The sequence below is a fragment of the Homo sapiens genome, chromosome 4, assembly GCF_000001405.40.
Source record: "Homo sapiens chromosome 4, GRCh38.p14 Primary Assembly".
Taxonomy (NCBI): domain Eukaryota; kingdom Metazoa; phylum Chordata; class Mammalia; order Primates; family Hominidae; genus Homo; species Homo sapiens.
This window is the reverse complement of record NC_000004.12, coordinates 69,424,078-69,553,461: the sequence shown is the minus strand read 5'-3', so window position 1 is coordinate 69,553,461 and position 129,384 is coordinate 69,424,078. Positions and strand designations below refer to the sequence as shown.

The following is a 129,384-nucleotide window of genomic DNA, read 5'->3' as shown; positions in this document are numbered from 1 at the left end:
TGTTTTTCTGTGTAGTTGGTGGAAAAATCCCCTCTGTTGTTTGTAATTGTGATTATTTGGATATTCTCTCTTTTCATTTCTTTTTACTCTAGCTAGAAGTGTATTTTTCTTTTTAATTCTTACAAAGAACTAACTTCTGGATTCATTGATTTTTTGTTGTTCATTTGTTTGTTTTTTTGTATCTCAATTTTATTCAGTTCAGCTGTGATTGATGATTTTTTTTCTTCTGATATCTCTGGGATTAGTTTGCTCTTTCTTCCCTAGTTCTTCTAGTTGTGATGCTAGTTTCCTAATTTGAAATATTTTAAAATGTTTCATGTAGGCATTCAACGATATCAACTTCCCTCTAAAACTGTTTAACTGTGTTCTGGAGAATCTGGTATTTTGTATCTTTGTTCTCATAGTTTCAAAGAATTTCTTTATTTCTGCAAAAGTCATTCAGTAGTAGGTTTTTTTTAATTTTACATGTAATTGTATGGTTTTGAGTGATTTTCTTACTATTAATTTCTATTACTATTGTGCTTGGTCTATGAGAATGGTCGATATGATTTTGGTTTTTGTTTGAATTTGCTGATTATTGTATTTTGTCTGATTATGTGGTTAATTTTGAAGTATGAGCCACATGGCTATGAGAAGAATGTATATTCTGTTGTTTTGGGTGAAGACTTCTGTAGATGTCTATTAGGCCCATTTGGTCAAGTTTTGAGTTCAGGTCATGAATATCTTTGTCAATTTTCTGCCTTGATGATCTGTCTAACATTGTCAGTATAGTGTTGAGATCTCCCGCTATTATTGTATAGGAATCTCAGTCTCTTCATAGATTTAAAATAACTTGCTTTATAAATCTGGGTGCTCTATTGTTGGGTGTATACATAATTAAGATAGGTCTTCTTGTTGAATGGGAACTTTTACCATTATATAATAATCTTCTTTATCTTTGTTAAAATCCTTCTGATCTATAATTAGGATTACAGGCCCTCCTTTTTTTTTTTTTGTTTTCTATTTGTTTGGTAGATTTTTCTCCATCCCTTTATTTTGAGCCTATGGATGTCATAGCATGAGAGATGGATCTCTTGAAGATAGCATGACATTGGGTCTTGCTTCTTTATCCAGCTTGTCACTCTGTGCCATTTGAGGGGCCCTTAGCCTATTTATATTGAAGGTTAATATTGCTATGTGTAGATTTGATCCTGTTGTTGTATCATTAGCTCATTATAATGCAGGCTAGTTTGTGTGGTTACTTTATAGTGTCAGTAATCTCAGTACTTAAATGTGTTTTTGTAGTGGTTGGTAACCATCTTCTCTTTCCATATTCATCACTTCTTTCTGGACCTTTTAAAGTGAGGTTTGGTGGTAAATTTGCTCAAAATTTACTTATCTGAAAAGAATCTTATTTCTCCTTCATTATGCATCAATTTGTCTGGAAATCTTGCTTGGAAATTTCCTCCTTGAAGAATTCTGAGTATATGCCCCTAAACTCTTCTGGCTTGTAGATTTTCTGTTTAAAAGTCTGCTGTCAGCCTGAAGAGGTTCCCTTTGTAGGTGAACAGTCTCTTCTCTCTAGCCACCTTTCACATTTTTTTAATTTCATTTAAACCTTGAAGAATCTGATGATTATGTGTTTTGGGGATAGGTGTTTTTTTATGCATAATTGCAGGTGTTCTCTGCATTTGTTGAATTTGAATGTTGGCCTCTCTAGTTAGTTTGGGAAAGTTTTATGGATGATATCCTGAAATATAGTTTCCAAGTTGCTTACTCTCTCCCTATCTCTATCAGTGATGCCAATGAGTCATATATTTTGTCTCTTTACATAATTCCAGATTTCTCAGAGATTATTTATTTTTATTTATTTTTGCCTGACTGAGTTATTTCAAGAGCCTATCATTAAGCTCTAAGATTCTTTCCTCAGCTTAGCGTATTCTGCCCTCAGTATTTGTGATTGCATTATGCAATTTTTGTAGTGTGTTTTTCAGCTCTAACAGATCAGTTTGATTCTTTTATATAATGGCTATTTCATCTTACAGCTCCTGCATTGTTTTATTGTGATTCTTAGCTTTGTTGAATTGGGTTTTGACATTCTCCTGAATCTCAACGATCTTTATGTCTATCCATATCTTAAATTCTATTTCTGTCATTTTAGCCATTTCAGCCTAGTTAATAAACTTTGCTGGAGTACTAGTGCAGTCATTTGGAAAGAAGAAGGCACTCTCACTTTTGAGTTGCCAGACTTGTAGCACTCATTCTTTCTCATTTGTGTGGACTGATATTCCTTTATTATTTGAAGTTGCTGTCCTTTGGATGGAATTGTTTGCTTTTTTCTCCTGTGAGTGAGTATGATATTACGTGGCTTTGGTTGACTGGCTTCAATTCTAGTCCACTCCTGGGTTTGGAATAGTGGATGGTTTGTGTTTTGTCTCCAATTACTATCTCCATATCCTTGTTTCTATTGTTGATTGTTCTGGTCCATGGGGCTTTCTCAGGCAGGGGCCACTGTTGGCAAACAAGCAATATCCTTGACAGGCTAGCCCTAATGTGTTGTCTATATACTTTCTGGAGCAGCCCAGGGTTACACCTGTCAGTAGAATTCAGATGGAAGGGGGGATACTGATTGGAAGCTCTAAACAGGTATGGCCCATCCGACTATTGGAGGTAGCGGTGACTGGAGTTGTCTGCCCTGTAGTCTGGGTGTTTCCAAGGCAGTAGCAGGATATGCTGCCCAGCAAATTCAGCCAGCAGTAGAACTGCTGGGCAGAAAGTTCTAGCAGGTTTGGCTTGCCCGGCTATCAGCAGCAGTAATTGTGGGGGACACCTGCCCTCTTGTATGGGTGCTTCCTGGGACAACAAGAGGCTCTACCTACTACCTGAATTCCCACAGAAGCAGGACCGCTGGGTCAGAAGCTCTAACAGGTATTGCCCACCTGACTACTAGTGATGGAGGTGAGCAACCTCATGAACTCTTTCACCTAGGTGTTTCCCAGACCAATGGAATTCTGCATGCTCTAGCTGAGTACACACAGATGCAGAGCTACTGGGCCAGAAGTTCTAGAGGCATTGCTTACCTGGCTATAATTGGTGTGGTTGAGTGAGGTCACATGCCCTGCCATCTGGGTGTTTCCTGGGACATGAGGAGACTATGCACTCCAGCTGAGTTTACACTAAAATGTGATCAGTGGGCTGGAATCTCGAGTAAGTGTTTCCCACTTGGCTACTAGTAGCTGGGTTGGTAGAGTAGCCAGCCAAGTTTGGGCCAAAGCAGGACAGCTGGGCTGGAAAATGGTGCTAAGCCCCTTCCAGCAAAGGGAACAATCTTACTGCTCCCAGGCACCACAACTGTGTCTTCTATTTTACCTGTGGCATCTTTGCTGGTCTTCTCTTGGGCCTAAAGCTTATAAAATGTCCTTGTAAGTTCACCTGGCAAAATGTTTGAGTGGCTCTATGCCTCAATCAAGAAGCACACTACAGGGGTGCTGGGGAGGGGAGAAGGGAGATTTTCCCATTCCCATTCTTGCACAGGTCCCTATGGACAGCATTAATCCCTCTTGGAGCTGTCACTCACTCTTCCTTTCTCGTGTTGGAGAGGTTCTCCTTGCTCCGTTCTAAGCCTAGACAGGTCAGTGCCCAGGTTTGCTCCTCTCTGCTCTCTGTGTTCCTCTGCTGTTTTGATGGATCCCAACATGGTTTCTCAAATAATTGACTTGCAGGGTCAGGGTCCACTAACCCTTTTGTTTCCTGTTTCTGAGAGCAGCACACATGAGCTGCTTGTAGTTCATCATCTTGGCCCTGCCCTTGAATGAAATCCTTATCTCATTCTCATCCGTTCCACAAAGTAGGTCATCTCAAAAAGAAAGCATTTATCATTTGTGGTGTAAATAATGGGATATATAAAGCTACTTATCATAGGTCTGTATGGTGTGAGTTCCCATATTTGCTCATCAGCCTAATGACATCATTCACATAAAAGTCAAAGGGGCAGCTGTGGATATGAATGTAAACATAATGACAAGAGTGAATTTTCAAAATATCTTAAGAGCAGTCATTAATAAACCTCCAGATAAGTACCATTGTGTATAAAGTCTAACCTATTGATGCAGGATATTTTCTTGACCCCTTTGTGGGACTCACAACAGGGGTGTCTCATTTACTCAGCCTGTCCTTGTATCCCTTGCAGGAGGGAGCATGCAAGCAAACAAGTGTAGGAACCGGGAGTGAGCAAGTGCAGGAACTGGACAACCACTTTTGGACACTGGCTGGAACAAACTCCATTTACTCACCTTGCCTGGCTCAACTCATTGTAGGAAGGAGCACCTAAGCAAGTGAGTATGGGGTCTGGCCAGCTGCTTTTGGGCGCCAGCATGAGCAAACTGTGTGCGGGCCCCATGGCAGAATCTAGGTAGAGATGCCTGTGACCCCCTGAAGCTCCAGAGGGTGTGTTACAGTGCCCTTTCAGCTCAGCCATCTGTGGATGGCTTAGGTGTTAACAGCTAAGTGGGCCCTTTGCCTTGTCATGTGGGGCAGCTGCCCTCCACCAGGAAGAGCAAACGGCCAGTGTGATAGCCATTTTTTGGGGGTTATCCACACTCATGGATTAGTACTATTTGTGGATTTTTAAATAAAATTTTAAATATAATTTTATTTGATTTAGCTGAAAGATATTGAAATGGAACTCTAATCTCTACTGAATTTTAGATATATATCTTTATATAGTTTTTTTCTCTGATAGATGTCTCTAACATTAAGAAATAGTATGATATATGTATGCATAGTTTTAGTCATTATTTTTAACCACGCATTTTAATTTTAGCCATTAGCTAAACTTCTGCTATGGAAGTAATTTCATCTCCAATTTATATCATTTATGTCATAATTATAACTTGTCAATAGTTCTGACACTTATTTGCTTCACATTTCTTTGGTCTTTTTGCTATATTTGAAGGAATTCAATGTTCACCATTGAATCAGAGATTATTCCAGAATATTTTGAATTTTTTCTGGTTTGAACATGTCATACAGAATTTGCTTTCAATAAAGACTCATGGATATTAATTCTCATCAAGTTTGGCAATATTTACTCATTGCATTTATGTGAGAATGACCATAATCTAAATCTTAATATCATATACTTAGCTCTCACGTTCTTCCCTTCGGAACTGCGTAAATAATATTCAGTCTTCCAGCTTTAAATGCTACTAAAGAGTTTTTAAGATCTGTCAAATATTTTTTTTTTAAAGTTTCCATTTTGACTAGAAAAAAATCATTACATTTTAAACTCAGAAGCTTAATTTTAATATATTTTTATATATTTTATACATTTTCCAGGCTAATAGTGTGTCTTTATAACACAGCTAATCCAAGATTTAATATATTCATTTTTTATGCTAGAAATTAATTTTTGTTTGATTATTAGGATAATTTTCAGTTCCATTTTTTCTCTGCTTTTGGGACATCAGATTTCAGTTGTCCCTATGTTAAAATATTTTGACTATCCTCATTCTGTATTATTTTTTGTCTAATTGTTTTAATTAATTTTTACTATTCTTAGCTCATTGAGATTGCCTTAAATAATTTCAATTAGTAAATTCACTTTAATGCCATAAGCCTTGATTTCTGTTTCTAATTTATTTATCAATTCTTTCAAGTGTTATTTCAAATTAATTTAACATCTCACCTATATCTTTTATCATTTTGTTTCCTAATCGGATTTTGGATCTAGTATCTATTACCCTCACATTCTTATTTTATTTCAAATATTCTCTTTTGGAGATTCACATATTGTCTCAACCTACTTTTGCTGTTACAAAAAAATAACAGAGATTCATCAATCTATAGAGAAGAGAAATTTATTTTCACACAATTCTGGAAGCTAAAAAGTCCTAGATCAAGATACCAGCAGTTTTGGCATCTGCTGAAGGCCATAAAAGGTGCCTTCTTGGTGTTCTTACAGGGCAGAAAAGATGGAAGATAAATAGTGGGCCAATGCTGTGTTCTTACATGGCAAAGAGTGGAAGAGAAGAAGCCCATTCTTCCAAACCCTTTTATAAGGCCCCTAATTTCATTCATGAAGGTTCTGCCCTCATGACCTTATCACCTCTTAAAGGCCCACCTCTTAGTACTAACACATTGGCAATTCAGTTTCAATATATGAATTTTAAAGGGCACATTCAGACCATAGCATATGTTATGCTTGATTGCCTTCTTAGTCTGTCATTTAGAAAAAAAATTAATATTAGGTAAATGGTTATCAACTCCTGTTTTTTTTTTTTTAACGTGTTTTCTCAGCATTTGCTCTGAATTTGTATAGGTGCCTTAAACTTTTTCTAGGCTATCTGAGACAATTATTTTATTTAGTGTCCAAACTTGAAGGATAGGTATAGTACTCCATTTATTTTTGAAGTCTGTCATTTGAGAAGTAGGGAAGAAGGCAAACTCAAATGGAATTCTGCGCAGTGTGTTTTTTAGTGGAAATAGTCTACATAAAACTACCTTTTCAAAGCCCTTGTGCCATGATTTCTGGACAAAGGGAACAGTGTGTTCATTTTGAATAGGAATACTCTCAACACTTAGCTTAAATTCAATACTAAAGAGTCAGACTTGGTTGTCTCTTTTCCCCTCTCAATTATTCCAGTCAACTGACTTTTTAAAATATATACATGGATAATAATAATTTACTGGATTATATTGAAATTGTCAGTTTAGGAGCTAGGTAGGTGCTTAGGAGCTTCAGGAAAGTGGGTTAATGAAACACTGTGAGATATGTGGAAGAAGAAAAAAAGAGAGATTTATTTGTTACAAAGAGTTATAATCTGCAGGCTAGGAAACAGAGTCTCCAACTAATACCAAAAGCATATGATTCAGAGACAAAAAAAAGAGGCTGGGCTTTATGCCTAACAGGACCCGACCAGTAATGCATACATATTCAGTAGGATATATAATAATCCTAGGAATATTTATGAAGAAGGCCAAACACATGCATGGTGAACAAACCTGTATGTTCATCCCATGTTCACTTTGGCATGGAGACTTAACATTAAAATGAACTGAAACTTGTCTCTTTACATCAAAAAGTCAATCAGAGGGCGTAAAGGCGCCTTGTGCACAGTCATCGTGGGCTGGTCCAAACCAGTCTGTGGTCAGTCGTTATTGCTTAGGAAAGAATGCTTTGTAAGTCCAGTCAGCTGTCCTAGAGAAACCACAGTAAGGGAGGGGAGTCTAGTCATGATGTTAGACAGTCTGTCAACGTTGGTGGAAAAAATCTTTCAGTCATTTTTTTCAGAAACTGGTGTCTGTTCAATTACTAGAAAATAAAGTCCTGTGGCAGTTATAGGGAAGGGGAGTAATGAGGTGCGACTAACCTCCAGCGTTGCCAAAGCCACTGAATCTGTCTGGGGTCTCCTTGCTGCTAAGTTTGTTTTGTTTTGCCTGAAAGCTGAGGGGCTTTATTTTATTTACAGGTGTATCCCCAGGATAATTCAGCTTTAGGATGTTACTATTCCTAGTAATGTTGACAGAGCTAAGAAAATAAATTAGGAACTGTGACTTACCAAGAGAAGAAACTCTCCATCAACCCTAGGTTGGAAAGGAAAAGTAAAAGAAGTGACATTTTAGAGTTCCTTAAGAAGTGGAACTGTGGAAACAAGATAACATGGTAAGAGATGGGGTTGCAGAGAGACACAGCCACTGAAAGCGAGGCGAGGCCAAGGTAGAAAAAGAGCAGGTAAGATAGGAGCTGCTTTCTCTCCTCCTTCTCTTTGATATTCTGCAGTTATCTCTCTTTGTCTGAATATTATTAGAAGACCAGCTGGCAAAAATTCCTGAGTAATGCAAACTGGATTAGTCAGTGTAACTGCAGGATATACATGGATACACACACACAGACACACATGCACAAACACACACACATACAGAGGCAGAGAGAGAGAGAGAGAGAGAGAGAGAGAGAGAGAGAGAGACTGAGGATCAACTTTCCCTAACAGCTGTTAGAAAAACTATTCAGATGAGTCAAATGTGGAAAGTCTCATCCCTCACACAGCAGACACCAGGTCACATCAGCTGGAGTGCTTTTGCACAGCTCTTATAAGATCATCCTTTAGAGTTAATCAGGAGGCTGAAGTTAGTTGTTTAACTTATTTTGTTCGTAAACATTGCATGTGTCCCTTATTCTCTGGCAGCACTTCCTCTGGTCAAAGTTCTTTAGCTGGTAGAATTATCCAAAATTTCATCAATTTCAAATCAATGTAATAATATGTTTTGTCTTAATGATTTGCCATTACTTTTCACTGAATTTTATTATTGAATACCAAAGCATTAAGATACGTTATTGTAATATGCAGATATTAGCTATAATTTAGACTATACTCAACATATTTTAGCATCCTAGTTTATCTTTGGTATTTTGGATCAATAACCACAGCCAGGAGAGTAATGCTTTCTCTGGCCAAAGTCTAAAACACAGTAGCTCAGAATAATCAAGAGGCACTCTCAGTTTCCAATCTAAGTTAATTGTGGCCAAATCCATAGGTAATATGAATCCCATATTCCCATATTTGGATCCCATATTCCTCTCTTGTGATTGACAATCTTCAAATTGCCTTAAGGTTGCAATGATAAAAAAAATAGTTCAGGAAAAATAATGGAGCATATTTTTGAGAGAATTCATTCCCTTTTTAAATTCCTTAATTCTAGACCCATGTACTTAAACTAAAATATGGAAGATATTTGCTATCAGATTCTAATTTAAAGCACATACTGCATTCTTTAAGACTATAAAATCAGTTTTGTCTCTCAGGTAAAACTTTCAGGATCTTCATTAGATAATGGGGAATTTTATAAAATCAGCACATTTCATAGACATTAGAACTTGTTGCATTTCCTTGGCTGTGAATATATTTCCTGTTCATACTCAATATTGAGATTAATATCATGATTTGACTATGGGTCCTTCATGTTCACAGATTTTGATGTCACCAGAAATAATAAAGAGAAGATGTGGAAAACTCTGAGTTTTTTTAAATCATATGTACTATGAAAAAAAGAATGCATGCTGTATGATGAAAGGTGATGTATGTAATGTACCTGTGGCTGGCTAGAATCTTAGGGACTGATGCCATGCTGAGGAGGGGTCAGGTTGACATCTGCTATTAACATATTGACCATGTAGCAGCTGTAACAGCCAGATCAGCCTTGATGGGGTAAAGTCCATGTCATAAACTTATATATAGTCTCTGTCCTAGACACCATTGCTCCTTTTTAAAAATAAACTTTATGGTCCCCAGAGTGTGATGTTCCCCTTCCTGTGTCCATGTGTTCTCATTGTTCAGTTCCCATCTATGAGTGAGAACATGTGGTGTTTGGTTTTTTGTCCTTGCGATAGTTTACTGAGAATGATGATTTCCAATTTCATCCATGTCCCTACAAAGGACATGAACTCATCCTTTTTTATGGCTGCAGAGTATTCCATGGTGTATATGTGCCACATTTTCTTAATCCAGTCTATCGTTGTTGGACATTTGGGTTGGTTCCAAGTCTTTGCTATTCTGAATAGTGCCGCAATAAACATACGTGTGCATGTGTCTTTATAGCAGCATGATTTATACTCCTTTGGGTATATACCCAGTAATGGGATGGCTGGGTCAAATGGTATTTCTAGTTTTAGACCCCTGAGGAATCGCCACACTGACTTCCACAATGGTTGAACTAGTTTACAGTCCCACCAACAGTGTAAAAGTGTTCCTATTTCTCCACATCCTCTCCAGCACCTGTTGTTTCCTGACTTTTTAATGATCACCATTCTAACTGGTGTGAGATGGTATCTCATTGTGGTTTTGATTTGCATTTCTCTGATGGCCAGTGATGATGAGCATTTTTTCATGTGTCTTTTGGCTGCATAGATGTCTTCTTTTGAGAAGTGTCTGTTCATATCCTTTGCCCACTTTTTGATGGGGTTGTTTTTTTCTTGTAAATTTGTTTGAGTTCATTGTAGATTCTGGATATTAGCCCTTTGTCAGATGAGTAGGTTGCGAAAATTTTCTCCCATTTTGCAGGTTGCCTGTTCACTGTGATGGTGGTTTCTTTTGCTGTGCAGAAGCTCTTTAGTTTAATTAGATCCCATTTGTCAATTTTGGCTTTTGTTGCCATTGCTTTTGGTGTTTTAGACATGAAGTCCTTGCCCATGCCTGTGTCCTGAATGGTAATGCCTAGGTTTTCTTCTAGGGTTTTTATGGTTTTAGGTCTAACGTTTAAGTCTTTAATCCACCTTGAATTAATTTTTGTATAAGGTGTAAGGAAGGGATCCAGTTTCAGCTTTCTACGTATGGCTAGCCAGTTTTCCCAGCACCATTTATTAAATAGGGAATCCTTTCCCCATTGCTTGTTTTTCTCAGGTTTGTCAAAGATCAGATAGTTGTAGATATGTGGCGTTATTTCTGAGGGCTCTGTTCTGTTCCATTGATCTATATCTCTGTTTTGGTACCAGTACCATGCTGTTTTGGTTACTGTAGCCTTGTAGTATAGTTTGAAGTCAGGTAGTGTGATGCCTCCAGCTTTGTTCTTTTGGCTTAGGATTGACTTGGCGATGTGGGCTCTTTTTTGGTTCCATATGAACTTTAAAGTAGTTTTTTTCAATTCTGTGAAGAAAGTCATTGGTAGCTTGACGGGGATGGCATTGAATCTACAAATTACCTTGGGCAGTATGGCCGTTTTCACGATATTGATTCTTCCTACCCCTGAGCATGGAATGTTCTTCCATTTGTTTGTATCCTCTTTTATTTTGTTGAGCAGTGGTTTGTAGTTCTCCTTGAAGAGGTCCTTTATGTCCCTTGTAAGTTGGATTCCTAAGTATTTTATTCTCTTTGAAGCAATTGTGAATGGGAGTTCATTCATGATTTGGCCTCTGTTTGTCTGCTATTGGTGTATAAGAATGCTTGTGATTTTTGTACATTGATTTTGTATCCTGAGACCTTGCTGAAGTTGCTTATCAGCTTAAGGAGATTTCGGGCTGAGACAATGGGGTTTTCTAGATACACAATCATGTCGTCTGCAAACAGGGACAATTTGACTTCCTCTTTTCCTGATTGAATACCCTTTATTTCCTTCCCCTGCCTAATTGCCCTGGCCAGAACTTCCAACACTATGTTGAATAGGAGTGGTGAGAGAGGGCATCCCTGTCTTGTGCCAGTTTTCAAAGGGAATGCCTCTAGTTTTTGCCCATTCAGTATGATATTGGCTGTGGGTTTGTGGGGTGGGAGGAGGGGGGGGGGGATAGCATTAGGAGATATACCTAATGCTAAATGACGAGTTAATGGGTGCAGCTCACCAACATGGCACATGTATACATATGTAACTAACCTGCACATTGTGCACATGTACCCTAAAACTTAAAGTATAATAATAAAAAAAAATTTAAAAAAAGAATAAGAAAAAAAACACACACAAAAAAATAAAAAAAAAATAAAGATACACAAACTTACTAACTATCCACCTAAGAGTGTACACGGATTTGCATCCAACCACAAACTCCTGCTACAGGATATTATTAAGGTTTATTTAAAAATGTAAAGCAATAACACAAATTTTCCTCACTGTTAAAGAAAATAAAATTCATTTGAAATGAAAAAAAAAATAAATAAACTTTACGATCAAATTCTGGATGTCTGGAGGAAAAGACTGATTTCCATAGGACTGCTTATTCAATCCACCTTATTGCTGAGGCAATTCCTAGAGTGCATGCCTTCTAAGTAATTTCTGCCAATTACAAGAGGTAAACCCACATAAGTCTACCTCTAATATTCTTTCCATTAATTTTTCACTAAGATTATTTCCATATCCTTAACAAACTAGTCAATTCATTAGGTACTACCTATGATTCTGTAGATCTGTAACACAGGCCATTCTCTGCTCCTCCCCCTCCCAAAGAAAAGACAGTTATTTACATGTCCTGCTTGATATTCTGCCCTTTAGAAGGATTTTGTTTAATTTTTTCTTTTCTGTTTTTTTTCTTTCTTTCTTTTTTTTTTTTTTTTGAGATGGAGTCTCCCTCTGTCGCCCAGGCTGGAGTGCAGTGGGGCAATCTTGGTTCACTGCAAGCTCCACCTCCTGGGTTCACGCCATTCTCCTGCCTCAGCCTCCCCAGTGGCTGGGACTACAGGTGCCCGCCACCACACCCAGCTAATTTTTGTATTTTTAGCAGAGATGGGGTTTCACCATGTTAGCTAGGATGGTCTTGATCTCCTGAGCTCGTGATCCACCCGCCTCGGCCTCCCAAAGTGCAGGGATTACCAGCGTGAGCCACCGCGCCTGGCCTGTTTAAATATTTTTTTAAGAGACACTCCTGAGTAGGACTGTAACCCTGTGTTTTGTTTTTTAAATTAGAAATTACCCTATGAATCTCTAGGCAGGTTTAGTGAGATTGGTTTAGAAACATTGTTCAGCTCCATGAGAGCCTTATCCATTTGCTAAAGTGATTTACTTGTTTTTCTGAAATTTCTCAGTCCTTTTCTTATATTTGTATGTTCATTAACAGTAGAATATTGCTGTTAATGTTCAGTTATATTTTTTTTGTTGTCACAACAGAATGACCATGTCAGGTAGCACAGGTTCTTGGTGCCCATGGACAAATATTAATAGTAAGTATCCACCAGAACTCGATAGTAAATCAGGGACTGTTTTTCTAATGGAGAAGACATTTCAGGAAAATAGGTGATAGTTTAGCTCCAAAATCCTGAGATTCTCTTACTAGATTTTGTTAAAGTTTTATTTAACTTTAGTATCTACTACCTACATAGGAAGTGAACTTGGAATTTCTGAGTTATAAGATGAATGTCACCAGTTGTCTATAGGCAACCTACTCATCTATCTATGTATCTATGTATCTATCTATGTATCTGTGTATGTATGTATGTATGTATCTAATCTGTCTCTCTATTTATCTATCCATCTATCTATCATCTATCTATCTAATCACACACACACACACGTTCACTACCTGTATAAGATATGTAAGATATGTGTGTGTCTACACATAGGATATCTACTTCATATACTCATAAAAGATGAAGCAATATCATCGTAGGCTGTTCATACATTTTATTCCAAAAAATAATGTGAGCAATTAGGCAATGCCCCAGCTACCTGTAAATTGAAACACTCTACAATTTCCATCCTGCGGCTGGATTTGGTACTTTTCCAAATCAAGTATTTTGTAGTTAATATAACCTAACCAGCCTCTACCATTATGGGTGTCTATTATTTCCACTGAAATTGTGGATCCCAGTTTTGTTGCAGCATCTTTCACTTTCATCTTTACCCTACAGAATAAAAACACAACAGAGATTTTCAAGGATATTGATATACTTAGCACGAATGCATTTTTTTAATGTCACTGAGATGGTGAAATGGATTCTGAGCATATTGCACATAATACATCTCCTCTAACATTCCCATTTCCCTCAGCCTATAGGTTATTTTCATGTAGAATATCAAAAATGTTATCAAATTTCAACTTTATTTACTATAAGGCATGTTACATCCAGGCTTTAATTATCCAACCAAATGCCTGATAATGACATAATTAAGTATTTGGACCAATACATTAACTTCAAAGTTGTGGATAAATGCATCTTTATAAACAGTTGGCCTGATAATATATTATTTTTCATAGTTTTTCCTTAACATGAAAAATGAGCCGCTAGTTCAGTCCATCAAAGTGATAAAACTGTGCCTCATGTTGCTGTATGTGTGAGTGGACTTTGCAATTCTCTTCTTGAAGTGAAGCATTCAGAAGTGGTAGAGTTGGATCTTCTGGGAACCGTAGTTTCCCTTGCTAGAACACTATTCCATGCTAAGTTATTACAAAGTCTTACACAACACAAAATTAGTGTTTTCAGATAGAGAAGGAGGGTATCATTTAGCCCATAAAAGAAGTCCAAGGAGCTTTAGAAGTACAAGTTTCTAAGTTCTCTGTGTCTGCTGAAATATCCCTCTCTAAATCTCAGAGTCCCCCTCATTTCTACTCAGTTTCCTGATGTAACATTAGGCAAATTAGAGACATATATGAGCTTGCACATTGAACAGTTATTGCAATTCACCACTACAATTAGATAATTAGATTTGGGGCCTGATAGTCATGATTTCAATTTGGCTACATGATATTAAGCATTACTTACAACTTCCTTCCATAGAGGTTTTTTTTTTTCTTCTTTCATGAGTTGAAAATTCAAAGCCCTAAACTAATCTTTTATTTTTTATCTATGTATTTTCCAACTTAAAAAAACACTCATTCTTTGTGCCTCTTTGATCAGCATTATAACAAGCAAGTTTCAAATTTGAGCTCACAAAACTTGCCCACAATAAACATGTTAAAACATATTGCAAACAGTGATAATTTGAAGAGTCATGAATACTGCTGCATAAAACATGTAACCAGTGTTCTTATTTTTCATAAAAAGCATCTGTGTATCAATTAAGGATGAGATCAACCTCAGAGTCAGACAAGATTTGAGCCATTTGAAACCTTGTGAGCTTTCCCAGTCTCTGATAACCAGCCTATAATTAAATATTGACCTTTAAGTCTTCTAGAGTCCAGGTAGCCTAAATAAAATCAGTCTCAAACATGAGAAGTCCCAGTATTTATATGATAAAAAATGTTTTATATCAATCTCTATATGTCATTTTGCAATGTGTTCATAATATACTCTATTAGATGACACATCTGGGCAAATAACCTACACTCACCAAATTTATAGACTTTTTGAATTCATTGATGTGATCCTGAGCATGAAAAGAATCAAGAACAAAAATTTCCATACACTGGTTATACCTGAGAAGCATCTGAGCTGAACTTTAAATTATAGGCTACAACTTGAAAATACTGAAATAAAATAATTTTTGCAATAACTTCCTTTAAAGCCATTGAAACATAGACATTCAAAATATGTTTATATAATTCCCATAATTTTCTTCCCAAATTTAACTACTCTGTTCATCTTGTCACTTTTTTATTTAGATATGCATCAATCAATAAAATAAAGATAGCAGAAAGTAGGGACTGATCTCATTTGTCTCCACATTCTTTGTACTTGGTGATGATCTGGGCACAAAGAACAAATTTGATACATATTGACTGAACTAATGAATAAATAAAAACACTCACATTTACTAGATAGAAATAGACTGTCATATCTGATAAAGAAGAGAGAAGTAAAAAATATGAGAAAACTGTGAGACTATGGTGAGTCATAAATCAAAATAAGAATTTTAGTAGATAGAGTAAAATATTATTGAATTCTAGATTGTGTCAATAAAATGACTGAAAATTTTTTTGAAAACTGACTTGAAGACTTTTTTTACTGATTCTGGCATGTTTGCAATTTCAATGAAATGGTAGCAACAGAAAATGAATTACAAAATAGAAAGTAAGGAAAGAAGATGAAATGCATAGACACCTCCCATAAAAGTAAGTTGTGAATGGAAAATAAAAGGAATAACATGAAACTTGAATGGCTCTAAGATCCATGAAACTTAAAGATAAGCCATCAAAAGCAATAGCAGCCTGAAGACATAGCATCAAGATGTGGCATCAAGATCAAGATCCAGTATGTTGTAGTATTGTTTTACGTAAAATGCTTGACGTTATTCTAAGTGCAATGTATTAACTCAATAAATTCTTAAACATTATAAAAAATCACATTAGCTTTAGACAAATTTTACCAATAAGAGAACAGTGACAAGTAGATCATATAATTTTACAATGCTATGTTCATCGGTAGTTATTGGGGAACAATTTACCATAAACTGATGGATTCCAGAGTCAATACTATTTGAAAATAAATTATCTATCTCTGATTTCAAATGGGAAAGAGTTATGATGGAAGGGAAGTTATGGATACAGAAAAAAGGAAGGAGAGGTACTAGATAAGGTGAGGATCTCCAGAAGACTGGCCTTAATAGAAGTGAAACTCAGCATAGAAATTCATTTAATGGAAGAGGAAGAGTAGAAAAGGATGATTATACTTGTAGGTAAGATTGCAGCATTTAGGTTAGAAGTAAGCAGTTTGAGTCCATCTAAAGATAAGGAAGATTCTTATGTGTTTCATGTTTTCTTCAAGTTCTATGCAGGTACTAGTGTTTTAAATTCAAGCTAGGTACTACCTATGCTCTTACTTATATTAAGAAATGTATTATTCATCTTATCTGTCATTACATTCCACCTGAAAGCACTACTAAAAAATTCACAACTTTCTTGTGTACTCTGCTTCTCTTCTTTACTCTGCAGTCACCTCCTCTCTTGTTTTACTATGAGTGTGTCAAAGTTTTGTGAATCATTCCAAATTTCACTTTCTCCAAAAAGGACTGTACTCCTCTTTTTCCATATACAGCTATTCTTGCTTGGTGGTGGAAAATAGTAAATGTGTAGGAGCCCTACAAAACAGTAACATTATTTTAGATTTCCTCCTCCAGATATAAGAACCAAATATTCATGAAAGAAAAAAGAAATACTTTTCACATAATCTTTTCTCTCATCTTATCCTCAAAATATGAATATAATATCATACCCCCTTCAGTGAAAATCTTGAGGTTCCTTGTTAAAACTTAACGCTAAGTTTTAAAAGCTCTAGCACCTTAACTTTTATCTTTCTAACTACATTCTATTCTATGTGTTTTTCTGGTTGTAACTGTTGTTCCTACCAGTTAGTGGTTGGAAAAGTAAATGAAATATTTACACAGACTGTGGAATGATAAGCGCCAATACAAAGAAACTAGAAAGTGGAAGTCTTTATACCTTGCTTTGGAGGTAAGCATTTGTCTGATAAATGTCTACATGTTACTTAAATGGCAGAGATGTGACTCCTGATTCTTTCTCCCATCTCTGGCTAATTATTGAAATCTGTATGTCTTTGCATCTGTGTAAATAAGGCAATAAAGTAATTTAAAAATGTCCTATATCTAACTTCTTCAATGACATCTAATTTATCTACATTTTTACATATCACTGTAGTTTCTTCATTTTTGTACTATAATATCCTATTACATAAATATACAATTAAACCAAATTTATTCATATACCACATAGAAAAAATTCAAAAAAGATTCCAATATCACAGTTTCTTTACCATAACCAAGTAGAGATAATACAAAGACCCACCTAATTTTTTACTTCATACTATATATGGACTTCTCTCCTACATGAGTGTAAGGAAAACTCCCTCATTATTATTGAATCAATGAGAAGGCTTTACCATACAAATGTACCAGGGACAACTTATAGACATATGAGTTATTTTGGTACTATCCATGATAATGTTTGTATTAGGGTTCTCCAGAGGGACAGAACTAATAGGATATATATCTGGGAACCCGCCCCAATAGTCACGTAGGTTCTTTTCTATTTTTCCTAAGCATTGGCTGGTTTGAGAAATAAAGGGACAGAGTACGAAAGAGAGAAATTTAAAGCTGGGCGTCCGGGGGAGACATCACATGTCAGTAGGTTCTGTGATGCCCCACAAACTGCAAAACCAGCAAGTTTTTATTAGGGACTTTTAAAAGGGGAGGGAGTGTACGAATAGGGTGTGGGTCACAAAGATCACGTACTTCACAAGGTAATAGAATATCACAAGGCAAATGGAGGCAGGGCAAGATCACAGGACCACAGGACCGGGGCTAAATTAAAATTGCTAGTGAAGTTTCGGGCACCATTGTCATTGATAACATCTTATCAGGAGACAGGGTTTTGAGAGCAACTGGTCTGACCAAAATTTATTAGGTGGGAATTTCCTCTTCCTAATAAGCCTGGGAGTGCTATGGGAGACTGGGGCTTATTTCATCCCTACAGTTTCCACCAAAGAAGATGGCCACACCGAAGGGGGTTATTTATAGACACACCCTCAGGGGTGCATTCTCTTTCTCAGGGATGTTCCTTGCTAAGAAAAAGAATTCAGTGATAGGCTCTGTTCCACCCAGCTCACCGGTGGTCAGAGTTTAATGTTATCTCTCTTTTTCCCTAAACATTGCTGTTATCCTGTTCTTTTTTCAAGGTGCCCAGATTTCATATTGTTCAAACACACATGCTCTACAATTTGTGCAGTTAATGCAATTATTACAGGGTCCTGAGGCAACATACATCCTCCTCAGCTGACAGGATTAAGAGATTAAAGTAAAGACAGGCGTAGGAAATCACAAGGGTATTGATTGGGGAAGTGATGTGTCCATGAAATCTTCACAATTTATGTTTAGAGATTGCAGTAAAGACAGGCATAAGAAATTATAAAAGTATTAATTTTGGGAACTAATAAATGTCCATGAAATCGTCACAATCCACAATCCACGTTCATCTGCCATGGCTTCAGCTGGTCCCTCTGTTTGGGGTCCCTGACTTCCCACAACAGATATATGTTTATATAACGGTGTTTATTAAAAATAATTGGTTCACACAATCACAAGGTGAAGTCCCATGATAGGGCATCTGCAAGCTGGGTAAGAAAGAAGCTAGTAGTGGCTCAGTCTGAGACCAAAAGCCTTAAACACAGGGAAGCCTGAGAGTGCAGCTTTCAAACCAGTAGTGTTAAGTTTAAGAGTCCAAAGGCCAAAAAACCTGAAGTCTCATGTCCAAAGGCAGGAGGAATAGGTGGAAGCATCTAGCATGAGAGAAAGATAACAGCCAGAAGACCAGCAAGCCAGCTGATTCCACTTTCTTCCTTCTGCTATGGTCTAGCCATGCTGGGAGCTAATGTGATGGTGCTCGCCCACATTGAGGGTGAGTCTTCCTCTCCTAGTCTACTGACTCAAATTTCAATCTCCTCTGGCAATACCCTCACAGACAAACCCAGAAACAGTTCTTTGCCAGCTATCTATGCATGCTTCGATCTAATCAAGTTGGCACCTAATATTTGCTATCACAAGTCCATCCCTTGTCAACATGGCACTAATACACATCTCCTGAAATCATTAATCACCAATACAGAAAATAATAAAATTATATTTACATCTAATATAATATAGCTATTCTTTCTACAACTGGAAGTACATTAATCCTTAACCAAAATGCTATTATGTTAAGTTAAAAACACTTAAATGTTAATATGAAGTAAATAAATCTTATGTTACATGATAAAGAAAAAAGAAAGGAAATAAAATGAAGATATTTTCTTAGTACAAGTGTATACATGCACAAAAGTATTCTTAATAAAATAAGGAGAAAATACTTATGTCAATTACAGTTGTTGTTTCTGCTACTGTTTATGCGGTTGTAGCTAGTGTTAGTAACTACCTTCTACTACCCATTCTGTATTCCCTTTGCCTTCAGCAAGCAAATCAGCTGGTGGTCATTTTTCAGTTGGTGGGCTAACCCAAAACTTTATTTTTGAAGGGTCTGAACCATTTGTAGTCCTGCCTGAATTTAGTTGTTGTGGTTTCCCACTGATCTTAATCAAAGGGCATGGTAATAGTAAGAGATGCCCTAAGGAATCTCCTGTATTCCAGAAATACCGTTCCTTACATCCATTATGGAGTTGTAGTCTAACTTCATTTTAATAATCCAGGTCAATCACTCCAGCCAACATGATAACTTCCTTCTTAGCCTGCTGACTTAAAGAAAGGAGGAGCCCAAAGTGGCCAGGTCGCAATCTTAACTTCTAGTTTAATAAAGTAATTGTTGTGTCTACTTGTGGCAGCATTCCTCCCTCCCTGACAGGAGTGACAGAAGTGGATGGAGAAGGTGGCTGAGTGGTGTCCAAGGAATGGGTCATCCTAACCACTTGATTATTAAAGGCCTCTAGGCCAGTAGAACAAAATGTTTTGAGAACAGGAAGCAAAATTTATTTTTGAGGTAATGGTGAGTGGTGCTACTTCCACTTCCACTGCTTGATTCCTGGACCCATGAACCTTGGCTATGGGAGAAACAGTAGAATATATTGGACAGCGATTCAGAGTATACAGAGGCTTCTGGAAAATTTTGTCCCAGCCCTGCAAAGTATTGTCACCTTGTTGGTGATGTAATTGTGACTTCAAAAGGTCATTCCACCATTCAACAAGCCAGCTGTCTCAGGATGATGCCATGCCTCAGAGAACATTGCAAGACCAGTGAATTCCACGAATATGAGCCCACTGCTGCACTTCTTTATCTGTGAAGTGAGTGCCTTGGTCAGAGGCAATGCTGTGTGGAATATGATGACAGTGGACAAGGTATGCTGCCAGTCCACAAATGAAAGTCTTGGCAAAAGCATTGAGTGCAGGACTGGCAAATTCATATCTGCAGAAAGTGTCTATTTTAGTGAGGACAAACAACTGCCCTTTCCATGAGAAAAAAAGAAAAAGTCCAGTGTAATCAACCTGTCAGCAAGTAGCTAGCTGATTACCCTGAGTAATGGTGCCATATCAAGTGCTCGGTGTTTTTCTCTGCTGCTGGCAGATGGGACATTCAGTCGTAGCTGTAGTAAAGTCAGCCTTGGTGAGTGGAAGTCCCTGTTGCTGAATGCATAACCTCCATTCCTGCCACAATGGCTACTGTGTTCATGAGCTCACTGGGCAATGACAGGAGTGGATGGAGAAGGAGGCTGAGTGGTGTCCACAGAATAGGTCATCCTAACCACTTGATTATTAAAACTCTATGGAGGTCACCTTTTCATGAGTATTCACATGAAACAGAAATACAGTCACAGTGTTTGACCACTCAGAGAGGTCAATCTACATAGTTCTTTTCCAGATTTATTTGTCAAAAAGGTTTCAGTCATGCTTCCTCTAAGTCCCTGACCATCCAGCCAAATCATTGGCTATATAGCCCATGAATCAGTATATAATCACGAATTTGGCCATTTCTCCTTCCAAGCAAAGTGCACAACCAGGTGCATTGCTCAGTGTTATTTATGGGTGTGCTAGAAAGGGGCTGTAGTGGTGCAGCTGTCCACTTTTGGGTGGTGTCTGCTGGATTAATCAGGATTCCCTAGAGGTACAGGACTAATAGGATATATGCATATATGAAAAAGAGTTTATTAGGGAGTATTGACTCACATAATCACAAGGTGAAGTCCCACAACAGGCTGTCTGCGAGCTGAGGAGCAAGGAAGCCAGTCTGCATAACCAAACCTCAAAAGTGGGGAAGCGGACAGTGCAGCTTTCAGTCTGTGGCCAAAGGCCCGAGAGCACCTGGCAAACCACTAGTGTAGGTTCAAGAGTCCAAAAGCTGAACAACTTGGAGTCTGATGTTTATGGGCAGGAAGCACCCAGCATGGGAGAAAGATGGAGGCCAGAAGACTCAGGCCAGTCTAGTCTTTCCACGTTCCTCTACCTGCTTTTTTCCTAGCTGTGCTAGCTAGGATGGTACCCACCCAGATTGAGGGTGAATCTACCTCTCCCAATCCAATCACTCAAATGTTAATCTCCTTTGACAACACCCTCACAGACACACCCAGGAACAATATTTTGCCCCCTTCAATCCAATCAAGTTGACACTCAGTATTAATCATCACACCTCCATACCGAATGCAGAACCACCTGTAAACCAGGTCTCTTCCTCTGTCAACTGCTCATAGGGAACTCCCCACGAGGCCATGGGTGTGGGCTGGGAGAAGGAAAGCAGAGTGACAGGGGTGGGGCCTATGGGAACTTGAGCTACTTTCTTATGTAACTTACTTGTGCCGTCAGAAGCAGCTCGAGCCCAGTCAAATATATACCACTTCCATTTGATGATAGAGCACTGCTGTGCATGTCCAACTTTATGGCTAGATAGGTGAGAAAGCACTCAGGTCATAATAGGTAGTTCAGATGGCATGATAACTTGGTGACTCACATTCAAACATTCAGTTTCTAACAAGACCCAGTAACAGGCCATGAGCTGTCTCTCAAAAGGAGAGTAGTTATCTGCAGAAGATGGCAGGACCTTACTCCAAAATCCTAGAAGCTTCCATGTGATTCCCCTATGGGGGCCTGCTAGAGGCTCCAAACATCATCACCATCTGCCACTGACACATCAATCATGATTGGATATGCTGGGTCATATGGCCTAAGTGGCATATCAACTTGGACAGCAGCCTGGACCTGTTACAGAGCCCTTGCCTGTTCTTGACACCATTCAAAACTGGCAGCCTTTCAGGTCGCACAATAAATAGGCTGGAGTAACACACCCAAATGAGGAATGTGCTTCTTCAAAAATCCAAGTAGTCCCACTAGGTGTTGTGCCTCTATCTTGGTTGAAGGAGGGGCCAAATGTAACAACTTATTCTAACCTTAGAAAAAATATCTTGACAGGCCTTATGTAACTAGACCCTAAGAAACTTCACTGAGGTAGAAGCTCCCTGAGATTTAGTCAGCTTCATTTCCTATAATCTGACATGCAAATGTCTCACCAATAAGTCCAGTGTGGCTGCCACTTCTCACTCACTGGGTCAGTCTAATCAGTATAATGTCGTCAATATAATGGACTAGTGTGATACCTTGTGAAAGAGAAAAGCAATCAAGATCTCTGGGAACAAGATTATGACAAAAAGTCAGAGTTGATATACCCCTGAGGCAGGACTGTGAAGGTATATTGCTGGCCTTGCCAGCTGAAGGCAAATTGCTTCTGGTGCACCATATGCACAGGAATGAAGAAAAAGGCATTTGCCAAATCAATGGATGAATACCAGGTACCAGGAGATGTGTTAATTTGCTCAAGCAATGAAACCACATTTGTTACAGCAGCTGCAATTGGAGCCACCACTTGGTGAAGTTCACAATCATTTACTGTAATTCTTCAAGATCTGTCTGTTTTCTGCATAGGCCAAGTAAGAGAGTTGAAGGGCGGCTGTGGCGGGAATCACCACCCCTGCATCTTGCAAATCCTTGACAGTGGCACTAATCTTTGCAATCCCTCCAGGGATGCAGTATTGTTTTTGATTTACTATTTTTCTAGGTAGAGGCAGTTCTGACAGCTTCCATTTGGTCTTTCCCACCATAAGAGCCCTCACCTTACTGATCAAGGAGCCAATGTGGGGATTCTACCAGCTGCTAAGTATGTCCATTCCAATTATGCATTCTGACACTAGGGGAATGACCACTGGATGAGTCCAGGGACATATTAGGGCCCCTGTAATTTGGACCTGAGCTAAAACTCCATTAATTACCCGACCTCCATAAGCCCCTACTCTAACTGGAGGGCCGCTGTGACATTTTGTGTTCCCTGGAACCAATGTCAGCTCAGAGCCATTGTCCAGTAGGCCCTGAAAATTCTGATCATTCTCCGTTCCCCAATGCACAGTTACCCTGATGAAAGACTGGAGGTCTCCTTAAAGACGGATGGGAGAAAAATTAACAGTATAAGTTTTTGGTCATATAGTGGGGTCCTTCCTCAAGGAAACCTGGCCCTCACATTATTCAAGGAGTTCTGGGTCTATAAACCGCCTCAAGTCTGGAAATCGATTGAAGAGCCATGACTCTCTATTTTTGTAATTCAAATTAGTATTTTGTCCACTTTATCTGGAAATTTGCTGCATTTACAAATTAAGTAAGAATGTAGTAGGCTTCCTATTTATTTCACTTCTAAAAACATAAAAAATAATTTGCCAATGCCAGAGGTCTACACGAGTCAGACTATTCTGATTGCTGCTTTGCCTGTGCTATTATTGTAACTATGCCCACCTCACTTTTGACAATTGAGTGCTACCACTTGGCCCCTGCCACCTTGGGATTCAATTATTCCCATTGCATTTAAGTTTTCCAATTGAGTGACTGTGGTTCCCACTGTAAGATCTGGCATACAGAGAAGAGCAATTGCAGAGGTCTTCAAGGATGAGTGTGCTCCTTTCACAAATCTTTTTTGCAAGGTGTTGATGAAGCATATGTCTTCTGGGCCCTCTCAGTTGGGATGAGTAGGTCTAAAGTCATAAATCCACACTAGCATTTCAATTTCCCTAAGCCTTTGGATCCCTTCCTCTATATTAAACCAGGGGAGATCAGACATTTCCAGCTTGCTCACAGTGGGGGATTTTTTAAGCCATGTTTCAACTAACCAAGCAAATAAACTATTAGAACATTTTTAACTTCCTGAAATGCAACATTAAATAGAGAATCTTGTTTAGTGGATCCATATCAATACATTTATCCTGATCCAACTTTATATTCCTTCTACCATTATCCCACATCCTTTAGATCTATTTCCATGCCTGTTTTCCATATTTCTGCTTATATAAAATAGAAAACTCAAGTAGTTCTTTTGGAATGTAGTACACTTCCTCATGGGTCACACTCTGAACCTCACCTCTAGGGCTCTGCTGGGACGTGAGTCTAGTTACAGATCTAGAAGTGAAGAGGAGTGGTGGGTATGGGTTTTGAGTAGAATCAGCATTGTCTTGCCTGACAACTCCCTTGGGGGAGGCCATAATTATTGCCTCAGCAAGTGTAAATTTAATATCCTCAGAGTTGGAAAGGCTGAATGAATCCTGGGTCGGGGAGGAAATGTTGATGGTGCGGAAGTCAATTTCTCTGGCAAAAATGGCTTATCAGAATTTAGGAGCTCAGTGTCCCCAGCTTCATCAGGACCCTCTCAAACATCCCTATTCCAAGTTACATGGTTCCACTCTTTCCCAATCAATGCCCTCACTTTAAGTTGACACCAGAAGAGGCTAAGCATGCACCTCTCCTTGTAGGTCAGCCAATCTCATGATGAGGGTTTGTGATCTCATTTTCCACAATTTCAACCCTTTGCCTACTGAAGGTAAGATTCTCACCAGGGACAATCTTAGGAGACTTGCAGCTAAGTATGCACTTCTGGAGCCAGAAGATAGAATCACTGAGCTCGTCCTTTCCTTTTATTAGTTTTTCCAGTGAACACAGGAGTGATCAACTAATTTGATTATATTCCTTTGTTCTCCACAAATGGTCAAAGGCATCATGAACTGGGCAACTAAACTCTTTGCCTCTCAAGAGTGGTGAATCAGGATTATCAAATGCATTTATTTTCCATAACTCTCTAAAGAGTTTTTGTTAAGGACTATCAGTGTTCTACATATTATTTGAAGTAGAGTTCTTAGCATTTTGGAGTCTAATCAGATTAAACAGCCAACTCCAGAAACCTCAAAACCAACCCTAAAAATCCATCCTTAAAATTCTGTTCCTCTAGAAACACTCCTGGAACCAGCATTTGTATTACTCAGGGTTTTCCTGAGAGAAAGAACTAATAGGATATATACATATATATACACACAATCACAAGGTGAAGTTTCACAATAGGCCATCTGTGACCTGGGGAAGAAAGAAGACAGTAATAGCTCAGTCTGAGACCAAAAGCCTAAAGACAGGAAAGCTGACAGTGCAGCCTTCAGTCTGTGGCTGAAGGACTGAGAGCCCCTGGCAAACCACTGGTGTAAGTCCAAGAGTCCAAAATCCAAAAAACCTGGAGTCTCATATCCAAGGACAGGAGGAATAGAAGGAAGCATCTGGCGTGACGGAAAGGTGAAAGCCAGAAGACTCAGCATGCCAGTTTATATTGCCTTCTGCTTGCTTTGTTCTAGCTGTGCTGGCAGCTGATTGGATTATGCCCACCCACATTAAGGGTGGGTCTTCTCCTCCCTGTCCAATGACTCAAATGTCAATCTCCTCTGGTAACACCATCACAGACACACCCAGAAACACTACTTTACCAGCTATCTAGGCATTTTTCAATCCAATCAAGTCGACACCTAAAATTAACCATCAGAATGGTTCAGTGAATATTCTTGATGTACATATTGTAACTAAATCTTAGAATATGTTACTGACAATGGAATTTCTGGTTTAAAAATCTAATATTTTTAACATTTATTCATAATGTTTTATTGTGAGAGTCCACATTGATTTTTAACTAATTAAAGCATATTGAAGGGGTGATCCAAAAAGATAAACACCGTTAAATTTCTCAGACTATAAAAATATAGTCATATCCATTTTCCACAACATAGCATATTGTCACAGGTCTTTCTTAAGTTTATTTAAGATTTATTAAGATTTATTAAGTTTATTCATTATTTATTGAGGTATGTTCCCTTACCTAAGTTTTACTTCCCTTAAAACTTTCATCACCTTTGCGTTCATTCTTAATTACTGTAAGCCACCACTACTTTGGAATTAGTAATTATATTCTATAGTCTTTGTACATTCATTCACTGGAGAGTCAAATATTGTATTTTGTCTACCTTTCTGTTCTGCAACTTCATGTTTTGCTTTTTATTTATATAATTTTTATTATGTTGTTACTTACATAATACTATATCATACTGTATCATAATCTTAACTTTACCTTAAGGAGTGCATGTATACCTATTGAAAAGATTCTCTGTTTTCCAGAAATATTTTTCTTAGAATTATCCACGTACAATCTCTAATGTGAAGACTTTACTATCCAGGCATTATGTGCCTATCTTAGTCATCAGTATCTCTTTGTCATTGTGCTCAGTTGAGTGTACAATTTTTAGGTCTAGTGTTTTCCTCTTTATGGTCATTTCTCCTGTGTCTTCTAGTAGCTTTCAGGGAAACAGTACATTCTCAAATTTGTTACATACTGGCAACTTACTCCCAAGAAAAATTTTTTAAAAATTATATTCTGCCACCAGATCATATAAGTATCTGCTTGGCCTCTCTGGATAGGGTCAAGTTTCTAGCATAAGCAAAATTCATCTTTATTTGGCATATATATTGCAAATATAATCTTCCCACAGGACATTTGTCTTTTGCTATTATGAATAAACTTTTTAATCCAATTTGTGTGTTTCATAAAAGTGATACAGCCATACAGTAATCCTAGCATGCCTGAGCTTTGTATACAGCTTGAAAATAATATTTCCTTTCAAAGAGTTTTTAATTCAGTTTCTTCTAAGAAATTTCCTTTATTACTATTTTTTTGCATTTTTTTCTTTTCCTCTGGAGTGCCATTCATTGTCTCAATTGCTACAAGAAACTCTATTACAATCTTGCCTATTTATGAAAGAAAAAATTATCCAACTGCTAATTATAAATCTTCCTCTCAAATAGGTTCTGCTAAATAAATTACCCTGAGACTCTGACACATTTGTTGTATCCAACAAAAACAACAACAAAGAAAAAAAAATTACCAGAAACTATAAAATCTCTGATCCTTTCACCCTCTCTCAAAAATTCCATCAATGACTATATCTCCCAATTTGCTTATGGTTCTCTTCTTAGCAAGGAGAAGCTATTAAAGTTGGTTTGGGTTTTAAATAGCATTCCTTTGACTTTCTAAGCACTTAGAGACATGTCACAGCTGAAGCATAGCTTTATCTGAAAGAATTAAATGTGTTTGGCTTTCTGTACTAAATATTCTTTAAACACTCTTCACTATGGACTATCTCTATTGGAGCCTTTTTTTTTTTTTTTTTTTTTTTTTTTTTTTTTTTTTTTTTGAAACGCAGTCTGGCTCTGTGGCTCTGTTGTCCAGGCTGGAGTGCAGTGGCGCAATCTCAGCTCACTCTAAGCTCCGCCTCCCGGGTTCACGCCATTCTCCTGCCTCAGACTCCGGAGTAGCTGGGACTACAGGCGCCGGCCACCAAGCCTGGCTAATTTTTTGTATTTTTAGTAGAGATGGGGTTTCACCGTGTTAGCCAGGATGGTCTGGATCTCCTGACCTCTTGATCCACCCGCCTTGGCCTCCCAAAGTGCTGGGATTAACGGTGTGAGCCACCTCGCCCAGCCTGGAGCCCTTTCTTTAATATAAACATAAATGTTAGTCAACTTGTTTAAATATAAACATGTGAGCTGCTTGAGCACAGGGACTACATCATAATGTTTTTTGCTCTCTTACATGTCTCATCAACGAATGGATTAGGTAAGTGCTATAAATTGTGCATTGAATGTGTAATGTGAAAAAATGGCAGGTGCATAGATACCTGAGTAGATAATCTATTGTCTAACCCATATCTTGAAACTATATCACGTTGCCCAAAAAATGAGTCTCCAAAAATTTATAATTATTTATATGGAAAATACTTATTAAAAAATTAAGCTCTGAAGGAACACAAATTTCAAATGGTTCATATTTTTTTTCCAAACATGCCATTCATGTTTGGTATCATACTTTACCTAATATCATTATCTGTGTTTTGATCATTCATGTAGAAACCACATCAGTGCCTTTGCTTTTGTGCATTTCTTCTAGTCTCAGATGCAGTCAGTATTCACAAATTTAATCTCTGTTCTTCACATTTACTATTATCAAGACAAGCCCCAGCCCTTATGGTCTCATACTTAGTCTACTAATATACATTTTAATCATTTTTCCTACATGTGAGCTCTTGACTTTACTTGTCAATCTGTGTTTGGCAACAAGAGTTGATTGCTTAAAACAAAACATACAAACAAACAAACACTTGACATTTTGACTGGCTTTCTTAAATACTTGGTTATTTTTCCTGTAAATTAAAATAAAACCCCATATGTACTGTACAAAGCTATGTAAGGTCTCCAATTTCAACCAATTTTTAAAAATAATCTCTGGCACACAATTTAATCTAAAATTCATACTTACTGGAATGCTTTCTAAATACCATGACCTTTTCTCATTCTACTCACTGTGAATTCTTTCCGTTAGCCACACTCTGCCTAGATCCTGCCAAAGCTTTTGTCTTACCCTGTATGTTATCTGTCACACCAGCTTTTTCTGATTGCTCCATAGAGGGATAATTATGTTCTCTGGTTTTCTGATGACCCTGCACCAGAAACATGATGCATTATAATATGCTTCATAGGATAAGCATACCTTATTTTATTGCACTTTGTTTTATCATGCTTTGCAGATATTTGGGTTTTTTTTTCTCATAAGTTGAGGGTTTGTGGCAATCTTATAATCAAACAAATCTATTAACATGATTTTTCCAACAGCAAATCATCAATTTATATCTTTGTGACACATTTTGCTAATTTTCATAAAGCTTTAATCTTTTTCATCATTGCTATATTCCTTATGTTGAGCTGTGATCAGTGATTTTTCATATTACTATTGTAATTGTTTGTGGGTGTCACAAATTATGCCCATATAAGATATCAAACTTATTACATATTATTTGTCTACTGAGTGCCCCATGAACCACTTTTTCCCATCTCTCTCCCTCTCCTCTGGCCTATTCCTGAGAAACGACAACGTTAAAATTAAACCAGTTAATAATCTTACAAAGCTCTCTAAGTGTTCAAGTGAAAGAGAGAGTACCACGTGTTTCACTTTAAATCAAAAGTCGGAAATTATTAAGATAAGTGAGGAAGGCATGTTGAAAGCTGAGATAGGCTGAAATCTAGGCCTCTTGCAGCAGTTAACCTAGTTGTGAATACAGAAACAAAAAGTTATTGAAAGAAATTACAAGTATTACTCCAGTGAATGTACAAATGGCAAGAAGTTAATCTGCATTATCGCTGACGTGAAGAAAATTTAATCTAGATAGATCAAAGCAGCCACAAACATTCCTTAAACCAAAGCCTAATCCAGAGAAAGACTCTAGCTCTTTTGAATATGTGAAGCCTGAAATATGTTGAGGAAGCTGCAGAAAAAAAGTTGGAAGCTAGCAGACATTGGCTCATGAAACTTAGTAAAAGAAGCTATCACCATAACAAAAAAGTGCAAAGTAAAGCAGCAGGTGCTGATGTAGAAATTGCAGAAAATTATCCAAACAATCTAGCCAAGATAATTGGTGAAGATTAACACACCAAACCACAGATTTTCAACGTAGACAAAATTGCCCTTTATTGAAAAAATATGTCACTTGAGTCTTTAATAGTGAAAGATAAGAAGTCAATGCCTGGCTTTAAAGCTTTAAAGCACAGGCTGACTCTTTTGTTAGTGTGTAATTCAACTGGTGACTTTAAGTTGAAGACAATGTTTATTTATCAGGAAATCTAACAGCCCTTGAGAATTATGATAAATCTGCTTTGTGTCTGCTGTATAAATAGAATGACAAAGCCTAGATGACAGCACTCCGTTTATAGCATGATTTACTGAATATTTTAAGCCCAGTATTGAGATCTATTGCTCAGAAAATAAAGACTCCTTTCAAAATTTTACCTCTCAATGACAAGGCGCATGCTAATGCAAGAGCTGTGATCAAAATGTACAAGGAGATTAATGTTATTTTCATGCCTGATAACATTACATCTATTTTGCAACCCATGGATCAAGGTATAATTTTGACTTTCAAGTTTTATCATTTAAGAAATACATTTTTTAAGGATATTGCTATCTTAAATTGTAATTCCTGTGATTGATATGGGCTGAGTAAATTGAAAACGTTCTGTAAAGTATTTACCATTTTAGAAGATATTTGAAGTAGTCATAACTTATGAGACCAGGTTAAAATAACATTAAAAGGAGTTTTGAAGAAGTTGATTTATTTATTACAATTCCTATGAATGACTTTGAAGAGTTCAAAACTTCAGTTAAAGAAACAACTGCAGGTGTGGTGAAAATAGCAAAAGTACTAGAACTAGGATTAGAGCCTGAAGATGTAACTGAATTGTTGCAATCTCATGATGAAACTTGAATTGATGAGAATTTGCTTCTGCATTGGAGAAGAAAGTGGTTTCCTGAGATAAAATTTGCTCCTGGTGAAAATGGTCTGAACATTGTTGAGATGACAACAAAGTATTTGGAATGTTACATAAACATGCTTGATCAATCAGCAGCAGAGTTTGAGAGAATGAACTTCAACTCTGAAAGAAGTTCTACTATGGGTAAAATGCTGTCAGACACTATTGCATGCTAAAGAGAACTCTTTCATAAAAGGAAGTGTCAATCAATGTGACAAATGTTATTGCATTAGTTTAAGAAAATGCCACAGCCATCTCAATCTTTAGAAACCACTCTTCTGATTAGTCAGCAGCCATTAATACGGAGGCAAAAATCTTCCAGGAACAAAAAGATTACCACGGGGCTTAAAGATCAGATGATTGTTAGCATTTTTACAATAAATGTTTTCAATTGAGGTGTGTACATTATTTTTTAGATATGTTATTTGCACACTTAATAGACTCTCTAATACTGTAAACATAACTTTTATATGTACTGGGAAACCACACCATTTGTGTGATTGAGTTTATTGCAATGTTCACTATATTGCAATTGTCTGGAACTAAGACCCTAATATCTCTGAAGTTTACCTGTAGATTTTTCATGTTTGTTACCTCCCACCTAACGGATAGTCTACATGAGAAAAATGATTGATAATTCGTATTATTCTTAATTATCAGAAACATTCAAACTTAGGTTGTGTATAATGTGTTTTTGATTGTGTGTATGTGTGTGAAGTAAATATGATTTCTAATTTCTTATTCTCACTAGTAACCTAGATATTAAATGTAAACCTATATTATTTGTTTTAATTTTCATATTCTAGAAGGCTGAAACATTTTTAACAGATATATTTGCATCTTTTTCCATGTCTCAGTAAACATCAGTTAATTACTCACCAACCAATGATGTTTTCCTCAGGAACACATCGTCTCTAAATCTTGGATAAAAAAGGCTATATATGCCCGTTAAATCATCAGTGTTATAGTCTTCTTGCTCAAATCATTAATATACTACACTTGCTGCATCATTTGATATATCAGTTCCTGAAAGAACAGTGACAAAATTTCTGTGATGATGGGTAATTGTTATATTCTGCTTATAATTGAGAAAATTCCTGCTTTATAGAATTTAAGGTGATCATGTTAGCTACCTTCATATAACAAATTATTATAGTTTCCTAGTGTCATGAGATCCTCGGGATATCGCTTCACCAGCCAGAACCCTCTGTGTGTGGTGGCACTTTCTGCCTAACTATTGCTTGCACCTGCTGGACTCATTCTACCCACTTGGCCCAGCAGGCTGCGCTTGGCTCTTGCTACCAGCCTGGATCCCACACCTGCCAACATCAAGCTAGGCATGAAGTACTGAGGCATGTGTAGAAGAATGAGTGCAAGGTCCAGCCACTGTGCACAGCCAGGCATGTTGGCTGTTGCAGAGAGGTGGGCAGCTCCAGGCACCAGCACAGGTACCAGTTCTGTGTGAAGCTGCAGCTGGACCAGACGTACTGCACACAGCTTCTGCTGCAGTCACCCACATCTGGATGAGGGGAATGTGGTGGCACCTGGAAGCTTGGAGACATCAGGAACTGCAGAGCCCCAAAGAGGTTGTCACGTCCCTGGCTGGGGAGACCTTAGGTCTGGGCTCCCCAAAGAGCTACAGCTCTTCTTTCTTGTCACCTGCAATATGACAAGTAGGGAACATGTTTCAGGCTGGTTTGTGTTACAGATGTTTCAGTCCCACCATTAGGTGGTTCCTGAGTTCTTGTCCCATGTCCAGGAAGAATTAGGTACACAGTCAAATGGTGGGTGAGCAAAGCAGAGAAGAGCTTCATTGAGTGACGTAATAGCTCTCAGGAGACCCTAAGTGGGTAGCTCCTTTCCACAGGCTGGTCATCCCAATGTCTGTTAGAGTCTGACTGTATCTGGAGGTTTTTATGGGCTCAGAAGGGAGGAACTGCTTGCCGATTGGTCCATGGGCTGAACATGAGTGGGCATGGAAAAGGCACCATAATTTCTTACTTCCAGCAGCAGCCTTCATCTTCAACTGACATATCAGCCCCTAGGCTTTAGGGTGCCCCTAGCTTGAAGATGGGGCTTCATCAGGGATCTGCCTCTTACCGCCCAGGAGTCTGTCTGTCTCCTGTGCCATGAACAAGTCATCTATGGCACTCAGGCTGTTAATACCGAGGGGCACCTGCAGGATGGTGCTGAGCCATCCTCAGTCCCCATTTAGCTGCCTTCCTGTGTTCGTCTGTGCTCAAAGTCTGGAGGGGGCTGAGGTGTCATGGGGCTGGTGTGTCAGCCTTGCCCCAAGCATGCACATGTCCAGCCACATCACAATAGTGCCCAGGCTTGGACACAACTTTGCTCTACCCCAGACTGGGTTCCGGGAGTAAGGAGAAGCCAGGCAGCGGGAGCTGGCACTTCTGAGCTTTCAGGAGCAGGGGGACTTCCTGAACCCCCATGAATACAGGGATGCCCAAGTCTGTAGCCACAGCTGGGCAGCTGCAGCAGCATCTGGGAGCACGGTGCTACCACCCTGCCAACTCAGAAAAGGATGGGGCTCCTGCCTGTTCCTGTTTCCTACTGAGTCCGTGGAGCATGCAGCCTCAGCAGTACTTCCCAACTCCAGCAGTGGCTGTGTCGTACGGGCTGAGAGCTGTCATCAATAGTGAATTAAATATTTTGTTATTACTTTTCATTACTTTTTAAATTTTTGGTAATGTTTTTGAATTAAAATCAGTCATTTTCTAATGTCTGTAATTGTGTCAAGTATATGTGATATATTGTGATACATATGTGTGTGAAAAATATATGTGATATATTTTTCTTAAGTTTGCTTCAAGTGTTTTCTAATTTAATATTTTACATGTGTGTTTTTGATAGGAAATAAGTAGAGTTTTTAAAAAATCTATTATTATATGTGTAGTTTCTAAACATAAAATTTATAGCTACTTGTGTTTATTTGTGAGATACTATATTTCATTTTTAATATCTTTTAGTAGACCTTACACTTTTCTGATTATAGTTCCTCATCTTTCTTTTGTGAGAGTGGGACAGAGCAATAGTCATTTATGCATTCATCTAGCCAAGTGAATCTGCAGTTTTACACATGTTAATATTGAACGGGCAGAGGAAGCAGTAAGTTACACATTTGTCTCAGGTGAGTAGAGGAATTACTTTGAGTTCTGTCCTTTGTTCCATACCTGTGAAGATTAACTCTCAATTTACATTGCTGGGGTGAAATTCAACAGAACTGTTTTAGGGTGAAGATCTTGGTGCACCCAAAGAAGACCCTAGTGAGAAAATTGTGAAGGAGGTATTTAGAGATGTTATTTTTGTAGCTGTCTTATTTAGGAATAAAACGGGAGGCAGGTTTGCATGACACAGCTCCCAGCTTGGCTGTTCACTTTGACTTAGTGATTTGGGGGCTCTGAAATTTATTTTCCTTTCACAGAAAGATAGATATCTGAGTAGATGGAGGAATGCTACTCATTCCCTATCTTAAAACGCTGCCTTTTTGCCTAACCCTGAGTTTTCTATATTTTTTTTCTGATCTCAGATATAATAAATAATCACAAGTCCCATCAGTTTCTCACATTTACTATAATCAGTTCATGTTTCATCAGGCCATTTGGATGACATACTTAGGTTACTAATGTACATTTTTAATCTTTTTGTCATTTTAAAGTTTTGCTTTTATATGCCAATTCATGGCTGTCTGTTAGAATTACTTGCGAAAAGCTTGAGCTTATGACCGTCCTTTAAAATCTGAGTAAATCTTTTTACCTAAAACTAGAATTCAAATCCATAATTTGTCATTATAGAGACTACGTTCTCCTACTTCAAGTTAGCTTTCTTCTGTAGGCTTCTGCTCTCAACTTTCTCTGTGATCCATACCCACTGGGAAGATTACCAAATATCTTTTCTATTTCTTCTAATTATTATGAAATTCCTTCTTTGGCAACATTGTATAAATCCTACCAAACCTTTCGTCACACCTCATAAGTCAACAGCATTACTAAGGCTTTTCTTAGTTGTTCCATATGAAACTTACTGTATTTTTCCTCTGGAATACTGAACACCCTGTACTAAATATATATAATTTATCAAAATGGTTCTTATAGGTCTTGAAATGTATTTTTATTATTAAATCATTGGGTAGTCAAAGTGAGCAAGTAATGTGAAACAGTATTCCCCTAAGCCATCTGGAACCCTGGACTTATTGGGCAATGGATGTCAATTGGTTTATGTGTGTATGTTTCAGTGTGTAAAACATTAACTCTAAAAGTTATTGTTTAATTTTTCTTAACATCAATCTAGGTAATAAAATTATCTCTATTTTAGGTATTTTATTTCCAAGTTCTAGACAGTTGCTTAAACTTTTCCCTGACATATTGTATTTCTGTTTGATTTCCTCCAAAAATATTAAACTTACAAAAAGCTAGTAATCTTTAATATTTAAAAATTAACTTTTAACTGGTTTGCCTAAATTGTCATTTTAACTCTGCTCAGTAAACACTCAAACTCTGCACAGCAGTGTGTGAGGTAGCTGCCATCATGGTGTCTGAGAAGTGGGTTTTCACAATTCTGCTACCTCAGCTCTGCTGTGCTGGCTGTGGATTCTGTGAGAAGGTACTGGGGCAGCACTGTAACATCAGCCATTGGCTTAATGTCAACAATATTTTGGAGGAACTCATAGAGAGGGGTCACCAGGTAACAGTGTTGACTCACACACACAGGCTTTTTCATTGACTATGGGAAGCCTTCTGCATTGAACTTTGAGGTGGTCCAAGTGCCACATGACAAAGTGAATTTTGACAATGTACATAATGAATTTCTGGACCTAGTCCTGAATGTCTTGTCAAGCTTGACCTCCTGGCAGTCAGCAAAAGAACTGAATAATTTTTCTGAATCTAGAGAAATTTTTAAAACTCTGTGTGAGAGTTTTGCCTACAATCAGACACTCTTGAAGATGCAAGAGGAACCCAACTAAACTGTAGTGCTTATAGACTCTGCCATTCCCTGTGGGGAGTTTATTGCTGAGTTGCTTGCAGTTCCTTTTGTGCTCAAACTTAGAGCTTCTGTAGGTGGCAATATTGAGTGAAGCTCTGGGAAACTTCCACCTCCACCTTCCTATGTATCTGTGCCTATGACAGGACTAACGGACATAAAGACCTTTCTGGAAAGAGTAAAAAATACAATGCTGTCCATCTTTTTTAACTTGTGGCTCCACGATTTTAACTTTTGGATTTTGGAACAGTTTTTGGGACAGTTTTTCAGGAAAGAATTAAGAAACTCTTTATTTTTAACGTAAGTATCACAAAATAGAATAAAAATTGTCATATATAGAACATCACATATATGTTTAGTATAGTAAGTTTTTATTTTAGAAAATGTTGTAGCTCTTCTTGCTTAAGTGAGTATAATGTTTAAGAGTTGAACAGCCAACTTTTCTAATACCAGTAATAAACTGAAATATTCAGCATTAAAACAGAGATTTTATTTGATTCTTTCTTTAATTAGCCTACTGACTACACCACAGATCATTGAAAACTACTGATTGTTAGTCTCAATTTTATTCCATTTCTATTAAAATAAGATGGTCATCATTCTTATATCTGTCATAAATTTTAGAAGAATCTTCAGAAAATCCTTTTTTGATAGTTTTATTATTGCTGGTTATATTGAAATATTTCCCAGGATGCTTTATATTTCTTGGGGGGGAGGGCTAAACAAAAATTTGAGAAAAGATTAGAAAACTCTAAAAGACTTTGGTTCTAGAGGAGCAAAATACAGTAGAATATTTACTTCACTGATGTACACATTTTTCTTCTTTTTAATTATTTTCCATTTCAGCTAAAAATGATTTTGGTTTTCCCAAAAGAACACATACAGAATGGAAGAAAATTTTTGAAACCTATCCATCTGACAAAGGTCTAATAGTCATAATCTACAAGGTATTTAAAGCAATTTTCAAGAAAAACAACTCCAAGGAAATTGGGCAAAGGACATGAACAGATGTTTCTCTAAAGAAGACATACATGCAGCCAACAAAAATATGTAAAAAAAGAAAAAAAAAAAGAAGCCTTTGGGAGCGTAAGGCGGGCAAATCACCTGAGGTCAGGAGTTCGAAACCAGCCTGGCCATCATGGCAAAATCCCATCTCTACTAAAAATACAAAAATTAGCCAGGCGTGGTGGTGGGTGCCTGTACTCCCAGCTACTCCGAGAGACTGAAACATGAGAATCCCCTAAACCTAAGAGGTGGAGGTTGCAGTGAGCCGAGATCACACCACTGCACTCCAGCCTGGGCAACAGAGCAAGACCCCGTCTTAAATAAATAAATACATAAATAACAATGAAATGTCCACATCACTGATCATTACAGAAATGAAAATCAAAACCACAATGAGTCATCATCTCACACCAGTCAGAATGGCAATTATTAAAAAGTCAAAAAACAACAGTTGCTGGCAAGGGTGCAGAGAAAAAGGAACACTTTTATACTGCTGGTGGGAATGTAAATTAGTTCAACTCTTGTGGAAGACAGTGAGGCAATTCCTCAAAGACCTGGAACCAGAAATACCACTTGACTCAGCGTTCCCATTACTGGGTATATACCCAAAGGAATGCATATGATTTTATTACAAAGATACATGCATATGTATGTTCACTGCCGCACTGTTCATAATGGCAAAACATGGATGTTCATCAATGATAGGCTGCCTAAAGAAAATGTAGTACATATACACCATGGAATACCGTGTAGCCATAAACAGGAAGAAGATCATGTCATTTTCAGGGATATGGATGCAGCTGGAAGCCCTTACCCTCAGCAAATTAATGTTGGAACAGAAAACCAAACACCACATTTTCTCATTTATAAATGGGAGCTGAACGATGAGAAGACACAGACATATGACAAGGAACAACACACACTGGGACCTGAAGGAGAAACAGGGGAAGGGAGAGCATCAGAAAAAATAGCTAATGAATGCTAGGCTTAATACCTAGGTGATGGGTTGATCTGTGCAGCAAACCACTATGGTACATGTTTCCCTGTGTAACAAACCTGCACATCCTGCACATGTACCCTGTGTTTTAAATTATCTCCAGTAATAATGCTGTTTTCTTTGTTTGGTTCGTTGGTTTTTAATTTTTTTTAATTCTTTTCTCTTTTCTTCTTTATTAGTCTAGCTAGTGGTGTATCTATTTTATTAGCTTTTTCAAAAAATGAGCTCCTGGATTCATTGAATTTTGAAGTGATTTTTCACGTCTGTATCTCCTTCAGTTAAGTTCTAATCTTGGTTATTTCTTGTCTTTATCTAGCTTTGGGGTTTGCTTGCTTTTGGTTCTCTAGTTCTTTTAGTTGAGATGTTAGGTTATTAACTTGAGATTTTTCCAGCTTTTTGATGTGGGCATCTAGTGCTATAGATTTCCCTAACACTGCTTTAGCTGTGTCCCAGAGATTCTGGTGCATTGTCCCTTTGTTCTCATTAGTTAAAGAACTCATTAACTTCTGCCTTAATTTTATTCTTTGCCAAAAAGTCATTCAGGAGCAGGTTTTTCAATTTCCATATGTTGGTGTGGATTTAGTGAATTTCTTAATCTTTAGTTCTAATTTGTGTGTGCTGTAGTCTAAGAGACTGTTATGAATTCAGTTTTTTGTGTTTGCTGAGGATTGTTTTACTTCCAATTATGTGAACAATTTTAGAGAAAGTGCCATGTGGTGATAAGAATGTATATTCTGTTAAATTTGGGTAAAGAGTTCTGCAGATATCTATCAGGTTCACTTGATCCAAAGTTAAGTTAAGGCCCTTAATACCTTTGTTAATTTTCTGTCTCAATGATCTTCTAATACTGTTAGTAGGGTGTTACAGTGTCCTACTATTATTGTGTGGGAATCTAAGACTCTCTGTAGGTCTCTAACACGTACTTTATTAATCTGGGTGCTCCTGTGTTGGATGCATATGTACTTAGGATAGATAGATCTTCTTGTTGAATTAAACCCTTCCCCATTATGTAATGTCTTTATTTTTCCTTAACGATCTTTGTTGGTTTAAACTAGGACTGCAACCCTTGCTTTTTTCTATTTTCCATTTGTTTCTAGATTTTCTTCCATCCCTTTATTTTAAGCCTATATATGTCTTCACGTGTGAGATGTGTCTGTAAGGGTGGTTCAACATATGCAAATCAATAAATGTGATTCCTCACATAAACAGAAATTAAGACAAAACCACGATTAACTCAATAAACCCAGAAAAGGCCTTTACTAAATTTCAACACTTATTCATATTAAAAATTTTCAATAAAGCAGATATTGAGGGAACCTATCTCAAAATAACAAGAGACATATATGACAAACCCACAGCCAACATCATACTGAATGGGCGAAAACTGGAAGGCTTTCCTTTGAAAACCAGCCCAAGACAAGGATGCCCTCTCTCCCCACTCCTATACAACATAGTATTGGAAGTTCTGCCCATGACAATCAGGGAATAGAAAGAAATAAAAGGTATTCCAATAGGAAGAGAGGAAGTCACATATTTGCACATGACATAATCCGGTATCTATAAAACCCCATCATCTCAGCAAACTATTGCAAGGACGAAAAACCAAACACCGCATGCTCTCACTCATAGGTGGGAATTGAACAATGAGAATACTTGGACACAGGAAGGGGAATATCACACACTGGGGCCTGTCGTGGGTTGTGGGAGTGGGGAGGGATAGCATTAGCAGATATACCTAATGTAAATGACGAGTTAATGGGTGCAGCACACCAACATGGCACATGTATACATATGTAACAAACCTGCACATTGTGCACATGTACCCTAGAACTTAAAGTATAATTTAAAAAAAGCATATGCAAAATTTTAAAGATTTTGACATTTATTCATTTATTCAGATTTCATTCTAGGCATTAGGGATAGTAATAAAAAAAAATTAAAAAAAAATAAAATAAAACCCCATCATCTCAGCCCCAAAGCTTCTTAAGGTGATAAGTAAATTCAGCAAATGCTCAGGATATAAAATCAATATGCAAAAATCACTGGCATTCTTATGCATCAACAGCAGGGAAGCAGAGAGCCAAATTATTAATGAGCTCCCATTCACAATTGCCACAAAAAAGAATAAAATACCTAGTAATATAGTTAATAAGGAGAGTGAAGGAACTCTTCAAGGAGAACTACAAACCACTGCTTCAAATAAATCAGAGAGGACACAAATAGAAAAACTTTCCATGCTCATGGATAGGAAAAATCAGTGTTTTGAAAATGGCCATATTGCCCAAAGTAATTTAGAGATTCAATGCTATTCTTATTAAACTATCACTTGCACTGTACACAGAACTAGAGAAAACTATTTTAAAATTTATATGAAAAGAAAAAAGAGACCAAGGCAATCTTAACCAAAAAGAGCAAAGCTGGAGGTATCACACTACCTGACTTCAAACTATACTACAAGGCTACAGTAACCAAAACAGCATTGTACTGGTACAAGAGCAGACACATAGAGCAATGGAACAGAATAGAGAACTCAGAAATAAGACTGCACACCTACAACCATCTGATCTTCCACAAACTTGACAAAATAAAATAATAAAGAAAGGACTCCCTATTTAATAAATGATGTGGGGAGTGCTGGCTAGCCATATGCAGAAAATTGAGACTGGACACCTTCTTTACATCATTTACAAAAATCAACTCAAGATGGATTAAAGATTTAAATGTAAAACCCCAAACTGCAAAAACTCTAGAAGAAAATCTAGGGAATACTGCTCAAGACATAGGCACATGCAAAGATTTTATGATGAAAACACCCAAATCAATTGCAGCAAAAGCAAAAATTGGCAAATGGAATCTGATTAAACTAAATAGGTTTTGCACAGCAAAAGAAACTACCATCAGCGTGAACACACAACCTACAGAATGGGAGAAATTTTTTGCAATCTATCCACCTGACAAAGTTCTCATATCCAGATTCTACAAGGAACTTAAACAAATTTACAAGAGAAAAACAAACAACCCCAGCAATAAGTGGGCAAAGAACACGAACATACACTTTCAAAAGAAGACATATATAGGGCCAACAAACGTGAAAAAAAGCTCAACTTTTTTGATCGTTAAAGAAATACAAATTAAAACCACAATGAGACATCATTTCATACCAGTGCAAATGGCTATTATACAAAAGTCAAACAAAACAAAACAAAACAAACAAACAAACAAAAAAAAAACAGATGCTGGTGAAGTTGCAGAGAAAAAAATGGTTTTACACTGTTGGTTGGAGTATAAATTACTTCAACCATCATGGAAGACAGTGTGGCATTTCCTCAAAGACCTAGAGGCAGAATGGCCATTTGAGCCAGCAATTTCCTTACTGGACATATACACGTTAAGTCACAAAGCAAATGTTAACAAATTTAAGATTGAAATCATATCAACTATGGTTTCCAGCCATCTAGAATAAAACTCAAAATCAATAGTGGAAATAAAAGTAGAATAGTCAAACTTACATAAAAAATAAACAACACACTGTCGAATAAGCAATACATAAAAGAGCAAGTGAAAAAGAAAATTAGATAAAAAATTTGAGATAAGTGAAAATAAAAACACAACATACCAAAATTTACAGGATGCAGCAAAAACACCCCTAAGAGGGAAGTTTATAGTAGTCACAACTATATTAAAAAAGAAAAAAACAAGATATCCAAATTATCAGGCTAACATTACACATAAAAGAGCCAAGAAAGAACAAACTAAGCCCAACGTTGGCAGAAAAAAAAGAAATAATATATATTTGAGCTGAAATACATGTAATTAAGAATGGAAAAATGGAAAATAAATCAACAAATCTAAGATGAGGTTTTTTTTTGAAAAGATAAAATTTTCAAATAGCTAGACTAAAAAGAAAAATAGAATAATCAAATAAAATAAAAAATGAAAGAGGCATTGCAACTAATGCCTCAGAATAGAAAAGATTATAAGAGCCTACTATGAACAGTTATTAACCAACAAACTGGACAACGTAGAAGAAATTGATATATTCATAAGAACGTACAACCTACTAAGACTGAGTCATGAATAAATATATTTTCAGAACCTAACAATAATGAATAAGGAGATTGAATTAGTAATCAAAACTTCCCAACAAAGAAAAGCCAGCACCAGATGGCTTCACTACCAAACACTTGAAAAATAATTAATGCTTTTTCTTTATAATCTTTTCCAAAAATCTGAAAAGAAAAAGATACTTTCAAACTCATTTTATGAGAGCAGCATTATACTGATAACAAACCCAGACAAACACGCGACAGAAATAGAATAATGAGAAGAAGAAGATAAAAAACAGTCCAATATTGTTAATAAACATAGATGAAAAATTCCTCAACAGAAAATTGGGAAACTTAATTCCACAGCATATTAAGAGGTTCATTCATCATGACTAAATGAAATTTATCCCTAGAATGAAGGATTGTTGAACATACAAAAATCAGCAAATGTGATACACATTAACAGAATGATGAATGAAGACCACACAAACATCTCGGCAGATGCAGATAGAGCATTTGACACAACTGAACAATAGTTTATGAATAAAAAAGAAAAAAGTCTCTCAACAAAATAGAAATAGAAGGAAATTACCTTAAAATAAGAAAGAACAGCTGAGCACGGTGGCTCAAGCCTGTAATCCCAGCACTTTGAGAAGCCTAGACGGGTGGATCACCTGAGTTCAGGAGTTTGAGACCAGCCTGGTCAACTTGGTGAAATCCCATCTCTACTAAAACACAAAAATTAGCCGGCGTGGTGGCATGCACTTGTAATCCCAGCTACTCGGGAGGGTAGGGTAGGAGAATTGCTTGAACCTGGGAGGCAGAGGTTGCAGTGAGCCTACCTAGTTTGTGCCACTGCACTCCAGCCTGGATGATAGAGCGAGACTGTCTCAAAAAAAAAAAAAAAAAGAAGAAAAGAAAAGAAAGAGTATTTATGAAAAGCCCACAGCTTATCATATTCAATGGTAAACAACAACAACAAAAACAAACTGAAATGTTCTTATCTAATATCAGGACAAGGCAAGGACCCTACTCTTGCTACTTCTATTCCACATAGTACTGGAGTACCAGCTGAAACCATTAGACAATAAAAATAAATAAAAGTATATAACACAGAAAGGAAAATCACCTCTGTTTGAAGATGACATGATATTATATGTGAAAAACCCTAAGTACTCCCCAAAATACTCTTAAAACTAATAATTCAGTAAATTTGCAGAATACAAAATCAACATACAAAAATCAGTTATCTTTCTGTATACTAATAAAAAATAATTAGAAAAAGGAATTAAGAAAAAGAATCCTATACAGAAACAAGTATATAGAAATAAACAAGTAGGTGAAAGTGTTATCAAAAACTACAAAACATTGATGAATGCAAATTAAAAATACACTATTTTGGAAAGGTATGTTGACAGAAAAACAATACTGTTTAAACATTCATGCTATCTAAAGCAATTCACTAATTCAATATAATTCCTATTAAAAGACCCATGACATTTTTTATAAAATTAGATATTATTTTTAAATTCATAATGAGCCATGACTGCTCATTAAAGACTCATGAAGGAGCTGAAACAATCTTGAGGAGAAAGTCCAACAAAGCTGGAGGCATCACATTTTCTTATATCAAAATATATTAAATGCTACAATAATTAATATAGTCTGCTGTTCAAATTAAGACAGATATATAGACCTATGTCACAGAATATAGAGCCCAAAAATAAAGCCACAAATATACAGTCAACTGATCTTCAACAAGAATGCCAAGTACATTCAATGAGGAATGTCAGTCTCTTAAATAAATGGTACTATGAACACTGGATATCCACAAAAGATAAATAAAATTTTATCCTTACTATTCACTACACAAAAAATCTACTCAAAATAGATAAAAGTCTTAAACATAGGACTTGAAACTATAGACTTCCCAGAAGAAAATATAAAGCAAAAGCTTCATAACATTGGTCTGGACAATTTTTTTGAATATGATCTGAAAAGCACAGACAACAAAGCAAATACAAACAGGTGGAATTGTGTGAAACAAAAAAAAAATATTCTACACAGCAAAGAAAACAGTCAACAGTGTATAAAGGCAATCTATGAAACAGGAGACATACTGTCAAGATATGTATCTGATAAGGGGTTAAAAACCAAAATATTTATATAACTGTGACAATAACAAAAAGCAAAAAAAGAAACCCTAATTAATAAATGAAAAAATAAATGGAAAAATACCTGAAAAAACATTTCTCCAAGGAAGTTACACACATGGCCAATCAGCTGTATGATAAAATGCTCAATATAATTAATCATCAGAAAAATCTGAACCGTGATGATATATGAATTCACAACTCTTAGGATGTATTTTTTAGCACAGATGCACACAAGCAAACACACACACAATTGTTGGCTTGGATATGGAGAAATCAAAACTCTTGTACACTGTAGGTGAGAATATAAAATATTGCAGACACTATGGAAGCAATGTAGAGGTTCTTAAGAAATTAAAAATAGAACTTCCACATGGTGAACCCCATCTGTACTAAAAATACAAAAATTAGACAGGCGGTAGGGGCATGCGCCTGTAGTCCCAGCTACTCAGGAGGCTGACGCAGGAGAATTGCTTCAGCCTGGGAGGCGGAGGTTGCAGTGAGCCGAGATCCTGCCACTGCATTGCCAGTCTGGGTAGCAGAGTGAGACCCTGTCTCAAAAAAAAAAAAAAAAAATAGAAATTCCATATGATCTAACAATCCTGCCATATGTGACAACATAAAAAAACCTTCAGAAAATAATATTAAGTGAAATAACACAGAGGCAAACACTGCATGCTTCCACTTCTGTAAGGCATCTAAACCAGTCAAACTCATAGAATCAGAGAGTAGCATGTTGGCTTCCAGTGACTAGGAAAAGAGAGACTTGGGAGTTGCTGTTCAATGGGTATAAAGTTTCAGTGAAACAAGATGCATAAATTCTAGAGATCTGCTGCACAATGTTGTGGCTATACTTAACAGTATTGTATTTTACACTTAAAATATATGCTTTTTATTTTAAGTTCAGGGGTGCATGTACAGGTTTATATAGGTAAACTTATGTCATGGGGTTTGCTGTGCATAATATTTTATCAGCCGGGTATTAAGCCTAGTGCCCTGTAGTTATTTTTTCTGATCCTCTCCCTCCTCCCGCTCTTCAGCCTCAAATAGACCCTAGTGTCTTTTGTTCCCTTCTATGTGTCCATGTGTTCTCATCATTTAGCTGCCACTTACAGATAAGGACCTGCAGTATTTGGTTTTCTGCTGCTGCGTTAGTTTGTTGAGAATAATGGCATCCAACTCCATCCATGTCCCTGCAAAGGACATAATCTCATTCTTTTTTTCCTGGCTGCATTGAATTCTATAGTGTATAGGTACCACATATTCTTTATCCAGTCTATCACTGATGAGCATTTAGATTGATTCCATGTCTTTGCTATTGTGAACAGTGCTGCAATAAACATGTGCATACATGTTTCTTTATAATAGAATTGTTTACATTTCTTTGGCTGTATACTTAGTAATGGGATTGCTGGGTCAAATGGTATTTCTGTCTTTAGGCCTTTGAGGAATCACCACACTGTCTTCCATGATGATTGAATTAATTTATACTCCCCAAAGTATATAGTGTTTATTTTTTCTCCCCAATCTCTCCAACATCTGTTTTTTTAATTTATTTTTTATTTTTTAATAATAGCCATTCTAACTGGTGTGAGTTGGTATCTCATTGTGGTTTTAATTTGCATTTGTCTAATAATCAGTGATGCTCAGCTATTTTTTCAAATATTGCTGGATGCAGGTATATCTTCTTTTGAAAAGTGTCTGTTTATATCCTTTGCCCACTTTTTAATTTTTTCTAGTAAATTTGTTTAAGTCTCTTATAGATGATGAAAGTTAGATTTTAGCCAGATGCATAGTTTACAAAAAAGTCTTCCACTCTGTAGGTTGTTTGTTTAATCTGTTGATATTTTCTTTTGCTGTGCAAAAGTTCTTTAGTTTAGTTAGATGTCATTTGTCAATTTTTGCTTTTATTGTAATTGCTTTTGGAGTTTCGTCATGAAATATTTGCCCGTGTCTATATTCTGAATGCTATTGCATAGTTTGTCTTCCAGGGTTTTTATAGTTTTGGGTTTTACATTTAAGTCTTTAATCCATCTTGAGTTGATTTTTGTATATGGTGTAAGGACGGGATCCAGTTCTAGTGTTCTACATATGGCTTTGTACAGTATGGCCATCTTAACAATATTGACTCTTCCTATTCATGAGCATGGAATGTTTTTCTATTTGTTTGTGTCATCTCTAATTTCTTTCGGCAGTACTTGTTTGTTTGTTTGGTTGGTTATTTTGGAGATCTTTCACCTATCTGTATTCCTTGGTATTTTATTCTTTTTGTGGCAACTGTGAATGAGAGTTTGTTTCTGATTTGGATCTTGGCTTGGCTCTTGCTGGTGCATAAAAATGCTAGTGATTTCTGCACATTGAATTTTCATCCTGAGACTTCTCTGAAATTATCACCTTAAAAAGCTTTTGGCCCGAGACGATGGAGTTTTCTAGATATAGGATTATGTCATCTGCAAATAAAGATAATTTGATTTCCTCTCTTTCTATTTGAATACACTTTATTTCTTTCGCTCGCCTGATGGCCCTGACCAGAACTTCCAATACTATGTTGATTAGGAGTGGTGAGAGGGCATCCTTGTCTTGTGGAGGTTTTCAAGGGAAATCTCTCCAGCTTTTGCCCATTCAGTATGATGTTGACTGTGGGTTTGTCATAGATGTCTCTTTTTATTTTGAGGTATGTTCCTTCAATACCTAGCTTATAAAGAGTTTTTAACATAAATGAATGCTGAATTTTATCGAAGGCCTCTTCTGCATCTATTGAGATAATCATGTAGTTTTTGTATTTAGTTCTGTTTATATGAAGAGTCACATTTATTTATTTCCGTAGGCTGAGTCAACCTTGCATCCTGGGGATAATGCCTACTTGATCATGGTGGATAAAGCTTTTTGATATGCTGCTGAATTCAGCTTGCCAGTGTGTTGTTGAGGATATTTGTATTGAGGTTTACCAAGGATATTGGCTTGAAGTTTTCATTTTTTGTTACATCTCTGCCAGGTTTTGGTGTTAGGATGATGCTGGCCTCATAAAATGACTTAGGGAGGAGTCCCTTTTCCACAATTCTTTGAAATAGGTTTAGTAGAAATAATACCAGGTCTTCTTTTTTATGCCTGGCACCATTTAGCTGTGAATCTATCTGGTCCTAGGCTTTGTTTGGGTGGTAGGCTATTTATTACAGCTTCAATTTTAGAACTTGTTATTGGTCTGTTCAGCAATTCAATTTCTTCTGGGTTTAGTCTTTGGAGGGTATATAATTCCAGGAACCATTTATTCTACATTTTGTAGTTCTTGTGCATAGAGGTGTTCATAATATTCTCTGATGGTTGTTTTTATTTCTGTCAAGTCTGTGCTAATCTCCTCCTTGTCATTTCTGATTGTGTTTATTTGAATCTTCTCTCTTTTTTCTTTATTATTGTAGCTAGAATTCTATTTTGTTAATTTGTTTCAAAAAAATACCCAGATTCTTGATTCATTTTTCGTTTGAATGTTTTTTATTGTGTCTGTATCTCTTTCAGTTCATCTCTGATTTTCATTATTTCTTGCTTCTGCTAGCTTTGGAATTTTTTTTGCTCTTGGTTCTCTGTTCTTTTAGTTGTGATTTTCAGGTTGTTAATTTGAGATTTTTCTAGCTTTCCAATGCGGGCATTTAGTCCTATACATTTTCCTCTTAACACTGCTTGGGTTTATCCTAGAGATTTTGGCATGTTGTATCTTTGTTCTCATTAGTTTCAAAGATCTTCTTGATTTCTGTCTTAATTTCATTATTTGCCCAAAAGTCATTCAGGAGTAGTCATTATTTGCCCAAAAGTCGTTCAATGTAATTGTATGGTTTTGAGTAAATTTCTTAGTCTGGATTTCTAAGTTGATTGGACTGTAGTCCAAGAGATTATTTGTTACACTTTCAATTCTTTCGTGTTTTCTAAAGAGTGTTTCACTTCTGATTATGTAATCAATTAAAGAGAAAGTGTCCTGTGGCAATGAGAAAAATGTATATTCTTCTGTTTGGGGTGGAGAGTTCTGCAGATATCTATCAGGTTTATTTGATCTACTGCTGAGTTCATATCCTAAATATTTGCTAGTTTTCTGCCTTGATGATATGTTTAATATTGCCACGGGGGAATTAAAGTGTCCCACTATTATTGTGTGGGAGTCTAAGTCTCTTTGCAGGTCTGTAAGAACTTGCTTTATGAATCTGGGTGCTCCTGTGTTGGGTGCATTTATATTTAGGATAATTAGATCTTCTTGTTGAATTAAACTCTTTACCATTATGCAGTGTTCTTCTCTTTTTCGTTTTTTGTTTAAATTCTGTTTTGTCAGAAAGTAGGATTGAAATATATGGTTTTTTTCTGTTTTTTATCTGTTTGGTAGATTTTTCTCCATTCATTTATTTTGAGCCTATGTATGCCATTGCAGGTGAGATTGGTTTCTTAAATACAGCATACCAATGGGTCTTGGTTCTTTAACCAGCTTACCCCTCTGTATTTTTTGATTAGGTCATTTAGCCCATATACATTTAAGGTTAATATTGATATGTGTGGATTTGATCCTGCCATCATGATGTTAGCTGGTTATTTTGTAGACTTGTGTATGTGGTTGATTTATAGTGTCACTAGCATGTGTACTTCAGTGTGCTTTTGTAATGGTTGGAAATGTTTTCTTTTTTTTCCTTCTACATTTAGTGCTTCCTTAAGAAGCTTTTGTAAGGCAGGTGTGGTGGTAACAGATTCCTTCAGCCTTAGCTTGCCTAAAAAATATCTTATTTTTCCTTTACTTATAAAGCTTAGTTTGGCCAGATATTGAATAATGGCCCCCAATCTCTTCTGACTTATAGGGTTTCAGCTGAGAGGTACACTGTTAGTTTTATGGGCTTCCCTTTGTAGGTGACCTGGTCTTTCTCACTATCTTTCTGTAACATTTGTTTTTTTTTCATTTCTACCAAGAAGAATCTGATAATTTTGTGTCTTGATGATAATCTTCTCATGGAGTATCTTACTGGGGTTCTCTGCATTTTCTGAATTTGAATGTTGGTCTCTCTAGCTAGGTAGGGAAAATTCTCAGGGATGGTACCTGAAATATGGTTTCCAAGTTGATTCCATTGTCCCCATATCTTTCAGGCACTCCAGTTAGTTGTAGATTTAGTCTCTTTACAAAATCTCATATTTTTTGGAGGTTTCATTCATTCCTTTTCATTCTTTCTTTTTCTATTTTTGTCTGCTTATCTTAATTCAGAAAGCCAGTCTTCAAGCTCTGAGATTTTTTTCTTTGCTTGGTCTATTCTGCTGTTAATACTTGTGATTTCATTATGAAATTCATGTGGTATAATTTCCAGCTCTATCAGATTGGTTACATTCTTCTTTATACTGGTTACTTTGTAAAGTAGAGTTCTTTATACTATATTTTGCTCCTATGATAATTTATTATCATTTTTGACTTTCTTGTTTTTGGGTTACAATGTACTTGTTTAGCTTAGTGAACTGCATTTCTATCCATATTCTGAATTTTACTTCTGTCATGTCAGCCATCTTAGCCTCAGCCTGGTTCTGAACCTTTGCTGGAGAGGTGATGTGGTCATTGGATGAGGGAAGGTACTGTGGCTTTTTGAGTTTTCAGCATTCTTGCAATAATTTTTTACCTTTGTGGGCCTGTCATCAATTTTTGAGGTTGCTGACCTTTGCTTATTTTTCTTTTTTATCTTATTTAATTACCTTGAGGGTTCATTGTGATATAAGGTGAATTCAGCCAATTGGCTTTGTTTCTGGAAGATTTTGGGGGACCAACATTCTGTTCCCAACTCCTGGACCACGTGCTTTAACTCCAGTGGACTTCTATTGGGTCTCAACTTTGTTCTCTGGCTCCTCAAGGTTTTGAGTCTTCTGAGCTGCGGTGGCCCAGGTGAAGCAGCTGCAGCAGAGTGCTAGTGAATGCAGAGGTGTCTGCCTCACTATGGTTGCTCATCACGAAGGCTGAAGCAAGGCAACTGGAGGAGGAGTGGAAGGCCCCTGCTGGAGACTGTGTGCTGTTACAGTGGAGGTGGTGTTGGATTAGGGTGGGTTGCTGGGCAGCACAATTCTGAGTCTCTTCTCTGTGCTCCACAAGTTAAGAGTGATCACTTAGGTTATGGGAGGATTTCCTGTTCTCTGTGCAGCTTTAGCACAAGGGTGGGGGACTGGCAGGGTCAGGGCTGTCTGGTTCTGTGCCTGCCAAGGCTACATCTGCAAAGGCTGTCAGTAGAGGGGAGGGGTGCAGTAGGAGGGTGTACTGCACTCCTGTGTGCTGCTGGGGCAAGTAAAGCTAAACTCACTCATGCAGATTTGCATCAGCACAGTGGCATGGGAAGTTGCTGTGGACTCAGGAGAAGCTGCAGTCTTGGGAGAGAACATGTAGACTGGGTGCATGGCTATAGGGGCCACCTTGCTGGAGTTCTCCAGTCAGGCACAGTCCACTGCTGCAGAAGCTATGGTGTGAGCCCCCAGGGCACCAAAGACTACCCTGTAAGCAGTCATGGCCAGGCTGGGGCCCTGGGGAAGGGCAGAAGTCCAAGGAGTGCTCAAGTTGAACCAGCCTCATCTGATGTGCAGAATTGCCCGGAAAAGACCAGGTTTGACAGTTCCCCTAGGGCTAAAGTCTATTATGTGACCAAGTTAAGCCTAAAGAGATGGCCTTTGATGGTCACACTTTGCTACAGATGCTCCCACACCAACCCCTCTTGGCTTCACATCAGCTGGCTTACTGCTCCACTACTTTGCTTGTCTCCTGGAGGATCCCCCCAGAGAGGTGCTGGTCAGCAATCACTCAATGCAATCATCCCAGGATGGAGACGCTGTTCTGTGGGCCCAAGCCAGGGGTTCCCTGTTTTGTGACTAGCAGTGAGATGTGTGGGATCCATGGGGGATGGTCAGGCCTCCTCTTCCTGAACCAACTGGAGCTTGTTGGGGGTGTGAATATGGCATTTAGGGTCTTTGATCCTTTGGTAGTCTGAGGGTAGCAAGGTAAATTCCACCACAGAAGCTGTGGCAGAGAGGCTTTCAGGGGCCCCTGGAGGCTCTGTCCAGGGAGTTTCCAAGTCGCTAATAGCTCAATAGTTCTGGCAGGGAGTGGCTAGAGGCCCAGGCTTGGGAGATCTGCCTGGTGAGGAGATATGGGAACAGGCAACCACATTACAGTCTGGTCACTTTTCTGTAGGGCTGCTGCAGTATGCTGGGGGCCCACTCCAGTCCCTAGTTGCCTCAGATTTTCCAGTACCTGAAGGTATTACCAGTGAAATATGAGAAACAGCAAAGATGGCAGCCTGCCCTTTTTCCGAATAGCTCTGTACCAGGGAGGTACAGACCTGTTGCTGGCCCAAACACACCTCTAAGAGGTGTCTGAAGACCCCAGTTGGGAGGTCTAACACAGTCAGAAGGACTGTGTTAATACCTCGGTGATGGGTTGATAGCTGCAGCAAAATACCATGGCACATATTTACCTATGTAACAAACCTTCACATCCTGGACATGTATCCTGGAACTTAAAATAAAACAAATACAATGAACAACAACAAAAATAAATTATTAATAAATAACAACTGAATGAAGAAAAGAAAGAAGAAAGAAAGAAAGAGAAAGAAAGAAAGAAAGAAAGAAAGAAAGAAAGAAAGAAAGAAAGAAAGAAAGAAAGAGAGAGAAAGAAAGAAAGAAAAGAAGGAAGGAAGGGAAAGAGAGACAAGGCAGGATGATGTCCCACCCAGGAGCAATGCAGAGGCAAATGAACCTCCCAGGGAAGTGATGAGTCAATGTGAAGCCCCAGGTAACATGCTTCTCCCACAGATCTCTGCAACCCTCGGGTCAGGAAGTTCCCTCATGAGCCCACTCCACCAGGGCCTTAAGTGTGACACACAGAGCTACGTGGAGTCTAAGTAGAGCAGCTGACCACATTTTCATAGAGCAGCTGTGCTGTGCTGGGGGTACATATCAGCCCCTGGTCACCTTGGAACCTCCAAACCTCAAAGGCAGGATTGGTTAGGTTGCCCAAACAGCAAAGATGACAGCCTGCCCCTTCCCCAGAAGCTCTATACTAACCCTATACCTGAAAACTCTGTCAGCTAAGGAACACCAGTGGCGGTACCCAAAATCCCTGTTGGGAGACTCCACCCAGTGATGAGGAGCAGGGTCAGGGATCCACTTAAAAAAGCAGTCTGCTCACACATTTTTGTAGGACTGCTTTGCTGTGCTGGGCTATCACTTTCACCCCAGTCATCTTGGACTGTTCAAAGCCTCCAAGTTGAAATTGCTAAGTCGCCCAAACAGCAAAGATGGCAGCCCACACCTCTTGCGAGCCCTCTCCCAGGGTGTTTTCAAATCTCTAGTGGCGGGAGAACACTGATTGGGGTGGCTAGAAGCCCCTGTTTGGAGGTCCCGCCCAATAGGAAGGAACAGGATCTGGAACCTGCTTAAAGAAGCAGTCTGGCCAAGTTTAGGTAGAGTAGATTTGCAACAGCTGAGGGATTCCTTCCACCCGCCCCCGGCCCAGTTCATCTGGACTCTCCAAAGCTCAAATGGCAGAACAGCTAAGTTGCTCAAACAGTAAAAATGGCAGTCCTCACTGCACACTACCCCTCTGCACCCAACCCCCAGCTCCATCCCCGGTAGGCACAACACTGCTACCATGACTGTCTGGAATTCCAAGCCAGTGGGTCTTATCCTGTGAGGTGTTGTGAGGGTGGCGCTTGCAGGTGGCCGCCTGAATTCAACCTCTTTGCTAGGAATATGGTCACATTCCTAACCTCCCACTTTGCCAGAACTACAGCTACTTTTGCCAGGAAGCCCAGAAAGCTGGGGTATCTAAAACTCCCAGGTCTCTACACATGCCTGAGCTGCTGCTCTGCCTAAACTCCATGTAGCTCTGTGTGTCACAATTAAGGCCCTGGTGGAGTGGGTTCATGAGGGGACTTCCTGACCCGAGGGTTGCAGAGATCTGTGGGAGAAGCATGTTACCTGGAGTTGCACATTCACTCATCACTTCCCTGGATCAGGGATGTTTGCTTGGCTCTGCATTGCTCCTGGATGGACCATCATCCTGCTTGCTTTCTTTTCTTTCCTTCCTTTCTTTCTTTCTTTCTTTCTTTCTTTCTTTCTTTCTTTCTTTCTTTCTTTCTTTCTTTCTTCCTTGCTTTCTTGCTTGCTTTCTTGCTTTCTTGCTTTCTTTTCTTGCTTTCTTTCTTGTCTTTCTTTCTTTCTTCTTTCTTTCTTTCTTTCCTTCCTTCCTTCTTTCTTTCTTGCTTTCTTTCTTTTCTTCCTTTCTTCTTCCTTTCCTTGTTCAAAGGTCATTTATTAATAATTTATTTTTGTTGTTGTTCTTCATTGTATTTGTTTTGTCTTAAGTTTCAGGATACATGTCCAGGATGTGCAGGTTTGTTACATAGGTAAATATGTGCCATGGTGGTTTGCTGCAGCTATCAACCCATCACCGAAGTATTAAGCCCGGAATGCATTAGCTATTTATCCTGATGCCCTCCCTTCCCTATCCCAACAGGCCCCAGTGTGTGTTGTTCCCCTCCATGTGTCCACGTGTTCTCGTTGTTCAGTTCTGACTTATAAGTGAAAACATGTGGTATTTGGTTGTCTGATTCTGTGTTAGTTTGCTGAGGATAATGGCTTCGAGCTGCATCCATGTCCCTGCAATGGACATGATCTCATTCTTGTTTATGTCTTCATAGTATTCCACAGTGTATATGTACCACATTTTCTTTATCCAGTCTATCATTGATGGGCATTTGGGTTGATTCTATCTCTTTGCTATTGTGCATAGTGCAGCAATGAACATATGTGTGCATGTATCTTTAAAATACAATAATTTATATTCTTTGGGTATATACTCAGTAACTGGATTATGACAATATTAACCTTAAAAGTAAATGGGCTAAATGCCCCAATTAAAAAATACTGAATGACAAGCTGGATAAAGAGTCAGGACCCATCAGCATGCTGTATGCAACAGACCCATCTCACTTGCAAAGACACACATAGGCTCAAAATAAAGGGATGGAAGAAAATTTACCAAGCAAATAGAAAGCAGAAAGAAGCAGGTCTTGCTATCCTAATTTCTGACAAAAGAGACTTTAAACCAAAAAGATCAAGAAAGATAAAGAAGGCTATTACATAATGGTAAAGGGTTCAATTCAACAAGAAGAGCTAACTATCCTAAATATATATGCACCCAATACAGAAGCACCCAGACTCATGAAGCAAGTTCTTAGAGACTTACAAAGAGACTTAGACTCCCACACAATAATTGTGGGAGACTTTAACACCCCACTGTCAATATTAGACAGAGTTTCAAAACAGAAAATTAACAACAATGTTCAGGACTTGAACTCAACTCTGGATCAAGTGGACGTGACAGATATCTACATAATTCCTCACCCAGAGACAACAGAATATACATTGTTCTTTGTACCGCATTGCACTTACTCTAAAATCAATCACAGAAATGGAAGTAAAACACTCCTTAGCAAATGAAAATAACTGAAATCATAATAAGCAGTGTCTCCGACCACAGCACAATCAAATCGGAACCTAAGATTAAGAAACTCACTTAAAACCCCACAACTACAGGGAAATTGAACAACCTGCTCTTGAATGACTCCTGAGTAAGTAATGAAATTAAGGCAGAAATCAAGAAGTTCTTTCAAACCAGTGAGAACAAAAAGACAATATAACAGAATCTCTGAGATGCGGCTAAAGCATTGCTAAGCGGGAAATTTAAAGGACTAAATTCCCACATCAAAAAGCTTGACAGTCCTCAAATTGACACATATATCGCAACTAAAAGAACTAGAGAGCCAAGTGCAAACAAACCCCAAAGCTAGCAGAAGACAAGAAATAACTAAGATCAGAGTGGTGCTGAAGGAGATAGAAACATGAAAAACTATTCAAAAAATCAACAAATCCAGGAGCTGTTTCTTGAAAAAATAAAATAAAATAGACAGCAGTCTAGACTAATAAAGAGGAAAAGAGAGAAGAATCAAATAGACACAATAAAAAATGATAAAAGGGGATATGACCACTGACTCCATAGAAACACAAACCACCATCAGAGAATACTATAAACACTTCTATGCAAATAAACTAGAAAATCTAGAAGTAGATAAATTCCTTGACACATACACCCTCCCAAAGATGAACTGAGAATAAGATGAGACCTATAACAAGTTCTGAAATGGAGGCAGTAATAAATACCCTACCAATCAACCAAAAAAAAAAAAAAGCCCAAAATCAAATGGATTCATAGCTGTCTTGTTTTTCTCCATTCTCTGTGTATCAGTTGCTTCCTTGATTAGTCCCAATGCAAGTATCTGAATGTTTCAGCTGAAGGTGCTGTATTTACTCACTCCATCTGTTTCTCTCCACAAGAGCCATGCATATGAGCTGCTTCTAGTTGGCCATCTTGCCCACTCCCCCACTTATAATAATTTTCAAGAGTATACCTCATATTAAGTGATTTTGCTAACACAAGAAATACTTCTGAGATGTTGCAGATTTGGTTCCAGGCTACTACAATAAAGCAAAACATGCAATAAAGTGAGTCACACAATTTGTTTTGGTTTCTCTGGCACATAAAAGTTATGTTTACACAATGCTGCAGTCTATTAATTCTGTGGTAGTATTAAGTTCAAAAAAAGTACACACCTTAATTAAAAACACTTCTTTGCTAAAAGTAGTAACACTCATCTCAGCCTTCAGTGAGTTGTAAACTTTTTTCTTCGTGGAGAGTCTTGCATTAATGTTGTTGGCTACTAACTCATCAGAGTAGTGACTGCTAGTAGTTGGCGTGACTGTGGCACTTTCTTAAGGGTAAGAAAACAATGGCATATGCCACATCCACTAACCCTTCTTTTCACAAAAGATTTCTGTTTAGCATACATTTTTGTTTGATAGCAATTTTCCCATAGTGGTACTTCTTTCAAAACTGGAATCAATCCTCTGAAAGTCTAATGCTGCTTTATTAAGTAAATTTAAGTCATATTCTAAATCTATTGTTGTCATTTCAGCAATGTTCACATAATCTTCACCAGGAGTAGATTCAATCTCAAGAAACAACTTTCTTTTCTCTTCCATAAGAAGTAACTCCTCATGTATTTGTTTTATCACGAGATTGCAGCAGTTTACTTACGTCTTCAAGTTCCACTTCTAATTTGAGTTATCTTTCTATTTCCACCACATCTGCAGTTATTTCCTCCACTGAAGTCTTTGTTATAGGGCCAACAGGTTCATATGCCCACTCTGCAATAATAGACCAATTACAATGAGACATTATGTTTTGCAACAAAGAAAGAGTATAATAATTGGAGGGCACTGAGAAGGAAGATAGTTGGAGGCCCTCAAACTTACCTCCTCAAGGAAATCTGGGCTGGAGTTTTTAAGGGGTTAATGGAGGGTGATGGACTGAAAAATTGGAGTCATAGATTAGTCAGGATAATGAAGATAAAATCAGTAGGAGTTGGAAACTGCATTCTTTGGTGAGTCAGCTCCTTGTGGGGTCCTTGAGAGCAGCTGGCATCAGGGAGGTCCCTCAGACCAGCTGAGTCAGTAGTTTCATCAGTATGCTGGACCTGAAGGAATACCTCAAAGAGAAAACCACATTTCAAAATGTTTAAGTTATTATCTATAGAACAGTTAAGATGAACTTTAATCTTGTAACAATGTCTGCATAATTCTAAGACAATAGCCAAAAAACTATTAGGAAGTGAGTCAGAGAGCAAGCTAATGTAATAATTAATACTGAATGTACTACAGGCTTGGTTTACTTTTTTTTTTTTTTTCCCCTCCCTTTGTCCTTCATTAATTCAACAAAGTCTATAGGAATAGTTTCATCTTGAAACTCTCTAAATCATACATGATGGTTGTAAGAATCAACACGTAAATGCTATATCATAAATGAACCTTTAAAATATTATGCTAAGTAAAATAAGCCAGCCATAAAATATCACATATTGTGTGATTCCATGTATTTAAAAAATGTCCAGAATAGGCAAATCTATAGAGACAGAAATTCAAGTAGCAGTTGCCCAGGATAGGACAAATGCAGAAAGAAGGGGTAGGGAGTAAAAGGCTAAAGCTTATAGGGTTTATTTTTAGGAGATAAGAGTTCTCTAAAATTGACTCTTACGGTAGAAGCACAATTCTGTGAATATACTATGAAACATTAAATTTTACACAATAATTGATAATTTGTATGATATCTGAATTATACGTCAACAAATTTACAAAAGTTTTTGAACCACATTTAGCTATTTTATCTTTAGTTCTGTGTCAAAGAGACTGCAGGAACATGAGCCTCTCACTGCTACTCTTATGCACACTATTCTGAAATATATTACATGAGTCAGGTGATGAGTCCATCCAAGATCATTGATATTAGCTGAATTACAGCACTTAAAAATCTAGGGCTGGGTGCGGTGGCTCACGCCTGTAATCCCAGCACTTTGGGAGGCCAAGGAGGGCAGATCACAAGGTCAGGGGTTCGAGACCATCCTGCCGAATACAGTGAAACCCCATCTCTACTAAAAATACAGAAAAATTAGCTGGGTGCGGTGGCAGGTGCCTGTCTGTAGTCCCAGCTACTCAGGAGGCTGAGGCAGGAGAGTGGTGTGAACCTGGGAGGAGGAGCTTGCAGTGAGCTCTCAAAAAAAAAAAAATCCAAAAAGAACATTAAACGCACTTGTGTAAACAGGTCATCTACCTTTTATTTGTCTCTTTGTCATCCACATGCTCAGACTGTTAATATAATGTATTTACTTTGAAGTGTAAAAGTTACATTTTAACTTCTTGACTGATTTATACTGGATGTCACCATGAGAAATGACAGAAAGGAGCAGCAACTGGAAAACAAGCATTGCATTGCATCAGGATGTCTATGAAATGGACTTCAGCTCTTCTGCTGATACAGCTGAGCTGTTACTTTAGCTCTGGGAGTTGTGGAAAGGTGCTGGTGTGGCCCACAGAATTCAGCCACTGGATGAATATAAAGACAATCCTGGATGAACTTGTCCAGAGAGGTCATGAGGTGACTGTATTGGCATCTTCAGCTTCCATTTCTTTCGATCCCAACAGCCCATCTACTCTTAAATTTGAAGTTTATCCTGTATCTTTAACTAAAACTGAGTTTGAGGATATTATCAAGCAGCTGGTTAAGAGATGGGCAGAACTTCCAAAAGACACATTTTGGTCATATTTTTCACAAGTACAAGAAATCATGTGGACATTTAATGACATACTTAGAAAGTTCTGTAAGGATATAGTTTCAAATAAGAAACTTATGAAGAAACTACAGGAGTCAAGATTTGATGTTGTTCTTGCAGATGCTGTTTTCCCCTTTGGTGAGCTGCTGGCCGAGTTACTTAAAATACCCTTTGTCTACAGCCTCCGCTTCTCTCCTGGCTACGCAATTGAAAAGCATAGTGGAGGACTTCTGTTCCCTCCTTCCTATGTGCCTGTTGTTATGTCAGAACTAAGTGACCAAATGACTTTCATAGAGAGGGTAAAAAATATGATCTATGTGCTTTATTTTGAATTTTGGTTCCAAATATTTGACATGAAGAAGTGGGATCAGTTCTACAGTGAAGTTCTAGGTAAGTAACTTTTTTGATTGGTAACATGAAGATCTAACTTTCTTGTACCTTTGAAGCTGAGTTTGTATAAAGCCATAAAGTCAGGGTAGTGGGGTATTTTTGTAATGAATTTATCAAATGAAATTGTAAGATGATCTACCAAACTCACAAGCACTATAGAAAATGTAAATTATAGGATCAGTTAAAACTCTGTGGCCATCACTCATACAGAAGACTCCAGGAAGTCATAAGCCTGTATATTAGTGCACCTAAGATTTCTTTAAGCAATCACATATCTGTTTTATTATACATTTTTTCATCTTAAAAAAAAGTCAGACTTATTCAGAAACATCTTGCTGAATGCATACTGGTAGATTGAGTAGTTACACATTTTTTAGAACTATCTATATAACATTGCAGAAATTGTTTTTTCTTGTATATTTCAGTCTTATTATTTAGTAATTGCAATATGTACCCATGTTACTAGAACGTTTCCTCCACAGTTGAGAGAAATGATGTCTCCATTTCAGAATCAAAAACCAATGCATGTTATTTGAAGTTTCCAGTGTTTCTATTCCTTCACTAAAGGATTGGAAACCATTTATTTTAAGGCTAATCATCTTGTCAAAGTGTGAACATTAAGTTACAACTGTATAGTTTTTTTTTGAAACTATGTATCTTTCTTTAAAAATATGAGCCAAATTAAGGTTGAATGCAAATTTCTGTTTCAACAAGTTCTCAAAATTTTCTAGCTGTAATTTGCAAACATATTTACCTAAAAACTAATATTATTATGAGGTTAGCATGACTCAAAAGCAGTAGTAGGTACAAGGATTTCAGCCATCATTTCAAAATAATCAACAGTTAACCTGAAGAACCAAAGATAAAAGATTAGATTAATGAATGGGAAATTAGACTATTTGTTAGAAAATTGTTTTTATGGGTATGGTAGAATTAATTGATCACGGAGCTCAAAGAGTGGTTTATACGTATATCTGCTACTATCGAAGGTTTACAAAATAAAGAAATGGAGATTAATTCTCTATGGCTTGTTTGTGATTGTGAATATACTGATGTGACATGAGGGATGCAGTTTTCCCTCATGATTCTCTCACCACTTTGCCTTTCTTGTAAATACACATGGGTAAAATATATAATACATAAAAATTAAATTATGCCTATATACGAATATATGTATTTTTTTTCAAGGCACAAACACTTTGCCTACATTTTTGCCCACATTATTCTAACTTCTTTCAGAAAATTACCTAGTTTAATTATCTTGTGTCATCTATCTTTTCTTTTTTTTTCCCCCATCAGGAAGACCCACTACGTTATCTGAGACAATGGCAAAAGCTGACATATGGCTTATTCGAAACTACTGGGATTTTCAATTTCCTCACCCACTCTTACCAAATGTTGAGTTCGTTGGAGGACTCCACTGCAAACCTGCCAAACCCCTACCGAAGGTAAACTATTACTGTTTGTTTTGTCTGCTTTGAAGTTTCAGTACGAATGGTTCTATATTCATTCAAAGTGTTTGACTTACACTGGAAGAAAGGTGGAAGTGGGAAGAGTAAAGCAGATACCAATTAGAAACTGACGTACATGTTGATACTATCACAAGTTTATGAATTTCATCATTATTACCAATAAAGAGGGATACTAAAGAGACTTTGAAAATAGGGTTGGTAAATTAAAGCTTTGATTATGCAACATATAAGAAGGTACTGGCCATTCATTCAAAGAATATTTATAAAGAGATTAGCACACACCACAGGTACGTGTATGGGACACAGTTTCTATCCCAACACACCTTACATTCTATTTTGAAAGATAGAATATATGCAAGTAATAAAAACTGTGTAAAAACTGTTATCTCCAGAGAAAAACCAATGCTAAGGAAGCATCCAGTGTAGATAATAGAGAGTATCCTGGAGTCACTGATATTAATAATTTAGATGAGAGCTGAACTATATGCAGGAATAGGTAAAAGAATGAAGAAGAGAAAAAAACACAAAAAGAAAAGCAGGTAAAGTGTTCAGGACAGTTCTCAAGACTCAAAGTTTAGTTTGCAAGGAAGATACTGAGTAAGAATCAGATGATGCTGATAGGCAAGATAAGAGCCAGATACTCCTCAGGAGTTGAAATATTTATTAAGCACATTTAGGGACTACTAAAAAGAGTTAAGAAAAGAAAATATGGGATAAGATTATAGTTTTTAAAAAAAGATTCCAAGATGTTCGATGGATTAAATTGTGGAAGGGCCAAACTAGAAAGAGCTGACCATTGAGGAAATTTTGTATGAATTCAGGTAGCAGATGATGGAAAAATGGACTAGAAAGTGGATAGAATTACCTATGCCTACTTTTACAGTAATATGACTAACTTCATATTGTGTTGTGTGGAAAAAAGTTAATACAAATAAACCACTTAAAATGTCTCTGGCATATAGTTAGTGATTCAGAAATATTATTTTGCAATTATGGTTATTTTTGTTATTACTAATACTATGAATTACTTAACATGTGTAAGTCACTTGAGATATTATTCCTCATTTAATAGAAACTAATTATTCAGCATTTCAAGATTATATTCTCTAACAAAGTCCTATGGTCTTCTATATGACAGATACCCTGTAGACTTGTTTAAAATAAGACATATCAGTTTTGACAGTAAGATGAGCAAAATGAAATTGTAAAATTCTACCACAAGTGACAAGGATCTTCATCAGTATTCTAACTTATAAGAAAATAATCCCTTACCGATATAAATGTGTGATTCTATTAGTATTTGCAGCCAGACCCAGTGTTCACTTGATTTTACTAAAGCATTTAAATCATTCTGCGTTGAGATCCCAGAGGTTTACATCTTAGCATAAACATACCCTATTAGAGCAGGTGTTTTCTGCCTTAAGACAAGCAACCCAGTAAAGCTTCCTGGGATAGCTTGTGTCTCAACATCATAAGTGCCTGAGAGAGAAGCACAGAAAAAATGAACAACGCATGTATAATAAAGACCAAATAATTTCTACCACTCGTATCTGAATCGTGCCCTCAGTTTACAATAATAAAAGAATTCTGTCATCATATAACATTATATTCTTTATGGAGGAATATAAGAATGTAATATATTTTAAATTGATATCACCCTTCTAAGAAATAGGTAGAAAGTAAGCATTTTTATTACATTATGTAATCTCTTAAGAGATAATTTTTGCCTACCTCCTTATTAACAGCAACATGAAACTGATATTTTATTCCATGGTTAAAATCCAATATCTATGTTGAATGCAAATTGTATGGGCTTTATATGGTAACTTTCTAAAGAGACAAAAGCTGAGATAAGACTAATGAAAATTCTGTCCCACCCTATCCTACTCTTGAAAGATTTCCCCACTCACATTAAGGGAAACTGACAGTGCCAGTAAGAGGGAGAAGAGAGTACGAGGTGTGGAAGGATAAGAAAAAGATTGAGTCGTAGTACATGTGATAATTACTAATACTAGCTGTTGTTACTAACTTGTAGAAAGCTTTGAATGCAAGTCAATGGTTGTGAAAGCCATTCTCTAATTGTTTATCATGTAAAATAACTGCAAACCCAATTTGCTTTCTATTCAATTAAATATTAGATTCTCAGATAATTTATGCATACTTTAAGAGAAAAGGACACTTGGCAAATGTATTAAGTATTAAAAATGCATATAGCCATTGGTTTTATAATATATTCACATGAAATCATACAGAGAAAAAATAAATCAAGATGTACATATTTAATATTTATGGAAAATATTCATAAAATAAACATCAAAAGTAATCAAACATCTGAAATTAAGGAATAATTAAAAACATATACTAGATGCATACTATAGCATTACAATAATTTTATCAATAAAATATTCAGTTACAGTCAGCTATAATACAAGTAAAGTGAGGTAGAAAATTATAAATATTACAGGCTGACACGTTTTTTGTAGGAGGAAAAGGTATATACAATCAGAATAAAATTGTCTAAATAAACGTCACAAGTGTACATTGAACTATAAAGATAGAACAAAAGCCATGATGAAAACATATGTAGTTTACAAGGTGACATCTCTCGACAAAAATTTTAGAAAAAAAATTATTTTCTTTTTAGAACTTGCACTACTTCTATAAAATACCTTACATACATAGTGTATTATTATTTTAAAGTTGTCACAGAATGGGAAACAACCAGTCCACATCAATAATGAATCCCCTTTAGGGATTATATTACTTTAACACTGGGTGGATGAAGGCGGCTCTGGACATCAAGCCACTGAAACAAAACACTGAACGTAAGTTACATCAAATGTGGCTACAGGTAACTGCAATTACGCACAATACCTGGATATCCTATGTATTACCTTGAATAGCAGAACAATGACTCTAACATCATTAACACTGATGTCTTAAGATTAAAAATCATATTTTAAAAAATGCTTAGCCATATGTGGTCTGCAAATAAACATTTGGAATCTTTTTTCTTTGTTTTGTAGAGAACACTTAAGAAAAAGTTTTACCCCAATGATTAAATCTGAAAGTATTTAAATTTCAAAATTGGCGTACATTGGGGAACACAGGTCAGAATGATTCCCAGTAAATTCCAGCCAAGTACATCTTCACTAAGATTTTTATGTAGTGTGGGTGATCTACTCAAGAGGGTGACCAAATCTCTGCAGAAAGTTCTGGCAGTCTCTCGCATTCTGGTGCAAGTGCTGCTGCCTCTGAGACACAGCAAAATGATGATGAGAATTCCTCACATGCAGTTATAAATAGCACATCAATTTAACAGTGTGATTTCAGGGAAAAATTGTTCCACTTAAACAATCACCTGAAAAATATAATCATTCGACTATGTAACTACATACTGTACGATTCTGTATTACAAATGAGAATACAGAATTATTTATAGAAATTTATAGAAATTCCAAACCACAACAGCAGACTCCATAATGTCAGTGATTCTTAACCACCACCTTTTACAGCTACTTTTTTTTCTCTTTTGAAAAAAGACTGGAAAACTCTGACAAACTTTAAGTGAAGTGTAAAGGATTATAGAATAAGATAAATGTAGGTTTACGTAATCCCAGCTGTGAGTAACTTTTCCTCAGTGCTCAGAGTCAGGGAAGTCAACCACTAATGACTTCAAACTAAAATAATTCTGTAGAAAACCTGCCTAAAATAAGCATATGTGATTTAGCGAGCAACAATATAGCATTAAAGCCAACTGGTGCCACTTTAAAGAACCTATATTAGTACTTATAATATGATAAGTGAAGAGTTTGGGTATCTCCTCAAATACTGTGTAATAACTCTATTTCATTTCTCCCTTTCACAAACGCACACACATACACACACACATATTTACACAAAGACCCTTAACAGAGGCAACCTATCTCATATTATACATATTGCAAAAAAAACTGAGTAATTGAGTCAGTTAAAAAACATCCTTTACTCCAATAATTCCTGATAAAACTTGATTTTCTCTCTTTTTATAACAATTCTTTCACAGTGCTTGCTGTGCTGATAATCTATTATGATAGAACAAATTCTTTTTTTTCACAGGAAATGGAAGAGTTTGTCCAGAGCTCTGGAGAAAATGGTGTTGTGGTGTTTTCTCTGGGGTCGATGGTCAGTAACACGTCAGAAGAAAGGGCCAATGTAATTGCATCAGCCCTTGCCAAGATCCCACAAAAGGTAAGATAAAATGTTTTAATGGTGTAAAAAACTACTGAAAGAGGCTGTTAAAGTTTGTAAAGAACCCAATTGTAGAAACTTCCTGCCTATATATTCAGCTGTTGGGAAAGCACTAATTATCTCAGATATTAATTCAAAATCAAAAATATGTATGGAAGATGATAAACTCATACAGAAGGTGTTTTTCATTGGTAATTAATTTGGCATTAATATTGTGATCAGGAATAAATACAATTAAGAGTTGCAGGTAAAGTTTTGGTATTATCATGATACTGGGGTCAGGTAAGAGCTATCACCAAATTCTGCCCCTGTGATTTGATCCTTTTGTTTAAGAACTCCTGAGGGCGATGTACATCCTACAGGTGTTAGAAAACGTTACATTTTAATGAGTAACTTCACTAGCACAATAACAATAGCAGGTATTTCAAAAAGGCTGACATGCATCATGCAGTTTAGTGTTGCCATGTTACCCAGCCTCGTGTACTTCCTGTACATTTTGGAATAGGCCTATTCAAGTGATATTCAGGGTACTATTCAGAGAAAGGAAGGCCTAGGCTGTCAGACAACTAGTGTAAGGATCCGCAGAGCTAGGCAGATTTGGAGAAAGAGAAAAAGCAGCCTGCTTTGCTGGACTGGACCCAGCCAATGTCTGAAGTAGGCAGATGAAAGAGAAAGGGTGGAGATGGATCCTGCTCTGAGGGTGGACCCTGTGTAGTATAAAATGTGGCCCCACAAGGACGCTGCACTATGAGATTAACAACTCCTCCCAATGGAGGCAGCAGAAGGAAATATAGAAAGGACTCAAGCAGAAGGAAGCCAGGCAGGGGAACAGGTTCAGATGCCCCCTCCATAGAACATAGTAGGAACATATTTTCTTTTATATAGAATAAAATGTGTATTTGTCAATTACTTTTTAGTTCCCTGCCTGACATATCCTTCTTGTAATGACCTATGCTAATATTTTGCCAAAAACTCAAAGTTACTTTAACACTGATGTAACAAATAGAACTTAAACACCGTAAATTATTTTTTTTTAATTTATAAGGATTCCTTGGGGGTTCCAAAATTAGTAACTTAAACATAAAAATGTCTCAGCTATAGCAAAACATACGAATCACTGTTGTCAAAATTTTGTAGCACATTTTCTAAGTGTTAACAATCAATTGACCAAAATTCAGCAAAATGCAATTTTGAATTTATTCAAGAGTTGTATTTTTATTTATGGTACCAACAGGTTCCTTATTTCTACATTGACAAAATATCCAAAATTAGCAATACTGAGAATACTCTGAATTTGTGTCAAAAATTGTCACTTGAAATTTTTCTTGGAAGTAGTTCTTGATAATTTGTAATTTCCAAGAAGTTATACATGCTACCTTTGCAGCATTAATTGACTTCTTCCAAGTAGCTTATTTTATAGACTTGCATTTTTGTCAATCAAAGGACATCAAACTCTGTTAAAATGACTTATAGATAAGTAGATATAAGTGAACTACTTCCCATATTACTCAAAAAAATGAATAAATTAATATTAAATTTGGTAGATGAAAACTCATAAAATACATTAAAAAAGCATATAGGTCATTAGTAAATTGTTGTTGCTTTTTCACACTAGAATTATGACTACCTAAAATTTTTAATGCATATAATTATTAAAATTTTTTATCTTTTTAAAATTAAGTTTTATTTTTTAACTTTTAATTTCAAGGGTAAATGTGGAGGTTTGTTACACAGGTAAACTTATGTCTTGGGGTTTGTTGTATGGACTGTTTCATCTTACAGGTAGTAAGACTAGTACCTTTTAGTTATTTTTCCTGATCCTTTCTCTCCTCCCAACCCCCACCCTCCAATAAGCCCCAGTGTATGTTATTCCTCTCTATATGTTCATGTGTTCTCATGTTTTAGCTTCCACTTATAAGTGAGGGCATGTGGTATTTGGATTTCTGTTCCTGTGTTTGTTTGCTAGGGATAATGGACTGCAGCTCACTTATGTTCCTGAAAAATACATGATCTTGTTCTTTTTTATGGCTACATAATATTTCATGGTGAACATGTACCACATTTTCTTTATTGAATCCATCATTGATGGGCATTTAGATTGATTTCATGTCTTTGCTATGGTGAATAGTTTTATATAGAGTAAAATGTATATTTGTCTGTAGTAAACATACATGTGCATGTTCTAATTTGCAGTCCTTTAGATACATACCCAGTAATGGGATTGCTGGGTTGAATGGTATTTCTGCCTCTAGGATTTTGAGGAATCGCCATGCTGTCTTCCACAATGGTTGAACTTACAGTCCCTTCAACAGAGTATAAGCATTTCTTTTTCTATACAACATCACAAGCATCTGTTATTTTTTGAGTTTTTAATAATGGCCATTCTGACTGGTGTGAGATGGTATCTCTTTGTGGATTTGACCAGTGATGTAAACCTTTTTTTCATATAGTGGTTTGCCACATATAGTTTTCTTTTGAAAAGTGTAACAACTTTTTAAATACTTGAACTTTTCATTGATTATCTTATTTGTCTAAGCTACTATTTTGAAAAATCATGATTTCCTTATATACCTAATTATGAAATTAAGGAAATGAAATATGAGTATTCTATTTACATCAGTCTGAGTAGTTCTTGTTACTTAACATCCCTTGTTCTTCTCATTGTTAATCTCTTTAGATTTCTAACATTCTATGACTTTTGAGTTCCACTCATGGAATAAGATATTTTCTTCACTGTAACAGGTTCTGTGGAGATTTGATGGGAATAAACCAGATACTTTAGGACTCAATACTCGGCTGTACAAGTGGATACCCCAGAATGATCTTCTTGGTAAGTCTCTGAAGAACAAATACTGAATATATTAGTAACAGATTATTAAAGTGTTAATAGTTATCATGAAACAAGCTTACTGAACATTTGTTATGGAAAAACTTAAAAATAAAATGAAACTTCTTTATATTTATTTTCCAGTCCCGGGGGAAAAGAATAAATTGTTGGCATTTTATGATATGCACCCACATTCTTTACAATCAGAGTCAGAGTATCTTTATTTCAGGTGTTATTACCTCCCACAGAATTTTTCTGGCACTTCCTGGGTTGTCTTCCTTTCTCATATTTCTACAACTTTACACCTGTTCTTTCCTCCTCTGTAGGGTTATTTCAAATGTCACTAAAAGTAACAGCTCTTCTGCTATCACCAGGGATGCTGCATTTTCTGTAGGATTAAATCCCTAATCTTAATCAAAAAGTGATGACACATTTCATAATGAAATGTGACCTGTCTTTCCTCAATTCTAGCACCACCACCACCTCACTGCCTGCTGCCTTGCACACCCTACATATCACACTCCGTGACTGTACTTAAGAGAACACATTCTGGCTGGGCACGGTGGCTCACGCCTGCAATCCTAGCACTTTGGGAGGCTGATGCAGGTGGATTGACTGAGCTCAGGAGTTCAAGACCATCCTGGGCAACATGGTGAAACTCTGTCTCTATTAAAATACAAAAAATTAACTGGGCATGGCTGTTTGTCCCTGCAGTCCCAGCTACTCAGAAGGCTGAGTAGGAGAACTGCCTGAACCCAGGAGATGGAGGTTGCAGTGAGCCGAGATTGCACCACTGCACTCCACCCTGGGCAACAGAGGGAGACTCCGTCTCCATTAAAAGCAAAAAACAAAAAACAAAAAAACAAGAACACATTCTTTCATGTCCATCCCTTTTCTGTGCTTTTTTTCTTTTCTGCACATGATGTTTCCTTATCTAAATTGCACCTTTTTGTTAGTTCAACTGGTAATCTTGTATTAATTTTTTCAGTCTGAAGTTAAACACACCACATAGCCTTCACTTACATCTCCAGCAGAAGTAGGCGTTCCTTCCTCTGAAGTCTCAAAAACAATTTTAATTCAGTTCAGTGTGTTATCTAGGAAACACCGTCACATTCAGATTCTTCCATTGTGCATTTCTCATTTTATTCCTATGAATAATTTTGCTAAAATTCATCCAATCCTAGGTCACCCAAAAACCAGAGCTTTTATAACTCATGGTGGAGCCAATGGCATCTATGAGGCAATCTACCATGGAATCCCTATGGTGGGCGTTCCATTGTTTGCAGATCAACCTGATAACATTGCACACATGAAGGCCAAGGGAGCAGCTGTTAGTTTGGACTTCCACACAATGTCGAGTACAGACTTACTCAATGCACTGAAGACAGTAATTAATGATCCTTTGTGAGTATAACTTTTTTTTTACTCGGTGGTCTTTATAGATAGGTTCCCTTGTGAATAGTGAGTATGACTTTTATCCTTTTTATAAGCGACTGATTTCGAAAGAATTTAAGTGATTTAAACAATCTGAAATCTGCTTTTATTTTTGAGTGGTTATTTAAAAATTTTATTTGAACCACATACATTTAATGAATAATCAATTATTGAAATAATTTTCTACACAAAAATAATTTTAAAGTGATATAGATAAGAAGACATTTTAAAATAAATTTGACGTAATCAATCCACAGTAGAAAGGAAAGATAAACTTGACGTAATATAATAAAATATTTTAATTCAATATCTAAAATGTCTCAAAGTATATCTGTTTTCTCACTGAAAAATTTATTTTTATTATCATTATTGTAACAGACTTGATAATTAAATTTAATTTCCATAGCATAAAACCGACCTATTTAAGTATAAAATCCAAATATATTTAGTATGCTTACAGTCATGAAGCCATCACCATCATATAATTTTAGAACATTTGTATCAACGTAAAAGAAGCCATAATGGTATAGAAGTCACTCTGCATGACCCCTTAGCCCTAGGCTAACACCAATTTGCTTTCCTTCTCTATAGATTATTCTCTCTACATATTTCATATAAACTGAATCATATAATTTATGATGTGTAAATGACTTCTTTTACCAAGTACAGTTTTTGTTGTTTTTTTATGGTTTTTAGCTTTATTTATATTGTGTGTATTAATAGTTCATTTATTTTTGCAGCAATATATTTTATAATATGGGTATGCCATATTTTATTTGTCTCTTTATTAGCTCATTCACCTTTTGATTGTTTCCAGTTGTGGCTATTAGGAGCATTGCTACATGTTTTTGCATGAACGTGATTTCATTTCTTTTGGGTAGATACTAGACGTGGAATTTCTGGCTCTTGTAGGAACTGTGTGTTTATGAAAATTGCCAAACTGTTTTCCAAATGCTTGTTCCATTTGTCATTACCACCAGCAGTACAGGAGGGTTCCAGTTCATCCACATTGTTGCCAACACCTGTTATTATTTGTCTTTTTGTTATACCATTCTTGGTGGGTGTAAAAAGACCTCTCATTGTAGCCTTGGATTGCATTTTGATTATGGCCAGAGATGTTGATGTTCTTTATATGTGGTTACTGACCATGCATATACATTCTTTGGAAAAATGTCTATTTTAATCTTTGAAACATTTTAAAACTTTGATATTTGTCTTATTATTGAGTTTTATATAAGAACTATTTATGTATTATGGATACAATCCCATATGAGATATATAATTTATAAATATTTCGTCTCGTTCTTGGTGCACTAACATTTTACATTTTTGATGATGGTCTTTGAAGCACACAAATTTTATTTTTAGTGAGTAAAATTTTTGATAATTGATTTTTTCATACTCCAAAGAAAGCAATGCGCAAAATGCCTTGCCCAACCCAGCTACTATCAATTCAGCATTCATAACTACTATTAATAATGTTTTTATGTAAAAGGGGCTTCACCTAAAGGAATACTTTAAAAGTACTTTATCACAAAGAAAATAGAAGGATAATGAATGATAAAGCTACCTTTAAAGAATACAGGAAATAATTGGAAAAGAAACATAAAACAGGTTAGACAAATAGAAAAGAAATATAAAATAAGGTAGTAGATTTAAATGTGAATATACAGATACTTCCATTAAATCTAAACTGACCTGAAAAATAAGACCAAATAATGAGTAAGGACATAAAACAACTGAAGAACACAATTAACAATTGTAATGTTGTAATGTAACATAACACACACACACATATATAACTCATACATATGTATTCTATATATCAACTGGAAGGCATAGTTTTCTAGAGCATGTTGAGTAGGTAATAGTTATTTGAAGTTACATGGGGAGGGTCATAAATCAAGATTCAGTATGTATGAAAAGATTCAATATCATAAAGAGTATAAGATCCAGCCATAGTGAATGTGAGAAATTATAAAAATGATAACTAAAAAATCTTTAAATTTTGAATATTAAATACACTTTAGAATATTTTAAAGTAAAAAAGTAAATCATAATTATGCACACACTTTTATTTCAACAATTCCACTCTCAATTATATAGGAAAATATATGTATAAATTTGTAAGCCTATTGCTATATACAAGAATGTTTATGACAGAATTATTAATAGTGTCCAGAAATTGTTGGCACTCAAATGTCTATTGATTATAAACTAAAAAGATAATCTGTGGTATTCTCAATCAATGAAATACTACACAGCAACAGAATTAAACCAACAACTGCTACATTAAAAAAAAAAGACACTTTGGGAGGCTGAGGCAGGTGGATCACGATGTCAGGAGTTCGAGACAAGCCTGATGAACATGGTGAAAACCTTGTCTCTGCTAAAAATACTAAAATTAGCCAAGCATGGTGGTGCGCACCTGTAATCCCAGCTACTCAGGAGGCTGAGGCAGGAATATTACTTGAACCTGGGAGGTGGAGGTTGCAGTGAGCCGAGATCATGCCACTGCACTCCAGACTAGGTGACAGAGTGAGACTCCATCTCAAAAAAAGGAAAAAAAAAGGAGTATATATTACATAATTAATTTAATTACATAAGCAAGTAAAGCTGAAGTATGACCTTTGAAGTCAGGTTAATACTTAATTGGAGGACAAAAGCAGTGACTAAAATGGTCCAGGAAAAGAGAGTTCTTCTAAGAAGATTCTGATACCCTCTATCATGATCTGAGAGATAGTGGTATCTTCACTTCGAAATAATGTTTAAGATGATCTTACCTTATTGGGCTGTTTCACTTAGCGTATGTACACTTATGTTATGTGTTTTATGCTTAAATGTGTATTTTAGAAGACGTACAATGTATTTTAAGATTATAGGAATCAAATAAGTTCAAAATAAGCACAAAAAGTAGAGGAAATCCTAGGGGTTCTATCATAGTGTGGCCAGGAAAAGCCTCTCTTATTGGTAACATTTAGAGGGTTGCCTCAAAAAGAGATAGAAGCATGCCTTGAGTTGTTGCAAGAAAGAATACTCCAAGTGTGGGTAGAGGGGACGCAATGTGTAAGATGCTAGGACAGGAGCTTAAAGAAAAATATAAGGCCAATGTCCCTAGAAGACCTAGTGTGCATGGGAAAGTGGAGAAGAGCTTGCCAGTGTCTGATAATGCAGGATCCTGAGGACCAAATAACAGAGTTGGATTTTATTCTTGATATGATGAAAAGTCAGGCAAAAGTCTTAATCAGGGGAGTATCACAATCTGACTTTTATTTCAAAAATAATCATTCTGGCTACTGCGTGGGAAACAGTAGGACACAAAGAGTAGAATAGAAGCAGAGCATGTGGCTATGAGGCATTTCACCCACATGACACAATTCCTCTTTAGAAACTTAAAGATGATAATTCTCAAATTGTATTTTAAGGTGTATATCTTTTACCACTTAAAACGGCTCATGATGCTGACCATGATTTTATACGCCTGCTGGAGAACTAAAGGAGTGTAACTGGATATTTCATAACACAAAGATAAATGCTTAAGCAATGGGTAGCCTTTCTTCATGATGTGATTATTTCACACTGCAGCCTGTATCAAAACATCTCATGCACCTCATAGAAAAATACCCCTACTATGTAACCACAAAAACTAAAAATTAAAAGAAAATAAAATTGCTCATATGTTCTCTGCCTCAAATAATTAACTTTCTCACCTGACCCTCCATTGTTACTTTAAAAATATTTGTCAATTATGAAATTCCAATTTAAAAGCCAAACTTTCTATGATGACTCAAATTAAAATACACACATTCTATGTCAATTCTATGACATTTACTTTGAATGATCTGGCACTTTAAAAACCTTTCGTGGACTTGATGTGCTCAGGCAAATTAACTTACCTTCTCTTTTTTTGAGAGGGAAGTCTCACTCTGTCACCAGGCTGGAGTGCAGTGGTGTGATTGTGGCTCACTGCAACTTCCGCCTCTTGGGTTCAAGCGATTCTCCTGCCTCAGCCTCTCAAGTAGCTGGGACTACAGGCACATGCCACCACGCCTGGGTAATCTTTTTTTTTTTTTTTTTTTTTTTTTTCATATTTTTACTGGAGACGGGGTGACGGGGTTTCACCGTGTTAGCCAGGATGGTCTTGATCTCCTGACCTCGTGATCCGCCCGCCTCGACCTCGGAAACTGCTGGGATTGCAGGTGTGAGCCTCCGTGCCTGGCCAAATTAACTTACTTTCAATGTTGATACTTTTCTGCTTATCGTTTAGATATAAAGAGAATGCTATGAAATTATCAAGAATTCATCATGATCAACCAGTGAAGCCCCTTGATCGAGCAGTCTTCTGGATTGAATTTGTCATGCGCCATAAAGGAGCCAAGCACCTTCGGGTTGCAGCCCACGACCTCACCTGGTTCCAGTACCACTCTTTGGATGTGACTGGGTTCCTGCTGGCCTGTGTGGCAACTGTGATATTCATCATCACAAAATGTCTGTTTTGTGTCTGGAAGTTTGTTAGAACAGGAAAGAAGGGGAAAAGAGATTAATTACGTCTGAGGCTGGAAGCTGGGAAACCCAATAAATGAACTCCTTTAGTTTATTACAACAAGAAGACGTTGTGATACAAGAGATTCCTTTCTTCTTGTGACAAAACATCTTTCAAAACTTACCTTGTCAAGTCAAAATTTGTTTTAGTACCTGTTTAACCATTAGAAATATTTCATGTCAAGGAGGAAAACATTAGGGAAAACAAAAATGATATAAAGCCATATGAGGTTATATTGAAATGTATTGAGCTTATATTGAAATTTATTGTTCCAATTCACAGGTTACATGAAAAAAAATTTACTAAGCTTAACTACATGTCACACATTGTACATGGAAACAAGAACATTAAGAAGTCCACTGACAGTATCAGTACTGTTTTGCAAATACTCAGCATACTTTGGATCCATTTCATGCAGGATTGTGTTGTTTTAACTGTTGTTGAGGAAGCTAATAAATAATTAAATTGTATAGAAAGTCTCTTCCTCTTGATATTTTGAGATGATTAGTGCTGCTTGGCTTTTATTGTGCATCGTGCTTCAACGTCATTTTTTTTCCTAAAAGGTATGATAAAAATGCTTACCATTTTAGAGCTTAAGTCATTTCCCAGTGAAAAGTATGTGGAATTAGAAATATAGCAACTCCTACCTGGTTTCTACTACAAAATGAACTAATTTTACAATGCGTTTGGTTTTTTGAGCCAATTCTATTTTTCTGTTCATTTGAAAATATTCATCTTTTTTTATTCTTTGTTTTTTAGGTATTTCAATAGCTTTTGGGTGACAACTGGTTTTTGGTTACATGGATAAGCTCTTTAGTGGTGATTTTTCAGATTTTGGTGCACTCATTACTCAAGAAGTATACACTGTACCCAGTGTGTACTGTTTTATCCCTCACATCCCTCCTACCCTTCCCTCTGAGTTCCAAGAGTCCATTATATCATTCTTATGCCTCTATGTCCTAATAGCTTAGGTCCCCCTTATAAGTGAGAACATACATTGTTTGGTTTTATATTTCTGAATTACTTCACTTAGAATAATGGTCTCCAACTCCATCCAGGTTTATTTTGTCCATTTTGATGGCTGAGTAGTGTATATATATATATATAATATATGTGTGTGTATATATATATATTCCCCAACTAGTGGCTAAAGTAAATGTGATATTTATATATAATATATATTAGATATATATAATTATATATGTATGTGTATATATATATAATTATATATGTATGTGTATACAAACACACACACACACACACACACACACACACACATATATATATATATATATCTCACATTTTCTTTATCCACCCATTGACTGATGGGAATCTAGGCTGGTTCCACAGTTTTGCAATTGTGAATTGTGCTGCTATAAACATGTGTGTATATGGGTCTTTTTCATATAATGACTTATTTTCCTCTAGATAGATGTCCAGCAGTGGAATTGCTGGATCAAATGGCAGTTCTACTTTTAGTTATTTAAGGGATATCCATATTGTTTGCCATAGTGGTTGTACTAGCTTGCATTCCCACCAGCAGTGTAAATGTGTTCCCTTATTACTACCATGCCAACATCTATTATTTTTGGATTTTTAAACTATGGCCATTCACCATTTGTATATCTTCTTTTGTAAATTGTCTATTCATGTCCTTAAGTCACATTTTGAGGGATTATTTGTTTTTGTCTTGCTGATTTGTTTCAGCACTTTGTAGATTGTGGATATTAGTCTTTTGTGGGATGTGTAGTTTGTGAAGATTTTCTCTAACTCTGTGAGTTATCTGTTTACTTTGCTGATTATCTCTTTCGCTGTTCAGAAGCTGTTTAGTGTAATTGAGTTCCATCTATTTAACTTTGTTTTGGTTGCCTTTGCTTTTGGGTTCTTGGTCATGAAGTCTTTGCCTAAACAAATGTCTAGAACAGTTTTTATGATGCTATCTTCTACAATTTTTATACTTCCAGGTCTTAGATTTAATTATTTGATTCATCTTGAGTTGATCTTTGTATAAGGTGAGAGATGAGTATCCAATTTCATTCTTCTACATGTGGCTTGCCAATTATCCCAGCACCATTTGTTGAATAGGTTTTCCTTTCCCCATTTTATGTTTTTGTTTGCTTTGTCAAAGACTAGTTGGCTATAAGTATTTAGTTTTATTTCTGAATTCTCTATTCTGTTTCATTGGTCTACATGCCTGTTTTTATACCAGTACCATGCTGTTTTGTTAACTATAGCCTTGTAGTATAGTTTGAAGTCAGGTAATGTGACACTTCCAGATGTGTGTTTTTTTTGTTGTTGTTGTTTGTTTTTTTGCTTAGTCTTACTTGGGCTATGTGGACATCAAAGCTGAGAATCAAATAAAAACCTCAACCCCTATTAAAGCATCTGCAATAATAATAATAATAATAAAATAAATACTTACAAATATACTTAACCAAGAAGGTGAAAGTTCTCCACAAAGAAGACCACAAAACACTTCTGAAATAAATCATAGATGATGCAAACAAATGGAAACACATCCTGTGTTCATTTGTGGCTTGAATAAATATTGTGAAAAAGACCATACTACCAAAAGCAATCTATAAATTCAATGTAATTTCCATTAAAATACCATCATCTTTATTCACAGAACCAAAAAAAAATTCTAAATTTCTTGTGGGTTCTATTCTCATTTTTCACCTTTAATGACAAATGTTAAGTTCTTAATTTTTGGTTGTAATAATATAGGAATTTCATTATGAAGGGATTAAGTGTATTTTTAATCTTGCTAAACATACATGTACATATACATGTCCATTTTTTTAAAATAAGACACTGCATCATTTAGTTACCTAATAGATAGGTGGTAAAATTCAATGTGTTTATTGAAGACAGTTTGAAATAATAATTATATTCCACATACTATACTTCAAATAATCATCTCTAATTTTTCTCTTTTTCCACAGGGTCTTTTGATCCATTTCTTCTCTAAATATAAAATAGAAGCATGAAATCTTTTAGGATGACAAAAAGTGTACAAAGTATACAATGAGTTTATAAATTTTGTGGAAAATAGCTAAATCAAGCCATAAACCTTCTTTAATATACACATCAGGGAAGCACTTTATGATAAAAGTGGTCCAGATGGACAAAAACTTAGTTGTCTTTGCTGGTAAGAAGCCTTACTATTTACTAATTATCACACAAGTATTCTCCAGTCTAAGGAATGATTTAAATATAAATATTATATATATATATTTCACTACATATGTATATATATTTATATATGTATATATAAATCATGACTATATATATATATATATACACACACACACAGTATAACATTGATGCTAGAGAAATTATAGGAAAAGTTTATAACAGAATATTTCATACAAATCATCCAGGAACTGATACATATATAAAGAAACACAGAACTAATATAGTGCCAAAGGTTAATAATGTTGTTTTATCATGCTTATAAACCTCTGCTTATTTACATTAAACCTATCCTACAACACATGTAACAATAGATTGGTTTCCATTGTTTAGTGACAACTACAAAACAACAACCAAAAAAGACAAACAAATCTAATAAAAAGTTGATGAAAGTATGAATAGGTAATTCAAAGTAAAAATGGCAAATAACATATCAAAGATGATAAAGTTACTGATGCTCAATTAAATAGAAATAATGCCAATAAATTATTGCTATAAAAACCTCAAATAGAAGAGTCAGCATAACATGGTGGTTAAGAGCTGGCACTCTGAATTCAGGTCACCTTGATTCAAATCTCTGAGAAATCACTAAATAATGGTGTGGGTTGGACAAGGTATTTAAACTTTATTTGCTTCAGCTTTCTCACCAATGAAATGGCAATGTTGGTCACAGTATTATCTACCTCAGGGGTTGCTGAAAGAAGGGATTCACTAATATTGTAAAGTACTAGAAACAATTTTGTATACATCAAAATAAAATTTGCACTCTTATAATTAAATAAAAAAATTTCCACAACAAGTTTACTGTTCATAAAATTGCGTAGTACAGGCTAGGCATGGTGGCTCACACCTGTAATTCCAGCACTTTGAGAGACCAAAGTTGGTGCATCACAAGGTCAAGAGGTCAAGAACATCCTGGCCAACATAGTGAAACCCCATCCTTACTAAAAATACAAAAATTAGGTGCGCATGCTGGAGTGTGCCTGCAGTCCTAGCTACTCAGGAGGCTGAGACAGGAGAATCGCTTGAACCCCAGGAGTCGAAGGTTGCAGTGAGCTGAGATCACGCCACTGCACTCTAGCCTGGTGACAGAGTGAGACTCTGTCAAGAAAAAAAAAAAAAAAAAGTAAACCAACAGATACACAAAAAACATAGTACCATTTGAAAACATGATGTGTTTGTAATGTAAATAATAAAAATGACATAATTTACTATTTCAAATATGTGGGAATTAAATTTATAGCATAAAACAAGGGCTAACAAACTATGGCCTTTTGGTCAAATCTGGCCATCCACTTGTGTTCTTTTTTAAATAATTGGTTAAAAATTTTTATGCCACAAAATTAAACACTTTAACCATTTAATGTGTACAATTCATTGGCGTTTAATATATTTGCAATATTTTGCCACTACCACCACTCTCTAGATCCAAAGTATTTTGTCACTTCAAAAGGAAGCTTTATACCCATTAGACAGTCATCTCGCATTCTCCCATCCTCCATCTCCTGCAACCTGGCATTATCTGTTGGCATCATTCTATAGCCTAGTAGATAATGTTTTTTTAAAGGCAAATAGGTACATAACTTCAACAAAGTGTTTTATTTTTCCTTATTTTTACATCTCCTATTTGTTCCTAAATGAAAATTCTGTGATGTATAAGAATTAGTTATTATTTCCTAGTTGCTCTGTTATTACATATATTCAGCAGTGTTGTGATTTATATTGTTACAGTTTCTGTCCAATTTTGTATTGAAGTCTGTCCCTTGAGAATTGCAATAAACCAAGCTCTGATGGAGGTGAGGAAGTGAAATTCAGATGTGTGTGTCAGGTAAAATACAATGAAATGTAAAATAAAACCAAAATGCATGAAATAGAAGAAATGTATTACAGTTCCTAGAGATATTAAGGATAATGACATAAAACGGACAGAAAATTCAGAAGTGGCAGAGAGCTCAACCAGCTGCCTGGAAGTGATAGAGAGAATCCCTGTGTGGGGGGCTGTGGGGGTGCTTTTCTTAAGGTCTATGAGCATTATTTCCTAGTCTTGTCTGCCGGAGTTGTGGAGTGGCTATCTTAAGAAAACACACATGAAGAGGGAAAATTATTATTTGATTCTGGTGTTGACCATTAGGTTATCTCATGGTAATCAGCTCTGTGGTATGTTGCATTTCTGGGTCAGTGGGATGAGAAACAAGTGTACTCTGTCACAAACAACTACACAAGGAAGGGAAGTTTCACAAAGCCAAAAGTGACAGGCTATGACTTGCTCTTAAACAACTCAAGTTAAGTCTAAAAATGGATGTGGAATCAATAACTATATTCAACAAATGTATGACAAGAAGGTAGAAAAGGGATGGATCCAGCAGGACCCAGGAGACAGCCCAAAGACTGTGAGTGCCCAAACTGTGAAAGTGGGAAAGGAGATCATCTGCCTTTGAACACACACCCTTACCAGGAAACCTAAAGTTTCAGACCACAGAAGTTGACCTGACCTGGAGCTGAGTCAATTAGAGAGCAGAGTGAAATACAGGGGTACAGGAAGCAGCGGGAAAAGCCCTGTGGATTCTCTGGGTTTCCAGGGAAGCCATTTCTGTCTTGTCTCACAGGGGTCCTTGGGGAGGGCTGCCAGAGGAACTGGGAAAAGACCACAGGGAGAAGGAAACCTCCAGCTGAACTTTGCAACAATTCCAATAGAATGCAAAATCTCCTGGTCAGAACTCCAGAGAGTATGTGAATTGGTGTGTAGACTCAACAGGTGGGGAGGTGTGAACACCCTGCTTGCTTTCTCAGCTGGGAGGCTGGTAGCCTGGAGCAAGCTCTCAGCCCTGCTCACCCATTGACTAGAAATAAAGTTGGTGCTGTTGGTAAGCGCATGGTGGAAGTGAGACCGGTCTATTGGGTTGCATGGGTGCTGGGTGAGGCCTGTAACTGTCAGCTTTCCCCCACTTTCCTGACAACCTGCATGACATAGCAGAGGAAGCCATAATCCTTCTGGGATTATAACTCTATTGACCTGGGAACCACACCCCCAACACCCACAGCAGCTACTACATCAAGGGAACACCCTATGAGACAAAAGAATCTGAACAGCAGCCTTGAGCCCTAGATCTTCCATCTGACATAGTCTACCCAAAAGAGAAGAAACCAGAAAAACAATTCTGGTAATATGACAAAACAAGGTTCTTTACCACCCTCAAAAATCACACTAGCTCACCAGCAATGGATATAAACCAAAAAGAAATCCTACCTGTTGTATTAGTGTGGCCTGGAAATGGGACATGGAGTTAAAGGAAATTATTTTGGAGGTTTAAAATTTAATGACTTCCCTGCAGGGTTTCGCACCTGCATGGGGCCTGTAGCTTCTTTGTTTTGGCAAATTTCTCCCTTTTGGAAGAGGAGCATTGATGCAATGGATGTACGCTAATGACATCTTGAAATTAACTAACTTGTTTTTAATTTTACATGTCATAAGTGGAAGGGCCTTACTTTGTCTCAGATGAGACTTTGGACTGTTGACTTTTGAGTTAATGCTGAAATGAGTTAAGACTGGAGATTGTTTGGAAGGGATAATGATATTTTGCAATATGAGGAGAACATGAGATTTGGGAGGGGACAGGGGCAGAATAATAAGGTTTGGATTTTTGTTCCCACCCAAAATACATGTCGAATTGAAGGAGTGGCCTGGTGGGAGGTGACTGGATCATGGGAGCTGATTTCTCCCTTGCTGATCCCTGATCCCATGATAGTGAATAAGTTCTCATGAGATATAATGGTTTAAAACTGTGTGGCTCTTACCCTTTCACTCCTACTCTCCTGACACCATGAGAAGATGGTTCTAATTTCTCCTTTGCCTTCTGTCATGATTGTTAAGTTTCCTCCAGCCTCCCAGTCATGCTTCCTGTTAAGCCTGCACTACTGTGAGTCAATTAAACCTTTTTCCTTCATAAGTTATAGTCTCAAGTAGTTCTTTAAAGCAGTGTAAAAACAGACTAATAGAAAGAGTATCTGCAAAAAAAAAAAAAAAAAAAAGCTAATGGCACACTTAATAGAAAAGCCTAAATGATTTTTTTTTCCTAAGGTAAAGAACAAGAGAAAGAAATCAACTCTCTTCACTTTCATTCAAAATTGATTTGGAGATTTTGGCAAGACCATTAGGCAAAAACATAAAATAAATCAAATCCATATTGGAAAGGAAGATAATAAAACTATCTTTATTGGTATATGGAATGATCTTATATACAGAACATCTTAATGAATCCACTATAAAAGTATTTGCTCAAAAAAAAACAAAAATTTTAGGACATAAGATCAATATATTAAAATTATTTGTATTTCCACATAATTGCAATAAATTATTCTATATGATATTAAGAATACAATTTTACATAAAATACCATCAGAAAGAATAAAATACTTAGGATAACTTTAACAAAAGAAATACAAAATGTAAATTGTGAAAATTACTAAAAATTGTGGAAAGAAATTAAAGATCTAAATGAATGAAAACATATCTCATATTCCTGATTTGAAAAACATTATAGTAGCATTGCCTTTATTTGCCAAATTGATACATAGATTGAACCTATCAAGACCCTGTCATGGCCCCATCAAGACTTCAGTTGGTTTCTTAGCATACACTCACAAGCTGATTCTAAAATTCATATAGATATATAAGAAATCTAAATATAACCAAAGCCATTTTGGCAAAAAAGAACAAAGCTAGAAAACATAAAACAAATCTACAGTAATCAAGACAGTAGGGTACAGGTATACAGTGAGACACATGCACCATTTGAAAAGACTTCAGAATCCAGAAATACAGCCACACATAGGGTCAACTGATTTTTGACAAGAATGTCATTGTATAGACAATGATGAAAGTATAGCCTCTTTAACAAATGCCAATGAGCAAACTGATTATTTATGTGCAACAGAATGAAATTGAACTTCTTCCCTCAAACCATACACAAAAATGAACTCAAACTATATCAAAACCTAAATATAAGAGCTAGAATTATAAAAATTTTAGGAGAAAGAATATGAGTATAACTTTGTAACCTTGAATGTGTCAAGGTTTTTAGATATGACACCAAAAACAGAAGAGACAAAATTAAAATTGATAAATTGGACTACATCAAAATCAAAACTTTTGCACATCAAATAACACGTGGCACAATCTCTGCTTATTGCAGCCTAGACCTCCTGGGCTCAAGGAATCCTCCCACCTCAGCTTCCCAAGTAGCTGGGACTACAGCCACGCACCACCATTCATGGCTAATTTTTGTTTTTTGTTTTTGTTTTTGTTTTTGTTTTTGTTTTTGTTTTTGTTTTTGTTTTTGTAGAGACAGGATTTCACCATGTTGCCCAGGCTGGTCTTGAACCACTGGGCTCAAGTGATCTACCTGCCTTAGCCTCCCAAAGTACTTGGACTATGGGTGTGAACCACCATGCCCCTCCATTGAATTGTCACTTTTAATATGTAAATTGTTATTATATATGTATAATAATACATATATAATATGTAAATTGTATGTGTACAAATTTTTTACACACAGAATGAATCTTGAACCATGATATCGAATAACTGCTGATTCAGCTGTATAATTACTTTATTTCCAGTTCTGTGTCAAGAAGACTGCAGGCAAGGAAGCTGCACACTTCCCACTGGTCTTGCCACTTAAAATCCTCTTACATGACTTAGGTTTCTAGCATATTCAAGTTTAACTTCTACTGGGGGGTAAACCACTTTTAACAATTTAAGAGACATTAACATGCTCTTGTAAGCATGAGGCCATCTACCTTTTCTTTATCCATTTGCCATCCAAAAACTGTGATTGTTCATATAATGTATTTACTTTGACATTGCTATGGTTTGAATGTATTCCTTCCAAAATTCAGGTGTTGCCAATGGGACAGATTAAGACTAGGGGCCTCAGAGAAGTGATACTGCATTCCTTGTGAATTTTAATGGCGGTCCATATAAAAGAGCTTCATGGCAGTGCGCGGTGGCTCACACCTGTAATCCCAGCATTTTGGGGGTGGGTGGATCACCTGAGGTCAGGAGTTCGAGACCAGCCTGGCCAATATGGTGAAACCCCATCTCTACTAAAAATACAAAAAAAAATAGCTGGGCATGGTCGTGGGCACCTGTAATCCTAGCTACTCAGAAGACTGAGGCAGGGGAATCACCTGAACCTGGGAGGTGGAGGTTGCAGTGAACCAAGATCGCAGCATTGCACTCCAGCCTGGGCAAGAAGAGAAAAACTACGTTACCAAAAAAAAAAAAAGAAAAAAGTCTTCATGCAGCATTCAGCGGGCTTGCTATTCTGCTTTTCTACCATGTGAGGCTGCAGTGTTGGTTACTTTTGCCCTTCCACTTTCCACCATGTGAGGATGCAGCAAAAAGGCCCTCTGTAGATGCTAGTACCTTGGTCTTGCATTTCTCTGCCTCCCGAACTGTGAGAGATCAATTTCTGTTTTTTGCAAACTATCCAGACTCTGGTATCTTGTTGTAACCAGAAAAACTGTTAAATACAGATGTGAAAAGGTTTTATTTTAAGTTCTTGATGATTTCTCCTTAGATATAAGCAACAGCAATGGCATAGAGAAGAGTAGTTCAAAGAGATGCATTGCATTTAACCAGAGTGTCTATGAAATGGACTTTGGTTTTGCTCCCCCTACAGTTGAGTTGAGTTGTTACTTTAGCTAGTGGAGTTGTGGGAAGGTGCTGGTGGAAGAAAGACATTGGTCAATGTTAAGTGAGCACTGGATGAATTTGTCCAGAAAGGTCATGAGGTGACTGTCCTAGAGCTTTATCTTTCATTTTCTTTGATCTTGACAAACCATCTAGTATTAAATTTAAACTTTTTCTACATATTGCACTACTAAAGACAAATTGTAGAAAGTTTTTACAGGATCAATCAATGCACAGATAAAAGGTGTGCCCAAAGATACATTTGAACGTATTTTCCACTACTGCAGAAAAACTCATGGGCATATGCTTGATTAAAAAAAACAAAACAAAACAAAACAAAACAAAACATCCAACACAGACACACACACACACAAAACCTCAGCTGAATTAAATGTAAAGGAGTTTAGTTGAACAATAAATATTTCACGATTCAGGCAGCTCCCAGAATCACAGCAGATTCACAGAGACTCTAGCACAGCCACATCATGGAAAAAGATTTTTAGATCCAAAAAGGGAAATGATGTACAGAAATTGGAAGTCAGGTACAGAATGGCTGGACTGGTTAAAGGTTGAACACTCAGCAGCGTATGAATGATTGAAGTGTGGCCTCTGGGATTGACAAGACTCAGTTATTTTTATAGGTGCATATTCCTAAGTTAGGTTTTTGATCTTGTCTACCTGTTAAGCTAGGTTGCAGTTTGTCCACAAGGACTCAAATATAAAAGCATGGAGTCCTTCTCAGTCTATATTTAGTTCACTTTAACAATTCCCCTTTTTGGTCATTTTCTCAATTATGAGAGATTGACCAAAACTTTAGTTATTGATGTCACTCTCACCATTGTAAATGTATTTATTTGGTCTTGAAACCCACTGGGAAACAGAGAACAGTGAGTTACTCAAAGTTAGGAAAAAGGAATGAGTAAAGGGTACATTTTTATGCTGGAACATCGTGTTTAAAGGAGAAAAACAAAACCTGGTCTGTTCTAGGATCTGTGTTTCCTTAACGTCTTAGTTTAATTGTATCACATTTAGCACAAGTGACTCTCCATTTTAGTTTGGTTTGGTCTGTTGGGGCCTAGGACAAGAGCTTAGTTCAAAATAATGGTTTCCCATAATTTTGTTAAAAAAAATTCCCCTTTTGGTCAGGTTGTCTGTTAGGTGAGAGTGTGACCAAAACATAGGGCTTAGCACCACTCTCTACCATCATTTTGGGTTTCTGGTCTCAGTACGATATTGAAAGGTTATGAGATCCTCATGGTTGCACATTTCTTTTGGCTCTTGTCATTCCAATTGAAGAGAGACCAGACTAAACTGCCAATATTCTATGCTTTTAAACTTTACCTAAAGTAACCTTACAGGTTCTCTGAAAAAGAAAAATTTAAGATAGTTCGTGGAGGAAAGAGAATTAAAAGTGGCTAAGGTCACCCAAATATCAATCAGAAAGGCTCATCCCCTAAGCTAGGGATTAAACCCTGAATCTAGGCTGCCATTGTGAATAGAGAAACATGGCCACATGGTTACAAGGTCAAGCTCCCAAGGACCTAACTGACCAGTGTGCTAAGCCACCTTGTACAGCAGGCTTAGAAGGTTTTAGGCATGCATTTTTTCCTAAGGTACCCATCTTTATGAAAGAATAATACAGAAAGACACAAAAAGCACACCAGATTCACTACAGCTTAAGACCAACCTCAGAATTCTTTTTTTTTGTATTAATTAAAACGTCACAGAGGAGATAAACAGTGATTTTTACCATTCATTTAACCAGTTTGCACAGAGAAAAAGAGGGAGAATAGCCAGAAATCTGACTGCTAATAAATTATTATTACCCTTTTGCCAGTGATACAGGAGTTATTAAGAAATCATTTTTAGGAAGATAGTAAGGGTAAAGGTTCTCAGTGGAAACTTTCCTTTAATAAGAAACAACTCTCAGGCCAGGCACGATGGCTCACGCCTATAATCCCAGCACTTTGGGAGGCCGAGACGGGTGGATCACAAGGTCAGGATTTTGAGACCAACCTGGCCAATACGGTGAAACCCCGTCTCTACCAAAAATACAAAAATTAGCCTGACATGGTGGCAGGCAACTATAGTCCCAGGTACTGTGGAGGCTGAGGCAGGAGAATCTCTTGAACCCCAGAGGTGGAAGTTGCAGTGAGCCAAGATCGGGCCACTGCACTACTACACCCTGGGAGACAGAGCGAAAATCCTCCAAAAACGGACAAACAAACAAAAAACAAACAAAAAAAACCCAAACAACCCCCAAACTATCTCTTTCCTTTTTTCTTTTTTTTTGACACAAAGTCTCACTCTGTCACCCAGGATGGAGTGCAGTAGCACTATCTCCACCTCCCGGCTCCAAGCTATTCTTCTGCCTTAGCCACCTGAGTAGCTGGGACTACAGGTGCTTGCCGCCATACCCACCTAATTTTTGTGTTTTTAGTAGAGACGGGGTTTCATCATCTTGGCCAGGCTGGTCTCAAACTCCTGACCTTGTGATCTGCTGTCCTCAGCCTCCCAAAGTCCTGGGATTACAGGCATAAGCCACCTCACTAGGCCAAACCATCTCTTTTCTAACAGAAAAGGTGGCTTAAGGGGCTGGGCTGGCAAGCTTTGATATGCAAATGCCAACCATTAGAAACTGGATTCACTCAACAGGGTGATTCTCATAGTCTTTTTCTTGTCACCACGTGTAGGAAGTGTCACGGCCACCTCCAGATAACACCTTGTGTTTGGAACATCATGGTGAACTGCATTTGCATATTAAAGCCCTACGGTGGGAGGGCCAGGTTTTTCACAGGCTACATAAATGAATACCTGGTCAAACCAATCCCCTGGGCAGTATGGAAACCAGACACCACCTTTTCCAGCATCCCAACGTAAGTAGTCACATGTCCACCACACACAGGATTTTCTCTTTGTTCGAATTGCCCCTCCTTCTGTCTCTTAAGAGGTGAGCTGTTTTCTTCTTCCTTCCTTTTTTCTCACCTGTTAAACTTTTCAGTCCTTAAAAACACTCCACATTTGTCCGTGTGTTTTTATCTAAACTGGCACAAGACCAAGCACCCTGGTGTTACTCCAGTCATCAAAGCTGTGTCACCAGTATGTCAGACTTCCAGATTTTCTTTCCCTGAGTGGTCCTGGTAACCCAGCTTACCACATGATCACCCTGGGGGCCAAGCTGCATCATAAAAGAAAATTACCTTTTATCACTCTGGTCAAAGCAAAATATATGTGATAAAACACAGACATTAGCCACTCTGCATATCACCCAATATCAAACTGTCAAGACTTAAATTTGCCCCCAGATGAGCCCTTTTATCTTTAATCCAACCTCTGACTAGGAGTTTCAACAACTAGTCTCTTGGCAAGAGGGCTGCCCTGAGTAATAGAAAAGATAGGAAGGGAAAAGCAGAGACAGAAAACTACTGCCTGTAGCAGGGTGGGAAGGTAAAGAGTTCAAGGAGGCCACAGCTAGACCCACCCATTGCAGCTGACAATGAATCAAAAGTTTAGGTAGCTACTCTTCAGTCATGAGGGGATTTTTTTCCAGTGGTTCTGAGAGGTGAAGCCAGCTGGACTTCCTGGGTTGAGTAGGGACGTGGAGAACTTTTCTGTCTAGCTAAAGGGTTGTAAACACACCAATCAGCACTCTGTGTATAGCTAAAGGTTTGTAAATGCACCAATCAGCACTCTGTAAAAACGCACCAATAGGCGCTCTGTGTCTAGCTAAAGGTTTTTAAGTGCATCAATCAGCACTCTGTAAAAATGCACCAATCAGTGCCCTGTGTCTAGCTAAAGGTTTGTAAATGCACCAATCAGTACTCTGTAAAAACGCACCAATCAGTGCTCTGTGTCTAGCTAAAGGTTTGTAAACACATCAATCAGCACTCTGTAAAAACGGATCAATCAGCACTCTGTAAAATGGACCAATCAGTGCTCTGTAAAATGGACCAATCAGCAGGGTGTGGGCAGGGCCAAATAAGGGAATAAAAGCTGGCCACCTGAGCCAGCAGTGACAACCTGCTCAGGTCCCTTCCACACAGTGGAAGCTTTGTTCTTCTGCTCTTCACAGTAAATCTTGCTGCTGCTCACTCTTTGGGTCTGCATTACCTTTATGAGCTGTAACACTCACTGTGAAGGTTTGGGGCTTCACTCCTGAAGTCAGCAAGACCACGAACCCACCGGGAGGAACAAACAATTGCAGACACGCCACCTCTAAGAGCTGTAACACTCAATGCGAAGGGCTGCGGCTTCACTCCTGAAGTCAAGGGAGACCATGAACCCAATGGAAGGAAGAAACTCTGGACATATGAACATCTGAGGGAACAAACTCCGGACACACCATCTTTAAAAACTGTAACACTCACCACAAGGGTCTGTGGCTTCATTGTTGAAGTCAGTGAGACCAAGAATCCACTGGAAGGAACGAACTGTGGACACAGTTCCATCAGCTATCAAGTTTCCCGTTTTGGGGAGGAAAAAGCTCCCCGTGTCCCATGGTTTTGTACATGCCTAATCCTGTCACCCATAGCAGTCAGCAATAAATGTAAGACAGATTAATCCAACGAAAATAGCAGTTAACATCCCATAGTGTCAAACCAGTTCTCAGCCAAAAGGGACTTTACTGAGAGCCCTCATTTTTAAATGTACTTCAAGGCATTTTTGTTCATTCAGAACATTCCACTGTAAGTTACCTTTAGTAAGGGTTCGTCATTTCTGGAAGACTTTGCTGCTTCCCAGGCATCATGTATAAGCAGGAAAGAACTTAAGGATCCCATTTTTATCTGAAATATTGGCTTTACTCTCCAATTCTCTTGATTAACTTAGCCAGTGGTTTTTTTCCTACCTAAGCATGCAAGAAAAATAAAGCAAAGGGTGTAACACAAAAATCTCTGTAAATTTTCCAAGCCAAATTTTATAACCCCTGCCATATAACTGCTTAACTAGTTCCTTTCTGCCCCAGTCAGATATAAGAGGCCTCTAAGTATATCCAAGCCAGTAAATTCCCAGATCAAATCCATTTCTGTCACAGTTTCCAAACCCAGTTTGGATCAGGAATTTTTTTAAAGAAACTTGGAGAACTCAAAACACAAATCTGTGGAGTTCCAAAATCCCAGAGAGCTTAACCACAATCCCCAGCCACTCTGGAGATCAATGGACACAAGTGGGCCCTGCAAGTACTTTGCTTGTTCACTAAAAGCTCCTGGGGGTCTCTAGAAGCTCCACTTCAGATCCTGCTTCTGATGTCATCTGATAAACTAAAAACTTCAACCAAATTAAATTTAAAGAAGTTTAACTGAGCAATGAACAATTCAAGAATTGGGCAGCCCCTAGAATCACAGCAGATTCAGGGAGGCTCCAGCACAGCCACGTGGTGGAAGAAGATTTATAGACAAAAAAGGGAAATGATGTACAGAAATAGGAAGTTAGGTACACAACAGCTGGATTGGTTAGAGGTTGGCGTTGGCCTTATTTGAACAAAGTTTGAACACTTAACAGTGTATGAATGATTGAAGTATGGCCGCTGAGATTGGCCAAGACTCAGTTATTGTTACAGGCACATACTCCTAAGTTAGGTTTTCAGTTTTGTCTACCTATTAAGGTAGGTGGCAATTCATCCACAAGGACTCAAATATAAAAGTACAAAGTCCTCGGGCCATATTTAGTTCACTTTAGCATGCTGATTGTTATGAAAATCTTCGTAAAAATTTGGTTTTGAACAAGAAACTTATGAAAAAACTACAAAAGTCATTGTTTGATGTACTTCTTGCACATGCCATCAGTCCCTGTGGTGAGATGCTGGCTGAGCTACTTAAATCATCCTTTCTTTACAGTTTCTGCCTCTTTCCTGGTTACGTATTGGAGAAGTACAGTGGAGGACTGCAATTCCCTCCTTTCCACATGCCTGTTGTTCTGTCAGAATTAGGGAACCAAGTGTAACATATATGGAGAACGCAAAATGTATATGTAATTTATTTTGACTTTTGGTTCCAAACATTTAATGAGAAGAAGTGGGATCAGTTTTACAGTAAAGAACTATGTATGTTCTTAATTGATAGTATAAAGTTCTAACTTTCACGATGCCTTTGAAGATAAAGTTATATAAATATAAAATCAGAAAATTGTGTTTTATAGGCGAAATGATGAAATAAAAAGACAAAATGATTATTTTCCAAACATTATGGAACGGCTGATGTTATATGATCCATTAGAATCCTGTGGCCATCACTCACACAGGACACTCTAGAACGTTATACAACTATGAATTGAAGCAATATGGATGTCTGTGAGCAATTAGATATACAATTTACCATACATTTATTTTCATCTCATAAAAATTCAGCAGACATCTCCCTAATTTTTTGATAAAGATATAAATTCATGAGGGACACATATATTTGTAGCACTTCTATCTATGTAGCGCTGAGGAAACTGTTTTACCTTGTGTACCTCAGTCTCCTTATTGAAAATGAAAATATGTATTTCATATTACTTAAAGGATTATTTCACTGGTAAATAATATATTATCTCTTTCTGATACTCAAAAACCTCTAATAATAGTACAATTTGAGGTTTAGAATAGTCACACATTTTTTATTAAGTCCTAACAAATCTATCGCAAAAATAACGGATGTAAATGTAAACAATTATATTAGCTCTAGAATCAAGTAATCTTAACATCAGGAAACAGCCTTCCCAGGAGTACTCAGTCTATGTTTCTACTATTTAGCAAGCACGTCTTTGAATCTTTGTTTTTCAAGATAGCAGAAATTCAGACATTCTCTCAAAAACATTTCATTCCCTTGGGAAACCAAGGTTTAAAGACATGCTTGGAAACCAAGGTTTAAAGACATGCTTGTTAAATAGTAGAAACATAGACTGAGTACTCCTGGGAAAGCTGTTTCCTGATGTTAAGATTACTTGATTCTAGAGCTAATATAATTGTTTACATTTACATCTGTTATTTTTGCATCTTTTGAGAGAAAAACAATACATGTTCAATTCTATGGTGGGTTATTTCAATAACTATTTACGGTTGTGAATACACCTATGTAATGTTACAGACGTAGTCTCCTCTCACTGTACCTTTTATAAATATGTGTGTGTTTATGTGTGTGTATATATACATAATATAAACAACACAAATTATTCATGTAAGTTATATTATGGCTAAATAAGTATATTTGTTTTATCAATTATTAGACATTTTATACATCATTGACTGCATTATTCCAACTCCTTTTAGAAATTACAAAGTATATTCACATGAAAATTCTAGTAATATTTTGTTTTTTATTTTACTCATTCTGGGAGACCCACTACATTATCTGAGACAAAGGGGAAAGCAGAAATATGGTTCATTTGAACCCAACGGTATTTAGTACTTCCTCACCGAAACTTACCAAATTTTGATTTTGTTGAAGGGCCCTATTACAAACCTGCTAATCCCCTGTCTAAGACCAATATATTTATGTTTACTCTGCCGTGTTTCCTTTGCATTTTCAGTGAGGATGACGCTGCATTCATTCTTCAGAGTTTTGGCTTGCAGTGAGATTTGGGAAATGAGGTAAAGTAATCTGCCAATTTGAAACTCATATATTTTTATACCATCACAAATGTCTGAATTTTGTTATCATTACAGAACAAAGTGGTATGCCTTTGAGACATTAGCAATAGGGTTACTTAAACTAAGGCCTTCATTATTCAACATATAAGACAGTATAAGTCATTCCCTCAAAAACTACTTATAAAATGATTGAAATACACCAGAGGTAACTGCTGGATTTGCAGATAAACAAATTTAGGCACAGTTTCTCCTCCCATACACTTTAAGTTCTATTTGGAATGACAGAAGAAAAAAACATGCCATAAAAATTGCATGAAAAAGATTTTAAAAAGGAAAGACCACAATGCTAGGGAAATTTTCAATGGGGATAATAGAGAGTAAACCAACAACGTTGATAATAAAAGCAAAACCTGAATGATGTACAGAAATAGGTGAAGAGATGAAGGGAAAAGGAAGACATGGAAAGAAAGCAGTAGAGTAGTAATGACAGGTTAGTTCCCAACACTCCAAGTTTTGTCTGGCAGGAAGAAGTTGAATACAGAGGTAGATTTCTCTAGAGAGGTAATTTGGAGTCAGATATTCCGCCAAGGGCGTTGGAGAGCCAGAGAAAAAAGTTGAGCTAGGAAGGTATATTATTAAACTTCCTTAAAGAAGAAGGAAGAAAAACCATTTAAGATGCAGTGCCTAGATTGACTTGCAGAAGGGGCAAACCTATGGAAAGAAGAAGCATTTAAGACATGCAAAATGTACACCGTCCGTTGCAATAAGATAAAAAGGATGAAATGCTGAAATTGTCTTTCAAGGATTGAAACTCTTCACCAGCATTCTAACTTAAAAGGTACACTAGTTCTCAACAGTGTAAATGTGTTGCCCTACCAATAATTGCAGCCATATCCAATGTTGACTTGCCCTCACCCCATAATTAAATTATCGTCCGAGATCACAGAGTTGTACATCTTATAGAATAAAAGTGATGGTTTACCTTATCAGAGCTGGTGATTTATGCTATATGCCAAACCTATAAAACACTTCAGTAAAGCTTCCTTGGAAAATGTGGGTCTTGACATCATACCTGCCTGACAGGGAAACACAGAGAAAATGTACACTGCATAAATTATAAAGATCAAATAATTTTACCACTTGTATCTGAAAACTGTCCTGAGTTTCAAATTCCAAAATAATTCTGTCAGCATATAGGATAATATTTCTTAGAAAGGAACATAAGAAAATAAATTTAAATATTTCAAATTCATATCACATTTTTAAGATATGTAGAAATCAATAAATCTTTACTATCCTGTTATATGATCTTCTAAAAAATTCTTTTGGTCTACCTGTATATTAGCAGTGACATAAAACTGAAATGTTTTTAAATTGTTGAAATCTTGTATCTATTTTGACTGTATACTGTTTAGGCTATGTATGGTATGATGACTTTCACTGGTCCAAAGTCTGAGGTTGTATTAGTGAATGTTCTATGTAATATATCCTTATACTTGAATGATTTCCCAATTCATACAAAGGGAAAATGACGGTGCCAGTAGGAGGAGCAGAAAGAGGTTGAGGAAAAAGAAGGTAAGGAGAAGGATGAATAGCACTTTAATGATGATAAATAGTTGAACCCAAGTCAAAGATTGTGAAGTCTGTCTTCTTATTCTATGTTAAAAATATTTTTGCATGTCAAAATTACTTGCTTTTCCATTAAACATTCAATGCTCAGATAATTTTTTCCTTTCTTATAAAAGAAAATGGCATTTGGCAAATTGCATCTAGAGTGTTAAAAATACTTATACTTTTTGGATATATAAGATATCATATAAAACTATACAGAGAAAAAAGAGAAGCAAAATTAACACTTATAGCAGTTATTTACAAAAATAAACATTGGAAGTATCCTAAATACCCAATATTAAGAAATAATAAATAGCATATACATATCACAATATTACAATTGTTTTATCAAAGTATCTTTGATAACACTAAAACAGCCATTATCGATGTTTAATTGGAAACAGAGCAGCAAAGAAAATAAATATAAGATCACCTTGTTCTTGTAGAATAATACAAGAAATATATGGTGGGTTACAATTTTCTAAATGTATACAAAATAATATACATTTAGTTATAGGAATAAAGACTAGAATAAAAGCATAAAGTGTTAAACAGGGTATCTGTGTATGGAGTGACTCTTACTTTTTCATTCTCTTTCAATTTTCTTACAACACGCTTGCATAATTTTCATAAGGATATCACAGAAAGAGAATGAACTTTCCATGTTAGTTATTAACCTTCAAACAGAGATGACATACTGCAACACTGTAAGTTCCACCCCTAAAAGGTTTTAGGCAGGAAACCATTGAGATGAAACGTTGAACACAGGTTACTTTATATGTTGCCACAAGTAACTGGAATCATACAGAATACTTGTTTTATGTGGTTGATATAATTAGTATAGTGACCTTCATTTTGAAACTAATGTCATAAGGTTAAAGTCACACTTTTGAAGAATGCTCTGGACAATACATATTTGGCACAGTGAAAGGCTGAATGGTTTTTCCTTTTATCTTTTTCCTTTGAAAAATTGTTTTTAAAGTAAGCTTTACATCCATGATTTATATCAGAAAGTACACTTTTTATGTTCAAAGGGTTTGATCATTATTTTACAGAAAGTAAAGTTAAATGGTGAATGTAAAACACAAGGAATAACAAAAAAGTGAGTATACAGTTTTGACAGGAGAACAAGGAAACTTTGGCTTCTCCATATTTCTTTTTTGGTGGGAAAGTACATCAAGTAACATGGGAATTACTCGTTTACAGAAAGAAATTGAATTTTAAAACTCGTAAGTAGAAGGGATCACAAGTAAGAATAATTCTCAAACAAATCCAGGAAAACAAGTCTTTAGCAGGAGTTTTCTGAAGCGTGAAGTGAGCTGCTCAAGAGAGTGACCGGATCTTTTCTGGAGAAAAGCCTGGTGGACCTCTCCCACTGAAGTGTGCATGTGCATCCTCCGCATAGGACATGGTGAGGTGATGATGAGAGTCCCTCGAAGCCAGTTGTACATAACACATTCCATGAGGGTGCCAATTTTACAGTAAGATATCAGAGTAACAGGTGTCACCCATAAACAAACCCAGAAATATGTAACTATACATGTTTACTTATGGATTATCAGTAGGATTTTGAGGATGAGTTCACAGAAATTCAAAACCATACACCAGTCAAAACCATGCACCAGGCTTCGGGATGTCAGCAATTCTTACCTTATGTGATGAAGGAGTGATTTAGAAGGAAGGTTTGGGAAATTCTGACAAATTTTAAGATAGGTTAGAAATAATTATACAGTTGAGAGAAATATATAATATCTTCCCAATCATAAGTGACTTTTCCTTAGTAGCATAATCAAGGAAATGAAATTATAATGACTACATTAAAGTAATGATTTAGAAAACCTCCCTGAAATAAAAACAAGTTACTTAGGAGAACAATAACAATATAAAATTAAAGAGAAGTAAACAGTGGTAGTCTTCCTAAGAATCTATATTAGTGATTACAAGAGCTTGGTTCCCATATTTTTAACTGTATCTTTCCCTCACTACTGTGTAAAGATACTAATTTATTTCTTACTTTACATACTTAATCAAATACATACACACACACACGCACATGCACACACTTACATAACTACAGATTAATAATAGAGAAAATTGATGTTGTATAACATAAGTCTTTCCAAAGGAACTGAGCGATGTCGTATTTAAAAAACTGGCACTACTAGAAGTCAGTATGGAGGTTTCTCAAAAAATGTTAAAGATAGAATTAACATGTGATACAGAAATTCCACTTCTGAATTGTATTAATAAGAATGAAAATCAGGATCTCAAAGAGATATTTGCACATCTATGTCCATAACAGCACTATTACAAAAGCTAAGAGCTGGAAACAATCCAAATGTCTATCAAGGAACAAATATATAACAACTGTAACTGCTATATGTTATATACACGAAATAAAATTTTACTCAGCCTTAAAAAAAGGAATTGTGACACATGCTACAATGTAGATGAAGCTTGATGTCATTAGACTAAGTGAATAAATCAAAAAAGACAAACACTGTAATCCACTCATATAAGGTATTTAAACTGTGAAATTCATAGAAAAAGAAAGTGATTAGTAGGTAAAAAGGAGAGCATAAAATGGAAAGTTGTTGTATATTAGGTATAGAGTTTTCATTTTAGAAGAAAAAAATTCCGAAGATTGATTGCATAGCATTGTGAATATATCTAGCATTCTCTGTGTACTTAGAAGTGGTTATGATGGAAAGTTTCATGCATGTTTTACCATAGCCACTCCGCTAACAATTCTGGCTGATACTTGATTTTTTCTACTTAGTTTCTTGTAGCAATTCTTCCAATAATGTTGGCTGTGTTATTGCTCTTTTGTGACAGAGCAAATTATTTCTTCATAGGAAATGAAAACTTTCCCAGAGATCTGGAGAAAATAGCATTGCATCGTTGTCTCTGGGGTCAATGGTCAGTAACATCACAGAGGAAAGGGTCAATGTGATTGCAACAGCCTTTGTGCACTTCTCTCCAAAGGTTAGATAAATTGCCTGAGTGATGGAAAACTACTGAAAAGAGCTTTAAACTCTGTAAAGGGTTAAAGGATAAAAATTTCCTGCCTGACAAGTTAGCTTTTCAGATAATTTGAATTCACCTCAGATGTCAGTTTAAAAACAATGTATATGACAGATAATAAAATGGTAAGAGTTTTTTTGATGAACAGTACTTTGGCATGACCATTATGATCAGAAAGGATATATAATGAAGAAGCGCAGTGTGGCATTCTGGTATTATGGTATTTGAGGCAGGTAACAGATATCACCAAATTCTGCCCTGTCATTTGATCGCTTTGCTTACAGGAATCCTGAGAGCACTCTATACACTACAAATATTATCAGAAAGGAGTTATATTGATGGCTAACTACACTAGCACAATAACAATAAGTAGGTATTGAAAAAAATCCAAAATGTATTATGGGAATTTAGACTTCCCATGTAATCTGAGCCTCTTTACTTTCCCTAATTTTGAAATAGACCTATTCAGTGTGTTGTTCAGGGGACTATTCAGAGAAAGAAAGCCCACGGCTCCCCACCTTGAGTCTAGGCACCCACTCAGCCAGGTAGATTTAGAGAAATAGAAAAACCAACCTGGCTTGATAGACTAGACATTGCCAACGTCTGAAAGGAAGGTGTAACAGAAAGGAAGGGGATTGGATCCTGCCCTTAAGGTGGACCATCAGTATAAAATGTTCCCCCAAAAGACTCCACTTCTAACCCATGTATTTACGCTATCACCCACTTGAAGAAGAAGAGGATATAAGAAAGAGTCAAGGCCAGGTATGCTGGCTCACGCCTGTAGTCCCAAGACTTTGAGAGGCTGAAGTCGAAGCATTCTTGAGCCCAGGAATTTGAGACCAGCCTGGGCAACATACAGAGACCCTGTCTCTACAAAAAGTAATAATAATAATAAATAGAAGTGTGCAGAGGTGCATGCCTGTAGTCTTAGCTATTCTCGAGGCTGAGGCAGGAGGATTGATGGAGTCCAGGAGTTTAAGGTTACACTGAGCTATGATCACACTCCTGCACTCCAACCAGAAAGGCAGAGTGAGACTGTTCCAAATAAAAAAAAAAAGTAAGAAGAAGAAGAAGAAAGAGAGGAAAAATCAAGCAAGGAGAGAAGCTCAGATGCTCCAACCCCTAAAATATAGTAATAACTAACTTTCTAATATGTACAACAAAACTATGATCTTTGAATACTTATGAAATACTCTTTATTTTTATATTCTATATAGCTTTTTGTAATTACCTATACTATTTTTTGTCTGCAAACCTGAAGTTATTTTTAACACTCGCATAAAAAATGAATTTTAAAACTTGTAAATTATACACTAGTTTATGAAGATTTCCTGGTAATTCCAAAATCAGTACCTCATTTTGTTACTAGGAATATACCAAATGGCTTAGCTATAGACAACCACATTAAACACTGCTTTCAATGCTTTGGACTATGTCATCAAAGACTTAACAGTCTTTGAATAAAATTTAGCATCATTGCATTTTAGAAATTTTTTCAGCAGTATTATTATTTATAAGATGCCAATCATTCTTACCCAAATCTAAAAATGTCTATGCTAACAGATGTAATAATATTATGGATATATGTGAAAAATGCCACTTGAATTTTTTCTCTTTATATGTAATTCCTAAGCAGAATTAATTTATTTCTCATACAGAGAGGATTGCATAGATTTGCTTTCTTTGTAAATCAAAGGATGTCAGACTCTAACTATGGAACAAGTGAAGATAAGTAAACTGTCTCCCATTTCATTATTTTAAAAATCAAAAAGCTTAATAATAAATTTGGAAGATGACAGTAAGTATAGTACACACATTAATTTTAAAAGTGTGGACCATTATGAATTTGTTACTCTTCTTCACACTAGAATTATGACTAACAATTAAATACTTGAATTTTTCATTTATTATCTCAATTGTTTAAGTCACTATGTATGAAATATTATGATTGCATTTAAACTGACTTAATGTAAAAATAAGTCCAGGAAATATAGTTGTTCTATTTACTTCAGACTTCCAGTAGTTCTCATTAATTAACCTGTCTTATCCTCATCTCTTTGTGTGCTATGTAGAAGACATTTAGCAGGGATCTCAGTCTTTAGAATTCTAACAAATATGCTTTAATTTGAATTTGACTCAGAATAAAGTATTTTCTTTATATAAATTATTACATGGAAATTTGATGACAGGAAATCAGATACCTTTGTACCAATACTTCGCTGTGTAGTGGGTAGTCCAGAATGGCCTTGGTGAGACTTTGAAAACAAATATTGAAAACATGGCTAACAGCCAATCCTGATGAAAATACTTCAACAGAAAACAAACAGACTCACCATTTATTATTTAAAAACTCAAAAATAAAATCTAACATGTTTATATTTATGTTCCAGTCCTGGGGAAAATTACAATAAACTACAACAGTTACCATTTTTTTATACACAGTTACATTCTTTATGGCCAGAAACAAATTATCTTTATTTCTATTTCAACTGTAGTTACCTCTTCAACAATAAAAGTTCAATAATTTTCTAGGTTGTCTGTCTCCTAATTCAATCATTACAAACACCCTTTCTCCCTATGTAGGGATATTTCAATTGCAACTGAAAAATAGCAGCACATCTATTATTTCCAGCGACTGCATTTTCTTTGGGAAAAAATTCCCAGTCTTTATCATGAAGTGGTAACACATTTCATACTGGAGTGTCGCCTATACTTCTCTTTGGTGGTTTTAGTGGAAATATTTATCAGAGGTTCTAGGCTAGTGCATAAGTTTTAAAATAGTCAAAAATGAAATAAAAGGAATTGCTGAAGATGGAACAACAAATTATAAGGAAGACTGAGAACAAAGTTGAAGCAGGGAAGCATAAATATTATTAGAGTATTAACTAATTTTCAGCATGTTTATGCCAGTGTTTCAGCATGAGAGTTCATCAAATGTTAGTTTTCTGGATAAATTTTATTTGGTATATTTAAAGTTACGAGGTGATATTATCAGATACAAATAGATAGTGAAAAAGTTACTATAATGAAGCAGGTAAGCATGTCAATCATCTCACATTAGTTACTCAATATTTTATTGATTTTAAAACTCTCCCAAAATGCTTTATTTTCAGTAAATTGGCATGACATAAACAATCGCTAGTTCCTCTTCTATTTAATTATAAGGATATAATTTTGACGCTAATATTTTTAATCCCATCACTGATGAAGTGTAGACCACTACGCCTTTCAAATTTACCTGTTTAAAACAATTGAAAAAATAAGATACTAGTATAAATGTGACCATACTCTTTGCTATTGTAGTTGTGGTTGCTTTTGTCTTATTTGAAATAATTATAAAATAATGAACTTGAAAGGGATAAATTGGAATATTTCTGGTTAACAGCCAAAGTGTCTGAAACCAGAAATTTGTTGTTTTTAAATTATCTTAGTACACACAATAATTTTAGTTATGCTATTTTATCAATAGTTATATTAATAAAAATTAAATAATTTTAATATTTACTATTATGTTTTTAATATTAATTTTAATGAACTCATTCTGGTGTTGAAAAAGAAAGATAATTTTTGAATAGTTAACACATATTGAATGTATATGAAATGACTTGCATCGTATTGTTTCTTTGTACTATGTAACTTCTTGATTATAGTTTTTTGCAATTGTATTAAAAACATAAATCAAGATTAATGTCACCATCTGAAAAGCACAATCTTCCTACTGTGATTTTTAAACAACAAGAGCAGAAGTTACCTCCATTGCTATTGCTACAGTGCTATGCATTAGCACTTCATAGTTTTAACTTGGTAAGCATATACTTATATCCATCCTTATTATTTTTCTATTAGTCCATAATTACTTCAACACTAAATGCCTCAAAGCATTCAATACAATGCCTCAAAGTAAAATGTTGACACTTCTTAAATTCTAAAACCAAAATACAAGAAAAAACAGTAATAGTAGCAAACATTTACTGAGAATCTCTTTATGATGAGAATAATTTTACCAAATATTCTAAGAATCATTGCATGGCTACTCACAATAACCAGATAAGAAAGATATACAGTTCTTATTCATTCAATTTAACAATAAAATCTAGGAAGAGATGTGCTTTTTTTACTTATAGTCAGTATATATATATAATTGAGTAGAGTATGTTTTTCAGTATTTTATTATAAAATTTACATACAATGAAATACATATATCTTCACTACACATTTTTTGAGTTTCAACAAATGCTTACACCTCTGTAAACCCAAACCCCCTAAGACATTATTATCACCACAAAAATGTCCTTTCATGCCTCTTCCCAGCCCAACTCAGCCCTTGCTTCCCAGAAGAGATTGTTTTAGAACATCTTATATATGAAATTATGCATGCAGTAGGTACTCTTTTGTGGCTAGTTTCCACTCAGCCTAACATGTTTTGGATTCATCTGTATTATTGCATGTCACAGATGTATATGAGTACACTGCATATTCTGCACCTCCGTTTGTTTATTCATTCTCCAATCGATGGATACTTGGATTGTTTCTACAGTGTCTTGTGAGTGGGAGATTTTGCGGTTGTCATTTGTTTGTTTATGAAGTCTAATTTATTATTTTATTATTTTTTCTTTTATGGTTTTTCTGTAACCTAAGAAAGCTTTGCCTGCTGCCAAGTAATCAAGGGAGATGGCTCCTGTTTTCCTCTAAAAGCTTTATGTTTGGGTTTGGCAATCCTTTTGTTTTGTTTTGAAACAAGGTCTTTCTCTGTTGCCCAGGCTGAAATGCAGTGGTGACATTGAGGCTTACAGTAACCTCCATCTCCTAGGCTCAAGGGATCCTCTCACCTCAGCCTGCTGAGTAGCTAGGACTACAGGAGCACTACCACACCAGGCCAATTTTTTAAAAAGTTTTTTGTAGAGACAATTTTTTTTTTTTAAATTATACTTTAAGTTCTGGGATACATGTGCAGAACGTGCAGGTTGGTTACATAGGTATACATGTGCCATGGTGGTTTCCTGCACCCATCAACCCGTCATCTACATTAGATATTTCTCCTAATGCTATTTCTCCCCTACCTCCCCACCCCCTGACAGGCCCCAGTGTGTGACGTTCCCCTCCCTGTGTCCATGTGTACTCAATGTTCAACTCCCACTTATGAGTGAGAACATGCGGTGTTTTATTTTCTGTTCTTGTGTTAGCTTGCTGAGAATGGTGGTTTCCAGCTTCATCCATGTGCCTGCAAATGACGTGAGCTCAGCCTTTTTTTATGGCTGCATAGTATTCCATGGTATATATGTGCCACTTTATGCAACCTATCATTGATGGAAATTTGGGTTGGTTCCAAGTCTATGCTGTTGTAAACAATGCCACAATAAACATATGTGTGCATGTGTCTTCATAGTAGAATGATTTATAATCTTTTGGGTATATACCCAGTAATGAGATTGCTGGGTCAAATGGTATTTCTTGTTCTAGATCCTTGAGGAATCACCACACTGTCTTCCACAATGGTAGAACTAATTTACACTCCCACCAACAGTGTAAAAGCATTCCTATTTCTCCACATCCTCTCCAGCATCTGTTGTATCCTGACTTTTTAATGATCACCATTCTAACTGTCATGAGATGGTATCTCATTGTGGTTTTGATCTGCATTTCTCTAATGACCAGTGATGTTGGTCATTAGAGAAAGATACATGCACTTTATTTTTCACAACACTTATTTTAAAAAGAACCCATAGAATGAATCCTATACATAAATTTCAGTTGCATCCATTGGATGGAATAATATGTGACCATTGAAGGTGGCAATAGATACAGAAGTACGTGGATGTGAAAAGATGTATTTTGTTATAGCTAGTGAGGAAAAAAATCAGTTAAATTATACATACACACAAACATACTATGGTCTTGTTTTAGCAAAAAATATGTATAAAATATTAAATTTGTAATTTCTGAGCATTTGAATTTTAAGTAGTTTTTTTCCTTTTTCTTATCTGTGATTGCTGCAGTGAGCATGTACAAAACTTTTAGTAAAAGTTTATTATTAATGGAATAATCCTTGGGAGGAGAGGAATATGAATCTTGCACTGATAAAAATAATTTCTTGCTTCCTATTTTTTATCATTATTGTGTGTATTGTTATCTTCTTTGAACTTTTAGTCTCTTCAGAAGTAAAAAGGGAATGTTTTTATGTTTCCAGATTTTATTTTCTATATATTTTATTATGTACATGTTTTTCTTATATATTCATTCAATTTTTTATGCAAACAATGATAGATTAATCATTTCATTTTAATTGTATTCTTTAAAAATAAACATAACACATATAAATAATTACTATTGCAAAAATATTGCCTTATAGGAGTTCATTTAAAAATATTGAACTCCCCAACTGTATTTATCCATTCTTTCATTCCACTTATTCATCAAACCTAACCTGAGTACCTATTATGTAGCAGACATACTCTACTATCTTTCAGGACCCTTCTATCCTTAAAAACTTCATGTTTACCTGCCCTGCCTGCACAAGCTGAGAGATTTAAAATAGGAATATTGGGACTTAATCTCCTTGAAACTTTATCTCCCACCTTTCAAACAAAAGTATTTCTGAAGTTAGAAAACAGTAGACTATAACCTTTAACTGCCCTTTCAAAAGTTTATCAGTCTTAAATACTACTATTTATCATTGGAAAGGCGGATTTGCATATATTCTGTAAGTATGATTATTGAATAAAATGAGCCATATGTATTCATTTGAAAAAAAAAATTCTGCATTGCTTGAAACTTACTTTAAAAATAGGAAGTAAGAATCAAAAAATTAATGACCAATTATTTATTTAATTAAAATTAAAGTAACAAACTATACATTTTAAATTTTTGTTAAACTTATTAGCTGTTAAACAGTAATTCAATTTTTCCCTCATGAAATTCCTTATTTTACTTTGTCATAATCTTACCATGAAGATCACTCTGGCATATCCAAACATAGAGCTGAGTATTGGCACCTAATGTAGTTGGTTTCTTTCCTTTGAATCTCCATAAAACCTGAGGAAGAAAATGTATGCATTTCACAAGTTAAACCACAATATAATAGCATTTTGAGTTTTCAGAGCATTATAATTCATACAATCCATTCTATTTCAGATGATATTTGAGACAGGGATATATAAGGGTCCTTTGTAATCACTGAAAGAAATAGTAGGATTGTTCACAGTCAAAAGGGTGTACACTATTCAAGTATACCATTTATTATTTTGTTTACTGCAAACTCAAAGCATCTAGGAGATTATATAAATAACAACAAATAAGCAGTCTTGGCTAATTTGTCAGCATATGGAAGTTAAATATCCTTGTGGACACACAACTGCTGTGTAAATGTAAATCACTTGGCCATTCTAGCTCTATTATCAAATTTACAGTTTCCCAGAGACAAACATTGCTTTGGCTTTTGTCTGGTTTTGGATAGTTGGTTGTCTTTTCTCTTTATGCTTCATTCTCTCCTTTATTTCATTTATTTTTAATCAAAAAAGAAAGAGACAGAAGTTACCTATACTTCATTGTTCAAGGCTGAATTTTGTTTGTATTTGTACCTTAATTCCATACTTTTTTCTTTCTGGAAACCTATATGAAAATCTTACACTTGAAAACAAAGGATTACATAGATATTCTGAACTCCCAAAAAGAGAATCTCATAATCAAAACTAATTTCACATTCCTAATTAGCATACTGGCTTTTATTGAGTGTTTTGAAATTTAAACATAAAATTTTAAAAAGTAACCCTTGAGGCTAGTGTATAAATAGCACTAACTAAAGAGAGGAAAACTAGAATTACAGTAATAAAATTAATTGAATATCATAAAGTATTACATGCAGGTTGTTAGACTGTAATATTAAAATCATAATTGCCTTGTAACTATAGAAAACTCCAGTTCATTAGAAAGACTACATAAATCTAAGCTTCTACTTTTATGTTCAAACACACTGAATAGAGCTCCTATACAATAAAATATGTTGAAGATAATATTGAGCATGATTCTTCTCTATCTTTCTTATATCATCCCCCAAAGTTTAGGTTCCTTTGAGCTAGTATACTTAAGAAGTTTCCTTTGGAGTCATCAGAATAGGTCTTAAGATTTCAAATCCTGCAACGTGAAATAGGGACTTAATGCTTTATTTTTACTTTATTATTAACAAACGACAACCAAGAGATGTGTTACTAAAGTAATAGCAAAGATCACTAGACAAATAATCAGTTGTGCTCACATAAACTACCATAATACTTTCCAAATTGTTACATAAATCTAGTGCCTGTTATGCAAATTGAAAAATGAGATTCAAGTTCCAGGTGGAAAGCCATACTTTCTCCATTGTGTGAATAGTTTCTTATAAGGATTGGAGGTTGTACTGACTTTTTGTGGAATCTGAGCCAGGGCCGAAGTGATAAGATCAGCTTTTTCTTCTGTAAGGTTTTGCACAGCTGACTCCAGAGAAAACACAACACCGTCTTCATCAGAGCTCTGGGCAAATTCTTCCATTTTCTCCAGAGAAAAAATTGTCTTCATTATAAAGATGCAATACCACATAAAATAATATAGTTTATGTATACTTTTAAAATAAAATTTTGAAGTTGTCATACATATAGCTATATTGTCCCTATATTCTGAGATGCATGTTAGAACAGAAATTATAAAGTTTGTGTTAGAAACATATAGCTTCAGTATATAATAATTATTTACTAGAAGCAGCACACAACCCGATAATTATACAGAACATTTAAGTGAGAAATGTCCAACTCATTTAATATTTGGTAGACATCAAATTCTAAAAACATAATGGTTTGCAAACTCATAAAACTATTTCAACAATATCAAGTGTCAATTTGTTGACACTTTGTGATGTCAACAAAACAATAAAATTGTAAAAACCCAACATCAATTCTCCCACAAAAGTATAACTAGTAGCTATCCAAATACACAAATGCCACTCTGAATTCACCAGATCTCAAGAAAGAAGGAGAAAACCTCAAGACTCACGGACCTGAGAAAACTTATGATTGGTAAGATGAATAATTTTTTTGGACTGTACCACTCCCCTTCCACACACCAAAATGACACCACTGTGAGATAACTTCCTTTCACCTGCAGTTATTGAAATGGGAGGAGGAAATTTCAAGTGGACATTTAATTTCTTCATGGGTCTGTAAATTTTGGGGGAAAGCCCACATTTGTCCCACCCCACAGGAGGTATGAAGAGTGTTCAGAGGGCTGAACCACCGGGGGTAAATTGGAGACAAAAGTGAGAGTAGTAATCACAGTGAGTGGCACACAGATCTTGGCATCTGCTTTGTGTACCTAGCTACAGGGATACCACACTGAGGAGTTTGACCAGAAGGATAGCACTGCAGGGGGCAAGATCTAAAGGAAGGTCTGAATCTTTGATAAGACTTTTTACAATTCCCAGGTAATCATGTGGAGATTTTCCATGACTGGGAAACAAGTATAAGGTTTGAAATCAAGTTCCCATGATTGTTTAATTTTCTCCCAGATCTAGAAATCACTGCAAGTCTGGGTTTAAGTTCCAGTGCAGCATTTAAGTTCAGATGCTCACAATAAGTCTCCCAAGACTGGAAAACAACATTAGAGCAAATATTGAGTTTTGGTGCAGTATTAAATTCTGGTGGCAAATATTAAGTCCTTGCCCAAACAAAAAGCAACTGGTGGCAAGGAATTAGATTCCAATAATAAATAGTAAAGGTTGAACAACACAAGAATACACCTATAAAAGCTAGAACATGTGGATATCTCTTTAAACATGGAAATAGCAATGTACAGATGAAAGGAAACACAACACCGCTAAAAAACAACAGAACTCACCTAATGCAGTAGGAGAAATAAACATATATAACATTTCTGACAGAGAATTCAGAGCACATCTTTTTATAAAAGAGCTCAGGAAACACCGAAAATATAAAGTTAAAAAAAATTTGGAAAATATTTAAAGATCAACAAGAGAAAAATTGTTTTTTTAAATACAGAAATTGAAAAAGCTTCAGCTAGAATAGCTACAAAAAGAGATGACGGAAATAAATGAAATAAGAGATGAAAAGGATACATAACAACTGATACACAAAAATACAAAGGTTTATAAGAGGCTATTACAAACAAGTACCTGCCAAAAAATTAAAAAATCTAAAGTATACAGACAAATTCTTAGATATGTACAACCAATCAGGATTGGATTATGAAGAAATAGAAACATGAGCAGAGAAATAATGAGTAACAAAATTGAAGCAGTAATAAAAACTCACATAAAAATGTACTTTATTAAAAAATAGTTAAACCATTTTTCTAAAATGTTTCTTCCAAAACATGAAGGAGAATTGAATGCCTTAAAAAATAGGGTTTTATGGCTGGGATAAGGATCACATTGATACCAAAACCAGAAAGAGGGAGTAAAAAAATAAAAAATAAAATACAGAAAAAAATCTGTCCAACTTTTCTGATGAACATAGATGCAAAAATTCTCAACAAATAATAGCCAATCAAATTCAACAGCACATCAAAAAGATTATACACTATGATGAACTGGGATTTATCTCAGGGATGCAGGGAAGATTGAACATATGCAAACCAACAAATGTGATACATAACACCAAAAGAATTAAGAAAAAAACATATTTTTTATGTCTTTAAAAAAATCTTCTAATATACAACAGAATGATTTTAACAGAAAATGCCATGTTACCAGGATAGGGCAAGCTCGAATGGAGGGTGCCTGTCTAATGTGTATAAACATCCTTTTAGGTTGGTGACAGTTTTGGATCTAGATTGAAGTGATACACAATACTGTGAATGCCACTGAATTGTTCACTTTTAAATGGTTAAAATAGTACATGTTATTTTATGTAATTTTACCTCAAATATTGAATAAAAACATGTAAATATGTGGCTGACCAAATTTTGCCCAGAGGACCCAACTGATTTGTCAGCCCTTGGTGAATTAAATTATCATAAATTTAATTCTGACATATTTAAAATAGCAAATGCTGTCATTTTTATCATTTACATTTGAAGCATGATACATTTAAAAATATATGAGGCAATTTAGGTAAGGACTCAAATCATTGTGGAAATTTTTCTGTCTACTTAATAATTATTATAATTAATGCAAATTTAGTTTGTTACATACAGCAACTGTAGTGCTTTACCAGGTTAATGTATCAGTCCTTTCATCAGCCACCTGAGGTAGATAATGGCATTACTCCATCTCCGTTTCACTGATGGAGAATTTGAGGCATAGAGTGGAGGCAACTTGCCAAACCCCACAAAATTCTGTAGTGGTTTTGCAGGGACTTGAATCCAGGCTAACTGGATGCAGAGTGCAAGAGCTCTTAACCACCATGCTATGCTGACCTCCCTTTCTGAGTTACAGTTATTTTCAAAATGTTACATTTGTAGTTTTCATTTTCTTGCCTCTATATTAATTGTATATTATTATGAATGTATAATTAAATTTTTAGAAATATCATTTTAGTTATCTATCACTTCATAACCAACTACCCTCAAAAGTGGGGACTTTGAAAAACAATAAGCATTTTATTAGAACTCTCATAGCATGAGTGTTGGGTAGGCTCAGCAGGTGGTTCATACACAGTATTTCTCAAGTCGTTACTTTCCTGTGGTGGCTGGGGATGTAATCATCTGAAGGTCATTCATTGACATACTTAGTGATTGATGTCAAAAGACTGAAACTCCTTTTTGACTGAATAATCCTGACTTCCTAGTCTCCTCTGTGCTCCCCTTCCCAAACTGTCATTTATCATCAGGACTTTTGCTGTAACACAGGGCTCCAAAGTGTACAGAGGGAGAAAAAGAGACAGAAGGAGAAGGACAGAGAGAGAGAGGAAGAAAGATACATAAGTAAAAACAAAGACAGACAGACAGACAGAGAAAACGAGACAGACAGAGATAATGTACTGCCTTTTCTAATGCAGTCTTCAAAATTATGCTGTCAATTCCACTATGCTTTCTTCGCTGAGACAGCCACAGGCCTTGCTAAAGTTCAAGGGAAAGGGACCATGGTTTGATTAGAATGTCAAAGTATTTGCAGTCATGTCTCAAAGTCACCAAAATATAAGCTGTTGAATTAGTCAACAGAAGCCATTAAGGAACCAGCAAATTCATTACATATTGACATTACAAACACAGTAAAATCATAAAATTGTGTGAATTTAAATTTTATGACTACTGAAACATTTATTATGCATTGTAAAATATTTATTCATAGATATTTTAAATATAAAATAGGTTTCCTATGAACAGGCCTCAAATTAATCATATGGCATAGAATACTGAGGTGATCCTAAGTGGCTCAATTCTTTCCCATTTATTCTACTGCAGACACATACACATCTACAAGAAAAAATGACATAGAACAACATGTATAGCCTAGTATAAAATGATGGAAGAGCCAGGCATGGTGGCTCACGCCTGTAATCCCAGCACTTTGGGAGGCCATGGTGGGCGGAACTCCTGAGATCAGAAGTTCGAGACCAGCCTGGCCAACATGATGAAACACTGTCTCTACTAAAAATACAAAAGTTAGCCAGATGTCATGGCGGGTGCCTGTAATCCCAGCTACTCGGGAGGCTAAGGCATGAGAATTCTTTGAACCAGGGAGGCAGAGGTTGTAGTGAGATGAGATTGTGCCCCTGCACTCCGGAATGGGCGTTAGAGTAAAAACAAACAAACAAACAAACAAAAATGAAGGAAAGATGCTTACCGATTGTTAAAATCAGAGGGAATTCTGTGACTAGATGCTTGTAAGAGCTGTTACAAAGTGACTTTTGGGAGGAAAACTGATGAGACATAGTCTTAGAAGCAGGGAACAATATTTACTCTACCGGGTGCAGTGGCATCCTGTTAAAAAATAAATAAGGAAAAAGTGTGTGAAACTAGAGATCTCCCTAGACTGCAGCAGAGACAATTGAAAAAATGTGAAGGGATGCTCTTACAATACAGAACATGAGGGATGTTGCAGAAAGCAACACCCATTGAAGATTTCCTCAAGAAAACTACATGAGGCATTAAGCAGTCATACACAATTGGAAGATCTGCACTCAAGGATTCTAGATAGAGGAAACGACCAGAGTGAGATTTTGATTTTCGATTTTTATATTTATTTTTTAAGGCCTTGCTCAGTCATCCAGGTTGGAGTGCAGTGGTGTGATCACGGCTCACTTCAGCCTCAACTTACTAACCTCAAGTGGTTCTCTCACCTCAGCCCCCTGAGTAGCTGGGACCACAGGTGCATGTCACCACGCCCAACTAATTTTTTATTTTTTGTAGTGATGAGCTCTCGTTGTGCTGTCCATGCTGATTTCAAACTCCTGGGCTCAAACAATCCTCTCATTTCAGCATCCCAAAGGGTTGAGATTACAGCTGTGAACCACCATAACTTTACTAAAGAGATTTTTAAATAAGCATGATTTAAATGTTCGGAGATGAAAGAGTCATACAGCCCCCAAGAAGAATCACTTAATGCTCTCGAAATTACCAGTAAACTGATTAAAATCTAAAAGTGCTGCTTGTTAACACCTTCCATTAGAGCTTTCCTGATTAGTTTTTCTTTCAAAGCTCTCTTGTTTCTAGTTGTTTTCTTGGTCTTAACTTCCCATTATATGCTTTGTTAAAGTATTTATGCCCTGATTCAATGTGATTGTCTCAATTTTTATTTCATTCTGTCCTACCTCTTGCAACCTGCATTTCTTCATTATTATTGATGAATCCAACTGCAAAGTTCACCTTATCTGACTAAGGATTATTCATTAATTTTTACTTGTTTATCTGACCTTTATTAATTTTGTTTATTTGTTAGTCACTCTGAGCCATGGTCATGATGACTTAGGATTCTGGATCTCTTATGACTAACAAATTTATCCTTAATAAAGTCTCTATACTAAAGAAGAATCTAATGAAAAATATCACTTGACAAAATGAGTGCAGTACATGAACAAAGTTCTGACTGGATCATAAACCCAAAAGTGATTAATCAGTTTATTAATTAGGGACTAACAATGAAATCAATGATATGTCTTCATATACTTTGAATTGGCAAAAATTCATATTTATCATAGGTAAAGCACCAAATAACTGGCAACTCCAGTGCTGGTTTGTTGGGAGTATGAATAGAGTGGTGATAAGTGAAGGGCACACATAGGCCCAGCACAAGAAGAATCCCTCTAACCAAGTCCAAGCTAGCAACTACAGAAATCAAAAATCCAACCTACTAGTATAGCAATTCTTATTATACATTTGAACATTAGGCAAGTGACCACCAGTGGAACTGTGAACTCAGTGGGCAACTCTAAGCTCACCTTTGTCAAAACCTCTATATGCCCCCACTTTCAAAAACGTTATTTTCAAAAGAAAGTCCTGCCTCCTACTCACTCGAACTTTACCAAGATTCAGTGCCCAAGGGTACAATTTTTAGAATAATAACAAATGAGAAATTTGAAATTTTATGCCTCACCAGTGTTCAATTTATTGTCCCTTGGATCCAAATATAGCTTTATGATACTGAATCAGGATCCTGTAAGCATTCCCCCTGTGCCAGCTAGTTGAATGTTAAGCTTCATCAATAGAGGACACTGCAGTGATAGTGACGTGGTTGATGTAGGAAGGCACATCCCTTTCAAGGACCCACTCTTTAGGTACTCAGTAATGTTTATCATTAATGTTGGAGTTTAAGAATATGTATATTAATGACTATACTTATGAATAGTAAATAATATACTTAAAGAATGTAAGAGGAAAACTTCTAATAGCACATTTGTTTTATCTTTTAAGAAGTATCTCATTCTGCAAGGAAATTAATTCCGAAAACTCCTACATAAATCATTTGTCCTTGACATAGATAGATTCAGCTTCATATGTTATTTCCAAGATAAAACTTACAATTATTTTATTTTTGTGTTCAACTTCTGTGGTGCTTACATATCCCTGTCTTTATGCAGCATATTCAAAAATTTTTTTAAAAAGAATATCACAAATATGAAGAATGTTATATCAATTATATCATTCTATGTGATGGCTTAGAGTTTCTGTGTTTAAATTTTTTTAACTGCTGAGATATTTAAATGCTTGTAGAATCAATCTCCAGGAAGCAGACACATCATATTATTGCAATTTTTGTAATCCAATTTACCATGGAATTTTTATGACTCTCCATCAAGCATACCTTCATGTTCACATATTTTCCTAAATATATAAGTACATATCACTTTATGTAAAAAGGCTTCTCAGAATTAAATTGGTGAAAGTATTATTTGTTAAATCATGGATAGACATAGATATATGTATTGGATATATGGTCTAAGAATTTCAAAGAAGATCTATTTTAAGAACGTACTTTGTTAAGAAAGTATATTCTGATATATTCTGATACATTTTCAGAAGATATTTCATTAAGAAAATATAAACAGACCAGAATTTATCTTTTGTAGTACATGCTGAGCATCATTATTGCCTCAGACTAATATTTATCCATAAGTTTTTCCCTCTTTTAAAAAAAGACATTACTATAATTAAAGCGCACGAATGCATTACTTTTTTCCTTTCTTGTGCTTTGTTTTTTTTTCCTTTCTAGTGGCATGATTATATGTTCAAAGTTTAATAAAGTAAAATATTCACTGTATATTTATTTTCTAGACATTAAAATAATTTGTTTTATAACCAATTGTTGCTAAAAATATTTTTTTCATAGAAAAGTATACTATAAAAATCGTTTTCATATGTTACAATGATCACTATGCCTCTCTTCCATCTGATTGTTCAGGCACATCTCTTGTCAGACAGAAGAACTGCTCTAAGTTGGTTTCTTTCTTCGCTGTGACTTGCTTTGTAAACCTTTCTCTGAATCCAGAGGCCGTAATGACCAATCTTTAAAGGCAGGATTTAGAGAGCTTTTTGCTATGTATTATGCTTTCTTCAACATAGATTTTAAAAATTATTGCACAGGATATTTGGCTTTTTATTCCATCTACAATTTATTTTTCCATATTTATGAGGGGAGAATAAGTAAAATGATTATATATATATTTGTGGTTTGTGTATCCTCAGTATTCCAGGTATTAAAGAAGTTGGAAATGTCTGACTTGACAAATTAAGGCTAAGAAATAGTGAGATATTATTGCAGGAGAGAAATCATGTAACATTATAATCTAGAGGGACTGGACTAAACTTGCTGAACCATATCTCCAATTACTAACTAAAGGGAACTATCCTCTTCTTTTATTTTGTGTATTATTATCCCATTACAAAGGGTTGTTACTAAAGTGAAAATAGTAACTCAAGCATATTCCAGGCCTCATGTGGAAAACATCTTTTGTCTTTCTAACCAAGGATTTTTACCAGGTTGCACAGTTTTGGATAGGAAGTCAGTTACGACCGTTAATAATTTTGAAACACAGAATATTCCCATTAAGAAATATTTTGTATTTCATGAAGGACTTGAATTTTACACTCCCACGTAACACAAAAGACTTGCATAAACACCATGTTAAGAGACTGGGCCAAGTTTAGCTTAGCTTATATGGGCACTAGGTCATGAATTTGTCTTTAAAGGCCACCCTAGCTTCCATGGTAGGTCTTGGCTCAAAGGAATATGATCCTGCCAAACTGCAAAATATACACTGCCTAACCCACCTTACCTAATAATTTTCAATTATTTCACACTGAATTTTTATGTAATATTCCATTTTCATATAACCTCCTAGCTCCTTTATGTTTTCGTCATTTTTAGTCATATCGGTTTTCTCTTTAAAAGCCCCAGTTACCTTTGTCTTAATTAGAGTTGAGCTCAATTTATACTGTAGTCTCTATCCCCTAATTCACCAGTCAGAATAAAATGTGTCTTGCCATTTTTAAGAAGGGTTTTGCTCTGTTTTTCTTGACAGGGACACATATAGTCCATATCATTGTATTTGTTTATACAAGAGTGTTTTTTTACCTATGTAACAAACCTATACCTCTTGCACATGTACCTCTGAATTTACAATAAATGTTGGAAATAAAAAATAAAATAAAAATAAAAAAGGGTTTTCTAAAAATGCACAGTAGAAACACACTATTTCTGACCTTCTCAAATAAACAGCCTGAGTTTTCAGTGAATCTCGGTTTTTTTTCAGTTTAGAAATATACATAAATAAGCATTAATATTGAGTTATTTTAGGTTTTCTAAAATTATAATTATATATTACTTAATGTTTAATGAGAGTAAAATATTCGAATAAATCAGGAAAGCACAAGTCTTGTGAAATATAGAGGATAATTTTGCCACACCTTGATGACTAGTGGTGGCATTAAATGTCATGACCTTCCCTATCATGCCTGCTTGCCTTAGATCTCAAACAGTGCTACTCTCTACTTTTTTCTTGTCTTAACAAACTTTTGATAATCAAACAAGAAACATATCATGACAAAGAGAGTAAAAATTGCCTCGCAGGCCAGCACAACCAGAGAGCAGTACTGGAGCCAGGTGAGGTTGTTCGCAGGCGGCAGCAAGTACTTGGCTCCTCTGTGGCGCATGACAAACTTGATCCAGAAGACTGTTTGGTCCATGGGCTTCATAAGCTGATCATAATGAATGATTCATAACCATATAACATTCTCTTTACAGTTAAGGAAAATCAAATAGACATAAACTTATAGAATATAAAATATAAATATGTGAAATTTTTGTGTAGATGTTAAAAATTAGTGCCACATAAAAGTGGAGGAAAAATAAAATATTTTATTTCCTGGTGGTTATAGAGATTTTGGTTTATGGGTTAGAATTTATTGGATGCATAAGATTTCAAGATGTGAAAAGATAATTTAAGAGAGAACAAGTATTTCTATCCTAGAAATGAAAATTAGATAAGTCCAAAGGATAAACAGAAATCACTTGAGAGTACAGAGGTTGAATTAGCCATTAATGAAATTGTAAGGAACCTGGTGTGCAAGTTTCAAAATAGTATCAAGGTCTAGAGATAGGAGACAAATTTATGACAAGGTTCAGGTACATGTCAGGGCAAAGCTGATAAGAAGTTGGCATTGATCAGGAATTAGTATTGACATTATATGAGTGAATCAGTGATTAAATGTGTAAAAGTAAATGGCCTTAGTTTGAATCATTACCTGCTATCTACTGGTCCTTTTTTTTTTTTTAAAGTATCTATTCCTAGCTTTTTTTGAATTGTTAAATTGAATGAATAAGATAATTGAATGAATAAGATGGTTTCTTTTTTTTTTTTTTTTTTTTTTTTTTTGAGACGGAGTCTCGCTCTGTAGCCCAGGCTGGAGTGCAGTGGCGCGATCTCTGCTCACTGCAAGCTCCGCCTCCCGGGTTCACGCCATTCTCCTGCCTCCCGAGTTGCTGGGACATCAGACACCGGCCACCACGCCCTGCTAATTTTTTGTATTTTTAGTAGAGGCTGGGTTTCGCCGTGTTGGCCAGGATGATCTCGATCTCCTGACCTCGTGATCCGCCCGCCTCGGCCTCCCAAAGTGCTGGGATTATAGGCGTGAGCCACCTCTCCCAGCCTAAGAGTGGTATCTTTCTTATCTGATTATTGTAATTAGTAATGTAATGATTCTTAGGATACTTGGTAGAATTATTCTCATCATAAAGACACTCTCAGTAAATGTTCACTATTATTACTGTTTTTCTTGCATTGTGGTTTTAAAATTTAAGTGGTGCTTAATATTTTACTTTGAGGCATCGTAGTTCCATTTATTTCCAGTGCTGAAATAATTATGGACTAATAAACAAGGAATAAGGATGAATATAAGTATAAGCCTTACCAAGTTGAAACAAAAGGGTGCTAAAGCATGGCACTGTAGCAATAGCAATGGAGGTAACTTCTCTTTTTGATATTTAAAAAACAGAGTGGGAAGACTGTGTTTTTCAAAGGAGGGAATTAATCCTGATATATATTTTTAATACAATTGGGAAAAACTATAACCAAGAAGTTACATAATACAAATTACCAATATAATGCATGTCATTTCATATACATTCAATAAGTATCAACTAATTAAAAATTATCTTTATTTTTCAACACAGCCTTATATTTATTAAAATTTATAATATTACCAATTTAATAGTAATAGCAAAACTGAAATTAATGCGTGTACTGACATAACTTAGAAATCCTATATTTCTGGTTTCAGACATTTTGGCTATTAAACAGGAATATTCCAGTCTCTCTCTTTCAAGCCAATTATTTTTTTCGATTTTATAAATCTTCCAAATAAGCAAAAGCAACCACAACCATAAGAACAAAGAATATGGCTACATTTATAAAGTATGTTCTTTTTCCAATAATTTGTAAAGCCAAATTTGAAAGCTCTAGTTGTTTACAAGTTATCAGTGATGGGATCAAAATGTTAGCATAAAAATTTGGAAAGCATTAAATATAATAGGAATTAGAGATTGATTATGTCATGCTGACTTACTGAAAATAAATTATTTTACAAGAGTTTTATAAACAAGGAAAAAAGGGTAACTAAAGTGAGATGATGGACATGTTTATTATGTATCATTATGGTAGCCTTTTAAGTAAGTATTTGTATCGCATAATATCACTTTATATACCTTCAATAGACAAAATAAAATTTATTTAAAGTCTAACGTTTGATGAGATCTCATCCTAAAAGACCCTCATAACTGTGCTGAAAATTAGTCAGTGCTGTCATAATATTCATGCTTCTTTTCTTCAACTTTGTTCTCAGTCTTCTTTATAATCCTTCTGTTACCATCTTCAGTAATTCCTCTTATTTCACTTTTTGGCTATTTTAAAACTTATGCACTATCCTAAAAGCTCTGACAAATGTTTCCACTAAAACCACCAAATAAACAGATCGTGATACTCATAGTGGTTAATTGACGATTGCCTTTAAGCATTACCAAAAAAAAATGTAGTCAGCAAATACATGCTACGTAGTTAAAAAAATTACATTCATGAAGAGTCATTAATGACTGCTTTTTATGCATTGAGCAAATTTGTAGATGACATCGTTTTTGAGTCTACTGTAACAGCTTCCCCCTTAGCCTTCATGTGAACCAACTTATCGGGTTGATCTACAAACAAAGGAAGGCCCACCATAGGGATCCCATGGTAGATCCTCTCATAGATGTCATTGCCTCCACCATGAGGTATAAAAGCTTTGGTTGTTAGATGACCTAGGATTAGATAAATTTTTGAATAATTATTCGTGGTGAGTCTTAAAATGAGCAATGCTCAATATGAGGCAATGAAATGGGCATGGTTCTCTAGGTAACAAATTACTGTAACAGTAAAACTGCATTAAAATTACTTTCAGATCTCAGAGAAAGAAGCACCAAGTCCTCTGGGGCGATAAGTGATGGCTACATATTGAAGAAGTGGTATGTGACTTGAGACTTGAAGAATGAATACAAGATTGTCAAGTGGACAAATAGAAAGAGCACACTGCAGACAAAAAAAACTGCATATCCCCCACTCTAGCCCCCAAAAAGCAGGATGCATGCTAGAACATATTCTCTTAGAGAAACAGTGAAGTCACTGAGTGTGATAGGGCATGGTGTCCACGGCAGCAGGGAGTGGGGTGGTGGTGATGCTCCAGTAGTAGAAGGACAGGCCACACTCCATGACAAAATGTGTTACCACTTCATAATAAAGACTGGGGATTTATTCCCATAAAAAGTGCTGTCACTGGTAATAAAAGAAGGGCTGTTATATTTCAGTTACATTTGGAATATCTAGCTATTAGGAGAAAAAGGTAGGTGTAACATTTGAATTAGTAGACAGACAACCCAGAAAATGATTGAAAAATTATTTGTGAGATGTAACTACACTTGAAATAAAGGTAGTTTGTTTCTGGCCATAAAAAAAAATGTGACTGTGCATAAAAAATGCCAACTGTTGTAGTTTATTATATTTTTCCCCAGGACTGGAACATAAATCAAAAGAAGTTAGATTTTATTTTTGAGTTTTTAAATAATAAATGATGAATCACAAATTTTCTTTTGGACTATTTTCATCCTGATTGGCTGTTACCCAAGTTTTCAAAATTTATTCTTCATAGTCGTATCAAGAAAGTCATTCTGGGCTACCCACTTGTACAGCTGAGTAATTGTACTAAGGTATCTGATTTTCTGTCATCAAATTTCCATAGATCCATATAGATAGGTGAGCCTACTGATGAGAACACATGGACACATAGAGGACAACAACACACACTGGGGCCTTTCAGAGAGCGAAGGGTTTGAGGAGGGAGAGGATAGAGAAAAATAACTAATGGGTACTTGGCTAAATACCTGGGTGATGAAATCTTGTGTACAACAAACTCCCATGACAAACGTTGACCTATGTAACAAACCTGCGCTTGTACCCCTGAACTTAAAACTTCAAAAAAAAGAAAGAAAGAAAGTACCTTGTTTTATGAGTCAAATTCAAATTAGAGCATGTCTGTTAGAATTCTAAAAAGGGACTGGGCGCGGTGGCTCAAGCCTGTAATCCCACCACTTTGGGAGGCTGAGGCAGGTGGATCACAAGGTCAGGAGTTCAAGACCAGCCTGGCCAAGATGGCAAAACTGTGTCTTTACTAAAAATATAAAAAATATTAGCCTGGCGTGGTGGCAGGTGCCAGTAATTCCAGCTACTGAGGAGGATGAGGCAGAGAACTGCTTGAACCCAGGAGGCAGAGGTTGCAGTGAGCTGAGATTGCGCCACTGCACTCCAGCCCAGGCGACAGAGAGAGACTCCGTCTCAAAAATATATACATATATAAAAAGATGGAGATCATCTACTAAAATGCTTTCCATATGGCTGATAAGGAAATGAGGACAAGGCAGGTTAAGTAATGAGAACTACCAGAAGACTGAAGTGAACAGAACATCTATATTTCCTTGACTTGATTTTATATTAAATCAGATTAAATAAAATCATGATGTTTTATACAAAGTGACTTAGATATTGAGATAATAAATGAAACATTCAAATATTTAAGTAATCATTAGGCAGACATAATTCCAGTGTAAAGATGAGTAAAAAATTACTAATGGTCCCCACCCTTTTTATTAATGTATTTACTACATTCACTTTCAACTTCCAAATAATGTTAAGCTTTTCATTTCTAAAGCAATGAAAAGGGAGTGAGTTTACTTATATTCACTTGTTTCATAAGTTATATTCCCATATCTGATGATTTACAAAGAAAGCAAATCTATCAATCATCTATGTCTGAGAAATACATTAATCTGCTTAAAAGGCACATATAATTTGTTTCCGATTACAAATTATTAAGCACTTTTTCCAAGAAAAAAATTCAAGTGACTTTTTTTCCCATATGTGCAGAATAATATCGCATGTGCTACAATTGGAAATTATTTAAAGGTGGAAAAGACTGATTGGCAGTTCTTTAATAATAGGTCTGTTTAAAATATCCCAAATTTGTGGTGATGCTAAATTTCATTCTGCTGGCTCTTAACTCTTCAGTGGCACAATCCAAAGCGTTGACAGCAGTGGTTTATATGGTCTGCTATAGCTAAGCCATGTAGTACATGCCTAGTACCAACATGTGGTACTGATTTTGGAATTACCAAGCAATCTTCATAAACTAGTGTATAATCTACAAGTTTTTAACGTGTACTTGCTATCTGAATTTTAAAAGTAACTACACATTTGCATCAAAAAATTAGTATAGGTGATTACAAGAATGTTATACAGGATATAAAACTAAAAACTGCTTTATAAATATTCAAATATCAAAGTTGCTGCATCAGCTCAGAGACGCTGAGGCTGTGCTGGAGGCAGCAGAATTAATGGCGGCAAGTCCCTGTGGAGGGACCTTCACTAACCCACATTCCTCCTTCCTGCCCTCCATCCTTCCCGATCTCCCGCTCCTCTTGGTGTCATTTCTTACTGCAATAGAGTTTTGCGTCCACATACCTACCTAGGGCTATTATTAACAAATATATTACATATATATAAATTAAATATTCAGCATGACAACTATATATATATATATGCTTTATATATTTGCTTCTTAAATTTGTTAAGAAAGTGGAATAAATATGAATTTATATTATCTGTTAAAATTACATAATTATTTATTCAGGTGCACTTTTATATTAAGTTCGCACTGCTTTCTGTGTTTATTTACTTTTAGCCTGGAACACTTTCTTCAGAATTTATTGTGAGACAGATTAGTTAGCAATAGTTTTCTGTTTTTGTTTGTTTAGAAATGTCTTTATTTCACCATTTTTTTTAAAGATGATTTTGTAGTATAAATAATTTTTGATTGGCAGTTTTTTCTTTCAGTGCTTTGAATATGACATACCACTGCCTTAGGGGCAGCATTGTTTCTGATGAGTAGTCAGCTATTAATGTTATCTGAGTTCCCTTATATGTGGTTACTTGTTTTTGTCTTTGTGCCTTATAATTTTCTTTCTTTAGCTTTCAACTTATTGTGTCTCTGTTTGGATCTTTTTGTGTTTACCCTAAACTAAGAATTTATAGAACCTCTGAAATGCATAAATTAGTGTTTTTAAAATAGTTAATGGGGTGTTTGGGGCATTATTTATGAATATTTTTCACTGAATCTTTCCCTTCTTCACGTGGTACTCTTATTTTGCATATGTTGCTGTGCTTAAGTGTGTCCCAAAAGTCTACAAGGTTCTGTGTATTTCTCTTCATTCTTTGTTTCTCTGTTCTTTGGATTATATAATCTCTATTGATCTCTCTTCGGCATTTTTTTGGCTCTTATTCATCTGCCTCAAACATGAAGCAGAATCCTGCTTATGCAATCTCTATGTCTGTTATTATATTTTCATTCCAGTATGTTCACTTGGTTCTTTGAAAAACATATAACTTCTATTTCTTGTGACTTATAATGACAATGTGACATTGTCATTATAGCTTAATTTTCAGCTTTATGTGTGGTTTCCTTGAGGTCTTTGAGTATATTTATAATGTCTAATTTAAAGTTTTGCCTACTAAATCTACAACTCATTTTTTTTTTTTTTTTGAGAGAGAGTCTCACTCTATTGCCCAGGCTGGAGTGCAGTGGCACCATCTTGGCTCACTGCAACCTCCACCTCCCTTGTTCAAGCAATTCCTGTCCCAGCCTCCCAAGTAGCTGGGATTATAGACATGCACCACCAGGCCCGTATAATTTTGTATTTTTAGTAGATGGGATTTCACCATGTTGGCCAGGCTGGTCTTGAACTCCTGACCTCAAGCGATCCACCCACCACGACCTCCCAAAGTGCTGGGATTACAGGTGTGACCCACTCCACCCGACCCAACTCATTCCTTTCACAGGCATGTTTTATTGCCCGTTTTCCCCATATAGCAGTCCCACTTTCCTATTTCTTTGTACACTTGTTTAAATTTGTTAATCCTCAATATTTTAAATAATATAATTACTCTGGAAATTATATCCCCATTTTCTTTTAATTTTCATTGTTAATTTGTTTGGTGAATAGATGGACTATTTTAATGAAGTCTCTTTACATTGCAGTGTTATTTCCATGGAATTTCTACTCAGAAAGTGAACCCTTGGGCATTTTCACAAGCCCTAGAGTAACAGCGGTTTTAATAGGAACACTCTTTGACTCTTTTCTGTTTTTTTGTTCGTTAATTTTACAAGCTCGGTCTAGCTCTTAACCTTCACAAATTATTGGCTGATTGATATTTTGCTTTTGGCATTGTCCTTGGGGAATATATCACTTCATATTCTGATCCAATAACATTTAGGCACTTTTGCAGTGATCGTTTCTGAGGCATTTCAGGGTGGTATGAACACAGGAAATGCTGTTCTTTCCTATCTTTCTTTTTTTTTCTGATTAACTTTCTTATGATCAAGCATTTACTTCAAGATAATTTTGTCACAAAACATCTAGCTTTTATTATTATTTTTTCATTTCTCTGGTATATCAACTTTGGAAAAATATCATTCTATTTGTAGCATTCTATTTGTAGTGGTGCTATTTCCATTTACAAAATATAGAAATTTTCAATCGTTGAAAATGTCAAATCCTAGAAAATACACGATGATGTTAACATTATTATCAAGCAGTTGTTGGCTGAAGGTTAATTTGATAAATTCTATTTTTCTAAATTAGATGATTCAGATGATTCTGATATTAGCTCTGTTTAGAAATAACTCCAAGAAGAGTTTATAGAATGTATGTTCACACTGAAAATGAGTCAGATTTGCTTCAGCCTCAAAGAGTGTATTTATGTAAAATTAAATGAGTGCTGGCTGTGAGCTGCACTATTTTTTTCCTAAACTGGAAAACGGTAAAGAGGTGTAGTTTCACAAAGTTGCCCAGGCTGGCCTTGAACTCCTGGGCTCAAGTAATCCACCTTCCTCAGCCTCCTGAGTAGCTGGAACTATAGGTGCATGCCACTGCAGTCAACTTCTCCTAATATGTTTGCATAGTTGTCTCTAAAAACAATTTTCACTATTCTTGTTACATTTAGAAGCTGATTCATGGTACTTTTTATACTACCAATCCAGAAGCGGCTAGGTCACATTTCTTCTAAAATGTCTGTCTACCTTCTCGTCGTAAGTTTGTTTTGCCTCAGCATTGATTTTTAGGCTTAACATGAGTTGCTTAAGACCTAGTCATAGGTTGTCACTATTGCCTTTGTTAAAACTTCCCTTCTTTGAGATAGAGTCTACATGTTTCTCATCCTAATGACCCAGAAACGCAACACATCACAGAGGTGATGACCATGATATAACCTAATGATCAATACCAGAGTCATATGATAATTTTCCCCTTCATGTGTGTTCCCTTAAGCTAGCCATTCCTCAACTCCTGCGGAGAAGCCTAGGAAATAATACCTAAGGTCCTTAATAAAAGCCTTCCTACAAGGGTTCCCCCTCGCACTTCTAGGCAGCTGGTTGAGCTCTCTACCACCTCTGGACTTTCTGTCAGTTTCCTATCATCATCCCTAACATCACTTAGGAACTGTGAGTAATAAATTTCTTCTACCTTTGCATTTTGTTCTTTCTTTCTCATTTCGTTATATTTTACCGGACTCATATATCTGAAACTCACTTCCCCACCTTATTCAGAGCTTTCCAGGATCTTGGTTTATGGCCATTCTCAAGAAAATACTTCAATATAAAATTGGAGAGAACTCACAACAATGTAAATCAGAACACCTCTGAATATATTTAATAACAGAGAAATCAGAACATAGAAGTTTAATTTTATGCATCATAAAATTGCTGTTTAGAAACAAATAGGACATGTTAGAAGTAAGAAAAAATAAAACACTTTGTTGAAGTTATATACCCAATAAGCTATACAATGATGCCAACACATAATGCCAGGTTGCAAGGCACGGATAATGGGAGAATGCGAGATGACTCTCTAATGGGTGTAAAGCTTCCTTTTGAAGTGAAAAAAATAATTTGGATCTAGATAGTGGTGGTAGTGGCAGAACATTTCAAATGTGTTAAATGCCAGTGAATCATAAAGATTAAATGCTTAAAGTGTATAATTTTGTGGTGTGAAATTATTATACCAATTATTTTTTTAAAAAACAAGTAGCTGACAAGATTTGACCAGCCAAGAGGCCATAGTTTGTCAGCCCTTGGTTTATGCTACAAATTTAATTCCCACATGCTTGAAATAGTAAATACTGTCATTTTTATCATTTGCATTAGAAACATAGCATGTTTTGAAACTATAATATATTATGCAATTATATGAACACTAAAATTATTATTGTGGAAATTTTTTGACTTGTTTAATGATAATAGTACAATTTTATTTTGCTGTACACACAATTGTTAGTGCTTTGCAATATTAATGAATTCGTTCTTTCAGCAACCCATGATATTGATAATGTGATGACAACTATTGCCATTTCATTGGTGAGGAAGCTGAGTCAAATGAAGTTCAAGTAACTTGTCCAGTCCCACATCATTATACAGTGGTTTCTAAGACTTGAATCAAGGCCATCTGGATCCAGAGTGCCAGCTCTTAACCACCAGGTTATATTGACTCTCCTATTTGGGGTACAGATATTTTCCAAGTGTAGTATCACAGTTTCCCATTATGTAGATATATATTAATTGTAATTTTATTACATATATAATTTAAAATATGTAGAATTATTATTCCAGGTGTGTATCACTGCATAACAAATAGTTTTCAAATGTAGGGCCTTAAAACAACTGTAATCATTTTATTATCATCTCTCAGAATCTGTGTGTTAGGTGGGGTCAGTTATGTGTTCCTTCACAGAGTTTCTTAGGTAGCTACTTTTCTATGGTGCCTGGGTCTGTAATTATATGAAGATCATTCACTTACATACTTAGAGATTCGTGTTGAAAGGCTCAAAGTGCTAGTGGGCTACCAGGATTCCTTAGGCATATATTTGTATCTCTCTACAAATTGTCATTTATTATGGGGACTACAGGTTGAGTTATTTAGTAATAGTGAGCGAAAAAAAAGACATGAAGAGAAGAAACAGACGGTGGCCATGGAAGTCAGAATCCGCTAAGGAGTGTGTAACAACTCACCTGCCGAATCAACTAGCCCTGAAAATGGATGGCGCTGGAGCGTTGGGAGGCTACCAGGCTGTTGCCGGCAGTCGAGAGTGGACGGCAGCAGCCTGGGCAGTGCGGGCGTGCGAGTGCAGTGGGGGGTCCTCCCCCCTCTCTTCCTCCCCCATCCCCCGGAGCTCTCCTTAAGCTGATAAGCAACTTCAGCAAAGTCTCAGGATACAAAATCAATGTACAAAAATCACAAGCATTCTTATACACCAATAACAGACAAACAGAGAGCCAAATCATGAGTGAACTCCCATTCACAATTGCTTCAAAGAGAATAAAATACTTAGGAATCCAGCTTACAAGGGACACGCAGGACCTCTTCAAGGAGAACTACAAACCACGGCTCAATGAAATAAAAGAGGATACAAACAAATGGAAGAACATTCCATGCTCATGGGTAGGAAGAATCAATATCGTGAAAATGGCCATACTGCCCAAGGTAATTTACAGATTCAATGCCATCCCCATCAAGCTACCAACGACTTTCTTCACAGAATTGGAAAAAACTACTTTAAAGTTCATATGAAACCAAAAAAGAGCCCGCATCGCCAAGTCAATCCTAAGCCAAAGACCAAAGCTGGAGGTATCACGCTACCTGACTTGAAACTATACTACAAGGCTACAGTAACCAAAACAGCATGGTACTGGTACCAAAACAGAGATATAGATCAATGGAACAGAACAGAGCCCTCAGAAATAGCTCCGCATATCTACAACTATCTGATCTTTGACAAACCTGACAAAAACAAGAAATGGGGAAAGGATTCCCTATTTAATAAATGGTGCTGGGAAAACTGGCTAGCCATATGTAGAAAGCTGAAACTGGATCCCTTCCTTACACCTTATACAAAAATCAATTCAAGATGGATTAAAGACTTAAACGTTAGACCTAAAACCATAAAAACCCTAGAAGAAAACCTAGGCATTACCATTCAGGACACATGCATGGGCTAGGACTTCATGTCTAAAACACCAAAAGCAATGGCAACAAAAGCCAAAAATTGACAAATGGGATCTAATTAAACTAAAGAGCTTCTGCAGAGCAAAAGAAACCACCATCAGAGTGAACAGGCAATCTACAAAATGGGAGAAAATTTTCGCAAGCTACTCATCTGACAAAAGGCTACTATCCAGAATCTACAATGAACTCAAACAAATTTACAAGAAAAAAACAAACAACCCCACCAAAAAGTGGGCAAAGGATATCAACAGACACTTCTCAAAAGAAGACATTTATGCAGCCAAAAGACACATGAAAAAATGCTCATCATCACTGGCCATCAAAGAAATGCAAATCAAAACCACAATGAGATACCATCTCACACCAGTTAGAATGGCAATCATTAAAACGTCAGGAAACAGGTGCTGGAGAGGATGTGGAGAAATAGGAACACTTTTACACTGTTGGTGGGACTGTAAACCAGTTCAACCATTGTGGAAGTCAGTGTGGCGATTCCTCGGGGATCTAGAACTAGAAATACCATTTGACCCAGCCATTCCATTACTGGGTATATACCCAAAGGACTATAAATCATGCTGCTATAAAGACACATGCACACGTATGTTTATTGCGGCACTATTCAGAATAGCAAAGACTTGGAACCAACCCAAATGTCCAACAACGATAGACTGGATTAAGAAAATGTGGCACATATACACCATGGAATACTATGCAGCCATAAAAAAGGATGAGTTCATGTCCTTTGTAGGGACATGGATGAAATTGGAAATCATCATTCTCAGTAAACTATTGCAAGGACAAAAACCCAAACACCACATGTTCTCACTCATAGATGGGAATTGAACAATGAGAACACATGGACACAGGAAGGGGAACATCACACTCTGGGGACTGTTGTGCGGTGGGGGGAGGGGGGAGGGATAGCATTAGGAGATATACCTAATGCTAAACGAAGAGTTAATGGGTGCAGCACACCGGCATGGCACATGTATACATATGTAACTAACCTGCACATTGTGCACATGTACCCTAAAACTTAAAGTATGATAAGAAAAAAGAAAAAAAAAAGAGAAAGAAACAGAAAGAGAGAGAGAGAGAAACAGAAGGAGAACACGCTGTGTTTCCAGCAGAGCTTTGAAAGTTTAGCCACATTATTTTCATTACATTCTTTTTGTTGAGACAGCTACAAAGTTTGCCAAACTTCAAAAGGAGGGGATATTAATTGATAGGAAAATTGTCAATGTATTTATATTCATGTCTCAAAATAACAACAAGTATAACCCTTTGAAGAAGGCAGCAGAAGTTATTAAACTATTGTATGATTCATAAAATATTAAAAATAGTACAAGAAAAATATTAAAATTGCATGAATTTAGGTTTCTACAATTATTGCAATTTTTAAACATTGTATTATATTTATTCATACATATTTTCAAAACTAGAAGGATTGTCCTAAAAACAACCTGCAAGTGGATAAAATAATATATGAGAAACATTATCAAGTTTTTTGAATAACACTAGCGAATTAATAATGCGATGTCACATTTTGAAATTTTCTGTCTTAAATGGCTGTGCTTATTTCACAAATTAAACTTTAAATATGATAATTAATACATTAAAACTTTGTGGAAAGTTAAACATTGCAGAATTATATAGAATAAAAATTAAAATTTTCATCCTTGGAATTACATGTGTTTTTTGAGATTCTTTCTTGTTTGTACTAGTTTACATATATTTTATTTCATTGCAAAAAATACTTTTTTTTTCTGGAAACTACTTTTTCTGTTTAGCAATGTGATAATCAGCCTGTTTTCTGCAATGGCTCCCCTCATACATTTGTTGGAGGTACATGTGTTCAGTGGCTGAAAGCCATTTAAGTGCCGGAGGAATCATTCTGTTCATACATGTGCTGATGTGCATGGATTTTTCATGACAGATTCCTAAGTGTAGAACTTCAGTTTCAAATGGCATATTTACATTTTATTTAAAAGGGTTATTTCAAATTATACTCCCTCAAAATAGATTTCTCAGGTTTTTATAGGGTGCAAATCTTCTGTATGACATCAATTTGTTGGCATTAATTCTATTTTACTGAGCATCAGTAACTTTTTAATCTTTTATGTCTTATGGGCCATTTTTACTTTGAATTGCTTCTTCATATTTTAATCACTTTTTAATTAGATTGTTTGTCAGTTTTGGTTAGTGATTTGTAGTTCTCACTGAACAATGGATACCAATCTTTTGTTATGTGTGTCATAGGATAGGTTTTATGTGAATTAATTCAGATTTATAAGCATGATAAAACAACATTATTAATCTTTGGCACTATATAAGTTCTGTGTTTCTTTATATCTGTATTAATTCCTAGATGATTTGTATAAAATTTTCTATAATCTATCTCATCAATGTTTTCAAGTGGGTGTGTATATGTATATTACATGATTCATCTATGTCTATATAATTATACATATACATATATGTGCATATATATGTTTTTAATCAGACCTTATGCAGTAGAATATTTTTGTGAGAAGTAGTTAATGGTAAGACTTCTAGTGACAAAGACAACTAGGTTTCTGTTAATCTGGACTAGTCTGATCATAAAGTGCTTCCCTGATGTGTAGATTAAAGGAGATTTATGGCTTGATTTAGCTGTTTTCCACAAAATTTATAAACTTTTTGGTATCCTTTGTATATATTTTTTGACTTACTAAAAATTTATGTTTACATATTACATTTATAGGAGGGATGAATCAAAAATCTCTGTGGAAAATAAAAAAATAGATATGATCATTTAAAGTATAGTTATGTAGAATAATGATAATTATTTCAAGGTGTCTTCAAAATACACATTAAATTTCACAGCATATCTATTAGCTAGTTGATGCTGTGTCTTGTTTTAAAAGAAATGGACATATATATGTACCTGTATATTTAGCAAGATTGAACATTCAGTCAGTCCCTTTAGAGTGCAATTTCTATATTATCACAACCTAAAATAAAGGACTTACATTTGTTATTAAAGGTCAAAAATGATAATAAAACCCATATGAAATTTAGGATTGTTTTTTCTAGTTCTCTTAAGCATGATGATGGCATTTTTATGAGAATTGAATTGGATTTATAGATTTCTTTTGGCAGTACGCTCATTTTCATAAAATTGATTCTACCCATCCATGAGCATGGGATGTATTTCCATTTGTTTGTGTCATCTATGACGTTTTTCAGCAGTGTTTAGTAGTTTTCTTTGTAGAGGTCTTTCACCTTCTTGGTTAGGTATATTCCTTAGTAATTTGTTTTGTTTTTCTTTTTTCTTTGCAACTATTTTCAAAATGGATGAGTTCTTTATTTGATTCTCAGCTTTGAAACCTGCATAGCCAAAGAAAGACTAAGAAAAAGAAGAAATCTGTAGGCATCACATTACCCAACATATTACAAGGCATATTACAAGTTACCAAAACAACATGGTATCAGTATAAAAACAGGCATGCAGATCAATGGAACAGAAGAGAGACACCAGAAATAAAGACAAATACTTACAGCCCACTGAACTTTGACAAAGCAAACAAATACATAAAGTGGGGAAATGTCACACTATTCAACAAATGGGGCGGAATAATTGGCAATCCCCATGTAGAAGAATGAAACTGCATCTTTGTCTCTCACCTTATAAAAAGTCAACTCAAGATGGATCAAATAAGGAAATCTGAGACCTGAAACAATACAAAATTCTAGAATGTAACATTGGGAAAACTCTTCTAGACATTAGGTTAGGTAAAAACCTCATGACCAAAAATCCAAAAGCAAATGCAACTAAAACAAAGATAAATAGTTGTGATTTAATTAAACTAAAAAACTTCTGCCAGCAAAAGAAATAATCAGCTGTGTAAACAGACAACTCGCAGAGTAGTGGAAAATATTCATGAACTATGCATCTCACAAAGGACTAATGTCCAGAATCTTCAAATGGCAAAAAATAAAAAATAAAAAAATATTAAAAAAAATAATCCACAGGAGAAAACAAATAACCCCAACAAAATGTAGGCTAAGGTAAAAAATAGACAGCTCTCAAAAGAAGATATATAAATGGCCAACATATATGAAAAAATGCTCAACTTCACTAATTATCAGGAAAATGCAAATCAAACCCACAATACAATACCACCATACTCCTGAAAGAATGCATATAATTTAAAAATCCAAAAATAATAAAATATTGGCATGGATGTGGTAAAGAGGGGACACTTTTATGCTGCTATGAGAAGGTAAACTAGTACAACTACAATGGAAAACCATATGAAGATTTCTATAAGAAATAACAGTAGAAATACCATTTGCTCCACCTATCGCACTACTGTGTATCTTCCCAGAGGAAAGAAAGTTTTTATATGAAAAAGACCCACACACATACATGTTTACAACAGAGCTATTTGCAATTAAAAAAAAAGAATGGAACTAGCCTAAATGCACATCAACCAACCAATAGGTGGATAAAGAAAATGTAGTATACATCCATACACACACACACAGATGTTGCAGAAAGTCAGGGACCCCGAATGGAGGGACTGGCTGGAGCTGAGGCAGAGGAACATAAATTGTGAGATTTCATTTTAATATGGACATTTATCAGTTCCCAAATAATACTTTTATAATTTCTTACTCCTGTCTTACTTTAATCTCTTAATCCTGTTATCTTTGTAACCTGAGGATGTATGTCACCTCAGGACCACTGTGATAATTGCGTTAACTGTACAAATTGCTTGTAAAACTTGTGTTTGAACAATATGAAATCAGCGCACCTTGAAAAAGAACAGAATAACAGCAATTTTTAGGGGAGAAGGGAGGACAACCATAAGGTCTGACTGCCTGTGGGGTCGGGCAAAAAGAGCCATATTTTTCTTCTTTCAGAGAGCCTATAAATGGCCGTGTAAGTAGGGAAGATATCACCAAATTCTTTTCCTAGGAAGGACTATTTATATTAGTACTCTGGGAAAGGAATGCATTCCTGGGGGGAGGTCTATAAACGGCCACTCTGGGAATGTCTGTCTTATGCGGTTGAGATAAGGGCTGAGATATGCCCTGGTCTCCGGCAGTACCCTCCGGCTTATTACGGTGGGGAAAAACTTCACCCTGGTAAATTTGTGGTCAGACCAGTTCTCTGCTCTCGAACCCTGTTTTCTGTTGTTCAAGATGTTTATAAAGACAATACGTGCACTGCTGAACATAGACCCTTATCAGTAGTTCTGCTTTTGCCCTTTGCCTTGTGATCTTTTTTGGACCCTTATCAGTAGCTCTGCTTTGCTCTTTGGCATGTTCCCTGAGAAGCATGTGATCTTTGTTCTGCCTTTTGCCCTATGAAGCATGTGATCTTTGTACCTACTCCCTGTTCTTACACCCCCCCCACCCCTGCCTTTTGAAACCCTTAATAAAAAACTTGCTGGTTTGAGGCTCGGGTGGACATCACAGTCCTACCAATATGTGATGTCAACCCCGGTGGCCCAACTGTAAAATTCCTCTCTTTGTACTCTTTATCTTTATTTCTCAGCCAGCCAACACTTATGGAAAATAGAAAGAAACTCCATTGAAATATTGAGGGTGGGTTCCCCTGATACACACACACACACACACACACACACACACACACATACACATATACACACACATGCATATAGATACTATATATACATATATACCATGGAATACTACTAAGCTGTAAAAAGAAACAAACTAATGGCATTAACAGCAACTTGCATGAAGTGGCAGAGCATTATTCTAAGTGAAGTAATTCAGGAATAGAAAACTCAACATCATCAGTTGTCACTTATAAGTGGGATCTAAGCTATTAGGATGCAAAGGCATAAGAATGATATAATGGGCTCTAAGGATTCAGATGGGAGGGTGGGAGGGGGGCAAG

The 129,384-nt window shown here is 36.1% G+C and overlaps 1 protein-coding gene and 1 pseudogene across 3 annotated transcripts, besides 3 other annotated features; both read left to right on the top strand.

Annotated features, from left to right (window-relative positions):
• Positions 7,684–7,884: a silencer, noted in NCBI's record as "peak5054 fragment used in MPRA reporter construct". NCBI's record gives its function as "represses an SCP1 promoter by STARR-seq MPRAs in K562 erythroleukemia cells {active_cell/tissue: K562}" and the evidence as "EXISTENCE:reporter gene assay evidence [ECO:0000049][PMID:32103011]".
• UGT2B4 (UDP glucuronosyltransferase family 2 member B4) lies at positions 27,448–73,297 on the top strand. Of its 3 annotated transcripts, NM_001297616.2 has the most exons (7): positions 27,448–27,775; positions 58,052–58,321; positions 59,621–59,769; positions 63,892–64,023; positions 66,766–66,853; positions 68,035–68,254; positions 72,552–73,297. In NM_001297616.2, exons 1-7 carry the CDS (start codon positions 27,733–27,735, stop codon positions 72,826–72,828), a joined length of 1,179 nt encoding a protein of 392 aa, NP_001284545.1. In that variant the 5' UTR covers positions 27,448–27,732; the 3' UTR covers positions 72,829–73,297. The 3 variants fall into 3 exon arrangements, with proteins under 3 accessions (NP_001284545.1, NP_066962.2, NP_001284544.1); NM_021139.3 differs by lacking the exon at positions 27,448–27,775 and having other exon boundaries at positions 57,557–58,321; NM_001297615.2 differs by lacking the exons at positions 27,448–27,775; positions 68,035–68,254 and having other exon boundaries at positions 57,557–58,321.
• UGT2A3P7 (UDP glucuronosyltransferase family 2 member A3 pseudogene 7) lies at positions 35,083–35,734 on the top strand (annotated as a pseudogene).
• Positions 70,621–70,814: a silencer, noted in NCBI's record as "fragment chr4:70348366-70348559 (GRCh37/hg19 assembly coordinates)". NCBI's record gives its function as "represses an EF-1alpha promoter that drives an FKBP-Casp9 reporter gene in an ReSE screen in phorbol 12-myristate 13-acetate-treated (for megakaryocytic differentiation) K562 erythroleukemia cells {active_cell/tissue: K562(+PMA)}" and the evidence as "EXISTENCE:reporter gene assay evidence [ECO:0000049][PMID:32094911]".
• Positions 85,034–85,773: an enhancer, noted in NCBI's record as "OCT4-NANOG hESC enhancer chr4:70333407-70334146 (GRCh37/hg19 assembly coordinates)". NCBI's record gives its function as "activates a minimal SCP1, AML or CMV promoter by ChIP-STARR-seq in naive and primed H9 embryonic stem cells {active_cell/tissue: H9 hESC(naive and primed)}" and the evidence as "EXISTENCE:reporter gene assay evidence [ECO:0000049][PMID:30033119]".

Excerpts from the sequence above, each read along its gene's own strand:
- UGT2B4 (NM_021139.3), top strand. The coding sequence starts at position 57,601 with ATGTCTATGAAATGGACTTCAGCTCTTCTGCTGATACAGCTGAGCTGT. Across the intron at positions 59,770-63,891 it reads CTGCCAAACCCCTACCGAAG|GAAATGGAAGAGTTTGTCCA; the intron begins GTAAACTATTAC and ends TTTTTTTCACAG. Across the intron at positions 68,255-72,551 it reads ACAGTAATTAATGATCCTTT|ATATAAAGAGAATGCTATGA; the intron begins GTGAGTATAACT and ends CTTATCGTTTAG.